Source organism: Haliotis cracherodii, unplaced genomic scaffold, assembly GCF_022045235.1.
Source record: "Haliotis cracherodii isolate W230 unplaced genomic scaffold, xgHalCrac1.p SCAF_7, whole genome shotgun sequence".
Taxonomy (NCBI): Eukaryota; Metazoa; Mollusca; class Gastropoda; order Lepetellida; family Haliotidae; genus Haliotis; species Haliotis cracherodii.
Window position 1 is genome coordinate 13,015,213 of NW_027266330.1, and position 130,266 is coordinate 13,145,478.

At 40.2% G+C, this 130,266-nt stretch overlaps 3 protein-coding genes across 8 annotated transcripts; 1 reads left to right on the forward strand and 2 right to left on the reverse strand.

Annotated features, from left to right (window-relative positions):
* The first annotated feature begins 5,750 nt into the window (after nt 1-5,750).
* On the forward strand, nt 5,751-8,553 carry LOC139448423 (uncharacterized). The gene is made up of 3 exons (XM_071229975.1): nt 5,751-5,814; nt 5,952-6,041; nt 7,375-8,553. The coding sequence occupies exons 1-3, from the start codon at nt 5,751-5,753 to the stop codon at nt 8,034-8,036; spliced, it is 816 nt and encodes a 271-aa protein (XP_071086076.1). The 3' UTR covers nt 8,037-8,553.
* A 1,479-nt stretch (nt 8,554-10,032) lies between these two features.
* On the reverse strand, nt 10,033-17,075 carry LOC139447354 (leukocyte elastase inhibitor-like). The gene is made up of 4 exons (XM_071228659.1): nt 17,060-17,075; nt 15,200-15,383; nt 11,712-13,052; nt 10,033-11,046 (listed from the first exon to the last, which is right to left on the reverse strand). The coding sequence occupies exons 1-4, from the start codon at nt 17,060-17,062 to the stop codon at nt 10,916-10,918; spliced, it is 1,659 nt and encodes a 552-aa protein (XP_071084760.1). The 5' UTR covers nt 17,063-17,075; the 3' UTR covers nt 10,033-10,915.
* An 8,141-nt stretch (nt 17,076-25,216) lies between these two features.
* On the reverse strand, nt 25,217-113,257 carry LOC139447700 (E3 ubiquitin-protein ligase TRIP12-like). 6 transcript variants are annotated; one of them, XM_071229143.1, is made up of 42 exons: nt 113,158-113,257; nt 102,821-102,957; nt 101,114-101,896; nt 100,041-100,261; nt 64,423-64,497; nt 62,201-62,284; nt 61,764-61,849; nt 61,032-61,229; nt 60,715-60,807; nt 60,258-60,419; nt 59,601-59,723; nt 57,371-57,482; nt 55,971-56,065; nt 55,110-55,159; nt 54,561-54,717; nt 53,021-53,186; nt 51,244-51,377; nt 50,604-50,710; nt 49,984-50,102; nt 48,679-48,910; nt 47,706-47,851; nt 47,208-47,326; nt 46,441-46,519; nt 45,881-45,990; nt 45,210-45,395; nt 44,337-44,438; nt 43,304-43,396; nt 42,537-42,668; nt 41,765-41,824; nt 41,439-41,635; nt 40,466-40,578; nt 39,456-39,607; nt 38,851-38,996; nt 38,550-38,703; nt 38,029-38,127; nt 37,169-37,283; nt 36,284-36,438; nt 35,018-35,182; nt 33,853-34,017; nt 32,295-32,408; nt 30,873-31,071; nt 25,217-30,222 (listed from the first exon to the last, which is right to left on the reverse strand). In XM_071229143.1, exons 2-42 carry the CDS (start codon nt 102,922-102,924, stop codon nt 30,026-30,028), a joined length of 6,099 nt encoding a protein of 2,032 aa, XP_071085244.1. In that variant the 5' UTR covers nt 102,925-102,957; nt 113,158-113,257; the 3' UTR covers nt 25,217-30,025. The 6 variants fall into 6 exon arrangements, with proteins under 6 accessions (XP_071085244.1, XP_071085245.1, XP_071085243.1 ...); XM_071229144.1 differs by having other exon boundaries at nt 56,001-56,065; nt 62,201-62,296; XM_071229142.1 differs by having other exon boundaries at nt 62,201-62,296.
* Between the last annotated feature and the right edge of the window lie 17,009 nt (nt 113,258-130,266).

Sequence of the window (130,266 nt, forward strand, 5' to 3'; positions counted from 1 at the left end):
AAAGTAGGACCGCATACAATGCAGTAGAAAGTCAATCACCGCATGGTTTCTCTTACATGGTCATTTGGTTGAGGTACCAGTACATGTACAGTTTAAGAGAAATAGGTGGCCAATAATGTGCGATAACTATATTTGTATGCCGTAAGCGCAGCATACTTGGGTAATACGGGAGACACGATTAAGTTACATCACATAAGCTGCTGCACGCTTGACGCAAGCGACCTCAATGCGAGTCTGTCGGCTGTTTTCATACCGTTGGATACCCATTACAATAAAGAAAAGAAACACAAAAAGTAAGTATTTGTTGAATACAATTTTAAGAGAGTTATGCAATAGATGTTTTAAATAATGTTTGGTTGAGGGAAATATATGGCGCTGTATCAGAATGAGTGGTCAGCCAGGGTTATAAATATGTCAACAATCATAATATTATTATATGCAAGCAAATTGGACCATATCAGTGCTTAGACATTGAATTCTAAAACTTACTGGATTGCGATGGTAAGTTTAAACCATGATTATAGAGTATTTACTATTTGAGTTATTTAGTATGTGATTAGCTGCGACTTGATCAGTTTGTGTAAGTTAATACTTAAAGTATAATCCTTTATGTTTTGATCATAAGTTACCAACATGTAACACATGGTAAATTGACATGGTCCCAGCTTGCAAACACTGGGGTCATCATTTTTTACCTTTTATGCCCAATGGATTTTACTTCGTTGTAAATCAAAACTGGTTATTCTCTCGTGTTAACGTTTTATATTTCAACAACAATGGTTTCTACGACATGAGTATACCTTCTGATAGATATGTTATAGTGCGCAAACTTGCTTAATAATTGATATCAAAATATAAAAATAATTTTCAAAATTTATAAAATTAACTCACGTATCTTTACAGTCAAACCTCGGACATCTCACATAAATGGCAGTAACTCACTTAGGTTGTAAAAGCATGCCGCGAGACATAACGGTAATCCCCTTGACAAGTCGGCGGTCAGTCTAAAATGCCGACGGCTCAACTAAATGCTAGCCTTTGTTTTTTTATTACCTTTATCCACTATAGGTAGACATTAGTTAGGTAATCTATGAGAATATTGTATCAACCCGGAACAACACATGAAATAACAAAGGAAGTAATGGTGACAATATATTAAAATAATGTTTTCAAAACTAAACCAATCAGAGTTTGCTATGCGTCCCTCCGCTATATAAGTAGGTGCAGGTTGACTAATAATACGCTACAGTCGGAAAGCGCACGTTAAATCTTCTATATCAGTCAGTAAGACTACCAATACGCGAAATACGCTACAGTCGGAAAGCGCACGTTAAATCTCCTATATCAGTCAGTCAGTCAGACTGCCAAGGTAATCTCCAAAGTAAGTAAGGAAGGAAGTAAGACTACCAAGTCACACTGCACCTGAATTAATCTTGGAAAGCTAGCAACTCTGATGTCATCAGTTATTCTCAATTCTTCTATTCTACTTTAAGGTGAGACATTTTCATGTTTGAAGTTATGCCTTTTCTTTGCAAATGTTTTAATAAGCTATTGGAAAATGGTGTTTTCCCAAGCAATTGGTCATGTTCTATAATAATCCCCCTGCATAAAAAAGGAGACAGGAGTGACCCAGATAACTAAAGAGGCATTTCATTAATGAGCATTTTAGGAAAAGTATTTACTACAATATTAAACAATAGAATTTCAAAATGGGCGACCATGCGTGATAAGATTCCTGAATTTCAAGCTGGCTTCAGAAAAAGTTATTCCACCATAGATCATGTATTTACACTATATGCACTTATTCAAAAAACCTTGTCACGGCGTAAGCATAAACTGTATGTAGCATTTGTAGATTTTAAAAAGGCTTTTGATTCTGTCAATCGCTTTAAGCTATGGACATGTCTACGAAAAGCTGGTTTACGTGGGAAAATGTTTACTATTCTAAAATCAATGTATTCTAATGTGAGATCATGTGTTCGTTGTGGGGATAGTTTAACAGATTTCTTTGATTGTCCTTTGGGCCTAAGACAAGGCTGTATTTTGAGTCCGATCTTATTTTCATTTTTCATTAATGAATTATATTACGAAATAGCTGCCAGTGGTAAACATGGTATCCAAATGTTCCCAGATTGGATAGAAATACTAATGCTACTTTTCGCAGATGATGTCATTTTAGTGTCAGATACTGTTGTCGGTCTTCAAAGGCAATTAAATATTTTAAGTACGTACACCAAAGAATGGAAATTATCCGTAAACTTGGAAAAAACTAAAATTGTGATCTTCAGAAAAGGTGGTCCAATAGCGTCGAAAGAGAGATGGTCATTCGATGGTCAGTTAGTCAATATAGTAGATCACTACACTTATTTAGGAATCTGGTTCTCACACACAATGAATTGGAAAAAATGTGCCCTTGACTTGTCCTTGCGTGCAAAGAAAGCTTTAATAAGTGTCATGTCTATTTCTCATAAAGTGGGATCGATGTCACCTAATATCTTCTTTAAGCTTTTCGATACCCAGATACAACCAATTTTATTGTATGGTTCTGAAGTATGGGGATTTCAACGTTATGACTGTTTAGAGAAGGTTCATTTATTAGCATGTAAAAAGTTTCTTTGTGTCGGATCTTCTACACCAAATTGCATGGTTTATGGTGAATGTGGTAGATACCCATTATATATTAATTCTCAGATCAGATGTTTAAAATACTGGTTTAAAATTCTTCATATGCATGAACAACGTCTCCCCAAATTAGCCTATAACATGCTTCTACATTTAGATAACATGGGAAAGAATACTTGGACATCGCATATAAGAAATCTTTTATTTTCGCATGGTTTTGGTTTAAAATGGCTATGTCAGTCAGTTGGAAATGTAAATATGTTTCTTAATGAATTTCGGAATCGGTCTATAAATATGTTCTACCAAGAATGGCACTCCACTTTAGAGGATAGTTCGCGTTATGAATATTACAAAACTTTCAAGACTTTACTTCAACCAGAAATATATTTATCAGTACTCACTATGGAAAACTTAAGAAAACAGTTAATTAAATATCGACTTGGTTTGCCAGACCTATTTGTAAATGAAGGAAGAAAACTGTCCATTGAAAAAATGAAAAGAATTTGTCCATTGTGTAAGCTAGAGATAGAAAATGAAATTCATTTTGTGTTTGTCTGTCCATTTTACAATGATCTCCGAAAGAAATATATAAAAGATTATTTAATAGCAATGTCACCGATAAACGCCTTTGTAGTTATGCTGACGACAAAGAACGAATCAAATATATTAAATCTTTCTCTTTATATTAAGCATGCATTAGCCAAAAGAAATGAATTTATCAAACAACGTGTATATCCCAATGTGTAACAAATGTAATTGTATCTACATGCGTAACTCTTTCTTGTATATGGGCCGGTGGCCTTTTGTACAATAAACTTCTTTGACTTGACTCATGCGTTGTTTCAATGGTTGTTTTCATTCACGTTGAATGTGTATTATGATTATTGTCTCAGATTGTTTTAATTGTTGTTTTCAAATATGTTGAATGTATTTCATGATTATTGTCTTAGATTTCTTGAACATTGTATATTTTCAACCACATGCGTTGGTTATTGTTTAATGTATTTTGAATCTTCAATAATGATTAGGAATGTTTTCAATGCGCACTATGCCACTATAGGTATCACTTATGAAGGTTGTAATCACTTATGTAGGTTGTAGTAATTTCGATCAATAAACTATGAAATTAATTATTCCAGGGTCCCGTTTCACAAAGCGATCGTAACTACAATCAATCTTAGAGACTTACGTCGATTATAAAATCGTCTTAGCTAAAGTTTACGCCCGTTCCACAAAGCTATCTTAGGGCGATTGTAACTTTACAAGTTCTTAAGTAGCCGATCTTAACAAAGATCGGAATCTTCAGCCATGAAGATACGAAAGTTTCCCTAAGAGTGGCCTCCCTTGGTCATGTTTAGCAGACGACGCATTGTCGAAATATGGCTGAATCGCAGACCTCTGTCGGCGTCAAACACGTTCGTCGCAGCAATTTTTCAGCAAGCGAGATCGCTGTCCTTGTTGATGAGGTGGCTGTTCACCACACGACACTGAAGTCCTCATTCAGCTCTACCGTCACCAATAAGCTGAAAGGCAGCATATGGGAGGACATCGCTAACAAGTAAGTGAGCTGTGGACTGTCAGAATGTTATCTGATATAATAATAAGTCAACATACGCCATCTTTGTTGTTATGGGACAATATTTAAGATCGATTTTAGCGATCCTAAGTTGGTCCGGAGCAACTTAGCATTTTGATCTTAACTTACAACTCTCTTAGTTAAGATTGCTTTGTGGAACGGGCGGCCGATCGTAACAAAAATTTAAGATCGCGTACTTAGTGAGTTACAATCAACTTAGCCCTAAGATCGCTTTGTGGAACGGGGCCCTGATCAACATTTTGATAACCGTTTGATAAATAAGAAATCTAGTACAAGTATCAACAACATCGTAAAGTAAAATATGTCATGTCGTCAATATGTGTAGATTCATTGCTAGCAGTAATGCTGGACTTAGTTAATAGTCGGTCAGCTTTTGTTCTTGATAGGAAATGAAATACCTGTAACTTGATGTTAATAGTTGAATGCACAATGCTCGTATGCGAGCTCTGCATAAAGTAGCTAAATAACACTTGTATTAGAAGAACTACGGTAATGCGCGAAACTGCATTTCCGTATAATATATCTACAAATACGTCTATCATTAATGTTGCATTATTTCAGCTGACATAGGTATTGTGAATCATATGTGTTGTATTTGTATTGTACCGCTATTTCAAGTTCCATCCTGATCTATTTGTGTATAATGTAATGATGATTATTTGATATTTTATAAGATTGACGCGAAATGCTTATTGAATTATATTTTGAGTAGTTATGTCATAAGAAACCACGACGTTATGACAATTATTTGTAATGATATAATCTATGATTATTAGATATGATTATGTGACTAATTGAATTGAAATGTTTATTACACACTGCACCTGAATAAATCTTGGCACGGTAGCAACTCTGATGTCATCATTTATTCTCAATTCTTCCATTCTATGTTAAGGAAAAATTACCGTGAGACAGCACGTTCTCAGCTACAGTCCAATCTCATTTAAATCAGATCTCAGTTCTCGCTATCGCCAAACAAAGATCTGAGGACATCCCATTACGGGTCACGTCAGAACTACCGTTGACGACGTGATAAATCCGCGGATGATCCGTAACTTACCCGCGGATTATCCAGGGATTATTCGCAGTTTTACCCCTCTGCAAACGGTACTATTGTACATAGAAACACACAGATGCATATTTCAATATCATGTCTTGTTTCGTTGTTGTTATATACAGTTTATACCACTTGTCTCATGCCGTTTATTTAGTGAATGAAAACGTATGACATGCTTCCCAAATTATCCAACCATTGTTTCCGGTTTGCACAACTCCTGGAGACATTGCATGGTTAGATACCCTGCTATGTGCGACGGACATCATATTTCACGGGCCAATCAGTGTGTTGTTATTTGCAAAGAAGTGATGTATTCCCAACATGCGCGCTTTAATTGAATGAAAATATTCAGGTAGGGCAGTCGATCTACACGTACATGAGATTTAATACATGTATTAATGTATATGGGAGTCGTATGCCATACACGTATACACTGTGGTATCAGTATTTGTTATTTCGTACACAGGACCAAAGATGGGACTGCTGCCGACAGTTGTTAGCGCCACCATCATTGTAGCCATTCCTGTCATTCAAATAGGTACGTGGTCCCTTAATCATTGTTGAGAGAGAGAGAGAGAGAGAGAGAAAGAGAGAGAGAGAGAGAGAGAGAGAGAGAGAGAGGGGGGTGTTTCTAATAAGAGGACATATATTAATCTATTCGAAATTCTTTTCCAGGCATTGTGTACAGAATTATCTGGGTGCCGGACAAACCGGAAGTCGACAAAAACAATTGTGAAAATTCATGTTTTGATACCATCTTTAAAGGTAAGCTTCTAATACGTCCCCATTAATAATTTAGAATGAGAAGTAAGTGTGTGTGTGTGTGTGTGTGTGTGTGTGTGTCTGTGTGTGTCTGTGAGTCTGTGTCTGTGTGTGTCCTTTTCAAGCGTCCCCTGTCTTATTTCCGTCTACATCGACGTTAAACTGCTCATAAGTATCGCGTGTAAGACAACTTCCGGTCGCCCCGCCTTTCCATGCCTTCTTCCTGTCACACTCCAATGGTTGGTTGGTTGGTTGTTGTTTGACGCCGCACTCAGCAATACTCCAGCTATATGACGGCGGTCTGTAAACATTCCACGCAATGAACACTTAAATCTTGAAATCAATTCTTAAATGAAAACCCCTCTTCATTTGCGAAACGGAATATCGGGTGGGTAAATTGTTGGGCTTAACGTGGCTTGAAAAAGTATTCCAGCTTTATCATGGTGTGTTTACTTATGCGAGAGGAAAGGGCGTTGCTAGGTGACAGGCCGCTGAGAAATGGACCCCATCATGCACCGCGGTTTTGATCATGGTCATATTCGTCGCCCTGAATATAACCATGCGCTTCGAATCTGTGGAGGTTTTTCCAAACATGCGGTGTTTTAACTGGAATACTGTTAAAAGCAGCGTTTAATCCCGTCACTTCGGGACTGTCTCCAGCATGAACCGACACGCTTATTCGTCACCACTCGCCCCTTTCGGTAACCTGCAAGAAGACTCGTCCCCCTATCGATGAATGTTATGTGCGTCAATACGACAAAGCAATCAGAATACGCGTATGATTTCAAGTACTTCGTCAAAGAATCCCTCAGAAATCATTTTTGATTTTACATGTCTTGCATCTAAAAATATACCCAAGACACCGTAAAATGTGTTCAATCATATTGTATAATTCCGCACGTCCCGATGTGCTTTAAATTGCATCTGAAATATATATAATATATTGGGAAATAGATGTGAACCATTACGCAACGGGTTGACAATTGTTTTAGGTATGCCCGTTAGCGCTAAGACGGAACCCGGTCGCTAAGATGGCCATGAGAAGGGCACGAGTCGCTATACGGCTTGTCCCGGAATAACACGAGTTGGTGCGACACGCCCCGACACAACTGATTTACTGTTCAAAGGGCGTAACACACAACTCACTCACTCTCTCATGAATATTGGTGGTTTTCCATCTTGACCAACTTGACTAACTCTTTTCAGGGTTTGGTGGGGCAGCCTCGTCGTAAAAGCGTTCGCTCTTGAAGCTGAAGGCCTGGGTTAAATCCTAACAATTTTGCTGGAATATTACTAAAAGCGGCGTAAAAGTTTACTCACTTCCTCTTGTTTTCAGGCTCCTACGAGAAGAGCGGAAGTAAGCATGGGTACAAGCACGTGTACTTCAACGCCACGCGACAGACCATGTGTGTGTGGGTCATCACCTTTGTGTATGTCATCCTTGGATACGAAGCACTGAAGCTCTTCCTCTCCTTCCTCTTCTCTCGCTCCCTCCGACCAATCATGGCGATTCTCTTCTTCGTCAGTGTCTACCCACACGTCTACGCCTGGTGGGCAATATTCAACTACTTCAACGACGATTTCTACCTGATGTTCAACCACCAAATATTCTTCTCAGTCACAGAAATGCTGTCGACGTACGCCATCTTGAAATCATGCGACAGACACTCTGAAAGGCGTGTTGTGCTTTATAATTTAATCATAGGGGCAGCTCTTGCACATGTTATTATTGGCAGTTTGGACCAATTCATTTCTCATATTATACACAAGGTGGGCAGACCTCACCAGGAATGGCGGGACATCGGACTCCTTGTCCCCGACATCATGATGGTAGTACTTCCGGTTGTTGATTACATGAAAGGGGAGATAACTCTGAGACCCAGATATATATTGTCGGATCTACGTGAACGTTTCACCAAGGATAAATCATCATGGACAAATGCTTTGATTTTAGTAGGCTATGTCGCCGGTTTGCTAATAACAGGGAAACTATTATAAGTATATATACATTATATTGGCCTACTAATGAAATGAGACAGTTTGTAACTAGTATAGGTAAAAAAAGCCCGGCCCGAACTCCGTACACGAATTTTGTGCGAACCCGAGTGAAGCAATGTGTAGAGCAGGCGCACGTTAGATGCTGAGCACGTTGCACCAGACATATTACGATTGATAGGACCTCTGCATTCACGGGTGATGGTGGGTGCGTACTGAAAACAAACCCGTGAAATATTGACCATATTAAAGCACGTCACCTAAACAGTTAAATGACGAAATTTAAAGAAACACATTGTTGTCTAGTTTTTTGAGGGGCAAAAGAAAGTATACCTATTATACCTGTTAAATTGAAAATTGAACGAACTGTGGTCAAACTGGATTGTCTATTTAACCATCACTCATTCCTGCAACAGTTTGTAAAAAGTAATCTGTGGCTGGGTAATTATGGGCAAAAATAAATCGGTTCAGTGAAGACTGGGGTTAGAGTGAGTGAGCGAGTTTGGTTTTACGCCGCTTGTAGCAAGTATTCCAGCAATATCACGGCGGGGGACACCGGAAATGGGCTTCACACATTGTACCCATGTCGGGAATCGAACCCGGGCCTTCGGCGAACAAGCGAACGCTCCTTACTGGGGTAAGAAATGAACAGCAGACAACACGACCCCTACCATGTTTGAAATGTAAATGTGTGCCGAAACAATACAAATTTATATGATTTTCAAAGATTAGATGCCTAACATACACATAAGAGGTTGTGCTATATGCGAATTATTATTATTATTTAAAAAAAAAAAATCATTTAAAAAGATAAAACCATGTTGAAGTATTGCTGGAGGGCTGACTAAAAGCTCGATTACAGTTCATTTGTTGGATATGAAATCGTTAACTTAGGATACTTTCAACTGTAAATCAAACACATGATATATTATCAATAAGACCCGTGAAGACCCGTAAAAGGCGACTATGCTTGTCGTAAGAGGCGACCTACGGGATCGGGTGGTCAGGCTCGCTGACTTGGTTGATGCATGTCATTTATCCCAATTACGTTGATCGATGCTCATGATATTAATCACTGTATTATCTGGTCCAGACTCGACTATTTACAGACCGCCGTCATATAGCTGGAATATTGCTGAGTACCGCGTTAAACAACAAACAAACAATACCAGGCACAGAACACGTCCCGAACACACTCTTGCTTGTTGTAAGATCCGGGCAAAGAGCATCAGGTGGTCAGACTCGTTCACTTGGTTGATTGCGTGTCATCGTACCCCGACGGCGTGCTGCGTTGCTCATGAGTTTAACCAGTAGTTTGCATTTTCAAGACACGATTATGTACAGGCCGCTAATAGCTGATATATACATATAGCTGGCGACGTTAAACAAACAAAAACATATCTAAGGAGACAAAGATTGTTTTCCTTGAATGATAAGTATAGATTTAGTCAGTTAGAGATCGAGTTCTGTTTTCCGCCGCATTGTTCAGTATTACGGTAATATCAAGGCGTGTCTGCTTGATGTGGGAGGGAAGCCCGAAGGGACGCAGCCGCTGGACGTTTACCATTTGGTGAAACCCACGAGCACGGGTATGGTGCTGACAAACCGAGACACAAGATCAAGGGGAATCTGGTTTTGGCTCTTCATGGGGGCGTAGCTCTGCATAGAGAATTTAGCGCCTTGGACGACCCCCCCCCCCCCCCCCCCCCCTGATGGGTAGAAACAAACAGACACAAGGTACACTTTAGGGAACACGTGTCACATAGTGAGAGGGGTTCGCTAACTTACATTTAGGCTTTAGTTTAACGATTAATACAGGACTAAAACTTGTTCTCCATCCTTTGTTAAACCGGCGTGTTCACGTTGTAACACCAATGTACATACATCACTCACTCACTCACTAACAAACAAACGACCCTGGTCAACCACCAACCCACTCACTCGATCATTCACTCACTGGGGAGCAGAATGATGTTCACAAAACCAACACAATTTGAGGTGTACAGTTTATTTCGTGAAGCTGTAATCGAAACTACATTGGTATTAAGCTACATTGGTATTAAACTACATTGGTACACTGAGAGTATTTAAAACAGAAAATCAATGTTCTCAAGAGCAACTGTGACGAATTTAAATTCGACTGTAACTTGAGTAAGCAAACTTCATGATACATTTGTGTATGAGCGATATTTGTAAAACAACCTTCACCTTTGAATGCGCATACAATATTTGTTTGGACGATAAAACTATAAACTTTAAGGGTAGCGCAGGCGCAACCTACCCAGCGAACCAGTCTTGTCTAAACACGGTGTTTGTTGCTTAACCCAAACATGATTTCTGATGCATGTACGCAACAACGTTGGACCCTGTGAATATATTTTGTTCAGTCCCGGATACATTACAGACAGGTAATAAAATATATAGACACCGGTAACTCGTATACAACTTTAGTAATGAAACCCGCATACGCAGACATGGAAGAGATAGCAGAGTGGTACGCAGCCACGACCATTAACAGGCTTTAACATTATACAAAATATTGTCTGATTAACACTCAACAATGACAATGCATATTAAAAGGAAACATCATTATGAATTAAATTTGTAAAACATTTCAACCGTTGCCACAGCGCCATCATCCGCTGTAGGACCTAAAGTAACTTGTGACCAAAAGACGAAAAAACTCCCTTTCTGGGCACAACACCAGTGTTATAACTGTGGCTTTGCGAAAGACATGTTACTCTAAATATAAAAAGATCATATAAGCATCGTTTTGTGATTAAACAGCGCATGGAATGAGTGATCGATGACTACCTTTAAATATATCCAACTCCCAGCAGCCTCTCGGATGTGTCGCTGTTGGGAGCCTATGTGCACGGTACCTAGGTTCCGCCAGAGAACTTGCCGACGAAGAGGTTGAGTTTGGAGACGTTGTCTCTGATGAAGAAGAGGAAGGGGTGGTCACAGCGGAACACCGGCGAGGGTGGCTGCATTCCTGCGAACGACCTCACCTCTGGAAAAGACATCATCTCAGTTACGACTTACTCGAGAGTGCAAAAAGCGAGGTGTGACTTAGTAATTGAATTTCAAATTTAGGGAAAATATTAGTGTGAGTGAGATGGGTTTTACGCCGCTTTGAACAGTATTTCAGTTGTATCACGGCGTGTCAGCTTGATGTGGATTGGAAGCCTGCGAAGATGCAGGTCTTAGACGTCCACCACTTTGGTAAAAACCCACGAGCACGGATGTGGTGCTGACAAAGCTAGAAACATAATCAGGGCGAACCGGCATTCGAGGTGTGGCGTGTCCAAGGGACGCAACTCTGCACATCGAAGCTTGAATGTTAACATCACACATGTAATATTATTTTTATATTCATCTAACCCCTGTCTTAATACTTCTCGATTATCTTTCGCAATATAGTTTTCTTCCGTGAGGCCCGCGTGGTGACCCCGGCTTAGACCTGGGCCCCGGTACCCTAGGTTGATAGTGAGAGGGAGCAAAATGGATCGGGAGGTCAGGCTCGATGACTGGTTTAATCACGTCAATGTGCTCCGGCTCGGGTGTTGCTTAATATCAATCACTGGTTCGCCTGGTCAAGACTCGATTTTTTACAGGTTGATTATTACCGAGTGCGGCGTTAACAACCAACAAAAACAACGACAGAAGCATACTCACCTATAATAACAGCCGTGGCAGCCGCAGCCTCGCTACCCTCTTCGTTGACCTCTACGACAGCTTTGTGCAGGACGTCACTGATGTAGGCGTCGCTGGAGCTGGTGATGCCGGAGAAGTCTGCTAGTCCTGCCGAGAACGGTCTGGTCATCCCCATGGTTTGCAGAGCTTGCGTGACCGATAGTGACGTCTCCAGTTTAAACCTGGGGAGAAACACCTTTAGTTTGGCTGCGATGATTGTGTCAAGGGTGCTGGCGAGTATATCCGTCGTCAAGGCGTCTTCTAAGGTGGTGAGGCCAGCTTCATCATCAGGCAGGATTATAAGCATGCTGAAACGACGATCTTCATAGGGCAACTCCAGCAAGCGAGCCGCATGACCAGGGACAGACCCCACCTTGAAGTCAGCTTCAACCTCCATCATCTGAACGGGGACCTGTTCATTGGGTGTTTTCCTGAACAACTGTTCGCTGGTCATCTCAGGTGTGAAAGGTTTCTGCCATCTTGCCTTGAAATAGATAGCGTTGACTAGTACCACGGCGGTCAAGCGAGTGATGGTTCCTTGGTTGATGATGGTGGGGATGAGGTTGTTGGTCTGGGCTGACACCCACTCGTTGATCGGACCCTCTGGTCCGGCAGGGTGTTCCCAGTCGAACGAGGAGATATTGGCTTGGTAGAATAAACCCAGTGCGTCCGTAAACTCCTGCAGTATGTCCAACTCAGGTTGTAGATATATACTATTAGCCGTCTTCAACGTAGCATTGCCAGGGTTGTTGAGGAGTTGGTTCAATTTCTTCGCTGCGAAACGCGTGCGTCTTCCAAGGCCACGAAGTGACAGAGCCTGCTTCATCTGAAACGCTGTTTGATGACGAGCACCCATAAAGGTCATGGTCAACGCTTGGTGGATGCTGAAAGGAGAATACACAACGTCGGTAGCGGGCAGACCTACCTCCTTGTGGAAGTTTGTGATAAAGCTATTCTGTGCCCCGACGAGGGATGTGATCAAGCGCTGAACCCTGTCAGGCAAGCTGGCGAAAGACGTAATGGGTTGGCCCCATCGAGCGTGAGCTTGACCTTGGCGATGGCCATGACCTCTCCGACCTTGTCTGTTGCCTCGTCCCGGTGCTTGACCATGACCTCTCCGACCTTGTCTGTCCCTGCGCCACGGACGCCTTCTCCCCCCTCTCCCGGCGGTGTCTTCCTCCTCGTCTTCGCCTTCGCCTCTTGGACGCCCGCTGTGGCGACGTCCTGCGTTCTGCCTGCGACCTCCCCGTGCGCCTCTTTTCAGTCTAGCCAATAACTCAACCTCGTTGTCGTTCTCAGATGCATCACTTGTGGCGTAAATGACTGAAACAATATGGTAAGCACTGGATCAACACTGGATTCGGGGAGTCTAGTATTCTCTTTAATTCCCACTGAAAGGTCCCGCTAAGATTCGGTGGACCTGTTACTGCTACCCGTTAAAGATTCATGGTATCTGTTTGTCCAGTCGTGTCTAGATAAATCCCATACAAGTCGGCTAGACGGATGTCGTGACGTCATAATGTTTGATTTGATAAGAGCCCACTTACTTGTGACGTCACAACTGAACCAGTTACCACACGGATAGTCGGATAGCGCTCAAAGATACACCTAAACGTCACGAGGAGGCACACATTTTATACATGACGCCACTGGCCGTGGGTAGCCTAGTGGTTAAAGCGTTGGCTCGTGACGCCGAAGATCCGGGTCCGATTCCCCACATGGGTACAATGTGTGAAGCCCATTTTTATACCCCAGAACGACGCACATTCGTATGGAGGACTAATCATGGACATTATTCCCCGGACAGACAAACATGGGTACTGAGGATTAGCAATGGACATTATACCCCGGACAGAAAAAACATTATAGGAAAGACTAGTTATGGACATTATGCCCCGGACAGACAAACATAATAGGGAAGACTAGTTATGGACATTACATTATACCCCGGACAGACAAACATTATAGGGAAGACTAGTTATGGACATTACATTATACCCCGGACAGACAAACATTATAGGGAAGACTAGTTATGGACATTACATTATACCCCGGACAGATAAACATTACAGGGAAGACTAGTTATGGACATTACATTATACCCCGGACAGACAAACATTATAGGAAAGACTAGTTATTGACATTATGCCCCGGACAGACAAACATAATAGGGAAGACTAGTTATGGACATTACATTATACCCCGGACAGTAAAAACATTATAGGAAAGACTAGTTATGGACATTATGCCCCGGACAGACAAACATAATAGGGAAGACTAGTTATGGACATTACATTATACCCCGGACAGACAAACATTATAGGGAAGACTAGTTATGGACATTACATTATACCCCGGACAGACAAACATTACAGGGAAGACTAGTTATGGACATTACATTATACCCCGGACAGACAAACATTATAGGGAAGACTAGTTATGGACATTACATTATAACCCGGACAGACAAACATGGGTACTGAGGACTAGTTATGGACATTATACCCCGGACAGACAAACATTAAAGGGAAGACTAGTTAAGGACATTATGCCCCGGACAGACACACATTATAGGGAAGACTAGTTAAGGACATTATACCCCGGACAGACACACATTATAGGGGATATTAGTTATGTACATTATAACCTTAACAGACAAACATTATAGGGAAGACTAGTTATGGACATTATACCCCGGACAGACAAACATGGGTACTGAGGACCAGTTATACAGCGTAATCCAATGACCGCCGATTATCAAGGAGTTTTCATATCATCATAGTCAATATTTGCTATTACATCTTCTAATTAATCCCCAATTAACTGTAGCAGACTAGCCCATTTTTCACTCACGAAGGTGCAGTATCCTAAATCAAATACTGGTGATTACTAATTGGTAATTAGATGAAGTTGGAAGTTGTAGTAGTCAAAATAGGGATGAGTACATATTTTTATATATAGATTTCCATAGGTTTGTCAGTATTCGCCGCCTCCGTGGTCTAGTGGTAGAGCGTCCGCGCGGAGAGCGGAAGGTCCGGGGTTCGATCCCCGGCCGCGTCATACCAAAAGACGTTTAAACATGGTACTTGTTGTTACCCTGTCTGGCGCTCGGCATTAAGGGCTAAAACAAGGACTGGTCGGCTCGGAGTCAGTATACTGTGTCTGAGTGGGGTATTCATGTTAAACTGCGGCATGGTATTTCAGTGAGCTAGCACTATAAATCGGCATAAGTCCGGACTAGTACAAGCAGCCACACACACACACACACATGTGCATGCACGTCGCTATATAAGTGCAATAATCTTGGACGCGACGTTAAACCCAATTTCACCTCACCGTTGTCAGTATTCATTGATGAAGGGACAAGTAGTTAGATGAAAAGTTGTTAAACAATACAGAAGTTTAACCATATAAGTTTCATGTCTTCATCATAACATCAATTTCATAAAAATATTAAAAAAATATCTCACCTGCAGCCAGCAGAAGGCAAAAGCAGATGACAAGCGTGAGTTTAGACATGTTGGGACTCCGTTTCTTGGATTCTAAGCCGAGCCAGTTTGCTGACTCCTCAACGGGATGGGAGATTCCGGAACGGGACACTTTGTGGTCACTTGAGATGCTCATCAGGGATGTTTTGGCGCTACAGATCATAACCTGGAAACAAACGTTTTCAAACGAGTGGTTCTTGCCGCTTTCCGTTGGATTCATTGGTTTGTTTGTTTGTTTGTTGTTTAACGCCGTACTCAGCAATATTCCAACTATATGACGGCGGTCTGTAAATAACCAAGTCTGGACCAGACAATCCAGTGATTGACATCATGAGCATCGACCCACACAATTGGGATACGATGACATGCATCAACCAAGTCAGTGAGCCTGGCCACCCGATCCCGTTAGTCGCCTCTTACGGCAAGCATGCTGAAGTCCTATTCTAACCCCCGGTCTTCAAGGGTCACCAATGTATGTTTTAGAAAATGCACATGTTTTAAGTGGAACTCGGCGGAAGCGTGGAACTCGGCTCGCAATGTGTGGGTTTGGGCCCAGACCAGACACACCGTAACTTGGTGGTAGACTCTGGAAAGTGTCCCTGGTGATATTATATGGATACAATCGGAATCAGGAAAATGCAGCAAATAATCCGCGGAGAGGGGAAGTCGTAACGGAGTATTTATGAATCAGAAAGCAAAATATATGAACGCGAACCAAATTCGAAGAAATGAATTAAATAAAATGTTGCCCTATTACAGGTTTAGTGTTCCTGGACATGCGAAATAGTTCTCAAAAACGCAACCAGTCATCTTCCTGCACTCGCCGCGCAGTGACATTCTTCCTCTAGGGTTGCGCCGATCACAAGACGGACCCATCTGTATGCTGTACTCCTGCGATCGGATGTCGCAACTAAACGCACAGTCTCTACAGCGGCCACGTACCGACCTCGGACATTAGTGAATGAATGGTTTGGTACGCCGCAGTCTAAATCTAATTCATTAAAAGATTCTGGACCCGCCTTTGCAATACACCGCCTTTTCACTGCGGCCGGTAAATAATGCAGTTTGTTCCGTGAGTCGCATAGTTTGGCTCAACGCCGCTTAGAACAGTATTTCAGTTCTATCACTGCATGTCAGCTTGATGTGGGAGGAAAGCCCGAAAGTGATGCAGGTCTCAGACGTTTACCACTTCGCTGAAACCCACGAGCACGGGTATGGTGCTGACAAACCTAGAAACATAATCGGGGCGAACTGGGATTCGAGCCCACAATCATAGGTTTGTGGCGTGCCCAAGGGACGCAACTCTGCACAGCGAATCGCGGACGTTTATCACTTTGGTAACACCCACGAGCACGGGACAAATCGGAAAGTATTATCGGGCTGAAGCGGGATTCCAACCCACAATCTCTTCTGGGTGAAGATAAGCGAGATCGAATGGGGTTTAACGTTGAGGTCCAGATTGTTGCACTTACATAACGACGTGCATTGCGTGTACTACGATTAATCTGGGTTTTTATAGTATCAGCCCAGTGAGGTACCAAGCCGCTAGGGCCTACCCGGGTACCCACCCCTCTATTGCCCGACCCTACCCGGGTACCCAGAGATGGGTATGAAATGTCCGATTCCAATTATGTTTGACCATAGCCCTGGCACAACGTCTTTAGATACGTGTATCAAACAATCTGGCCATGCATATACTGAAGTTGACTTAAGTGTTATCTTTATTCAACCATATGAAAAGTCAGAAGGAATGGGTGCACAGTCAGAAAGAAATGCGAACATTAGTGACTTGTAGTGTAACCATAGAGTTCTAGATAATAGACAATATATCACGTGACTGACCATGGGTCCGGGTAGTCCAGTGGGTACCGGGGTCCTGCTCACGGAGGCGGTTGGTAGACGTTCTACCACTCGACCACTGAGGCGGTTGGTAGGCGCTCTATCACGACCAGGGAGGCGGTTGGTAGACGCTCTAACCACTAGACCACGGAGGCGGTTGATAGACGTTCTATCTACTAGACCAGGGAGGCGGTTGGTAGACGCTCTATCCACTAGACCAGGGAGGCGGTTGGTAGACGCTCTACCACTCGAGCACGGAGGCGGTTGATAGACGCTCTATCTACTAGACCAGGGAGGCGGTTGTTAGACGCTCTACCACTCGACCACTGAGGCGGTTGGTAGGCGCTCTATCCACTAGACCACGGAGGCGGTTGATAGACACTGTATCTACTAGACCAGGGAGGCGGTTGGTAGACGCTCTATCCACTAGACCACGGAGGCGGTTGTTAGACGCTCTATCCACTAGACCACGGAGGCGGTTGATAGACGCTCTGTCTACTAGACCACGAAGGCGGTTGGTAGACGCTCTATCCACTAGACCACGGAGGCGGTTGGTAGACGCTCTATCCGCTAGACCACGGAGGCGGTTGGTAGAACAATGGTTGACAGCATGAGCAGCGATCCACGCCGTCGGTGTATGATCACGTCATACACCAAACCACCGAGCCTGACCTCCCTATCCATTTAAGACGCCTCTTACGTTTGTTTGTTTGTTTGTTGTTTGAATTACTGGATAGCTAAAACAAATCAAAATTCTTCGTAACTAGAATAATTTGTTTGTTGTTCAACGCCGCAGCGATATTCACGCTATATGACGGTTATCTGTAAATAACCGAGTCTGGACCTGACAATCCAGTGATTGACATCATGAGCATCGATCTACGAAGACATGCACCAACCAAGTCAACGAGTCTGAACCCGTTAGTCGCCGCTTATGACGAACGTGGGTTGGGGAAGACCAATTCTAAACCGGATCTTCGCGGTTTACTCACCCGAACCCAAACCCCTTTGAAAACCAAAATGTAGTAAGTTTTGTAGGCAATAAAATTGTCCGAGGGACGATTTTGATATTTTGGACCCCTCCCTTTTAAATACGCTGGATCCACCCCTGATCTTATTATATAACAACAGGTTGCCAAGATCTATAATTTGACTGAAGCGGGCACATGATGATAATCATATTTGGGACATAGGTGCAGAATGTCAAGTTGTTGTCGGGGAAATTTACCAACAATCTGTCATTGTTTCACATACTGACGTGGTGCACTTGTACTGCGGAGTGTCCCCTCATCCCGGGGCTCGTGACTCACGTGAGATGACGCACCAGACTGGTCACTGCAACAAATGGGGTTCTGCGTGAATGTAGGTCAGTGCTGGCATCTCGTTCACACGCGAGATACAAGATACAAGATACAAGATTGTATTGCGCAAACATTCCAAGTATAAACAGGAACAATATTCTATAAACTATATATTGTTTTACTGTCCTTCGTCGACAGAATTTTAAACAGTTTACATTTGTTTTATTAAAGTCATTTTTCTCTCGTCGCGATATGGCTGCAATACTGCCGATGTGACGTTAAATATTAACTCACTCACTCACTCACCATAAAGTATATAAACAGATACATAATAAGTCAGGACAACAATACAAAGTATCAATACAAATAGTACGTGATGACCTTGGGTTATCTATGATAAGTACTTCAGATTCATTTGATGTTGTATACATGATATGTTACCTGGTTCAATGTTTGATACAAGTTTGTTTGTTTGTTGTTTAACGCCGCACTCAGCAATATTCCAGCTATATGACGGCGGTCTGTAAAGAATCGAGTCTGGACCAGGCAATCCAGTGATTGACATCATGAGCATCGATCCACGCAATTGGGATCGATGACATGCATCAACCAAAGTCAGCGAGCCTGACCACCCGATCCCGTTAGTCGCCTTTTACGACAAGCATAGTTTGAAACAAGTAGACTAAATATTTCTGTGGTGTTAAGGCTTGCAAATAATAATTATTTAAGGAAAGAGAAGTAAACATGGAGTGCCTTACATCTGCATATTTACACAAGACATCAGATAGTGTTCTTCATCTTCAAGGAATGAGCAGTGATCACAGAGACGTTCTTCCAAAGGTGTACAGTCCGTTTGACTCCAAATGAGAAGGGTGAATTGCAAAATAACTCGAAATCCAGAAAAGTGTATGAAACATCAATACGGTACTTGACCATGAATACCCTGTACCCAACAAAATCTGAATTTTGTTGATTTTAAGACCCATGACGGATGAAGCTCTTTAAGAAACTATCATGTAATTTTGTATAGAAATGTGTACATGACACGTAGGGGGGACAAACCGTGGAAGGCACAGCGCAAGCACGGTCTGCACGTGCTACACAGTGACCTTGTTCATTCAATGACAAGATGCGCTACTCAGAAGATGTTAAACAGTTGATGTTGAATAATGTGTATGGTTTCTTTAGAAGTGAAGCAGAAAGAGCAAAGCCTTTTTATGTAATTAATAAATTCTTGAAACGAGCTTCAAAAGCTCTTGATATGTCCCCTCAGAAACTTAGACATTTTGTTGGGTACAGGGTATTCATGGTCAAGTACCGTATTGATGTTTCATACACTTTTCTGGATTTCGAGTTATTTTGCAATTCATCCTTCTCATTTGGAGTCAATCGGACTGTAGGTGGTCTTGTTCTTCTACCCAGTTCAATGTTTAGGCTGTCTCCCTCGCGTTGGTTCATAAATAGGTAAGGGTAAGTCCGTGGCCCTGTGTACTACTCAAACAGGGTTAGCTTCTCCCGATTCTTCATATTACTATAGTGAGTGAGTTGGGTTTAACGCCGCTTTTAACAGTATTCCAGTTATATCGCGGCGTGTCAGGGAGGAAAGCCCGAAGTGATGCAGGTCTCAGACGTTTACCACTTCGGTGAAACCCACGAGTAAGGTATGGTGCTGACAAACCTAGAAACATAATCGGGGCGAACCGGGATTCGAACCCACAATCATAGGTTTCTGGTGTGCCCAAGTGACGCAACTCTGCACAGCGAATCGCGGCGCCTTAGACGACTGGGCCACCCGTGCCACCTCCTATTATTATAGTTAGTATGTCATGTCTTGATAGACTAACGATAGAAATTTGAAAGAATCGAGTGATCCTTAACATTTTGTAGTAATATAGTATTTATGTGTTGTAGCCGTATCACTCGGGTTAGCATCTTCACGCGGCAAAGGTGTTAACTGACTTTATAAGAGGAGGAGAGTGGTATAAAATCTAACGAGGGACGCATAGCCCGCGTGATACTGCTGCAACGAATTTATCTTACCGACAGGGGCGGTCAGGTAGCCTAGTGGTTAAAGCGTTCGCTCGTCACGCCGAAGACCCGTGTTCGATTTCCGACATGGGTACAATGTGTGAAGCCCATTTCTTGTGTCTTGTCGCGTGACGTTCATTTATTCGGAAAAAAAACGTGCGGCCTTTTGCTTAAAGGGGCACTGATCGAACGCAATTCCCGGGACTGGTTGTTGCCTTTGTTATTGGTTTTTCCCCGTGAGTACCCGGATGATACGCAACGCAACTGAGCGTGACCAGAGACTGGGCTACCGTCTGCAAGGACAGCTAAATAAACTTGGAGGCTGGAGGCAATATTTGTTTACGAATTTTTGCATAAACACTGATTGGTTAACTGTGATCCATAAACATTTCGACAAAGGGCGCATGTTAATTAATTTCTTCAGCCTAAACAAACAGACAAAAGAACGGCGGAGCTCATCGGATGTCCTCATTTGGAAATACCCCAGATGGTTATAGTTTAATACTAAAAAAGTATCTATGCAGTGAAAGCATTTTCGGATTTCGGATTGCGTCGATAATACGATTACCAATCCCTTGTTGTCATCCACGTTTTCTCGTATAACCCTACACTTGTGTATTTGTCGTCATTCACTTGATGCTCAGTTAATGAATTTATTATAGGTACAATTATTGGTAGCACCACTTAGATTACCTGACAAAGGTTCCCATTTTGCATTTATTGTGTCTGGGGTAATTATTCAATCTAAATCCAGGTTTGAAGTGAGGTGAAATGTGTGTTATGTAATATGCACGTGGCAGACCAGCAAGAGGTGAATGATCAGTTGATTACTTTTTTTGTAAATCAACAGTTCGTTCCTAGACATCAAAGGATTAACAGAAAATACGTTGATTGATTAATCACTGTTATCTTGCACAGTGGATATGTCAAAAGTGAGTGTTTACATGTCTAGGTTTACTAAAACAAAGGGAATACACTCATATCATGGCGTGAAGTGCCGATGTAAAAACAACATACTTTGTTCAAAGGGTTAACTCATAATACGTTGAGTGATTGCTCATTGTTATCTATCACTTAATGGATTTTTAGGAACCGTGGACGTTATGAAAATAGTTGTCACGTGGGCTTTCTCAGCCGACCCTTGAGACTTGACACCTATGTGAAACACCTGAAACAATCCAAGTGATCAGTTGATAAACGAACACGGGTTATAATATCCCGAAACGATATATATCTTTTAAAATATGTGATTGTTACAGAGACACGTGACATCAAATAAGTTTCTTTGTACAGCTGCAGACGAGTGGGATATTGTTCCTTTGTGTGGATATTCACGGATACATTCCTCGAACAAGGAAGCTCCTAAAATGTACACACATAAATTTGGTAGGTTGTAATTATGGTATTTGCATTTTGTTTTCCTTCATTTGAACCGATTCGGTCTTGTTTCTCTACGTCTTGGTTGGGAAATTCTTCAATGCGCGATAGACGTTGTTTTCACAGGTCTTTTCCTTTGTAAGCGTGTATATATTACCGTCAATTTGTAAAATGTGATTCTCTCAGGCAATTTGTAAAATGTGTAAATATTTCAGTCATTTTGACTAAAAAATCTGTCCAGATTGATTAATATGATCAAAAGGGCCTACAAACATCACAACAGATTATTATGTAGGATTAGAAGCCAAACAACATAGACATGTACTTTTAAACGTAACATTTTCAGTCTCTTGGTGATGACATTAAACATCAAAATGTTTGGAATTCGTTATCATAATAATACAGATGGGAATGTTTTTCAGTCACTTTGTAAAATAACTCAATATTTAGACTTTAAATTAATTTGAAAATGTTACACATTTTGACAGTAAAAAAATATACACACTATAAAAAAAAGCAATGCTCAGGTGAAATATTTACTTTGTGTTGCAAGTCAAAATAGTGTTAACGAAAATCGCAAAATTACCAAGCAAGTGACCTATCAAAACTTCGTCACCATTACCGATGCTACCCACAAAGATACCTACATTTCCTTATTATCTCGAAAACTGTATTTCATTTTGTTGATCAATGTGACCATACGCCCTTATTACTACCCATAAAAGTGACTAATGCGCTTACGAATTGCGCAGCAGAGGTCGCGAACTGGTCTAGATTTCTGCTATACATCTCACTGGTACTCACTGGGAAAAAACAATAACAAAGGCAACAACCAGTCCCGGGGAATTGCGTTAGATCAGTGGCCCTTTAAGGAGTGTAAAACCCGAGAAAGCGTGCGTGTGGCCTGTTCTTGGGCTCCCAGTTGTATTATCTCTAAGTCCCGTAATGGTAGGGACAGATCAAACAGGAAATCTAACGGGGTAGTCCACAGTGTTTAGACAGGATGCAAGTTTTCCGGCTGCAATATAAACAAAGTTCGATCAAGAGTTCAGTTGAAAGTTTGAGATATTTCGAAAAATCTGATTTCAGTTAGTTTGGAATTTGAAGTGGGTGAGTACATATTGATTGAAGCCGCATCAGCAATACTGCAGATATTCGCGACCAGAAATATTTCAGTTTTCTATACAAAAGAACATTGAATAAAAGTGACGTCAAAGATCTCTTGAGTTTGGAATGACTCGTAATCGTGTGTAACATGGCTTATGTACCCCACGTGACCCTACTATTGGGTGGAGTCGTTTTTTTCACGTCCATCCTCAAATTTTATGTTTTCGTTTCTGGTCATTTTTTGTTATTGTACCTTTGAACATGCTGGTGCGTTTGAACACTTTTACAACCCGTGAAAATCCGGTTAGAACTGGTCTTCAGCAACCCATGTTTGTTGTAAGAGGCGACTATGCTTGTCGTAAGAGGCGACTAACGGGATCGGGTGGTCAGGTTCGCTGACTTGGTTGATGCTCATGCTATCAATCACATTATTGTCTCATCCAGACTCGATTATTTACAAATCATTTCGTTTGAATATTGCTGACTGCGGCTTTGAACGATAAATACATAAACAATCAAACATCAACACTTTTAGCATCTACTGGGACCTGAGATAACGACCAAGAAGAGAACGGACACCTTGGAAGCTTTGTCGACAATTGGTCAGGTGAGCTTTCTGTTACTTTCACGAACAGCTGACAATATCACTATTTGATAGTGATTCATAAACACATTCCCATCATAGAGCTTTGAGCAGAGATATCTAATGATCATGGAAAAGTGCTTTGTTGCTTTTAACTGTCCATTTTTATGTTGGATTTGTCAAAACATGTAGAACTGATATTCAGTTAAAAGATAAACCCCTTTCCGGAATTATCTCAACAACCTTGACAAATTCTTGACGTGCCTATGAAAGATGGCAAATTCTTGACGTGCCTATGAAAGATGACAAATTCTTGACGTGCCTATGAAAGATGACAAATTCTTGACGTGCCTATGAAAGATGACAAATTCTTGACGTGCCTATGAAAGATGACAAATTCTTGACGTGCCTATGAAAGATGACAAATTCTCGACGTGCCTATGAAAGATGACAAATTCTTGACGTGCCTATGAAAGATGACAAATTCTTGACGTGCCTATGAAAGATGACAAATTCTTGACGTGCCTATGAAAGATGGTTGGAGGAAATTTTCAATCATGGCATGTGTAGTGAAACGATAGGCTTTAATACATATGTAACACTAGCCTACATCACACTTTGGCCATTGTAGACCTATTGAGCATGTCAAATGGGTTTCTTCAGAAAAAAGACCCGTTGGGAACCGATTTAGGCACCCACTACTCTCTTGCTTGTCGTAAGACAAATTGATCAATATCCCCCACAATAGAAAATATAAGAGTAAATATATGGTAAGGAAACTCGAAAATATTTGCTTAAAAAATCCCGTACTATCAAAAGGCACCAGTTCACTTCTCGACCTATCTATGTGCCAAGTTTGACGAAGAAATATTGTAAGGTTTTCGAGATCTACTCCGGAAACCAGCAATAGCACCATTTTCATATCAAAGTTGTTGCCGTGGAAGCTCGAAAAATACTTTTCGAAAAAATTCCAATCTGTCAAAGGGGATCAATTTACTACTCGAACTATCTGTGTGCAAAGTTTGATGAAGAAATATTGTACGGTTTTCAAGACCTGGGCCCTGTTCCACAAAGCGATCTTAGTGCTACGTTGAACATAAGCCTCTAATAAAGTACGGAAATTAGACCAACCTAGCACAAAGATCGCTTTGTGAAACAGGTTCCTGATCCGGAAACGACACGGACGGACGTCTTGCGGGGGATAATTAAGACTCATTCCTGACCAAGGCATGGATATGAAGCTGTGTGGCTGTAAGATCTGACCATTGGTAAACGTCCGACGGCTAGTTCTCGTTGTTGTTTGGAAAGTCTTGGCATCGTTGTCGAGTCACTATTCTGAATGACTGGGGCATTTTATTGTCCTCACCGCCAGGGGCAGTTCCTGCACTTCGATTTCCAGGAGCAACAGTTACTCAAGCCAAAGAGTCGTTTGAGCGCTCGGTGTCAGTGGTTCAACACGAAATTGGGTAACTGACTAATTGCTACACTTCTTCAGTCAGTTTTGACCAACAACCTCCCTTGTGTAAATTTTCATAATGTCAGAAATTTGCGTTTCTTTGATGGTTCACTTGTGATACGTTCCCTGTGTGTACCAAGGTGTTGTCAGGTTAAATGGATCGCACAATTTCACACTGCCCTGTCAACCCTGTCTCCAAGTTTCTCCATGACAACACCAAGTTTGAAAGAAGAAAACTTTACTGTATGTCTCTCCTGGTGGAGGTAATGGTTATTCATGACGAACAAAAACAACACAGAAACATGTACTGTAATATAATAAATATCATTTATTCTCTTTAGCCTTTCATATAAATCATAATTTGGCAAATATCAAAGAATAGAACACTCAAATTTTCACTCAGACTTTCTCGGTATCCTGTGTTGAAGAGACAAGTAGCATGAACACAGTGCACACCTATGGTCAGCTGCAACTGACACAGGTCTTTGCAGTGTCAACATAAGCTACCTACACCTACATTCCTTGACCATTCTCTACATCACAACAGAACAACTCTCTCATGCCAAACCAAGATTTTGTTATCAAATATGCCAGTTCAGTCTCATGCACCAGTGATGAAATGTGAAATGCAGACAATTGCATTACTTCATTAGAATACTGGTGAAACTAGGTTCCGGTAGGATTCAAGTTACCCTATCTTTACAATATCTCATTGCTTTCGAGATAAAACATTTCCAAGGGTAGAACCAAATATTTGGTAGAATGGGCTTTTCACTATGTGTTCTATCTCTGCCTGTGTCACATCAGCTGTCAACAGTCAATTACACAAACACATTCTCTTTATAAAGTCCAGTTTATTGATGTGTTAAGCCCAAGCTATTCCATCAGAATACCATCATTAACAGTAAGGCTACTTCATCTTCAAACATCAAGTGATTTGGTCAAGGAATCAGGCTAACTAACAACTGACATGTTTCTATATACCACAGATAGAATTTATTTTCATGATGAACACTAACAAACTGATCTCAATCACAGTGAAACCTTGTCAATCTGGACATTGTTGCTCCAAGAACTTCAGAAAATATTAAGTTAATAAATAAGTCTTATAATCGATATTGGCCAAACTCAAGACTTTCAATTGACAAGGCTCCACTGTGCTTCAGCCGAGATGATAACATTAGGAATATAAACATGCTTCAAGTACTCAGCAATCAGATTCAGATAATATATGTAGACAAACAGTTGGCCATAGCTTTGCTCAAGGAAGAAGTCACTGAAGTGAGGTCACTTTCCCTTGTCATTGAGTTTCAGATTATATATACAGAGACACTTGAGTCATTGGGATGGATGAATGGGAATATTTGTTTTTAACTGATATGCATAACATCATTGTGAGAGTCAGACATTCCAACAGTAATCTTTTTACCATGGAAAAGAGAATTCCCAAATGATTGCTAGTAAAATAGTTGAATCATTTCTGTTCAGTGTGAAGTGGAATTTATGGAGCTTCTGTAAATATTTGGAATAATTCATGCCATACTTCAGGTACTTGCAAACATGAATCTCTAGAGGCTCTGCAAGTGTTAAGAAAGTTCAAACTATTTCGAGGGATGTCCTCTAAATCTCGGAAAAGATAGTCTTGCATACATCTAAATCAAACACAACGCATGACATGTTTTGGAAATCTGCATGTGGGCAGATAGTTTCAGATAAATAGTTCATATAAAACTTTGGACTGTAACTTTATTGTAAAACACATGTTTCTGGATTGAAAAAAAGCTGTCACAAGAACAGTGATATCCAGTACTGTTTAATGACTTGTTCCCTTGTTGCATATTAACAACTGTGACTTTTTATAACTATTACACTATCATAGAAACACCAACAGAATCATTTCTAGTACAGCAGACCTCCAGACCAGTTTTCAGTATGTCACAAATACAGGAATGACCAATACCCTTCACTATCAGTGTTGTAAAATGAGCAAAAAGCCAAGGGGATACCTTGTCATAACCCCAACGTTTAAAGTCAGATTCAGAGGGCCCCAAAATTTAAATACCAGAGCAGCCAATCTCAAAATCCCCTTTAATTACAAACAATGACTACGATGCTAAACAATCAGTTAACATTGACCCAACTGAAAAGAAACATGATCCCTTAGCCTGTACCATGTCCTTAATTCTAATGTAAACACAACGTTGGGTGCAATTAAATGAAATAAAGATTACCATCTTGAAAGTGTATTACATGTACTGCAGTCATAACTTGGGCTTCATCTAGTGTTGGGACGATACATCCATGCATCAGTGAATTGCGATTTTTTACTTCTGGATCTTTTCAACCATTTCGCCATACCTGACACTGCCAACTGTTAATGATTAGTGTGCCAGGTATTCGGCAATCCTGTCTATGAAAAATATGGTCTACGCACCACACATACGTGCACATGCAAGTATTGCGATACGTATCAGATCGTGAGAAAGGTCACGTGAAACATATCGGATCGCACAGTTGGTGTTTGGTGCCAGCCCTAGCTCAAACTGTGGTAAGTTTGTGCTAAAGAAAAGGAGTTAGATTTATTAAGCACTAATTTTTCTTTGTGGAAAGGGAGCTTCATGTCAAGAATTGAATACATCTTGGAATTGTAAGCTTACCTTTGTGAGAGATCCATGACTTCAAAATAACCAATGACAGCGTTCTCATGTTACCATTACTAAATAGTGAGTGAGTGAGTGAGAGAGTTGGGTTTAACGCCGCTTTTGACAGTATTCCAGTTATATCACGGCGTGTCAGCTTAATGTGGGAGGAAAGCCCGAAGTGATGCAGGTCTCAGACGTTTACCACTTCCCTGAAACCCACGAGCACGGGTATGGTGCTGACAAACCTAGAAACATAATCTGGGCGAACCGGGATTCGAACCCACAATCATAGGTTTCAGCGAATCGCGGTGCCTTAAACGATTGGGCCACCCGTGCCCCTCCATTACTAAATAGATGTAGCAAGTCTTTGGTTAACATAAGAAAGGATACAATATCAGATCAATTAATCATTGTAAGGATAGCTGTGGCATATTGCAAAGATAATGAGACATAACATCAACATAATCATATATGGATAGAATACAAATTTCTCTTCATCAAATTTGTGTTACATTGATGAATAATATGCCTGTTTGCATACAAGTGTTCGAGATGAGGCGTAATGATAAAATTTCTACACTTTCTGAATGTGCATTTAATGATATTTGTATACTATAATATTCATGCTTTTTTGAGATGCCAAACTTTATACTATTTTTATAAATGCAATTTAATATCCTCTGCTTATCATTTTGCATTTGCTGTAAGAGAGACTTCGCAAGTTGTGGTACTGCAAACCTATAACCCTTTCATACAGATCTACTGATCAAACATAGTGAAAATATCATGAACTTACAATAGCATAAAGAGGAATAAAATGAGACTTATATTCATCAGAGTGGCACTAATGGAAGTTTGCTGGGACAAACTTACACAGATACATTTCTAGAACGATGTAGTTCCCCAATATTTGTAGAACCAGCACAAAATAGTGTCAGGGGTGTGGAAATTGAAAACTTTTCACTTGGGTGAGAAATCCAACTTAATTTTTCATTGATGGTTAAATGACTTGTGGCTTGGGTGTGTCTATTCCATATGTAGGTATTTTTGTTCTTTCTTTAACCACACTGTCATATCCGAAGTATCAAACGGAACAAAATATATTTAGACTATGGATAGCTTATTTAACAGGAAGGGAATGATTGACTGAATCCATGAGTTTGTGTTGAAGCCACTTTTTTTTTGATTGCATCAAGTGAGGACACCAATGATAGACTTCACACATTGTACCCTTGTGGCGACAACTAGGAATTGTCAAATACCAATTTTGAGAACAATTTCCAACAAGTCCGGGAAACTTAAATGCAAAATTCTGCTAAATCAGCAAAGATACATATTGGATAGGACACAGGACAGCGTAAAGCAGCCATAGCAGTACATGTGGACAGAGACATGAATCAACTTTGTCAAAAATAGGCAGCTACTTGTGTTTCCCTTCTATGTCCTTTGAAACAGTCCCATGATTCTCATAAAGCTAGGTTAGTCTGCTATTGCTAACGGAAACAGCTGGTACTCCACACCCCTTGTTTTAAGATGCTATGACGATGACAGCCACACAGGCAGGTTGCAGTTGAAGCATTTATGCATGATGAACATCATTATAATATTGTTGTCCAGTGGAGCTCATATGCGAAATGGGTGTCTTGTTGTCCGTGTGGACCCTCCAGGACTGTTACAGCCATATGAAGCTCTTATGATTATATCACATGTATTTATGTACACCGAGCAGATCCTGCTCTACATACCATATCAAACACATAACAACACAATCAGAAATAAGGAATAGTCATCTGTATAAAACAAGAAATGAGATACAAATTAAATGCCAAATGTTCAAGGTGAGCCTGTCCAGGTTGTGCAGGTACATAGAGGATGCTTGCATGAGCCGCATACACAAACACCTTGCATTACAGTGTACAGGTACTTCAATAGTATAGGTACACTGTTGTATTGGCTTGTCACTGCTAATCATGTCACAGCTTAATTTATCAAACTGTAGTTTTACATTATGTAGACTCTGTTGTATCACCATATCGTAGCCTTGAACTCCCATTAGATGCATCCTTGCTGTTAAATTTCAGCTTCCCTCCTTGAATGTATCGCTGATCAAGAAGTCATTACCTTGAAAACACAGTATTGGGCATGACTTGTCTGACTTTGAATTGTATCCTTGACCACCATTTTGGTCTGAAGAAATTCACAGATTTTATCAGTATGCAAATATTTTCACATGTGACCCCTTGTCACCACTTCATGTGTTTCCCTTTGGCAACTTAGGGGAAGGTGTCTGTAGGAACATCCTACACCAAACACTGTGACCTCAGTCTGTTCAACACTCTATCATTCAAGTCCATAAACAAAATATCATTCCAGTCACAAATATTATTTTGCTTCATCATAATCAGCCTGTTTGATTTGACACAACTCTATGTCCTAGGGAAATGCCCACAAAGTATTGGTGTGGCTCCTGACAGCTCATGATAAATGGAAGGAGAGCTGTCCTTCTCTGGCAGCCACACTCAGCCTGTCCCGCATGTTCTCCACGGTCGAGTAGTCCGGGAGCTTCAGGTAGTTGACACACGTCATCACAGATGGTAGGAAATTGTCAGGGCATTCATTGGACTCAAAGGATTTTCTCACTATGGTCAGAGGTGGGGAAAGACTTCGGAATCCTGCAAGACAATATTTGGTTGAATGAGCAGCGGTAGAAACTAACATTTTTAGTCCACTAGTCCTTATAATTATAACATATAGCGAAACCCTTAAAGTGAGTGAGTGAGTATGGTTTTACGCCGCTTTTAGCAATATTCCAGCAGTATCATGGCGGGGGACACCAGAAATGGGCTTCACACATTGTACCCATGAAACCCTTAAAAATGGCAAATTTCTACTAGTCCTTATGATACCTTTACTATTGGACAGTTTGGCAAGGACTACAGGACTAGTGCCAATTTTTAACACTGATGAGTAGGTTATGTAATAATGCTTCAGCTTATGCTCCAGCTACCAATATTTTAAGTAAATAAATAATTTTTTCATAAAAAATTGGGGTTTCCACAGGAGACATTGCTTGAGTGAGATCAACCAATATCTCCTTGGAGATATCACTGACGTAGATCACACTTAAACCAACTAACACAGGTATGGAGCTGACAAACCAAAAATAACATGGCAGGGCAGTTATAGGACTGAACCAATGATCATAAGAACCTGGTGTGGCTAATGGATGCAACTCTGCTCAGTGAATTATGGTGCCTTGACGGTCTGCCCGCCCTACCCCTCCTTCCTTTAATTCTCAAGAAGAATGACCACTGTTACTGACCTCCTACAGGTAGTTTCGGTGAGCCTGTGACAAACTGAAGGAAGTCTCTCTGCTCGTCCGGGGTGTAAGCACTGAGCACCTGGAAGAGGAACTTGACTGCCCGACTGTCGTGTGTGTAGCCGTGGTCTGGGCGGCAGCATTCCATCAGCATCTTCATGTCCCACAGCTCACTCCCGCTCCCACAGAACAACTGCTCCAGCTGAAACAAGGATCACAACATGGGAGCTGTGTCAGACCAACTAACTGTTGAATGTCTTGTCTTGCCTACAAGCATTGCCATGTAACCTGGTCTAGATCTGTGTATCTGCAGTATTCCAGTTATATGACAGTGGCCTATAAATGATTGAGTCTGGACCAGGCAATCCAGTGATTGACACCATGAGCATCGATCTACGATGACATCCACCAACCAAGTCAGTGAGCCTGATCCTGATAGTCGCCTCTTATGACAAGCATGGGTTGGGGAAGACCAAGTCATCCAAGTCAGGAAGCTTGATCCCCCAGTCCTTGCAGGACAAGCATGGATGCTATGAAGTGTAATTTATGAACGAAAATACTGCGTTCCAGATCGGTTCAGGTATTAGGCCATTGACTGATTTTAATCCAAATTGTACAAATATGTCTTTCAATTTAGTAATGACAAAGAAGAATATATTATCAAAAGATGCTGAAACATGAAACTGTCTAAAGACCATTTGTTTCTGCAGCAAAATGACAGAGCAATGTGATACCAAGGTCGACACGGTTGTGTGTAGGGTTAAAAATACAGATATCTGAAGTGACAACTTAATACCTATATTACAGGCAGCCCCTTGCTTCGACCTTGGTTGAGTGTAAATGCATGATCTGGAGATTGTGGTTGTTGAGTTACCAGAACATTCAAGAATAAGCAAATGTTAATCAATGCCCCAGTTACTAATATTTCAGCCATTTAAGGTGTCCAGTAAGTACATGAGTGTTGGTCAGACAAAACAGTGTCTGACGGCATGAACAACGACCAACGCCACCTGGGAAAATACACCACCAGACAGATCATCCATTGTAACCCCCCAAGAGAGACAATTTTGAAGGCCTTTAATAGCCATTATAACATTTTGAAACCGATTTTTGATCATGATTGGTTGGTTGGTTGGTTTGTTGTTTAACGCCGCACTCAGCAATATTCCAGCTATATGACGGCGGTCTGTAAATAATCGAGTCTGGATCAGACAATCCAGTGATTGACATCATGAGCATCGATCCACGAAATTGGGATCGATGACACGCATCAACCAAGTCAGTGAGCCTGACCACCCGATCCCGTGAGTTGCCTCTTACGACAAACATAGTCGCCTTCTATGGCAAGCATGGGTTGCTGAAGACCTTTCTACTCAGATCGTCACGGGTAGTTTTGAGAAGGAAAGGAAACAAGTCTGCACCTACCTCTTCTGGGTAGAAGCACTGCAGTGACGACAGAGGGAACACAGACTCAAATCCCTCCCGGAATGCATCGAACTGGCGAGACACACCTTCCACAATACTCCAGTGTGTCACCAGCTGTACAGGGAAACAATCATACAATACAGACGTGTTGAAATATATGAGGTTCAGGAAATTATAAACATCCCTGACATCAAACACATGCATTATAATAAATTCACAATTCACTTTATTGTTTTAGATCTTTTATATCATCTATTCCTGTTATATGCTTATGTAAGAGAGCTCCACAATAAATGCAAAGAACAATGAAGAAAGAGGCGTGGTTTATTTACGCAGCCCCTCATGGTTTATTCTCCCTTCAGTGTATTATTGTACGATAAACAACGACCACGGGTCGTTTATTTCTTATATAAGATATCAACATTTTGTTTTTAAGGATTTTAATAAAATGTTCAAGCTTTAGAAACATTTACCGATTTTAAAATATTGATAACTCCCTGAATACACTCCAACCTCGGTTTGGTCGGCAACTCCATTTTATGTACACAGGGGTTTAGCTTGGTATTCTTACAATTTTCATGTCGATTATCAGAACCATTTCTCCAAATACCGATTGTCATATCTCTCCCACTTTCAGGTGCGATTGTTCGGCCACTGCGTTCATCTGCGCTGTCCAGCTACATCTAAACAACTAACTAAACACGACAACTTCATCAAGTTGCAAGTGCATGTTTGAATCTCCAGAAATGACGTCATAATAGAACATTGTAGTTTATTAGTAAACCACGCTATGTTCTTCATTCTTCTCAGCAGTTTATCGCTTAGTTATGTCATATTTCACAATAAATCATTGTTCTATCAAGAAGACATTTCGAAAAATGCTTGCAACTCGATTAAGCTATAAATTGGACGATGTTATTTTTGAGAGGGTAAAGAGTTGTCCCCCTTAGCGAAGATAAACGTAATGGCTGAACGAACGCATTCAAGAATGGGTGACATATGGTAATCGGTTTTGGGAGAAAAGGTACAGATAATTGCCACGAGAATATTCAGGAAATACCAAACTGACCCCTCCCTACCTGTACATAGAATGGACTTGTCTGACATTGCTTAAACAGACTGTATTCAGCTATGTTGTAAATAATGTTGAAATCTCCAGTAAGAAATCAACGACTTCCTTGTCATTGTTTATCGTACAAAAATCTGCACCCCGCATGGTTTACCCTCCCTGCAGAGTTTTATTGTATGATAAACAATTCCCCCTCTTCGCTTAGGTCTTAAATAAAGGTCAATAACAGTTACAAGATTCACCCAAAATAGCAAGTCATACAGTACTGACTATGCAGACGGCTGTCATACTTACGCTAACCCAAACACAAACCCCCACCCTTAAAAAACCCCAACCCAACAGAACAAACCCCCCCAAAAGCTCCCTAAAAACCAACCAGCCCCCAAACAACTATGACACATACAATGGCACGAACAAAATATATTAAAAGAATGAAACAGTATAAACCTACTCCTACCGGTAAGACAGGCGATTATAACAAGGACGTACCTGTAAGTAGTCCTCGAGATTGTCGAGTGAGACTGGCACATCCTTGCCACCCTTCTTCAGCTCTATAGTGGTGTAGCCAGGGAGTGTGAAGGTGAGGTCCAGGTCCTCTATACTACATCCATCCAGGGTCAGACTGTCCAGAGCCAGCTGACGAGACTCTTCAGTCTACAGCACACACACACACAAGATCAGGCTTCAACATTTCAAATTTGGGAACAATCTATTTTCCTGAATGAGTGAGTGACTTGTTACTTAATCCTATTCAGCAATACTTCAGCTGTATCAAAGCAGCCTTTAAAGAATTGAGTCTCACTTTGCCTGACTACCAGATCCATTTTAGTTGACTCTAATGAAAAGTATCCTGCCAGAAATTACCAAGCAAGGGTCATATCTAATAATGAATATGTTTCTCGTACAAGGGTGAGGCGAAATGGGGCTTAATGTTGTGTTAAAGATTATTATATAATGATGTGCATGTGTGAACAACAGTGTTTAACTATATCACGCTGTGAGTTTATCCGACATGTTACTCAAAGAGTAAAAATTAGAAGTCACCTGAAACTGCTTGTGAGCAGAATAATTACAAAATGTCTACTCATTGGGGGAAAAATACCTAACAGATGGACCCAAGCGGGTAAAAATAAATTGTATACCTAAAGAAAACTATCAATACCCAATGTGAATGAAAACTTTACTGAGATAGGTGGCACTGCTCTCTCGCGACAAGCACAGTTGAAATGGTGCTAATCAACTGTGAAATATTAATTATCCCCTGGGATAATAAAGTCTTATCTTATTGTATCGCTCTTTTAACTTGTGAGTAAATACTCAATGTCTAAAAACATTATCTGGAACCCTGTACCCCTTCCCTACTATAGCTTCGACTTGCAACGACAACGATAACAATTGGCATCCAATCAACTACTCCCATGAGCAAGAGAAATTCTGTGCTAAAAAGGGACTCGAACCTAGGCCTTCGGTGTGACGAGCAAACTAACTTACCACGAGGCCACCCCATCACTCCTAGGAGTGATGGGGATGTTACCATGGTTACTTCCAAAAACAAAGCTACGGTAGCAAAGGGTACAGGGTATTTATCATAAGCATGGAGATTTAATACATGAGATAATCGAAGATGCTCTATTATTTGTGTCATGAGACTCACATGTGACTTGTCACTTAAGATTCTCTTTTTCTGGTGTACAATATCTTCAAGTTGACGGAAAGATTTAGCAACAACAGGGTCTATGTGTTGCAGGTCGGCAGACGTGACGCTGTGTTCTTGCCCCAACAACCACTTGTAAAACACGGGACTCAGTGGCAGATCCACCTGGAAACACAAGCCAGTTGACACTTAGTGATTATGTAATGTCAACAAGGGAGGCAAACCGGTGGCTATTAATGTTGTGTTGTTTGTTTGTTTGACGCCGCTTTCAACAATATGGTCGGTGCAGTGTCTGAAATTAATTAAGTCTGGACCAGACAATCCAGTGATTGACATCATGAGCATCGAATATGCAATTGAGGTACAATGATAAGGTGTTGTTTTTGTTTGTTGTTTAACGCCGCACTCAGCAATATTCCAGCTGTATGACGGCGGTCTGTAAATAATTGAGTCTGGACCAGACAATCCAGCAGCCCCTTAGACGACTGGACCCCCCTACTAATTTGAAGGCATGCACAGTTTTGATCAATGATGATGGTACTATGTCTAATACTAGGATTTGTTAGTTTGTTTCTAATGCAGCACTCAGCAATATTCCAACTATATGACGGCAGTCTGTAAATAATAAAGTCTGGACCAGACAATTAAGTGATTAATATCATGAGCATCAATCCACGCAATTGGGATATGATGACATGTATCAACCAAGTCAACGAACCTGACCACCCGATCCCGTTACGACAAGCAAATTCGCCTCAAACGGCAAGCACTGGTTGCTGAAGACCTGTTCTTCCCCGGACCTTCACGGCCACGATGATAAGGATCAACAAAGTTAGAATACTCAATCCTGTCAAACCTGCTGAAAATTAATTCTAACCCAGGTCTTCACCTGAAGTGTTGTATTGATCATTGCTGCAGGCACAATGTTTTGAATCTTAATCAGTTGTCAATCTACTATCCAAAGAAACAACTGACTTTCCAATAAATACTGAGAAGGATGCCGTCTTGCCATTTGAGATAATTCAGTGTACTTTCTTGAATGACTAAGTAAACATGTTAAAACTATAATTACTGACTGTAAATAATTGTGTCTAGATCAAGCAAACCCTTCACTGAAAACCAACAGCAATGATTCCCACCAATGGCTTAAAATGACATGCAATCAGCCAAGTCAAAGAGCCTAACAACCTGATCTTTTTTGTAATAAAAGAAAAATTGAAAACAACCAACCAATGAATTTTGTACAGGAAGAATTTCTCCACTTACCATTCTTGAATCCATGAGAGCTTTGGCGAGGAATTTGCCGAGGAACTTGTACTTTGACTTGACTTTGTTGACAGCTGCAGCTTTGGTGTTTCTGGCCAGAGGGGCCGGAAACAAGCCGCATGATGAGTGCATGTAGGCAATCTTGTTTTCTGGGTCTGGAATTGTTTTATAAACAACTGGTTAAAAGATGAATCCTAAGCAAGGTTATTGTTGGATAAAAAACTGAACTGCTTTTCATGAAAAGTAAAAGTGGAAAATATGAGTGAGTGAGTTTGGAATACCGAATTCGACGTAATAAGGGCCCAGGGCGCTCTCAAAATTAGAAATATAGGGCTCTTATTGGAATACTATTTTGGTGAGAAAAAAAAACAGAGTTGAAAGATAAATTTTCTGGTTTATGCTGACAGCCTGAAATGTTTATATACGACAGATATATGTTTCCAGAATTTAACTGCCCATAATTAAGGGTGCATATAACAAACGAGTGCGTATTATATGCGAATAAATAAGTCTCGTGTACATTGATCAATCAATCGGAAGAGGTGCTAATTGGGATTGTTCACTAGCCAATATATTAGCAAATATCGCCGTGGGCGTTATTACGTCGAATACTGTAACACTGCTTAAAACAGTATTTCAGTTATATCACAGGGGGTCAGCTTCATGTGGGACGATAAGCCCCAAGTGATGCAGGTCTAACATGTACTTGGTGAAACTCAAGTGCATGGGTATGGTGCTGACAAACCTAGAAGCATAATCAGGGCTAACTGGGATTCAAACCCAGTATCCTAGGCTTCTGGCCTGCCTAAGGGATGAAACTCTGCACAGCCAACTGGGGACCTTGGACAACTGGGTCACCCAGAAAGTATGAAGGAATAGCCTTACCTGATGGGTTGGCTGCCTTCACAGCTTCACCCCTCCACATGTCCAGGTCACTCCTCTGGAAGTCACGGGACACCAACGCATAGAATTCTAACGTAGGACCAAGGCCTGTACCCACCTGGGAACAAAAGGAACAGTGCAATGGTCAACCGAACAAGTCACAAAGATAAATGATAGGTTGCCTGTATTGATCATGAAGTCATGTAGACAGCAGGATAAATGGTAAAGCTTTAGATTGATGAGAATACTGATGGTCGTCCCTGATTATCAAGCATGTCATCTGACTAAACCGATACAACTACGTCGACAACTAGTGAAGACACTGGAATTGTTAGAGAAAAAAACCCTCAGAGATTTCACAGTGAATGGCTTAGCAAATATCCATGCCTACGACTGTCAAATCAATTGAGAGTTTAATTATGCTCAAGTGACAATACATTTTGGAAAAGAAATAAAATGGTCCTGTATTCGAAGCAATTATGAAAATATACAGTACAGTACAGTACAGTATTTCATTACTTTACAGGACCCTCATATTTGTGTGGCGGGTTGTTGTTTAATGCAGCACTCATCAATATTCCAGGTCTGCAAATAATCCAGTCAAGTCCAGACAATCCAGTGATGGTTATCATGAGTAACGATCTACGCAATTGGGATATGATGACATGCATCAACCAAGTCAGCGAGCCTGACCACCTGATCCTGTTATGTCACCTCTTTCAACAAGCATGCATTGCTGAAGACCAGTTGTAACCCTGATCTTCATGGGTACCCCCCTATTCCTGGAGGATCCTTTAAATATCCCGGGACAGCCACTTTCTTTGGTCAAAGTAAAACTCAGACAAGAATCTACTACTCCTTACCTCATTCTCATAATGTATTTCCAATAGAGCTTTTGAGTTTCCCAGTTCCTCCATGACTTTTTCAGCCTGTTTGAGCAAGTCCACACGACTAACCATTCGCTGAAATATACACAACATCATAACATTAACACAGCATAACAGCATCTACTTGCAACTGCTAGTGCAGTTTAGAATATTAATTTGAACAAAATCACATCTTGTTCTTCAAAGAAAAGTTAATATGATACAAAGGAAAAACTACCACAAAACATATACATACACAATCCATTTCATTCAAATTGACCCCCCCCCCCCCCAATAGTTTTCTATCATTATCATATTTTAAACATTAGTGCACATATTCCAGCATTTGGTTATTGACTAACAGAAGTAGTGAACTTGTTTACCATGTTGATACTACAATATTCCAACTTTATCGAGACAGCCTGATAAACAATCAAGGCTTGGACATGCAAACCAGTGCATTAGGGTAATCACACGGACTCTTTGATTTTCATGCTTAATTGTGAGCAAGCACTTACTCTCCTGCGATCCAGACGTGGAGCTACTCTCTCACTGTCGTTCTGTATGCTGTCACCAGAGTTGTCCTGTTGTAGACGCATCATGGCCCTATCTCGGTCAAACGATGTTGCGAAGAACAGCAGTTGCCGTGTGTCGAAGGGGAACAAGAATGGCCTACAAGGATACAAAGCAAGGACCTGATGTTGTATTACCAAATATTTAAGATCACTTGATTTTTTCACATGAATATGGTTAATCCGCCAAGTGATGCAGGAAACAAAGGGATGGTTGTGAGTTGGTAAGGAGGGAGATGCTACTTACGCTGCAGTGCCTATTTCCCCCAGCCAGTTGGGAAGGTTGCCAGTCATAATGATGAGGGGATCTTGAAGCTGACGGTTGGCCTTTGCTGTCAGTTTATTGCTGGTGAAGTCTGATGCTGGTAGCACCGGAGATGGGAAGAAGGACACCTGAAACAGACCACAAACTGCTGAACACTTGTCTCGAAGGTTATTTCTGTCAGTTTGATGTTGGAGCAAGATGCTGCATGTCCGTGTAAGACACACACACAATCTATGTTTGGAGCCATGATCATACATTTCCGGCACTCCCAAGGGACGCAATTCTGTACAGCAAAATTGTGGCACCTTAAACGACTAGGATGCTAATACAATCTTTAAAAGAAGGGATAGCAAGTCTAATCCACACTTTTTTATATTTCAATTTTTAAGCAGCCCAAACTGATTTGGAAAAAGAATTTGTTTCTGGGGCAGGTGAATCATGACTGATGGCAGGAAAATATAGTCCTTTCAGAATAAAGTTTTGACTAAACACCACGGTATTTTTTCAGTATGTTAACCATAGAGCACACAGCAGTATCAAAGCTTGGGGCACACCAACAGCCTTCAACAATACATGCTGTTACTTACTTCAAACAGAGTTGCCCAGAGCCTGTTGAGAGAATGCAACACCCGCAACAGGGCAACGACATCTAGAGACGGGTCCTGCACTGTGACAAATGCTGGCAACTTGTCAGTGAGGAAGGCATTCAAGAGAGGAACTATCACAGAACAATGGCTATCTGAAAAACAAAATAAACATCTTGTTTTATTGATGCAGCATCAACAATCTGTACAGAACCCCTGTGTAAGTAGACAAGAGGAATCCTTACTTATTCGTCTGTGGCAAATTTATTGAAGAACCCTTTACCTCTTGAACTTTCTAATGTAAGGTTTATAGCAATGACCCTTCTGTGATCCTGGATTCAACCGGAAACATTTGATACCCACACGTTATTACGTCTCTCAGAAAATACAACATGGAGGATACCGGTAGCAAGGAACTTGGAATAGTTTCTTTGACTGCTTTGCAATAAAGTCTTTGACAGTTTTGGAGTGATGTTATGGCATCCTTAGCCTCGTAATATTATCAACATTACAGTAGGTGAGTGAGTGAGTTGGGTCTAACGCCGCTTTTAACAGTATTCCAGTTATAGCACGGCGTGTTAGCTTAATGTGGGAGGAAAGCCCGAAGTGATGCAGGTCTCAGACGTTTACCACTTCGGTGAAACCCACAAGCACGAGTATGGTGCTGACAAACCTAGAAACATAATCGGGGTGAACCAGGATTCGAACCCACAATCATAGGATTCTGGCATGCCCAAGGGACGCAATTCTGCACAGCGAATCGCGGCGCATTAGACGACTGGGCCACCCGTGCCCCCATCAACACTACAGTAAACTACACTCATAATGAACTGACGGATATAACCAACTATACTTTTTGGTCCCGGAGCTTTGCTGCGTGTATGCTGTATATGAACTACAATAAATTCAATTAGTGGTCCCTTTGAGCTTAGTTATGACCTAGTTTACAGAAGTTTGGCTCGTATCTCAGGCTCATTTCTGCCTTAAGTGACATACTACAGCCACACACTCACCTTTATGCAGATCATCGTGTTTCCTTCGGGCAGCTTTAGCACCTTTTGACTCAGCTTTTGTTTTCTTTGGACTAGTAGCGGTGACCTCTTCCTGTTCAGCAGCCTGTCGGTACCTGTTATAGGGTGACATTCCAAAAATCATTACACAGAAACATAATGGCATTTATATTTTTCAAACTTGAAAATGAAGCTAAAAGACAAGCTTTGAAGTTCTCTTCCTATCAACAAAAGTTTAACTTAATATGTTGTCAAATGAACATCTAAATTTAAAACTATTCATAACTCTTTTACTTGTATCTATGCAGATAAAACAATCTTTAAAAAACCCTTCAAGACCACATAATTTGCATATCGTTAGTCCTTCAAATGTTGATTTGGGAGTTAGTTTACTGTATTCTGTTCAAGGTTACGCTATGTTTATAACAAACACGCTTGTTTGCTGTATATTTGCTTATAATGAACTATGGTTATAACCAACTTAAATTACTGGTCCCTTTGAGTTCGTCATAACCATAGTTTACTGTCTTTCATTTATCACTGAATGTGGTAGGAAAGCTCAAAGTGACACCAGCATTGTTCAAAATGAGGTCCAGGGCCCTGTTCCACAAAGCCATCTTAGCGCTAAGGTGATCGTAACTTGCATACTTTAACACTGGCTTACCACGGTCGTAGCGCTAAGGTTGCTTTGTGGAACGGTGCCCTGGGGTCCTTGAGGTTTGGTGCACTAGAATATGAATATAGGGACCCAAAAACTTGAGTTCTTACCACTAGACCCCCAAAATTTCAAATATTACAGAAGTAAAAAATCATTTGGTGAAACCAATGAGCATGGTGCCGACTGATAAAGGATTATTATCAGATCTGATTCCAACCCATAACAAGCAGATCCTGCAATCTAATAGATATCAGTCTGTGCCTTAGATCACTGGGCCACCCAACAGTGTCACCACTCTATGTGCGGTACAGTACTTACCATATTGTGTGGGTCTGTACCCAGATACCAGCGTGACTGAGAGGGTTCTCCGAGTCTGTGTCAGTCTCACTCCCCTCCCCACTAAGGCTGAACTGTTTGATTGCCTGGTACACGGTCATGTTGTAGGGCAGGACACGGTCTCCGATCAGGAACTCCAGGCGGTGCCGTGCTGTGCCCTGACTAATGAACACTGCCGCCTAGAGAGAGGGAATGACATATTTGCAGTCACATTAGATGTTCATGACTTTAACGGCATGACTAGATGCAGTTACCATATGTTAGTCATGGGACTAGTGAAATCTTCAAGAGACTATCCCCAGACTTACCATAGTGTCCTCTACATCATCATCCGAGTTCTCTTCATCACTGATCTCCTCTTCTCCATCCTGAAAATACACAATAGAAGTCAATTTGAAATTTGGGTAAGATTTATATCAAAAGCACGACAAACCAACAAATTAAAGGAAACAGACACTTATTTGTTTATTGTAAATCAGCCAGATCAGGTTAGACACTCCAACTAATTTGAGTGAGTGTGTCAGTCACTTGGGTTTAACACCGCTTTTAACATTATTTCAGTTATATCACGCATGATGTGGGAGGTAAGCCTGAAGTGATGCAGCAAACTTGCTCACTGACTTGGTTGATGCATGTCATCGTATCCCAATTGCATGGATCAATGCTGATGATATCAATCACAGGATGTGTAGCTGGAATATTGCTGAGTGCAGGGTTAAACAACAAACAAACAAATATTCACGTCATTAAATAAGTGAATGTCGAAAATGTCAGCCATAGCAGATCGTGTGTAAAATATATCAAGCAAAAATCAGAAAAATCAATTGCTGAGTGAGTGAGTGAGTGAGTGAGTGAGTGAGTGAGTGAGTATCGTTTTACACCGCTTTTTGTAATATTCCAGCAATATCTCAGCGGGGGACACTGGAAAATTGGCTTCACACATTGTACCCATGTGAGGAATCGAACCTGGGTTTGCGGTGTGACGAGCCAACGCTTTAACCACTAGGCTACCCAAGCCCTCCTATACAGGCTACATTGATCATCAAAGTGCATGTGTCTGTTTGAGGCTTCTTGCTCTACCTTGGTTCTCCCGTAACCTCTCATGACGAGGTACCTCTCTATTGCCTGGACAAGAGCTAGGGGGTCTATTTTTACTGGACCGCCCTTCCATTGCCTCAGAGATGAACAAGAAGGATGTCTTTGCAACTGGCACTGAAACAAAACAATGAGCGATTGAATGCATATTATTTTACACCAGAGTCAGTGATATTCTACCTTTGACAGACAACCCATAAATAATTGGCACAGGCAAACAACTGGTTTAAAGTATGAGCACGATCCACATTGTCAGTGCACTGAAACATCCAGTCACACTTTGTAACCACAAGATCCTCACCTATGTTGGCTAATACAACATTGAGGCATGGAGGACTTATTCTTCCCTAGACTCCCAAAAGGGGAAACAAAACAGAAGAGTATATCCTTATAATAAACAGAAAGCAACATGGATAAAACACTGTACTGTGTTTACAACACTCCTGTATTTATAATAAACCATTTACCTACTTTCTGAATGTCGATCTGACAAAGTATTCAAGGATTTTATCTAGGATGCCAAACTATGTGCCCTTGTCAGGTAAATTTGGAAAAAAAAAATCATTTTTTTCAAAATTGGGATCTTTCATTAATTTTTATTTTCTGAAATAAAAAAAACATTTGTGGCTTGTTAGCAACTAAAACAATAGAGCTCATTTGTGTTGAATGGTGATTTCAGAATATGGTAAAATGAAATTTGAATTGCAAACTATGTCTTAAACTATAACCCAATGACAGAAAACTGCACTTACTTTCAATTGATGTGTACTGAAGAACTTGAGAGCATTTGAACCCCGCCCACTTGAACTGTTGCCCCCTGGTAGATCATGCACTTTCACCTGGAACTAATACAAGAAATCTGGATAAAGTCTAACATTACATCCGACGGAATGTGTTACTAAGCCAGAGTCTGTAATATTCCAGCTATCTCACAGAGGCCTGTAATAGTTCTTTCAGGGTATCGATCACCTAATCTGCTTCCGAATCTGCATTGAATCTGATATCAGCATCTGCATCGGAGGGATAATACAATAAGTGAGAGTTTTGGGTTTAACGCTTCTTTGAACAGTATTTCAGTTAATCACGGACTGATATAATCAGTAACTAATAAGGGCGAAACAGAATTTGAACCCAACACCATACAGAAATTACTTGTAGATCCAACTTGAACCAACACAGAAACACTGTGACAAATCAGAATACAATGGCGTTGACATAATGAAAAGAATGTGTAGTTTTGCAAGTTTTGTGAGTGAGTGAATTTGGTTTTACGCCGCTTTTAGCAACAGTCCGGCAACACGTACCCATATCGGGAATCTAAGCCGGGTCCTCGGCACGACAAGCGAACACCTTAACCACTAGGCTACACGACCGCCCCTTTGCAAGGAGTGATTGAAATGGATTAAACGCTGCTTTGAACAGTATTCCAGTTCTATCACGGCGTGTCAGCTTAATGTTGGTGGAAAGTCTGAGGTGCTGAGAAACTTAGAAACATAATCAGGATGAACCGGGATTCAAATTAACAATCACAGGTTCCTGGCTTGCCCAAGGGATGCAACTCTGCACAGCAAATTGCGGTCCCTTAGATGACTGGGCCACAGATGCCATCAGTTTTGCAAAGCAGTTTACACTTGACATCAAATGGTGACACCAAATAATTCATCTTTTTCTTGTGGGAATTGTTTTTATATACTCAGGCAAGCTTTGACTGACTACTTATCAACTACTGTATCAAGTTCACGAACATCACATTGGTTGTCTGTAACATGCATAGTGTCTCTGTACCTGTTCTAACTGATGCAGACACCCCATCATCTTGCTGACAAGTGGGTACAGCTGTCCCTGCTGATCCTCTATCCTCTCTTTGATATAGGTCACCTCAGGGAGCTGCAAACAATCACCACCACATTCAAGCTCTACAACATTGACTGGAAACTGTCTCTGGATATACCAGGGGTAGACAGATGCCACTGGTCAAATCAAGCTCAGTTCAGACCAGTGGTTAATGTAAAATAACTAAATTTGGGGAAACAAGCAACACAAGATTTTCACTAGTCTCAGATAAATTTGTTTGTCGTTAAACACTGCACTCAGCAATATCCCACTTATATGACGGCAGTCTGTAAATAATCAAGTCTGGACCAGACAATCCAGTGATTGATATCATGAGCTCTGATCCTAGCAACTGGGATGCAACAACATGCATCAACCAAGTAAGCGAGCTTGACCACCAGATCCCATTAGTCGCCTCTTACGACAAGCACAATCGCCTCTTACGGCAAGCTTTGGTTGCCGAAGACATATTCTAACCTGGATCTTCACGGGTTTCAGATAAATTGATTAGTGGCTATGTCTATCTGTGTTTACATGTATCCAACATTGTATCACAAAAACATGAAAACCGAACCTAAACAAAATAACAGTGTATTAAGCTGTTGAGATGTGGTGGTATTAAAACAATGCTGTTGTAGCTCCACCACATCAAACTACAGAAATAATCTGAGACTTTACTTTTCGTCTCGTAACATAGGCTTTCAACAGCCCATTTTCTGAGTGCAAAATCAGAGAAAATTGAAACGTTCAAGCAACTTTGTGACAGACTACAGATATCTTCCTTTCCTGCACAAACTGAATCAGTACTACTTTCTGCTAACATACCGGACATCCTAGGAAGACATGGAGAAACAGCCTGATGCGGAGGTCCCGGGGGACAGAGCCTGACGTGGATGTCAGGTACATCAACAGTTTCTTTACAAGGCCACTGTGGATGATCTCAAAAGGTGAGACATCGCTCTCCTTCATAATACTGGAAATCTCCTTCAGAGCCGACAGGCTTTCATCATTCTGAAAAGAACAACATTCAAGCCACTGACTGACTATGACAATCAAAACACATATGTTGCAAATATAAAAGGTAGAAGCAATTTCATTTGAGAAAAGAACTTCTTTGACTTCCCATGAAGACTTAGACAGGTTCATTCAATTTCATTATAGTGTTGTGTCTACAGCACACAGTGGTCAATCTTATGGTCAACTTTTAATTTCCATAAACAAAAGGTAATATTGACCTGTCTGAAGGAGCATGGTTTTACATGGCTTTTAGCAATACACCAGCAATATCGAGGCAGGGGAACCCAGAAGTAGGCTACGTATATTGTACCCATGCGGGCAACTTAAGCCAGGTCTTCGAGAGTGACGAAGACTGTCTACTTCAAAGTGATGACATACAAGAACAGGCACAAAAATGCAGAACTAATGCCTGTACCACTAGGAAACATGCAGTTGCTTGAGACACAGTGATTGCTCTGATAACAAGAAAGTTCACCCACGTCTAGAGAGAGTTGTTCAGTGGCTGTGCACAACCTGTTGAGAACATTGAGGGCTGGGTGACTCCCACCGGGAGCCTCTGTTGAGAAATACTTCTCGAGGAATTTGGTAGCTGAAAATACAAAGATCTAACTTAAAACCCTCATTGCATATAAATGTTTCCCGACAAATCAAGTCTTGATAGAAATTTGGAAGTTGGAAGAACATGAAGACATGTACCTTTTATGGATATCAACTTCTTTGTTGTTCGTTACAACATTTGTGGGCTACTTCTTGTCTCTTTATCAGGTGAAATAAGGTGCTTTCTACCATGATTTTAGAAATTACTCGATTCTGATTGGTCAATGAGAGGCTATTAAATCACAATAAACCCTCTCTGATTGAAACATTTATGGGCTACTTCTTGCCGCTTTATCAGGAGACAGAAGGAGCAATAAGTTGCCCTCAAATGTTGTTACAAACAAAGAAGTTGTTATCCACAAAAGCTTCACGTATTCATTTCCTGACAAAGCAGAATGAAGTGGTGACATACAGAGTCAGCTTGGTTGTTATACTGGCTTACCCTGCTCTTTGATCCATGCTCTCACTTTCTCCCTGTTCGCTGATGATGTGTTGTAAGATATCTTCTGTACAGATGTGTCCTGCACAAACAAGAAACATATTGGGTTAAAGGTGAGTACGTGGTGCTGACAAACCTCGAAACATAATGGGGGCAAACCAGGATTTGAACCCACAACCATAGGTTTCTGGCGTGCCCAAGGGACGCAACTCTGCACAGCGAATCGGCCACCCGCGCCCCCTTGAGTTAAAGGAATGACTATTATGTGAGTGAGTGAGTGAGTGAGTGAGTGAGTATTGTTTTACGTCGCTTTTAGCAATATTCCAGCAATATCACGGCGGGGGACACCAGAAATGGGCTTCACACAATGTACCCATGTCAGGAATCGAACCCTGGTCTTCGGCGTGACAAGCGAACGCTTTAACCACTAGGCTACCCAACCACCCGCTTGTGAGTGAGTGTGGTTTAACTCTGCATTTAGCAATGATCTTTGTGGGATACGAAGAATGGGCTTCACCCATTGCAACATTTGGTGAGTATTTGACATGTTATAATCTGCATATTACTTATGATTTATCACCCTAAACAGGAGATATTGCTTTGCAGATAATTGACGTCATCAGTTACCATGATGTCATTATCAATGAATTGGTACACATCCTTCTTTGCAGAAACTTCAGTCCATCTCACTTGGAGGATAAAACTTCACGTGACACTGATGTTGTATGAAGGGAATTTTGTATTTGCTGAAACGATGACATGAGACATACCTTTGGTAGAGGTGGCCTATCAGAAGAACTCGAGGAACCACCAAGACGACCCCAACTTCTTGGATTCAAACTTGTCAAGAAGGTTGCCTTTGGACCAGAACTAGATTTACTGTCTTTGCCTGCAATAACCACAGCTTATTATGAATAAATATACCAATTAATATTAATGGAATAACAATTGTCACATGAAAATTTGAAATAAACATGAAAATTTCAATGCAAAAGATTAGGACACGAATTCTTTGTGGTAGTTTTCAGAGATGCAAATAACAAGAAAAGCATACTTCAAAGAAACAATGCTGGGAAAACAACCATTCGTTCTCCAATAAACTTAGGGCTTGTGCATGGAATGATTTTACATGTCTTCCAGTAATGGTGAAAGACTTTTTCTTTCATCAAAGGCTATTTCCTTGGCTGAAGCATCATTGGTTTCAACAGTGTAATCTTTCTAACATAACATAGCTATCTTATTATTGACGTAGGACCAATTTCACTCACTTGAAGATTTCCCCCTACCAGAAGTTCTACCACTGAGGACTGGTCCACCACGAGCACCTGTTTCCATCACATCATCAGATTTGTTGCCTTTTCTGGTTGGACCTCGTTTTGGGGGTCGTTTCCTTTTTAGAACATCACTCAAACGCCTGAAAAAGACACCAGAAAGGAACATTTTGGAGTGTTTCAGGTCTAAATGTGACTGACAAAAAATGAAAAACTACAGCCACATAACTGTTATTAGTGATCAGAACTAAGAAAGCTCTTCCAGTCCCTGGTGGTTCAAAAAGTGCTTGAACCTCTGCAACTATCGTATCTCACAAAGTTTAACATGGACTTATATTAGTCATAGCGGGAGTAGTGCACTTTACTGGGCTCACTTTTTCAGATCCAATTAGCGATGTGGGGGCTCGAATGCGCTTCACTGGCTCGGCTAATTCATGCGTTAATTAGCCAACGCTCTACCACTAGACCATGAGTGTTATCACATGTAATCAGTGCTTGGTTAATGGGTCATTATCACCCCATTAACAAGCATGCGTAATTAAGTAAACAATGAATTGCGCATGCGTGTGACGTCACGGTCCGCTCTCCCATTCATCTTTTCTTGAAATCACTTCCTCTATTGTTTATGTCAACATGACCGACCAATTGGATAAACCGGATTAACGTTTGAAAAGGTAAGAATTTATGGCTAACACTTGCCCTAAGCAAGCTAACCCTAAGGAACGAAAAGGGGTGTTGGATTGTAAAGACGTGTAAATTTCCCTAAGACCATAAAGGGGTGTTGGATTGCAAAGACGTGTAAATTTCCCTAAGACCGAAAGGTTACAAATTCGAAATCCAAGTCAAACAAACTTTCTGTCTCTCTAGTGAGCTCAGCTTGCTACAGCCCCTATGGACTCCAGTTTTTGGCAGACAGTATCAAATTGTCTTGCATGAACTGTAGATTCTGACAAGCAAGGCTACAACATACATCTGTGGGGACTCATCAGGCTGAGCAGTTGCTCCGTGCGAGATGGTTGTTATTTCTGTCTCCTTCTTCTCAATGGTGTCCCCGCCGATGCTACCAGACCCTGAGCCCGAGGTGCTGCCCCCACTGCTGTTGCTGGTGAGACTGTGGGAGGAGGAGGTGGAAATGGACTTGGAGGTGGTGGATGGGGACTGTAGATCCATATCAGACAGAAACTTTATCTGGTGCATGACACCTGGAAGAGTTAAAAATGCCGAGTTAGTCAGTGAATTGCATAAGTCAATAACTGTCATATTAGGGCATGTTACAACCATATTGTAGAACCGCATAAAATGACTCAGGTCGTAAACATTTACCACTTGTCAAACCCACAAGCAAGGTTGTACTCAGCAATATGACGGCAGCCTATGAGTAATCAAATATGGCCCCGAAAATACAGTGATTGATATTGTGAGCATCAATGCACTCAGATGGGTTCCAATGACTATTAAATACAGAAATACTTACTTCCAAGTTTATATACGGTAAAAATAGTAGATACATCTCATGTCACAATCTTGGCAATAACACTTCAGAACTAGGTGAGGTGAAAAGGAATTTAAGATTATTCCACTTCTATATCAATGTGCATGCACATGCGCACCACTTGTACTAGTCTGGACAAATGCCGGTTTTCTTGTGCTAGCTAACCGTATCACTGTTGAACAAGAAAACCCCACTCAGACACACTGCTGACTCCAAGCCAACCAGTCCTAGTTTCAGCCCCTGAATGCCAAACGCCAGGCAGGGTATCAACAAGTATAATCTTTTAACACCTTTTGGTATGATGTGTTCGAGGATCGAACTCCAACCCTTTTGCTCTCTGGGTAGATGCTCTACCACTAGACCGAGGCGACGGTCCACTTCAGGAGTAGGATATCAAAATGGGACATATCATACTCACAGTATACACAAGTGGTAGACAGAAAAAGTGAAGCAATTTTCAGATATCTGCACGAACATTCTTGTGATTTTCAATGTTGATTGCTCAGTTGAAGTGACATGACATCATTTTGCTCCAATGTTGTGAACAATACGATTGATATCAGTCAATGACATCAAAACTTGATAACATAACAACAATTTTACTTCAATGCTGTTTTTTGAAGGGTCTCTTGTGAACATATGCTGCAATTCAGGCCCAAAGATGACACTTTTCGTGTGTTCGTTTGTTTGTTTGTCCATCCATTCATTCATGACAATCCATAGTTCCTCACCGCTCATTGGTTTTATTTGCATGAACTAGTGATGTAAGCATGGCAAACTCACCTTCTCTTCTGAAATATATGCCAAAGATATCCTCCAGTTTCTTCATCAGGATGTCTGCCATCTGTATAGCTCCTACCACCACCTTGAGGTCTGGGGAAGCCATCATGGCAGCAATGTGGCTACAACAAACACAAAGACATTGACACAAGGGCTTTTAAACACCATTCATTGTAGCCTCAGTATAATTCACAATACAGTAAACAATGTTTATAACAAACACGCTCATAACGAACTGGCGGATATAACGTACTGTTGTTTTGGTCCCGGCCATTTGCTGTATATATGCTTATAACGAAATACGCTTATAACAAACTAAAATTTGTGGTCCCTGTGAGTTCGTTATAACCGTACTTTACTGTATATGTGGGGGCGGTCGGGTGGCCTAGTGGTGAAAGCGTTCGCTCGTCACGCCGAAGACCCGGGTTCGATTCCCGACATTTTGTGATAAGGTTCTAATAACAGATTTAGTGGGTAGTGACACTTCCAACATGTAGATATGGTGGTTACAAAGGTCCAGGGTATGGATCATAACAGAGTGAAGATACACTGTGTACTCGAGGATGCAGTCTTTGTCAAAGAAATACATACTGGTAACATAGAGCACGAACAGATAATCTGACCTTGACACTGGCTGGTTCCTCAGCACCTCTTTGAGCAGGTCAGATGATGCGTAGTAGATCATTCGCAGCAGTGTCTGCAGACACTTGTGTCTCACGGTAGGGCCAGCCTGTGGACAAGGCACACAAAATAGTACTAAGCACATCTTCACAATAGTCTTACTTTTCAGCGTTAGAAATTGGCACTAGTCCTGTAGTCCTTACCAAACTGCCCAATAGTAAAGGTATCTTAAGGACCAGTAGAAATTGGCCCATTTTAAGGGTTTTGCAATATGTTATCATTATAAGGACTAGTGGACAAAAACTGTTAGTTTCTAACCCTGCTTTTCACAATTTTAAAGCCAAACCTGGCTTTCTGTTGGACTCATAAACTGAGGTAATAGCCAACATGATTCGGACTTAGAGAGGTATGATTGTACCAGGGCAATTCAAGCTGATGATAGATTATTCAAAATATTACAACTGGCACCATTGACAAAAGTCTTCAAAAGAATATAATTTCAATTGACAAATTCAATACAATTTCTTATGCAATGTTCTTTAATACTGCCCATAAGGAACTCTTAAATCTTCATAACTTCTTACAATTGTTATATAGACACTTTGTTGTTATCTAAAGTTCATATGTCTGGTAATGACTTACAGATGAGCTGTAGACCTCATACAGCACGGAGAAGAGCGTCTGAATGAAGGCCGTAGCCAGATCACTGTCCTCCTTCAAGATCTCAGCACGAGAGTCACATCTCTCTAAGTTGGGGTCCGCAGACACAGACGTGGCTGAAAGTCACAATGTATGCTGTAGTTGTACATAAGGAGGAAATATAGCCACATGGCTCTGTAGCTAACCTGAATAATGAGGAAATAATGTCAGCTATGTTTAAAGTCAGAATGGAACTCTACGAGAAGTTCTTAGAGAGACCGTAATTGGGATCATTCCCAAAGTCTCAGCTTCATAGGCCAGTAAATGTTAATGATGCATGGACACACCACATATGTTCACTTGACTTTCGGTCAGGTGAGCTAAAAATGTTAGCTAAAATCTATAACACATTGATACATCCCCTAGCCATTGGAAATCAACTTCCATTACACTGATACACCACAGTGTTACACTGTGGTCTTTTTACACTATTCCTGCACAGATCTTGTCTCATGATGTGGATAACCCTGTTAATGATGCTTCCCAGCATTAAGTCTTTGATAGGCATTCAGAAGTTTGAAGAACATGAATACATGACACTTTTTATTGATAGCATATTTTTCAAGGATAGAATAAAAGAAGTTGCTATCCATAAAAAGGTTTCATGTCCCCAGGATCTCTTGTTAACACAATGTATTTTGATGGACTGATGCCCAGCAATCACTGATCACTGATTAGATAATTCCAACATGTCATTTCATTCTATTTACACCACTAAACAATTACATGCAGAGTTTTACCAGAGTGAGTGAGTGAGCTGGGTACTTAATGCTGTGTTTTACAACAGTATTCCATTAATGTCACAGCGTGTGAACTTAACATGGGAGGAAAGCCCAAAGTGATGCAGGTCTCAGACATTTACCAAAAGCAGTGGTATGGTGCTGACAAACCTAGAAACATGGACCGGACTTGGAACACACAATCATCCTGCTCAAAGTATGCAACAAACAGCGAATTGTGCCCTACAGATTGGAACACCCGTGCCTCCTAGTTTGACCAGAAATACCCATAAAACATGTATGTTATCTATGTCATTAGTCATTGGCAGCTACAGTCCTAAACATCAATTGGATGTTAACTTATTTGAATAACCTTACCTCACAAGCCAAACCAAGTACTGTAAATCATTGAATTAATGCCTCACCAAGTTAATGTAGGGTTGACCCCTAGCTTAAAATACAGTTCTGCCTTTGAACTAAAAAATGTAATCAGCAAATGACAACACTAAAAGTGTAGGCCTAGAAATTCCAGGATGTCGAATGGAGTTACAACAGTTCCAGTGAATAATGTATTTTTTAGAGTAAAAATGTCATTCATTTTTATCTCGACCCATACTTATGCTTATCTCTCTCTTTTCCAAATAGTTGGTTGAAACATCCTGTGCTATGTTCCCAGAGAACAGGGAAAACAGCTCACCCAAACACACCCTCCCTTCGCGCATGTGCACCAGAACCACGTTACCAAGCCCAGCAACTCAATACTCTCTCACAATTATTTGTTATCTTTACAAATTCAGCTATGAACTGCTTGACATGTGATCTAACTTCTATGAAATCAAAAGCAGGAAATGCAAATAACGTATATTCAAATGAGATGACGAACGAAGATTGAACGAAGACTGAACACGATCCAAGGGTTGTTACACAAGTTGGCACAGTTAATTTCATCATTAAAAGTCATTTTCCGGATGAATGCTAAACGCTACTGACAGTGTCAGTACCTGATGAGCTCTGCTGTGATGCTGGGGCCAAGGGATTTAGTTTGCGTTGTACAGGGCGTGCTGTACCAGTATCTTCGTTGATTTGTTGCATTGAGTTAAAGTCAACTGCGTAGGACCGGCCCATTGTGGAAAGGCTTACCTCATCTTCACCAGCTTGATATGCAGCCTGAAATAAAAGTCAAGGTTAAGAGAACAATCATACCACAGTCAAAGAAGAGGAACCAGGGTAACTAAGTGAGCAGGTTGGGTTTAACGCTGCTTTGAGCTACATTTTAGTTATTTCACATCTGGTCACCTTGAACTTGGAAGGAAAGCCTTAAGTGATACACAGGTTAGTCAGACACAAATTTGAACATTGTTTACATGCACTTGGTGCATGTACACATAAATATAAGGTTGCTTTTCACCCAGAAAACAGTGTTTTCCCTATCCCCCAACGGGCACATAAGAATTTTGCTGTGTAAAATGGTACTGAATATAAAATATAAAATAGAATCCCATAAAGCCTTAAGAAGAGATAGATGTTTGGGATGACTTTTTGTCATCAGAAAATATGATAAAATGTGAAATTAATTAACACATAAGGCCCCTTCTCTGGAATATTCAAGCAATATGATGGCGGTCTGTAAATAAATTGAGTCTGGACCAGACAATCCAGTGATTGACATCATGAGCATCAATCCACACAATTGGGATATGATGACATGCATCAATCAAGTCAGCGAGCCTGACCACCCGATCCTGTTAGTCGCCTCTTATGACAAGCACAGTTGCCTGTTACGACAAGCATGGGTTGCTGAAGACCTATTCTACCCCGGATCTTCACAGATCTAGCATATCTGAGAAAAAGCATATTGTCTGCAGTGTAAACTAGGGATGTCACGACACAAATCACCATGTATCGCAATACTTAATTTGCAGTAATTTCATAGTGCATAAACACTATTAAAAACACCAGACACTTCCTGAATACTTGGTCTCTTATTTGAAAATAAATATGTCTCATTTCAAATAAATTTCAGATTAAACTGGAGTGTCAACATCAGTTAGAAAACGACTAAAACAAAATTTAAGTCTTAAAACTATGTACATTGTACAATAAATAGCATAAATTAATAATGATAAAATCATTTATTGAAATGTAGGTAAGACCAATTTGCCAACATCATTCCATGTGTGAAATGATACAGGACCAAAATATGAATCGATACAGGACCAAAATATGAATCGATAAAGGATTAAAATATGAAGTGTTAAAGGATTAAAATATGAAGTGATATAATTAAGTGTGTATTGGGTGAGAACATTGTTGATGCACGATGTATTGGTGAATCGTGACATACCAAGCGCAAACCCCACTAAAAGCCTGTTCTGCTCAACTCAGATTGAGTGACTGGACGTATGTGTCTTAAAGCTAAGCAACCAGCAATGTGAAACTATTGTGAAACAGTTTGCCTTCCTCAACTGGCAATAGTGTTGTAGTTAGTTTGCCTACCTCAACAATCCTGCTGTCAATAGTGGTGTAGGGTAGTTTGCCTACCTCAACTATCTTGCTGTCAATAGTGTTGTATGGCCGCCACATTGCCCTATCGTCCTGCCACTGCCATATCACAGAATCTGTATTTACACACCCGCCTTTCCGTAACATTGAATCAATGGCAAAAATGCCATCATTTGGCAACTTCGGTAACAACTCTCTGAAAACATACAAAATGATAGCATTGCTGTCTATGCAACATGTCAAAACCAACACATATTACCTACTTGTCCTTATGATGGCACAACAAGAAATAATTACAATGTTCAAACATCTCATCATATTGTTTGTTTGTTGTTTAATGCAGCACTGAGCAATATTCCAGGTGTATGACGTCAGTCTCCAAATAATCGAGTCTGGACTACACAATCCAGTGATCGACACTACAAGTAAATATTTACACAGTGGGGGTACAATGTGTACATTATGAATCTGGTTGTGACCACAGGGTGACTGCTTTCCAAGTGGATATCACAAAGAAGGGTTTACGATTCAAATGTTTCAAGTCTCACTTGAAATTATGACAAAAGGGGTAAGAACTGTTGCACTCACCCTGTCAAACAAACTATCTCGTATAATTCCTGGGGAGTTCGGGAAACAAGCTGAAATAAATGTAATGGACAAATTTAAAGATACTCACAAACACAGAGGATAACTCATAATTTTCTAATAGTGAACCAATACTATTATTTAACACATACACTTATTTGACACACTTATTTCCATTTATTTGTAAGCATAAAATACATACTGTGGACACTGCTGTTAGGACAGTATGTTAATGTTGGTACTTAGGACAAAAAATTGCCAAATGCCATCTTACAGGAATAACTAATGAGTAGACTTAAGCTGTTTTAGTTAAGATCTGGTGATACATAGTGAGTGAGTTGGATTTAATGCCACTTTGAACAGCATTTCAATTATATCGCTAAGTCAGCTTGATGTGGGAGGAAATCCCAAAATGAGGCAGGCCTTTGATATTTATCACCTTGGTTACACCCACATGCACGGGTATGATACTCACAAACTGAGAAATATAATAAGTGCTAACTGGATTCAAACCCAATATTTTAGACTTCCAGCATGTCCAAGGGATGCAACTCTGCACTGGGTGTTTAAAAGCAACAATCAAGTAAGAAACTGATTTATGCCACATTCAGCAATATTCCAGCTATATGGCGGCGGTTTGTATATATTTGAGCTTTGGCCAGACAATCCACTGATTGACATCATGAGCATCAATTTACACAATTTGGATGTGATGACATGCATCAATGAAGCCAGTTAGCCTCACCACAACAAGCACAGATTGCTGAAGACCCATTATAATCCGAACGTTAACGAGGTTGATACAACATGAGTGTCATCAATAACAGGGACAGGAGTGTAGTTGTTAGTTATTCAGGAACCAACCTTATTGCTCCTCAGTGAATGAGCACTGACCTCTATAGTCTTCTCAGGTTGTTCAGAGGCTCCTATTAACAAGTAACAAAGGGTCTCTGCTATTTCTGCAAAGAGAATAACAATTCCAAGATGAAAAGAAACCAAGTAAAATGCCAATTTTCATGGCATTATTTCTCAGTATGCACAGTATACTGACACCTAGCCGACCAGTCCTTGTTTTAGCCCCTTAATGCTGAGCGCCAAACAGGCTCACGACAAGTACCATCTTTTAACGTCTTCTGATATGACGCGGCCGGGGATCGAATCCCACTCTCTGGGCGGAAACTCTACCACTAAGCTATGGAGGTGGTCTCGGAAACCCTGAAGTTATGAAGGCCTTAGACATTTACTACTTTGGTGATACCCATGAGTATTGTTATAGTGTAGACAAACCTAGAAACATAATCATGGCTAACTTGGTTTCAAACATAATCATAGGTTTCTGGAAAACATAAGGAATGTAACAGTATTTAAAATAGTGTCACCTTTACGACTTGACCATTAAAGTGAGTATGATCTTAAGCCAATGTTAATATTTAAGCAACGTCACATCTTGATTGGGCTTCAAATGTGAAGAATGAAATGTAAATGTTCTTTTAACCACTAGGCTACCCACTGACCCCAAAGTGTTACAAAAGTCAAAACAACAGAAGGTGAGGTGAGGTGAAATTGGGTTTAACGTCGCGTCCAAGATTATTGCACTTATATAGCGACGTGCATGCACGTGTGTGTGTGTGGCTGCTTGTCCTAGTCCGGACTGATGCCAATTTATAGAGCTAGCTCACTGAGATACCGTGCCGCAGTGTAACATGAATACCCCACTCAGACACAGTATACTGACTCCAAGACGACCAGTCCTTGTTTTAGCCCCTTAATGTCGAGCGCCAGACAGGGTAACAACAAGTACCATCTTTTAACGTCTTTTGGTATGACGCGGCCGGGGATCGAACCCCGGACCTTCCGCTCTCCGGGCGGACGCTCTACCACAAGACCACAGAGGCGGCTCAAAACAACAGAAACACTTCCTTTCAAAATGAGTAACAACATGCACTACTGCTTTCACTGGAGTAAGTGAGTGGGTGGGTTGGGTTTAATGCCGCTTTTAATATTATTCCAGTCATCGCGGCGTGTCAGCTTAATGTGTGAGGAAAGACCAAAGTGATGCAGGTCTCAGACGTTAACCACTTTGGTGAAACCCACGAGCACGGGTATGGTGCTGACAAACCTAGAAACATAATCAGGGTGAACCGGGATTCAAACCCACAATCATAGGTTTCAGGCATGCCCGAGGGACGCAACTCTGCACGACTGGGCCACCCGTGCCCCCGCTTTCACTGGAGGAGAGAAGGAGTGGAGTTGAGTACACCTACTTTGTTTGAGCAGTACAACCGCCAGATCAGGACAGCTGGCACACATGACACCCAACATCCGTATGACCATCACAAATGTGCCTGTACTGATGACCGGGGGACTCACCACCAGCTGTAACAGAAACATAGTATGCAGATACATGCACAAACAGGAACAAAAACAGGAACAAGAGTCATCAGAAAGATGACATATCCCCCGGCAGCTGTCTGTAAAGTAACCACAAGTAAATGTGCAATTCTGTATGTAATGAGTCAAGAGTTGAATGTTCTTTAAGAAGCATACATTGTTTACCAACAAAAGATCCACCATGGTCGCATCCATATGAAATGGAAAGTAAAACGTGTGTTTCTGTTTTTGTTTTTTTATGCAAACAAATGACAAATTACAAAAAACAATAACTATTCAAGCTTATAGTCAAGGAAGTCATCTATATCCCCCGCCCATTTTAACACGTTATGGTCCCAAACCAGGTAACTAACCCAACATTTCTCTTAACCCATGTCAAAATAACTGCAATGGAAATTCTAAATAAACATTTCTAAAACTCCTAATTATCAAATGGCACCAGTTCAGTATGTACTTTACATATAGACATGCAATGTTTGGCAAGGAAATATTTAACAGATTATTTGTCAAACTCCATAAGTGAACCCACCCTATATGAAAACTAAAGTCCAACTTGTTAACATGGAAACGTTAAAAATAAAAAATTCTAAAATTCCTAAATAGCAAAAGGCACAACTTCAGTATGTGACTGATAGATATGCCAAGTTTCGATCAAATACACTGAATTGTTTTCGAGTTCTGCCCCAGAAAAGGAAATGATTACGGATGGACAGATGGACAGACGGACGGACGGACGGACGGACGGACAGACTGGCTGATCGCTATATCCCCCTGCATTATATGCCGGGGTGATAAAAAGCAGTCAAGCAATAATATTTATGCAAGATATAAAATACTAAAATTTAGTTTGACATGGTTATTGATAATCAATGAAATTCTCCTTGTATCAAATAAGTGTATCTACAAAGAATAATTTTCTAATCACACATCCATGTTTACCACTCAAAAGAAGAACACCCAATTTTTATATGACTATACCTAATTGATCATGAAAAGCCTCAATTTGAGTAGTTTGTTTATATTCATTATTTTGGCCACATAGTTTAGTTCTTGAAATATCTGGAACTTACTTTGTTTATTCTATTTAGTTAGAAGCAGAAACAATTTGTCAACATTTAACAACAGTCAAGTGACAAAGTGATTGAATGAATAATGTTTTGTCTTGATCATAATCCAACATATCACAGAGGTCTGTAAATATTTGAGTCTGGACCAGGGAAACAAGTGGTTGACAGTATGAGCATGCATACACACAATCTCAGCTACTGTAACCACACAACATAAACACGAGATCCTCATTGGTCAGTTTATGACATGTTTTGGAATCCAGGGATCTATTCTGCCCCGGAATCCCAACAAGACTGGTCTAGTGCCAGAAGCACTATGTTGCCAAAAGTTTAGGCACTGATCGAACATATTGGAAAGTATCTAGTCCAGGCTGAGGATTCTCCACAGTGGCTGAGCAGTACCATTTGGTACCCATATAGCTTGGTACTTCTCATGAAGAAAAATACCAAACTTTTATCTTTTATCTTTTTTATCTGTTTGTTTGTTGCTTAACCCTGCATCTGCAATATTCCAGTAATATGATGGCGCCTGTAAATAATCTAGTGTGGACCTGACAATCCAGTGTTTGATATTGTGAACAACAATCCACAGTGTATGGGTTTGATGACACACAATCAACCAAGTCATCAAGTCACAGAACAAATTGGTCACCACTTATGACCAGCATAGGTTGTATTCTAATGAGTGAGTGAGTGAGTGAGTGAGTGAGTGAGTTGGGTTTAACGCCGCTTTTAACAGTACTCCAGTTATATCATGGCATGTCAGCTTAATGTGGGAGGAAAACCCGAAGTGATGCAGGTCTCAAACCTTTACCACTTCGGTGAATCCCACGAGCACGGGTATGGTGCTGACAAACCTAGAAACATAATCGGGGCAAACCAGGATTCGAATCCACAATCATAGGTTTCTGGCATGCCCAAGGGATGCAACTCTGCATAGCGAATCGCGGCGCCTAAGACGACTGGGCCTCCTAATCCATACTGGCAACAGGGGTTTATCTGTAGTATAGCCAGTAAGGCAGTTATGTGCACTGACCAGCTGTTGTATGTTGGAGAGCAGGCCATGAACAGCTATCTCCTTCAACAGTCTTTGGTCACTCTGGAAGTTGTCCACGAGTCGAGAGAAGCACAGACAAACACTCTCTACTGATTTCTTGTCCTGAAACAAACGTACAGTTACGATGAAGAAACGGAAACAACAGATAACAATAATACTCCACCCTGACATAACACCATTCCTATGCATGTTGTGACCTAAACAAACAGGACAAAAGCCTGAGTATTGTAAACTCTCTTGGGAAATAACTATTCCAATACTAACAGTAAAATCTGAACAATGATGTGACTACTGGACTCAAAAGTTTGTCTCACAAGTTTTGTACAGATACGCAGAGAAGATACTGCTCTTACAGTCTGTCACAGGACTGTTGGGCCTAACTTGGCTCTTAGCATCATTTTCAGAAGAACTTACTGTTATCAAAAGTATTATTATTAATATTAGCTGAGCTTACAAGACCAAACAGAATATTACTAGGGCTCGGACTATTGGCTTATGTTGCAGAGAGTTAACTGAGAGCTGACAAGAATTCTACCATCATGATAGAGTAACGTCATTTCAAATGAAATATTCATTATTGGTTCTTGGTTTCGCTTTTGTGAAAGCAGAGATAGGACAACAGGGCCCAGTACAAACCTGGTGGCTGAGTCTCCCACTCAGAAGAGGCAGTGAGTCCCTGACATAGTGGAATTCTTCTGAGGATAGACTCTGTACACAGTTGGCTGTGACAGTTAGGGCACTGCGCTGAGCAGAGATGCTGAAGAAGTCTATGAACATCAGACATGCAGCGATTCCTCCCTGGAACGACAGGAACAAGTATTCCCAAATCTAACTTTCAACATTTGGGTTATGACATGGACCCCTTGAGCATTTGAACAAATTACCCATGTTTCTCATTGATGACGCAGAGAAGTCAACATATACAAGAACTTTAGACTGATGCGTATACTTAACTGTGAAAATTATTTCTGAAGTTCAGAACCCACTCAAAATGTAACTTAGTTTTTCAGCCCCACTTGTTATCTGGAGTACTGTATTGTTGTGTTTTTATCTAGGTGGAAGTAGCTTCTGGTCAAAGCTTGAGAGAACTTACAGCTTGCAGGATTGACTTGCTGTGTCTGCGAGACAGCATCTCTAGAGCTGTGAGAGCTTGTTCAGCGACATCCATACACTGAATAACTTGCAGCTGAAACAGATCAATCCATCATAGTTCTCAAGATATGTCATCATCATCATCATCATCATCATCATCATCATTTTTTGTTATTAAACATGGGCTTCAGACTAGTGCCTATATTCCTTAGAATGATATCTTTACCATTAATCGTATTCAAATAACTTCCATGGAATTGGATTTTCTTGGAAACTTTAGCAACAGATATACAAACTGAATCAAGCTGTAATTGTTACCTTCTCTAAGAAGACTGGCACAGCATCCACAACAACTGCAGAGGACCGGGGCAGAGCCTCCATCATGTAGGTGAGAGCACGACATGCATGGTTCATGATGTCAAAATTGTGTTCCATCTGCAGGAGGGTGATGAGGGCCGGCACCACCTGCTTCACTGGGTAACCCGCTAGGCTGTCTTCATTGCCCATCACCAGCAACTGGATGGGTGGAGGAGGAGAAGCAAGATAATAGGAGTCAGTGAGTTGGGTTCAACGCCACTTTCACAGTATGTCAGTTATATCCCAGTGTGCCAGCTTGATTTGGAAAGAAGCCTGAAGTGATGCAGGTCTTAGATGTTTACCACATTGGTGAAAGCCAAGAGCATGGGCATGGTGCAGACAAACTTTGGGGCCACAATCGCAGGTTCCAAGCACACCCAAAGGACATAACGTACTGTGGCGCACCCAAACCCACACCATAATACTAAACAGTAAATGAAGAGCATAGATGGGTAACAGAAATATGTTTGTTTAGGTTACATTGAGGAATTAAGGCCACCGCGGCCATACTGAAAATCAGATTTCAGCATCATCCAATTCACGTATCATAATTAGAGGCAACAAGCATGACAAGTTTCAGCTTCATTGGTCCAGTGACTTCTGGGATGTTTACAGGCAGCATCAGGCTGTGACAACCAGGCTGTTGCTGAAGCTCACTTGACTTCAAGGCATAAGTTGGTGGAATCTACTCACCTGACACATTTCCATGACGGCAGTGAGTTGCTGGCCCTCATCACCCGAGGCCTGAAGACCCTGGAGCAGCTGCTGGACCTTGCTCACTGCAGAACACAAGGTGACATCATCAGAGTCACACATCTCCCACAGCAGAACAGGTAGAGGGAATGATTCAATGAAGCTCATGGTGAGGCTGATGAGTATTATACTGTACGACTAGCAGAAATGATTAAAATAACCTCTACTTATGTACCATGAAAAGAAGCTGTGCATTTAAGCAAAGAGCTAAACTACAAGCGCATAGTGAAAAAGTGGAAACTGATCCAAATAGATTACACATGGTCAACTGGATCTATTGTCTGTTATAAAACATGAGTGGTTTGGTATCTTTACTAGGTGTATTGGTAACGTTTCCACAATGCAGAATCTTGTGACCAGATAAGATGTGGACTTACTGGTTCCCCCACTCATGGTTCTGTGGAGTAGCTGATGCATACGTGGTCCTAGTGCCCCAAACAGGTGAGATGGCAGGCCCCGGGCTTCAAGCAGAGCTGAAACACGTGTAGAACAGAGCAAAGGTGCCCTCATAATACAGCACTACACCAACACTACACTCACTCTGTGGCTCTAGGGACAGGCAGGCTGGGAGGGATCACAGAGCAGAGAAGAGGGGTCCTTTAACAGGGAACAATACAACTACAACCACCCTGTACGTCACATTTTCAGTCAAGAAAAAGGCATTACGAAGACAGGATCATCTCATCATCAACGGTATGGTGGTCTTCTTCTTGTGACAACATCCTCATCCATACTACTGAAGAGGCTTGTGGTAGAATTATGACAAGATGTGTCTTGGAACCCAGAACAGGTGCTTTCCCTTTGTTGGTGGTAACAATGTGTGGGGAGGACAGTACTGCATCTTTTCCAGTGGGATGCAACTCTTTGCCTTATGGTGTGTATCAATACATCTTTGTGAACATGTACAGCATGTAATTGCTTACGAATTCCAAGCAATGATACATTAGAATTAGATCCAATTGACGAGCCAAAAGTAAACCTTTTCGTAAAGTACCATCTCTAACAAAGACTTTCATGGTTTGAAGTAAAAAGGTATGACAGGAGACATGAAAAGTTTACAAATGTTTTCATTTCTTCACAGATAAATGATGCTCATGTATTCAGTAGTCCTGATACGCCACAGGAACGTCATCCATGAAAGCTGTTATTACATTACAAAATTAACCTTCTTTGCAAATAGGAAACAAATGGGAAAAGAATACTATTTCATTAGCAATTTTCAATTATTTTCCACTTTTATTTACGTATTACCTTGAACATCTTGATTTATATGAGCAAATGCCAACTGGTCAGTACCTCGCCTGTCATGTCATCCATCCACATAGTTAGAGGGGGAATCTTTACTCTCAATATCACTCCTCATCTTCTACAGTTATTAGCCACAGGGATTCTAACACCTAAAGTCCTCCACTTTTTCCTTAAGCCATCTCAGCTCTCATCACAAACTTACAGTTGTAACCCAAACATCCCTTGGTATAATGAGGGTCAGGTGTATCTTTAGGAAACAGGAGGCCGCTACTTGGCCCCAATTTACATAATAATCTCTGAATCCTAAACAATGGCCTTATCAGTAACACATCTTGGAATGACGTAACCAGGCTTATTATTCCTCTCTACATATACAGAAGGTGCACTCAAGTGAAACAACAATACACTACAAGGTTGACAAGAAGATAGCTCCATTATGACATCCAGACACAACAGAGACTTATCTGCATCTATCAGGATCTATGTCACAGGGGTTCAAAATTCTTTCAGAAGCATTTTGGTACCGGACCTCTTGCCAAAAAACATCTACATGCCAAAATGGAATTTGTCTGGTCGCGCTCATTATTTCCTTAAAAACATAGTTTTGCCCAAATCCTACACTTAAAATACTGTGACCAAAATGTTCATCAGACTTCTCTGCATGCAAGTTATGAAATTTACATTCAAACTCTTTTGATCATGTTCTTACACATGTTAGAAATGAAAAATGGCAAGAAAGAATACATTTGTAATGGAAACTTTGTCAAATTACTGGACAGTCAAAATTTTGGATTGGACATTTTCTGTAACTGCCCAATCGACACAGCTCATTACTTCAGTGTTGGTTTGTTGATGTGTAAACCTCCAATACTTCATCACAGTGCAAATTTGACCTTAAGACCAAATCCAAACTTTTTTGTAACACCAGTGAACGAAATAAGCTGGTCAATCAGACTTTTCACGAATAAATTGCTTGGTTCCATTTATATATACACTGGTTCAGGACCTCAGACCTGTAGAATTTTTAACCCCTGGATGTTTGCAGAGTGCTTCTAAATTTAATTTGACAGTTTTGGTGTAAAACTAGTAAATGATGTATGTGCACACACAAAGAGCTGAGTTATTGAATTGTTATACCTTGCAGTAAGAACCAAGGAAAGCTAATACGAATATCAGACCTAGGCAAAAGAAGATGGTTTCAACTAATTGAAATGATGAAAGAGGTGAAAATGAAATTATTGGTTACATAAGGCAAATAATTGAATGAGACAGGCAAACAAATGTGACCAGCAGCAACTCGTCACTGTACTGCCCATGCGAGGAATTACAAGTGGTTGTAAACTAGACTGACCTTGAAGCCGGCCCATGTCAGTGTCATCTGACTCGCTCTCCGACGTCATGTTGGTCGGTCCACCGGACCCCGGGGCTGAAACAATAAACAACTTATTAGATTCATCATGTATTGCCACTTCAATTTTTTTCATAATTCCGACTTGAAGAAAGGAAAAAGAAGTCATAACATGGCCAAAAGTCCACCTATCTGTGACAAGTGAAATGTGGAAGGACTGATAATTTTCTACTTCATTCTTGTTGGATATACTGTTAAAAAAGTTAAAGAACACACAAATTTTCATTTGGCTGGTAGATATTGCAACACACAGCCTTCCAATTGTTTGAGGTCTTGAACTTGTTTTGCTTTGTCCATCTTGAACCATATTTGTAACTGATGCTGAGATGTTCGACGTTGATATAGCAGGACAATGCAACTCCACAAAACAGCATAAAGATCAAAGTCTCAATAAATGATGATGTCTTTTAGCCAGACTAGAAAGGAAACGGTTCAACTAAAGGTATCAATACTCTAGTACTGAATGATGATAGGGGTGAATGATCTTAAGTTTTTTCCAGGACCACATAATGAACCGTCAACTATCAGGCAGATAATATTTCCACTTTTTGCAGGATCCTGTAATAAAAGGCAGATTATTTGTGGGATGTTTTTACCCACAGCTACTGAGCTAAGCTTCCAAATAATCTAAAAGAGATCTTACCCCTTTGAGGCTAATCTCAAATCATGAAACGTAAACTTCAAACACAGTAGTTCAAATCTTAGCAAAGACCTTTCAAATCTCTTATAAACAGCACTGAAAATACAGCCCATACAGACATGATATCAGTCTTAAAGGCACTATCATAAACTTGTTTTCAAGATGAGCAATCAAAATTCAATCTCATAGTAATTCTATTACTTGTAAAGGTTAATATTTCAGTAAAAATAGATGTCATCCAGAACTAAAATATTCGCTGTAATAAGTGCCCTGGACAGAGCGGAAGTGAAACAAACTTCAAATGTCAATGAAACCTAAACTTTTTTGATAATAGAGTCACTAGTCCATTTGACTAGATAGATAGATAGATAGATAGATAGATAGATAGATAGATAGATAGATAGATAGATGTAATAACAAGCAACAGATGAGGTAACTACTGATACTTAACAAGAAATTATTATTAACGAGTAAATCCAACTGAAATGAAATTTGTAAAATTTCAAACCTATCCTAAATAAGCCATTTGCCAATCCCACGGAGATATGAAAAGAATTTGGAGAAGAACTCAATGCTTGTAAACAACTTGCTCACCAACAGGATCTGTTATCAGTAAATGGGGGACCTCTGCAATATGGCAAAAAGTTATCCTATTTCTAAAAGTTACATTAAGCTACAGTTATAAATATTCCATTACAACTTGAACTTCAGTGTCAGTTGGGATAGTTCTGGTTTTACAGATATTGGAAAGACAAGCAGATGGAGTCAATCTCACTTAAATAATGATGAATGATGAAATTGTTTTTATATGTGTCAGTCTTTATGTTCTGTAGGAAAATACACTATAACATACAATAAACAATTGTTAGAATTTATTTTAAGAATCTAATCACATATCATGAATCATTCTTGTAATTCTCATCAATAGAGAATACTACACTCATTCTCGTTAGATACCATTTTTACGAAACGAGTGAACTTTCTATGGTATCTGACCGAGCGAAAGCGAGGTCAGATACCATAGAAAGCTCACGAGTTTCGTAAAAATGATATCTAACGAGAATGAGTGTGGTATTTTATTTATTACCCACGTTGAATATATATTTAAATGTAAATACATAACAACTTGCGTTCGTTGACAGACCAAACTGAAACCGGTTGCAAAATCTGGTTGCGCATGAATATTGATAAATGACCAAATATGGGCATTGTTGACATGTTTATGCATACGCATTAACAACATGCGCCTGCTGATCTGTTTACAAACAAACCAGCACCGACGCTCAAGATCCTTTTGGAAGAAAGTCTTCAACTTATGGTAATTCAAGCGCCATGTTGTTAGTACGCAGGACACCGATAAGAAAATTTGAAATGTCACATTAGCGCCGCGCTTTGAATATCGGACCAACAGTCACACGCATCACACTGCCGGGATCCCGTCTGTGCAATCAAAATGGTTCGGTTTCCTTGATCTATCAGCTGAATTTATATCATGTCCGTACCATTTTGGAAGAGGGAAATCAGACTGTTCGCCAAAGACATTCATGTTAACTGTACCACCCTTTACTGAAGACGTGAAAATCAACAAACTCAAATCTGCTTGCATGTCAGTGACAGCTTCGAACGATCGAAGGGCAAGGTCGCCACCGGAATAAGAAAAGACAACCGCGATCCACTCACAGCGTTTTACTCTAGAGATAGGGAATGTTACTGTTCACATTTGGGATGTTTTGGGCCACAAAATCAGAAGTCAGGCACACTTCCACGGAGTTTTCGAATGATTTGTATCGGAACTGTGAACTTTAAGTTATCTGGTCGTGCTGTGTTCGTTCATTCATGAACAACACTTCCCGAAACAGCGCCACAACATACGCTTCAAAGGGGACACCGATGGCACAACCGGATCATCCCAAGTAAGTCTAGATATCAGTCCAGATAGTTTAAACAGACTTCATTTCACCACGCTTATCCTTTTACGTTTCATCAAATTGAAAGTTGCGAAAATGGTCGGGTGCGTCACGCTCAAGGGACGCCCTCGATCGGCAGTCGTACATTGTAAATCGATTTATAGATCTAGCTCGATTATACGTCTGTAGGAGCTCAATGCATAACTTATATAGAATGCAAACCGAATTTGATGCGTGTGACTATCTTGTTTTGTTTAATAAAGTGTTTGTAAATATCTCTCGTGCTCATGAATTTCTTCAGTTCTGCCTTGTAATCGCAAAATGAATGACGTCTCGCGATTTTTTATGAATGAAAAAAGTAGTCCCGGTGTGACAGAGGTCACGGTTATCCAATCAAAACGAATAAAACAAGGTCAACCTTGTACGACACACGTGTGACGTACGGATTTAGTATCTTACCACCTGTATCTTCACCACGTGGGTAATAATACAGGTTATGTAACACTTGTATGATTGTAAAAGAAACATTAACAGATAATGGAAAAGACAGCTGTCACAGAGGTGTTAGCAAAAGGGAGGTAAGCAATTTTCTTTCATAGAGAACATTTATTTCCCTTATTTCCGTACATGATCAGTTTCGCTGGTTGCCGACACTGTTACAGATAGGAAACAAGTCATAACCAAGGCCAACATGACCTCCCAGAGCATATGGGTTGTTAACAATACAGAGATATGAACATCACCCTTATCACACGTTGCTAGTCCTGCCAATCAAATGTGGCAAGTTTATCAGAACATCTGGCAAGTTTCTACACAATTGTTCATCTAACCTACCTCAACACAACCAGCAACAAGTACCAGGAAAGTGATCAACTTGTCACCATCCTTGTAGCAGTTTGCCTATCAGCCATGTCCGAGTTAAGCTGGTTGAGTCACTAAGTCCTGTGTAGTCTGCACACCTAGCTTGGCTGACACAGGTCAAGTGTTATCTAATTCACTGACAGGTAGACAAAATGATTCAACTATGACCTCTTTAACCCCAATGTCAACGAGAATGTAAACTGTGAACTTCGCCTAAATTACATTATGCAGTATTCGAAAATAAGTATGAAAATTAAGGGGTCATAAACCTAATGTAATTGTTAAAAAAAGGGTGTCCAAGTTTGAACAACTTCAGGTGCAAACTTCAAGGGCATCGGGACGACCCCCAGTTATCAGTCATTTAAAAATTTCCTACACAATTTCAAGTTGAGTTTGGACTGCCTTTGTCAGCATGGATAGAATTTTTTCTATTTTTTTATTTGCTTCCAACAACAGGAAACTGCTTTGAATCTTGACTGTGGTTTGTTTGTCATTTAAAGCTACACTCAGCAACATTCTAGCCATATGATGGTGGCCTGTAAATAATCAAGTCTGGACCAGACAATCCAGTGATTGACATGAGCAACTATCTACACAAATGGGATACAATGACATGCATCATCCAAGTCAGTGAACCTGACAATCAATCCCACTAGTGACTGACTGACTGACTGAGTACGGTTTTACGCTGCTTTTAGCAATATTCAAGCAATATCACGGCGGGGCACACCAGAAATGGGCTTCACACATTGTACCCATGTTTGGAATCGAACCTGGGTCTTCGGCGTGACTGACGAACCACTAGGCTACCCGACCGCCCCAATCCCGCAAGTGGCCTCTTATGACAAGCATTGGTTCCTGAAGACTAGTGGCTGTGTATTGACCTGGATTTTGTATTGCAATATATTGCCTTACCTTAACCTGTATTGCGATATGTATTGCAATATATTGCCAATTTACATTTTCATGAGTTAATCAGCGTTACACCCTGTATTAATGTCAGATACCATCAGTCAGTGTCCCTCACTATTTTTCTTTTTCAGTGAATAAATGTATGATAAAGAGATTAAAGAATAAAAATAAAACAAGAGGAGCTTGATAGTCGTGTTGTGTACACGCTAATTGATAAAAAAAATCGTCAGAGGCAAGTTGTATCAGAAAGATACTATTTTCCATCTCCATATCGATTAGGAACACACAAATATACTTATTTATATTTGCCCCAATATATTGCTACATTTACAAACATATCGCAATACGTATTGCTGAAGATTTGCACCACAATATACCGGTGTACAGGTTATACCGCACACCCTAACTGAAGACCAATTCTGACCTGGATCTAACTGAGGTCTCTGAACGTGTGCTGGTTTGAAAGTTATATATTATATCATATTTAATACTGGTTCCTTTGACGTGAAAAAAGTACCTAAATAGAAACATGTAAGTAACAAAAGGCACCTGTTTAGCTCTTGGTTGAGGTGTACAAATTTCACAACTCAATCTTTCCAATTTTCTGTATGTGAAAATGGATGAATAGGCAGACAAAAATAGCACTTCCTCTATGCCTTCCCAACCGGACCCTCCTCCATATATGTTGCATGGGAGGGGAAACAACTGAACTGACGACCTATCATATAAAGGAACTCAAATATGCAATATCCTTATCCATAATAGATATCAGCCAAAAATTATTAATAAGCTTATGTTAAAGATGTCATTAGTTCCATAGAAACACTGAATTACATAGAAACAGCATCACTATATGATCGATCTTGATGTCAAATCAAACCTAAAGCCAAACACTCATACAAAATGACAATCCTTGTAAGATAAAATTGCTTGTCTGAGAACAAGTTTATACAGACCAGATATGATCGTGTCATCATCTCATGAAGAACTTGACTGTACACATAATGTGATGTCTATCAATACCAACATACAGATTAGATAATAATATTGTCACCATCTGAGGCAAGACATTTCAGGATGAAATAAATTATGTAACAGAGTTGCATACGCAACATGGTAAATATGGATAAAAAAGTATCTGAAAAATATTTGTCATTTTTTTTAAGCTTAACAATAAGTCCTCTTTGGGTGAAAAAATGGTAAATAAGTTCTAATGATTAAATAACTACTCATCTGTATACCATATATACAGTCAAGTCCCGTTAATCTGACATGGCTGGTTGCATATGATTATGTCAGAGTATGTCGGACAAACGAAATTACCGTAAGTAGTATCAATGTTTGTGATCGAAAATCGGACAACTGCACGATAGATAACGATACAAACATTCATACTGTTACGTTACATTGTTAGCGGAATATGTCTAAAAAAACCAACTGTTACAGACTGTATGACTTATTCAAAATACTTCAAAAAGCATAGTCTGGAAAGGAAGTCGCAAGTTTGAAACTGGTCCTGCAAAGCTTAAGAAAGCTATTTCCTAAGTGGCTAATGTTGACTTCCTGTTAGTCACGTCATTGGTCAGTCATAGTTCGCGAAAGGTTGTCACCTGTAATGGGATGTCCTCGATGATAGCGAGAACTTGTATCTGATTTTAATGAGATTGAGGTAATCTAAGCATGTGATTAATCCTGTGTTCTTTATTTAAAGCATTAATTGTTTATTTTTGAGCAAGTTTATCTCTGCAGCTGTTGTAATTAATATGCAACTACCAGCTGACTCGTCTTGCATCATGACACGGGCTATGTACTCGCGGGCAGATGACCACAGAGCACGCTGATCACTGTGTCAGATTAACAAGACTGTTTAATGAGTGATTTCGGTAATTTGTTGCAAATTAGTAGAGTCGGAATCGGAGTGCGAAACTGTCGGATAAACGGGTTTAAATAGCACTGGTTTTTAAGAAAACATTTAACATATATTTGTAGATCATTAAAAAACAGCATTGCCTTGGCAAAGAAATCAATAATTAAGAGTGAGAATATAGAAAATTCTGTCAAGTTTGGCATTCAACATCATTTACAGTAGATTATGGTCTTCACGTGGACTAGTTTTAGCTGAGCTTACAAGACCAAATAGAAATTGTCTAGACTCTTGGACTTCGGACTGGTGAACTATACTTCTATAAAGGCATTACCATATTAGATTTCAGTAGCAACAATAATACATGCTTTTAGCATGATAAAATAGATGAGGTGGCCTGAGTCAGACAAACAAACATTACATAACTGAAGATCACTGAGGGCACACAAGATTTTTTAAAGCTTTTCATACATAATATGATATGTGATTTTCACATCGGGGAACCTGGCAAACTGCCTGAATATTGAGAAGTAATGCGAATACAACAAAGCCATTCTGAGGAGAAACAATTTGACCATTTTCAGCAAACAAATGACACTCTCTCTACAAAATGGGGTGAGTGATTGCACAACTTTGCACAGCGAATTGTGGTGCCTTAGACGACTGGGCCACCCCTGCCGTGCCCCCTTTTACAAAATGGAAGTCTCGAGGGTCTCCTCTTGGAGTCAAATTCAACATCAATGTTATTTAATACCTTTCTAAATCAAATACTGAAATTCAATACATTCAAGGAGAAACTTTTATTAAACCCTTTGGGGTATTCTGCCAAGGTTTTAAAATTACTTCTAAGCTGCGTGACCACAGTCAATCCTTGGGTTGTGCACTGAGATACACGTCAAAGATACAGAGTATTTCAGAATAATGCAAGAACATGGAAGACAATAAAGTAGTTAAAGAGTTAAGTAACACACTACCTACTTGTTCAATCTCTCCCAACAGGCAATTCTCCATTAAGCATGGAAAACTTCAGATTAAAACTGAATACGTGACAGATTAAAACGCTACACTGGGCCATATTATGAAATAGATATTCTTACTTCTATTACAAAATTGATTTTCATTTTTAAAATATTTTCCTGCAAATGAGAAATATCACGAACAAATATCAAATCGATTAACCCTAATGTCACCGAATTCAAAATCAAGTCTGCAAACCTGGTGCTGGCAAATACAGCACTATGACTATTGAATACACACTGTATTAGTCTGTATTAGTATTAGGTATGTATTGTTTGCTGTTAACACTACACTCAGCAGTATTCCAGCGATATGAATGTGGTTTGTAAATAATCAAGTCTGGACCAGACAATCCAGTGATAGATAACATGAGCATCAATCCATGCACTCGGGATACGATGTCATGCATCAACAAGTCAGCGAGTCTGACCACCTGATCCTGTTAGTCGCTTCTTACGGCAAGCATAGTCGCGTTTTACAGCAAGCATGGGTTGCTGAAGACCTATTCTACCCCGGGTCTTCACAGGTCAGAATAGATGGGTTATGTCATGATGGAACATCAACAAAAGCCAGGCCAATGTAATTACTTGCTTACAAATACACCTGTCACTTATTAGCCACTTTCCCCAGAGAAATTAAATCTTAAATGAAATAACTAAAATAATCAAGTCTGGTAACCTTTTACCACAAAAGTTTGACATTTCACTATGTTTGTTCTCTTTGGCTTGCTCCAGCAAAGCCTTCACTTCACTTGAAGCAAAACAATAGTATTTCCCTCAAACAAAATTACAAAATATAATGCAGAAATAAATTCAGTCAACGATTTTTTCACCTTGTCTTCAGATACTTTTGGAATAAAAAAACAAATGGGATAAAAAAGAAATGTAATAAATATATATTGGTCCGTCTTAACATGCACCTCCATTACAGTGGGAGAAACTGCCACAGCAAAGTCTAACATGTGGAAGTTATTGTTGAGCTTTCTTTCTAGCATTCCGGTTCTGTACTACAGAAATGTGTTGTGACTTGAGCTAACATTTGTATACCTCATTCACACAATCACTGCCAGGCAGTTTCTCAACCACTTGAATTACCTGACCTACATTTCACTGTCGACACTGAAAACACATTAGTTATGAAACATGTGTTCTCAAAGAAACATGGTATTCCTACACTGACACGGTTAAATCCAAAATATTCCACCTGTACAACTGACCTCCATCACAATACTTCGGCTGCCATTTATGAATAAATATGAGGTAATAAAATACATATGTGACACTGATAATAAAAAACTGATGTTACTTCATTAAAAAAATATTGCCGTTTAGTTGCTGTAACGTACTCAGATGTTGTACTTTGATACAGGTTAGTGTTCATGAAACTGCCAGTTCTGGTGGACTGGTAACTCCAAAAATTACCATTCCCTCCTAATTTTTGTCTGTCCCAACTTTCAACAAATAAAAAACCATATTAAAATTACATGGTTATAATTCTTTCAAAATCACGTGCTAAGCAATGACGTCATCACTGAAGTAACTTAGTTAGATCTACGCATTCACACAAAGTTCAGTCACAATTTTCTCTTCTTTTTTTTAATATTTCAAGACAAAGTCACTTCAAACATATTTTTAACCTTCAAGCAAAGAGAAACGTCATTTCCTTGCACTAAAAATCGACAAGGGGAAACCCTGATGGTAACAGACAAGCTGACTTTGTTAGGAAAATATACTTGTATGAATATCACAGATTTATAAGGCTCTATATTTGCCAGTCCACAGGGACTGGCAGTCACATGAATTACCAGTCCAAGCCTAATTTTACCTGTAAAAAAATGGTAATTACCAGTAAACGGAACACTGCAGGTTGAGTTAAATGCCCATTATGCAGATAACAGAAAATATCTGTCTGAATAGAAACCTTTTTTTTCCAACATCATAATGATTAGTTTTGATATCAGGTGAGACCCACCCAGAGATTTGACATTTCAGCTCAGACATTATTGTAAATAAAACATCAACCATCCACTGACAAAGTTTCATGATGTAATGTGATATTTGGTGTGGTAGGCAGTGGTAGGAACTAAGGATGGTTATCCGAGGTTTAAAGTGTAGCACAATATTTTATGATGCACAAGGCCATATTGTGTTTGTTGAAAATTCTACATTTTGAATTCAGAAGCAATTTGAATGGAACTTCTTTAATGGAATAAAACAAGATGCTGGTACAACATACTGTTTACCATGTTTCTTTAGTACAGAGTAAATATACTACTCAAAAGAAGTTAAGGATCACCTGATTCTTTCATATTTACAATAGTTAATCTCTCATGCCATGACAGATTAACACTGCCGATATGAAAGAATCGGGTGATCCTTAACTTCTTTTGAGTAGCATGGGCGGATACAGAGAGGGAGGTGGGGGATGTGTGTGGGTGTGCGCACCCCCCCTTTTTTATTTCGAAAAAAATCTTTATTTCTGTATAAATTACCACCAAACACAATAAATAGATCTTAATTGTGCACCCCACCTTTTCAAAAAAGCTGTATCCGCCCATGAGTAGTATATATAAATAGTAAATATACAGAGAGAGAAAAAGCTGCAACTAAAATAACATGATATTGGAATTTATCATATCATGGGTAGGTTTCTCGGCAGGATAAAGCCAACGGATAAAAACGATATCCGTTGGGGTCATATGTGGATAGAGATGCAAATAACAAAGGTCAAATAGGGACTACTTTCACTGTTTATAAACAAACATGGCGTCGCCCTCGTCATTCGGCGATCGAGTCAGAATTAACCATCGGGAATCTGGATAAACTACAGAGATAATTGCTATCATTATCAAAAGAACAGTCTAATATACTGAAAATCAGTGTCTAACTGTGACGTAACTAAGGCATTTTATAAGTTTTGGCAACGTTGGATATATAAATTTCGAAACAATTTTGCGAGGGCACGAGGCCTAGCCAAGCGGGATCAGTAGCCATATCTGTGCTTGTAGACCTCTGCGGCTTGAAACCTTCTCCACAACTTAAAATAGTTGGATTTGGCCGAAATATGTTTGAATTGTTACCTTGTTTCGTTTTGCCGCTATGTGTACATCTGACTGCACTTCTTAACGTTATGACAGGACAGACCGACTGTCAACAACGTCTGACCGTGGCCGCGACGTCTCATAGACTAGGGTTAGAGTAGCTTCCCTTTGACAAAGGACAGTTACTCTAGCGGACAGACCAATGGATTGCCGCGAAAGGCAATTAAAAACAATTGTTGTTTTGCGTATATGTTGCTTCGCCACTGTATAAGAAACAGATTTCAGTTGGAACTATATTGGCTACTGTCACTGTCCGACTGACACATCACTTACCCTGTGACGTAATAAATATTAATGCGCGCATTCTAGGAAAACTCACAACGTTTCAGTAATGTTTGTGAGAGGGGGAAAGCGATTTTCAAGCACAGAAAAGAATGACATTATATGATAAAGAGGTTATCACGCTTGTGTGTTTGGGGATGGTAAATATCCTGAATTAGGAATAAACACTATGTATTTAGCTCGCCAAGGCTCGCTAAATACAATGTTTATTCCTAATGCAGGATATTTACCATCCCCAAACACACTCGCCTGATAACCTCTATATATTCTTATAATAGTTTCAGATACAATTCTTCCGATCATTGCATCAATATTCTTTGAAGTTATATTATTGGGTAATTTCTAACCGAATAAACAGTAGATTGGAAGAAAACGTGTGTAAGGCTGACTGCTGATGGTAATCTTAATCTCTGCATGTAAAACAATGCCTAGCAAAACTGGAACCTCAACGTACCAATGAAGACTGACTGGAAGTGAACAGGTATTTCATGTATACCTACCTTACGTTGTCGTTGAAGGATACTTTAGCAAGAGAACAGTAAGGTATTTGCCCAATTGCTGAAAGCAATATTCCTAATGAAGACTTTGATAGGCATTTAGAAGTTGATGAAGGAGCAAGAAATAGCTCTGAAATGTTGTGACAAAGAATAAAAAGAGTTGCTCTCCATAAAAAGTGTCATGTTTTACAGGGTACACTTCAAGCCAGTGGAATTTTGTCATTTGTTATACATGTTATAATTAATCTCATCCTCTTTTATCCAGTGTATAATATCTTCATTTTTTTGGGATAAATACTCTTAATCCATTTGCTACCACAGCTTGGTTTTTTGCCACATCCAAATGGCACAACAGTAAACATAGACGTCCAATGAAAATGAATCCCATTAGTGTGAGAAGTTCTGGGCAATAGGTGGTGAATTGGTCCAGGATAGAATTCAGATATAAATCACTGGATAATCAAGGATGAGTTTGTCTACATGTGATCATTACTAAGGTAGTAGGCAGGGTTTCAGATCGGTTCATTTTCTGCGACATAAATCGATTGTCATCCAAAATGTCTTAAAGATTGTTTTCAAATTTGGTAATCATATAGTTACTTTTGTTTTGATTGGTTTGTTTTTTAATGCTGCACTTACCAATATTCTAGCTATATGTTGGCTGCCTGTATATAATTGAATCTGGACCAGACAAATCAATATGGCATGGTTATAAAGCACCAGGTACAACAACCCCAAGTCTGTCATACAGACACTGAAACAAATATATCCATTAAAGCCCATGCAAGTCTATGTTTGGCGAGTCTAGATTACTGCAGTATCAGGCTGAAGAAAGTGTCCGGGCTCCTTTTTATTATAATTTATAAGCATTATATAACAATGGTTTTTTCTGTAAAATATTTTCATTTCAGGGACTAGATGTGAGTCTAAACACCCCTTTAAATTTGACTCACTTTCAGCTGTATAAATATTCAGCTTGGAGTACAATATCACACCGAGGTGGCCTGGTAAACCTTACATGCTAAGCCTTCAGTTATTTCCCTTTCCTTCTCTTCACACTGCTAACATCAGCTTGTCCTACACAATAACAATCATAGCACAAAAGTATGACACTGCGAAAAACAGGTAAACTTTCATAGACTGATAAATGGCAATGCTAGCCACTCATGCTCATCAAAACATAATAATTCAAGACATGGCGGTGTATTCACCAAGATTTATTGCATAGGCTGTCGAAATGATATGGTTGTTCAGTTAAATTGTGCACACACAATGGTTCAATGATGGAATTATTAGCATCATATTCTATAACTGCTGAGACAATATGACACACATCAGACAGCTCGTGCTAAACATAACATAACATAACATGAACTAGATGATAGAGGCCAGCTCCCAATAGATGAAATACTGTAGTTTTATCATTCACAAATCAAATCAAATTCTTGAAGATAACTGTTTCACATCAGGGCAAAACTCAAGCATTCCCTAAGCATGAGACAAGTAGAGCTGGATCCTGACTTACAAATGTCAGCTGCAAAATTGCCCTTTCAGCATTCATTTATTGCAATTTGAAATATCAGTTTACAGGCTGGTAGAATACCTAAGATATTAACAGGAAAGGAAATATCACAGGTTGCCATGTTGTTTTACAGGTGAGGTGAAATGAGGTTTAATGTCATGTTTAAGATTATTTCACTGACATAGTAACATACAAGCACTTGTGTGTGCGGCTGCTTGTACAAGTCAAGACTTTATTGTGCTCAGTAAGCTTGCCCACCGAAATACCATGTCACATAGCTTAACAAGAATATCCTACTCAGATACATTTTACTGACTCTGAGCCGACCATTCCTTGTTTTATCTCCATAATGTTGTGCCAGGCAGGGAAACAATAATAACATCTTTGGTATTACATGCCAAGGAAATGGAACAGACAGTCTATCTACTACACCAAGAAGGTGGTCTGTTCTTTTACATGGCAAGACGGTCAGAAAGAAAATTCCACTTAAAATAAAATATATATTCTTAAAACAACTAAAAATAGTACCACGACACTGTAGTTCACCTGAATATGTAATCAACAGTCTATAATGTCAATAAAGACAGAATCTTAATGAATTTGCTGAAACTAAGGCTGAAACGATATCAATTTCGAGCAGTCGACAAGTTGGTAGCATAACTCGACCGACAGTTGATAAGTTGTGTATTGTTTGTTTGTTTATTGTTTGTTTAACGCCACACTCAGCAATATCCCAGCTATATGGCTGTGGTCTGTAAATAATCGAGTCTGGACCAGACACTTCAGTGATTGACATCATGAGCATCGATCTATGCAATTGGGATATGGTGATTACTGTATTTGATGTAATAAGCGCCAGGGGCGCTCTCAAAATTAAAAATAGGGGGCTATTATTAGAATATAATTTTGGTGAGAATAGATTGAGAAAAGATTGTAAATTTCATAGCCTGAAATGATACAAAAGAAAAGTATGTGTGTATCATACACGACAGATATATTTTCCAGAATTTAATTGCCCATAATTAAGGGTGCATATAACACACAAGGAAGTATTGAACACTAATAAATAAGTGTACATAGATCAATCGGGTGGGTGTTATTTTGGGATTGTTCACTAACCAATATATTAGCAAATATCGCAGTGGGCACTTATTACGTCGAATAAGGTAGTTGTTTAAGCTGCCTTTGGAAACATTATGTAACAAGGACTGCAACACCAACCTACCCTTTGAGTCTTATTTCATGACAGTTTTATATACTACAACTCCATGGTGGAAACCCTAATCAATTTAAAACTACAAAGGTATGTTGTCATAGATCACTGTCATATTGATTACTCATAGTCGCCTAGTGAGAATATTTATAATTTTACATGAGCAAATCCCCATTGAAATCTAAGCCTAGTTAAATGCAGACAACCTAATCTTTAGTACATATAGCATTTTCATAAAGTCAATAAACTTTTGAAAAGTCTTTATTTATTATTTGGTCATTGGAAAACACGAGAGACCTTCTTTGCAAGATTTAAGTACGAGAAATAATGCACAGTACATTGAAACCATCCTATGTGACAATACGACCCTGTTCTGTCTGCCAAACCAAAAGCATATCTAGACATGCTAGCAGCAAACTTTTACAAATTTAACATGTTGAACTTGTCAAACAACATTTTAATTGAATAACATGCAAAGCAACAAAAGAGTGTCAACAATACATGTTTCCAGTTGACACATTCAACTAATAACTCACTGGTTGACTAGTTGTTGCAGCCTTACTTCACACACAGTTTTAACTCTTGCATACCGACCAGTGAAGATCCGGGTTGGAACAGGCCTACAGCAACCCATGCTTGCCGTAAAAGGCGACTATGCTTGTAAGAGGCAACTAACAGGATCGGGTGGTCAGACTTGCTGACTTGGTTGATGAATGTCATCGATCCCAATTGCGTGTATCAATGGTCATGATGTCAATCACTGGATTGTCTAGTACAGACTCAATTATTTACAGACCAGTCATATAACTGGAATATTGCTGAGTGCGGTGTTAAACAACAAACCAACAACAACAACCAACTTACATACCATTTTCAAATCCATACAATATTCATAATAGCTCACCAAAAATTCCACAAATATCCAATGATTTGAACACATTACAATTTTCACACAGAGACATATACATGACAAAGTTCAGCATCCTAAGTTTGGTTATTTCAGAGAAGATGTCTAAAGAGCAAAAAAGGCATATTTAGAGAATTTAAGAACATTACATTTTGAGCAGAAACGGTTGAGCAGTGACCATAAATAGATTTTGTCCATATTTAAAGTCTGATTTGAACCTCTTAAACAAATTCAGATGTGACTGGTGGGAACAAGAATAGGAAGTTTCAGTTTCATTTCTTTATATAAAATATAAAACGTAAACGACAGAATAATCAGTCTCGATTTGCTGCTGAAACAGATTCTATTGGGTGAAAAAGGCAGTGTTGAAAATTATATGAATGGACAACTGAAAATCAGTATGACACCAGGTGTTTAAGAAAAGGGTCAGCATGTCTTGTACAACCAGCAGCACCTGCCACTCACACAATCTGCATAAACATGGAAGTGTTTGTCTCTTGCCCAATGTCGCATTTAAGAAAATGCACTTTGAGAGAATTTAGGAGCATGGTTACAGTGCAAAGGTCAAATCAAGATCAAAATTAAAATACCTTGCAAAAAAAGAAGGAACCTTCATACTGTCAACTATTAGGCAAACATATCCAAAATTTCATTTCTTTTGGACTGACAATAGTTGAGTAATAATGAATGTTTAATATGGCTATCATGGCAGCCATATTGCAAATGAGATTCAAACCTCTTGAGCTTATTCAGATGTCATCATTGGTGGGTAAAAGTATGTGAAGTTTCTGAAAAGACTTTTTCAGACGAAGCTGATACTGTCAGTGCCGGACAAGCAGGTCATGACAAACACTTGACTTTCAGTCGGTGAGATAAAAGTATTAGACCTAAACATAGGAGCAAGTTCTGCCACTGCCTTAACTAGGTCACGTTGTCAACTATCGTAGACTACTCCCTACTATATCATAAATGTAAGAAAATGGCTGACCACTTACAAAAACCAAACAGAAGATAATGACTCTGCCTCCCACTTGAATTTGAAACCAGTTACTACATTCTCGTTTGAGTAAGAATAAATTGAAATCTGGTTGTAAAACTTCACTAACCCATGGTGTTGGGGTTAATATAGAGGTCCCTAGCAACAAGTGTTGGTCACAAGAGCTGAATTATGTATCAGGCTCAGTGACTTGGTTGACTGCCAATATACCCCAACGGCGTGGAACCTTGCTCACACTATTGATCACTGGATTGTCTGATTATTTACATTATTTATGATTATTTACAGGCATCCATAATACACAAACAACACATACACACAACTGCCCTGTTGGCATTCTCGTAACACAAGTACCGGTTATTGAGAACCTATTCTAACATGGAATTCCTACTACAAGTATCAATAACTAACATAATTATTTCTATGATATTTCGTATCATATCTTATATGATCCGGCCGCCAACACTGTCCCATCAGTAATACAATGATGTAGCAACAGGAAATGAAACCTATAATTAACAGATCATGAATCAGTTCAGCGACACAAGTTTTAACACAGCTCAGCTTCGGCTGATGAATCATTAGCTCTGAAAATGTCAAGGAAGAGAAAGAGTTGTGACAAACAGACATCATCTGGTTTCACATTAGAAATTGATTATAGCAATAACACAAGTCAATGTATTTATTTTTACCTATGTTTCACGAAAAGGTCAAAAGTTTAAAGCTAGATAAAAGGAATGGAAGACAAAGACACTATATTTAGCATTTAACGAAAAGTAAACAACACAGATCATAGCACTGTCAAGACCCATACACAAAGGATGACAGGCGATGGTTATTTTGAACATCAAACAATAACTATCTGGATGAAAGTTTGGTGATAATAAAAGATGCATGACACAATGCAATGACAATTTCAGAGGCAGCTGTAAATTACAACCTTAACAGTGTTAACTGCTCTGACACTGTGATGCATTACGCAAGACTGAGCTTTGAGTAGGATTTCAAATGTCATATGTCCATAATCAATTCTAGGCCTAGCCGAGGAACTTCAAAGACAGAATTCACATACACGTCATGTTATAATTGCTGTTCTTCACCACTCTCAACTGTCACACTGATTTGCTTTAGGCTCTAAGCATAAGGAGGTTGGAGTTTTATCATTAGCAACAGCCATGCAGATCCCTCTATTTCCGTCCAAATGTGTTCTAAACTACTGACACAGCCATTGAGAAAACCAATATACTTGAGGACTAATGTGTTTCCTGAAGACAAAAGCCATGTCACACACAGATGTTTTGAATGCCTTGATAATCATCCACAGAAAAGCAAGGTGGTTGTTGAAATACAGCTGAAACAATTTCAAATGGTATCAGCTGAAATCCTTTATAGCACATTTAACCCAGTGACACTGACTCATGGCGATGTACAATGAAAGAGGAAGGTAATAAAAACAGACGTCCATAACTTGAGAGTTATCCAAATGCCTCACTGGTTAATATTTCTGAAACATGATGTTTTGTCTTCTCGCATGATCAGACATGTGGCGGTTCGAGATTGATAACATTTGCTAGTTTATCAAGTAATGACAATTCTTTTCTGGAATACAACTAACTAGACATATCAATATTCCAGTTACAAATGATATCAAGTGGACAAGGAAAAAAATCATTATTTTGAACCCTGAGTATGTTCAGAAATGTTAAAATGAACACTGTTTATCACCGCCACTGACAATGATTTAAATAAGACATCTAATGCACATATGGGTTGGAAGTGAACATGGAGACGCAGTGTTGTAGCCTTGAGACAGGCGGCAAGGTAGGACAGATCAATCAGTAAAGATTTCCTTGACGTCTCAAGATGACTCACAACAAGGTATACAAACACACTGTGAACTAAACAACCCAGGGAAGTCCACCACACCCGTCTCTACCTGACTTATTAAACCAATGTATGACTACTGAAGCGGTATAATGTAGTATTAACTACAGAGACCTGCTTGTCGAAGCCAATAACAACATAATAGTCAGACAGGATTACACTCAGACATGACACGACAAAACTGCGTATCTAATTGTTTCCCAAGACAAAAATGAGTATCTAGGTTAGCTTGGTGAGGACATTTAACCCATAAGGATAACAGAAAGGAGAACAGCTGACATATTACCACATAATGTGACCTACTTGCTTGTCTTCTGCGAAAGCATCCACATACGAAGTCCATTCATGGAGAGAGTATCCCAAACTGATCGACAGCGACTGCCGCGTCAGTACTGCACTTCCTGTTTGTTCTGGGCTGGCAAGGTATCAGGTACATCTCAGGTATACCAGAACCTCGTCAGTACAGGTAGACAGACACACAGGTAAATGACAGGTAGACTGTCACCTGGCTTGTACTTCACAGCAGTGTCTAGGTGTACAGAAGATCAATAAGAAACAGATAGACTGTCTGTATGCATGTAGCTTGCTAGCTCTCGGCTGTGCTGGTGTTTGCCTAGCTACAGCCTACGTGTAAACAGAGCGAGCTCGCAAGGTCTCTGTGACTGAGTGAGGGTGAGCTGGTAGCCTGACCTAACTAGACAACTCATACAAGTTGGCACTGGTAAAACTACTTGAGAAGTCACTCAGCTGTGGCCACGCTAAGAGGCATACAGGAAACTGTTACAATACGACAACACGTAGGCCATTCCCTGACCGGTACAGTCCTCCAGTCAGGTGGTGATAAATCACTGATAGTGCCCACTATCAGTTAAACGTTGTGGATACACATCTTCAGCATAGTGCACAAAAAAGTCAACGGCACATTTGAAACAGATCTTGCATTTTATCTGTTGATAAGGAAAGGAGAGATGGCTGACCTAGTAATGCCACTGCAGATTTGCAATTTTTTGTTCAGATTCTTCTCACATATATACACATAATATTTTTTTCAAAGCTTATCTTCAACCTGAAGTAAATAAGCTCACTTGTACTGGTGTACAACTTAATGATTGTACAAATACTTTCTGTTACGTCAACATGTATAACATACAAAATACAATATTTTAAATGTATTTCACGTCTGTTTTTCCATGAAATAAAATATTGGAGTACATGTGCCTCTCTCTGACGCACAAAACAAGAACAATACTTTATCCTTCTTATTTCCTGTTTCTATTTCCTGTTCCCAGTCTGGATTCTTCATAAATACACCTCTAAATTTTATCACAATGTAATTTAACTGGTAAACATGACCTAATTTTAAAAGTCACAATAAATTTACTATAAACTTAACCATAAAGAGTTTGACAATAACAATTTAAAAGTCCCACTGAGAATTCATGCTAAAAAAACACAAAATTTGGAAGAAAGCTTTGTAAATGTAAATATGAATAAAATATTTTATTTGTCCTGGTCAGCAATATCACAGAAATAACTTAGCAGCCTGGAAAAGGTTTGGTCTCAGTTCAGATGTTTTTTCAGTGTTCAATATAACTAATCAACATGGCCAACATCTGGGCGTGTATAAAAACTAGGCAGGTAATGAGGGGACGTTACAAAAACATGAAGGTGTACCAAACTAGGAAAATATTACAGGGCTCGATTTAAGGAGCTTTCAACTTTCACCAGGTGCATGTTGACAAGAGTGAGTGAGTGAGTGAGTGAGTGAGTGAGCGAGTATGCTTTCACGAAGCTTTTACCAATATTCAAGCAATATCACGGCAGAAGCATGTTGACAAGAAAACCTAGTTGCATCAGACAAAACCATGTTGCACCCTGGTCCCATAAATGTTGACAAAGTTGAAACACAGATGCATAAACTAGTCTGAATAAATAAAATCTCAGATCTGTGACAGCTTTATCACAAGTTTACAATGGCTTTGATGTTCATAGTTTGGCCCTCACTCTATGAAGGTTCATACTCCAATGAACCCACACAAAGTGAAAGTCAATTCTTGTTATTTTATATAACACTATTGTTTACCTTGATGGATCTATACACAATTTTATTGAGTATCTAGTGTGACTTCATGTTTACACTGACGGCCATACAACAGCCAGCTGTATCGCTGAATAAAATAGTATATATATATAATAGTATGTTCCACAGGGACATCTGTTGTCGTTTGTTTACAATAATTGCATTCAAACTAATATCATCATTGGATGAGAAAGGAGAGGACCTCAGCAAGTCAGTCAGACAGCGCATCATAATACATCTACATCAAGTACAAGACGTCAAAATGGCAACACGATAAACGTTACAAGATTTCCGAAGTTGTCAATGAACCTGTGGCGATTACATGTGTTGGTCATCACTGATCAGATCAATTGGCTGATCATTGAAAGGTGATTTTATAAGGATACTGATGTAAAATCATAGATTGCTGTAGACAGTAACCGTTAGTTTGGACATGGATCGAGTTGATACTACGATATTTTGTATGTGCATTTATTTGTTTTCTTCACAAGGATGGGTCATAGGAAGGATAATCGTGAACAATCATGCAGTTCTGACGTTTCTCAATGAATGCTGAAACCCTGAGTTCAAGATTAAAGATCCTAAATAATCAGAAACAATGCTTCCCCTAGGAATGTGGAAGTAGTCCGTCAGTTTTTACGTCATTCCATGAACACTCTTGAAAAACTTATGAACGTCAAATTGTGTCATTCATTACCCTTATTGTATTTTCGTCATTTCATGAACACTCTTGAACATGTTGAAAAACGGATGAAGGTCAAATTGTATCGCTCATACCCTTATGAACATCAATTTCGCAGTCAGGACCTCACGTCCAATGAAAAAGCTGCATATCATGTAAGCTTCACATTAAAAAATGATAAAAAAAAACATGTATACCTGTAAATTGTAAAAGTAACAGATGCACATAATCTTGAAGTACCTACATTTCGATGACAAGCCCAAGAAAGCCTGACAAATTACACAAAACACAGGGGTTAGTGGTATAGTATGGTACATAAAGCTTAGAAATAATGAGTGAGTTGTTATTGGGTTGAAAAGTAAGAGTAGGTTAGACACTAATTTGTGCATGTAGATTGTTTGTATTGTTTGCTGTTTAACGCCACACTCAGCAATATTCCAGCGATATGATATGGTATGTAAATAATCAAGTCTGGACCAGACAATCCAGCGATTGATATCATGAGCATCGATCCACGCAATTGGGATCGATGACATGCTTCAACCAAGTCAGCGAGCCTGACCACCCGATCCTGTTAGTCGCCTCTTACGTCAAGAACAATCGAGGCATGTATGAATACGTAATAGTATTATTGTCCGTGCCAAAAATATCTGAGTCCACTGACCCAAACTTGTCTCTGAGCAGATTTTATTTTTAGTATGTGGACAATTGCATTGCGAACCAAATTTTACTTGACTAACTCAATAACTCACGGTTTCAGAACAGTTTATTTTCTTGGTGCTGAAGTCTTTTTTGTCAAATTTGGTAATGACATAGAAGAATGACCTGTCAAAAAATGTTAAAATCATAAAATTACCCTAATGCCTTTAGCAAACTCACTGAGACTGGTGCTAAAATAATGTTTCTTCTGTACAACTCGCACCAAATATGTGTGAGGAAATAATTACCCTTGGGATGTAGTTCTCCACAGATCCACAGAACCAACACTGACTGATGAAGAAATAGATGTCTTCTTCTGTGAAACATCTGTGCCTATTGTAACACTGGTTAAACGGGATCGTGTGGTCAGGCTCGCCGACTTGGTTGATGCATGTCATCGTATCCCAACTGTGTGGTTATGCTCATGATCTCAATCACTGGATTGTTTGGTCCAGACTCGATTATTTGCAGACCGCCATCATATAGCTGGAATATTGCTGAGTGCGGCGTTAAACAACAAACAAACAAAGCTTACATAAACTTCATAGTTATCCAGTATCACCTAGTTAAATGACCTACGTAAGGGAAATTTATCTTATCCAAAAAGACATGCTTGAAGAAGAAATAACTGATTAGGTCACACAACTGATGTTAGACAAGACATATCGTTAACTAACCAGGGTGGCCTCTTGAAAATGTGTATTTTTAATCCCAACTACAAAACCCTTGTTTTCTTGTACTTAGGAGAGTCACTGAAATACACATTAAATGATTTTGCATGCCTGCGGGCTGGTGTCAATGATTTCAGAGCGCTTCACTGATTCCTGGTTACTGTAGTTGTTTTTCAAAATGAAATCAATACACATACCATAAATATAGATAACTACTTATGTCTTTCCTATGGTGAGTTTACATTTCTTTGATAACAAAAACAGGTCTGAAATTTTCTAATTGAATTCCAAACCCAGAGTTTTGGAGTGAGTGAGTGAGTGAGTTGGGTTTAACGGTGCTTTTTAACAGCATTCCAGTTATATCATGGCATGTCAGCTCAATGTGGGAGGAAAGCCTGAAGTGATGCAGGTCTCAGGTGTTTACCACTTCTGTGAAACCCATGAACACGGATATGGTGCTAACAAACCTAGAAACATAATGGGGGCTAGGGATGTCACAATTCACCGATTGTACCGATGCATCGGTAGAAAATTCTCACTATACGATATGAGATACATGTAAATTTTAATTGATACAAAATAATATTGAAATCGGTATCCATTTGTTTGCGTATCGATTGAGTATTTCGATCATCACATTTTCTGAAATTGACACATACAAAAACAGCCCGATAACAAAGCTACCTTTACTCGATTGTTGTGAGTCCAACAATATGCTTGTTTTTATTGGCTACTGAAGTGTTATTGAACTTTACAAAGAATGCAAACAGAATCAACCCTTTCTAAGTATTATTATTTTACAAAATAATCTACTGATAGTGATTAGATTACATAATTGTGAATGTGATATGTAATTATAAAGTTTGCTTCTAAATTTATGCATAAAAGGTCGGTATTGTTGTATCGAGATATATATCGTATCTTGACTTCAAAATCGCGATACGTATCGTATCGTGAGGTACCTGTATCGTGACAACCCCAATCGGGGCGAACCGGGATTAAAACCAATAATCATAGGTTTCTGGCATGCCCAAGGGACACAACTCCGCAATGTGAATTGCGGCGCCTTAGACGACTGGGCCACCCATGCTCCCTCCAGAGTTATGGAAATTGAGCACTCGGGAAGTCGCCTGAACAAGGGTTCACCCTGACTGTTAACCCCATGTGGTTCGTCTGGATCTTCACAGAGTTACCAGTTACCTCATATGAAACAGTGTATTCTATCTTTTTAAAGGTCAACATACAGTCAAGTTTCGTTAATCAGACACTCATTTATCCAACAATCAGCTTTATCAGACACTAATGGTGGGAACCGATTAAATCAGTGCTATTTAGACCCGTTAATCCGACAGTCTCGCACTCCAACTCCGACACCGACACAACGAATTACCGAAATCACTCATCAGTCTCATTAATCCGACACAGTGATCAGCGTATTCCGTGGTCATCTGCCCGCGAGTACACAGCCTGTGTTTTGATGCGAGACGAATCGGCTGGTAGCAGCATATTACAACAGCTGCAGAGAAAAACTTGCAGAACACTAAACAATTAATGCATTAAATAAAGAAAACAGGATAAATCACAGGCTTAGATTACCTCAATCTTATTAAAATCAGATACAAGTTCTCGCTATTGACGAGGACATTCCATTACAGGTGACGTCAGAACAACCTTTCACGAACTATGACCTACCAATGAAATGACCAACAGGAAGTTGACATTAGCCACTTAGAAAGCAGCTTTCTTAAGCTTTGGGTACCAGTTTCAAAGTTGCGACTTCCATTCCAGACTATGCTTTTTATAGTATTTTGGATAAGTAATACATTCCGTAACAGTTGTTTTGTGTTGAACTTTAGAGGTTGCATGATTAGAAAACATATTCAGCCAACAATGTAACATAACAATATGAATATTTATTCTATATTTTTAATTACGTGTTTGAATCCTTATCTATCGTGTAGTTGTCCGATTTTCAATCACGAACATTGACACTACTTAATTTTGTTTATACTCATTAATCCGACATAATCATATGCAACCATCGATGTCGGATTAACAGGACTTGACTGTAGTTTGTCTGCCAACTTATTCTTGGGAAAGTATGTCACTGAACAATGGCACATTTGTTGATTATTTTAGAAATCCATTACATCTTATCATAATTTCATAAAATGGAACAACTATTGATATAACTGTACATGACTTTCCTATATGTTAAAAAATAAAACAAAACATCTTCAACAAGTTTTAATCCTGTAATTACCCCAAAACAAAACCAATGTTTCTCAGAGGCGCCTGACATGTACACATGAAGGACAAGTAATTAATCTGAAATAGTTAAACTTACCATTTATCTCAGCAAAGCAAGTCCAATCACAGTGTGGTACTTTAAATATCTGCACTGTTGATCATAATATTGTCAGCCATAACGACACATAAACAAAGCTTCCTTATTTTTGTTGAGTCAGATATGACAGGCAATATACCAAGTGACCATTATGGCTTAAACTATGCATGAATGTGCACAAACCTTGGTTTCTGTGTTCTATAAGTTAAGAACTTTCATTTGTGGCTTTTAAGATAGGTGTGTGGGAATGGCCATTTTATTTGCTATGTCAACAAAGATGACACGTCATTTTTCTCACCTGGCTGGTGTGACTGTGTACTGACAGTACATAGATGATTAGTTCGATCAGTCAGCATCACAATTCACTTTAACATGTCAAAATTACCAGTTATCTGATAAGTAGTAAGGCTGCACATTATTTGTTCAAACTAACATATTTATTCAGATTGTTTTGTAGGCTAAGTTGTAAAAAAACACTCCCAGAAAACATCACCCTATTTTCTTTTATTAGTTTCTTATCACCCTTAACAAAGGGTCGGTTAGGTGAAGATTTGCTGACTTTCAAAATGTGTAGGAAACTGCGTGACGTAGTCGTACTGACTTTCAACAGAGCTTCAGAGTGACATATGATTCTGTAGTTTTACTCAGTTTTCCAGTATTGTTTTTTATTTATTGAAATAAAAACATTACTTGTGCTTCTAATGTTGTGCTTCTCTTGAAGAATATCCTAATTCAAATTTCCCCCTTCAGAATAAACAGTTTTAACCTCTCATACTTTGAAATACTGATTAGAAGCTCTGCATTCAATTAAAATAATGTTTTTAACTCAAATTTTGAAGCATAAAGAGTGAGTGAGTGAGTTATAATTTTACATTGCATCGGCAATATTGCAGCCATATCGCGATGAGAATAAGTAGATTAGAATACAATTCTGGTGCATAATGAATCGATACATATATCACATTACACATATGCTTGAGAAGTTATTTTGCTGTATTAAGATAAATATAGTCACTACAAGACATAAATATAGTTCTCTTACCAGGTTTCTTTACAAATAATGCATGCGATACTACTCAATGTTTGCTAAGGACGACACCTTTGGCAATAGATGACTATTTTGGTTCTTAGTAAATGTTGAGCAGTATTGTTCATATTATTATCAGGACAATTTTTCACCTTATTTATCTAGATTTATTTGCATGACATTACTATTATACAGTGCATGCTGTTCCAAACTACATAATTTGGCTGAAATATTGCAAAATATTAAGCCATTCACTTTATGTTATCAACCATAGAATGCATTTCTGTATCAAAGACAACAAAAGCCCAATGATAAAATATCCAAAGAACAGCTACTTGAATAAAATATGTGAAATAAATAATGGCCTTGGTAAATGTGGAGTTGTTGGCCTGGGTCCAAATAAACATTCCTCCAGGCCCAAGTAATAAACAGTTAGTGGCTGACATAACACAGCACATTTATTACTTACTGTGCTGCACAAGGTCAATGTGAACTAACTAATGATCTCATATAATTGCATTGTTGCTTCAGACGTGCAGCAGTAAATAACTGATGCTGGAGCAACCTATGGCTCTCATACCTCACTGGCTGTTTTCTTTACTTTTAAAAAACACTGAAGAGACCCTATTGTTAACCTTGTTAACATCTGTTTTTAAACAATGTAGATAATGGGAGTTTTACTGCATGTCCCCTATAGACTTGCGATCTGTGCCTTTACAATGGACATACACTCCACTTGTCCGTAAAGCTTTGTTTGTTTGTTTGTTTGTTGCATAACGTCACACTCAGCAATATTCCAGCTATATGACAGCAGTCTGTAAATAATTGAGTCTGGACCAGAGAATCCAGTGATTGACATTATTAGCATTGATCCACACAATTGGGATACAGTCAGGCTCAACCTGACCAATGAGTCTGACCACCCGATGCCGTTAGTCGCCTCTTACAACAAGCATAGTCACCTCTTACGGCAAGCATGGGTTGCAGAAGACCTATTCTACCCCAGATCTCCACGGGTCTGTCCGTAAAGCAAGTAGATTTGGCAACGTGGAACTATACTTATATATACTCAATACTTATCAGTTTATGGTGTTTATATTGACACAAATGATTTAAAAGATTAGATAAGTGTTGGCTGTTTAATAGTCTTCATCAATACTACAAATAAATAATCAAGTTTGAAAGGAAGCAGTGTCTTAGCATGAACAACTGTCAGTCACAAGGCATGATGAGAGTCATGTCCCATTAAGCACCCAATCCTTCTTGTATTTGGCTCAAGAGGTGTTTGGAAACAAATCAAAATTGTTGTATTTAAGAAATAAATGACGAGTGAAAGTTGTTTATCACACAATAAAACACTGGAGGAAGAATAAACCATGAGGGGTGCAGTGTTTTATTGTACGATAAACAATTCCCACTCATTTCTTATATGAGATATCAACATTTTGTCCAGCCTTTTTAAGGATGTCAATAAATTGTACAAGCTTTAAGAACATGTACCCTTATTTAAATAAAGATGACTCCCTGAATAGAATCTTGACCTCGGCAATGTTGAACAACTCCATTTTAATTTCTCGCAATTTTCCCGTCGATTATCTGCACCTTTTCTCCGAATACCTGTAGTCATATCTCTCCCACTTTTGGGTGTGATTGTTTGGCCAATGTGTTCATCTGCGCTGTCCAGCCACATCTGTTGGGAACAACTCACTGGACACTTCCCTCTCGAAAATGTCGACCAATTTATGATGTTGTCAAGTTGCGAGTGCATGTTCGATTCTCCAGAAATGACATAATAGGACAATGTTTTATCGTGAAATAAACCACACTTCGTTCTTCATTGTTCTCTGCGATTTATAATGAGTGAGTGAGTGAGTGAGTGAGTGAGTGAGTGAAAGCAAGTGAGTGAGTGAGTGAGTGTGGCCACTTTGATGAAACTGAAGAGCATGGTATGGTTTCTTTACATGATGAAATACACTGAGAATGACTGAGGAATGGACATAAGAAGTTTTGGCTTCCAGTATGGTCAAAGTGAGAAAGGTCACATCTAGGTTACCACAAAAAATATTGCAAAAAAATCCCCAAAACAAACCAGAACATATATATTCAGCCCCAATACAAACTACACATATATACCAAATTTCATTACATTTTGAAAACAAATGCCAGAGTATTGGCAATAAAACTATTCAAATAGGGCTGCAGTGATGGCTAGTTTGAAATTCGGATTCAAACCTCTTGAACAGATTAGTGTGACATCACTGGTGAGAACAATCACGTGAAGATTCAGCTTCATTGGTCCTGTGTTTTCTGCAGTGATCATGTTTTCAATGTGAAGAAATGCATTTTGAGAGAATTTAGGAGCACGTCAATATGACTCCTTATGATGTGATTTTCATTCTATCCTGACCTCAGTTGAGGGTTTGCAGGTGAGCTGAATAAAAAGATATCAATCAAGGAATGTTTCCCAAACATTTCAAGTAAGGACTGCTCACAACTCTTATCACTGGATCCAAGGTTTGGGGTGAACTTGAATATTCTAAACATATCCCGAAATATCTTACACTATACAGATCCTGCCTCCATTGGTGAAACTTGAGGCAATTTCAAAATTGCCACAGGCAGTTTGGAAGTTAACGTTATTGTTCTTTTACTGAGGTTTCAGCCTTTTTAGTTTCATGAGCATATTGATAACATATCAAACACGCAAACACCTGAACACATGCCTTGCATACTAATTTCTAAGATTAATATCACTAACATCTTTCCTTTGTGACAGTGAAGTTTTAAGAAAAATGTACTATTCTCATTTTGACACTCAAAATCTAATGCATCCAAATTAATCCAATGATTCCTGATGGCATTGGCAATAACAGTTTATTGGATAATGAACATGAAGTTCATGAACTGGACATGCCTCACTTACTCTTCCAGACCAGTGGTCAAGTGAACTTACATAACGAGGGTCATACTTGTGTAGACTGCGACTTTAGCCACTAGTCCAAAGCCAAAGCTAAGAACATTCTGTTTGGTCTCGTTACCTCAGCTAATACTAGTCAATATGTATCAACACATACTGATTATTATGCTAAGTGCCAAGTTCAGCCTGGCACACTTGCGGTAAAGTAAGTTTAGTGCTGATAGTTACTAATCATACTCATTCTTATTTTACATTTCTTTGTTTGTTGTTTAACGCAGCACTCAGCAATATTCCAGCTATATGACGGCAGTCTGTAAAATAATCAAGTCTGGACCAGACAATCCAGTGATTGACATCATGGGCATCGATCCACGCAATTGGGATCGATGACATGTATCAACCAAGTCAGCGAGCCTGACCACCTGCTCCCGTGAGTCGCCTTTTACGACAAGCACAGTCGCCGTTTTAGACAAGTATGGGTTGCCGAAGACCTATTCTATCCCGGAACTCTTAGAGCAACCTTCCAGCCACATCATGGAAGGGCCACATCATGAATGAGGAACTGAATCCTTACAAGTTACAACACCATAACTAACACCATTCTTGTATTTCTATGTACATCTACACGATACATAAGTAAGCGTGACACTTCAAACAAATACAACTGCATTTCATATATGGAAACCACAGATAAGCTCCTGGATAGCAAATGGCCTGAAATCCACCAGTTTCAGTCGTCAGTCTGGGTCATTGTTTAACAGGTGTGGTGAGGTGAAATGGGGTTTAACGTCACGTCCAAGATTATTGCACTTATACAGCGATGTGCATGCACGTGTGTGTTCGTGTGTGGCTGCTTGTACTAGTCGCGACTGATGCCGATTTATAGTGCTAGCTGACTCCGAGCCGACCAGTCCTTGTTTTAGCCCCTTAATGCCGAGCGCCAGACAGGGTAACAACAAGTACCATCTTTTAACGTCTTTTGGTATGACGCGGCCGGAGATCGAACCCTAGACCTTCTGCTCTCAGGGCAGGTCCATTGCTAAACAACAGGAGAGCACACTACAATTGTGTGCATTCCCTTCAATGTAATAAAGCATTTCTTCCTTTCCTTTTGACTGCATACAAAACTTTTCTGCCTAGGAAAATTTTGAACAAAAATAATAATATTCAAAGTGATCACACAAAGAAATAAACACATAGACAAAATCTTTATTCTTTGAAACATTCTTAAAAGTGTTTAATTATCAAAGGCACACTCTGCCTACAAACAATGTTTGGTTCTTCATGTCTTATTTAAACGTGAAATTGGCAGTGATTTCTGCTTCAACAGTCTCAATATGATATTTGACTCAGTTTGGTATAGCAAATTAGGGCTGGGCTGAGTCCAAATTTACTACCCGGGTACCCAACCCCCTACTACCCGACCCTACCCGGATACCCGCTGTAGGTCTCAAGAGGTAGGTACAAACTGTCCGATAGAGAAAAATTTGACCGTAGCCCTGGCAAATTGTGTTTAGATACACGCACAAAACGATCTGGTGTATACACTGAAAAAAGTCAGAAGGAATGGGCGTAGTAGTCAGAAAAAACTGAGAACATTAGTGACTTGTAGTTTAAAGATACAATTCTAGATAATTTTTGTCTTTAACTAATATATCACGTGGCTAGCCACGGGTCCTGGTAGTCCTGTGGGTACCCGGGTCCTACTCATTACCCACCCGACCCAGCCCTAAAGAAAATGTACAAATATTGCACTTTTTTCTGGGTAAATAACAGGGATACTTCAAAACTTAATCAGTGATGCAACATCACAAAGGGGTGTGGAAATAAAAAAAAATATATTGATGTCCACTTGTCCTGATTCCCCCAGGAAGTAAACTGTCAAAACATACGTGCCACTGAGTTGAAGATAAAGTGTACCGAATGAGATAAGCACAACATATCTCAGCAGAATATCAAAATTTGTAGCTATTTGTAAAATATTTGTTTGTACCTGGTGAATCACCTCTAGAAATGTGCAAAAGCTAGTTGTCCAACTGGCAGGAGAATAGCACAGTATTTCTGCCGCTCTGATTTGGCAGAAGACCTCAATGAAAACATCCACATGAATACATCCAAACAGACTCATGTATTTTTATTTCTCAACTCACAAGGAATATACCACCAGGACGAGTGTGTGTCTAACCAATGAAATATGATGTGTGCGGCTAATGCATTCATGACGTTAATTACAGCCTATAAAAGACAATACAGGTCCTGAGTGAATGAGCCTCAGAAATTCATGTTTTAAAACTACTCCTGAGGACTTGTGGAAACCTTATTTGTAACTAATCCTGCTAGATCTTTGATCTGACTCTCAAACCTCTTTCAATATTTTCTGATACCTGTGTGCAAGAAATTCAGGGAAAGAGTCTTGACCATTCCTGATGCAAAATAAATTGTCTCTCTAAGCTGTCATAGTGCCGATGTTTCTCTTCTTGTTTCCTCCTCGAACTGTTTCTAATTTTTGGCTGGGGACTTGGCTCCATTTTAGAATTTCACATGGTAGATGTTGCAAGGCTCAGAGAATCATGTACCTACGGCATCATGTTGCATGACTCAGAACTTTCGAAACACTGAAAGCTAACCCAATAGGATAAACTATGAGTCTAATGTTTTAAGTGATCAGAGTAATGAAAGGAGCTAATAGACACTGCCTGCAATAACAAGCTTCCTTGAGCAACAGACATAAACAACTTAATCTGGTTCATGACAGAACTATGTTCACATTTTCTGCCTGATTTATTCAGTTCCGATTTGTAGAAAAATAGAAATATTAAGTACATGATCAGAATTATAGTTCAAATGCAACTAGTCAATGAGGCAGGTTTAGAAATGAACTCAAAACCTTTACTAGCCAGGGAAAGACTAAATTGTCCTTGTAATGTAAGAACGATGGGGAATTTGTACAAGCCCCAGGCTAGCAGGCTAGTATTTACTCCTAACCCTGTGAGCCTAATGTAATACAGAAACTACCATCATTGGATTTTTGCTTGACATCAGCACAATTCAGCTGTTTTGGTCTAGCAGACAAACCTGAATTTTCAAAGGATGAATGGGAGCATGTATTTCCCCTAAATATCCATGACCCAGTCACAGGACAATCTCAAGACTAATCATGTGATGCAAAGAGTTAATGAACATTTTACACTCCTACTGGCGATATTAGGTCACAATGAATAGGGGGGGTCAGCTATAATCGGCTTCACACATTGTACCTATGTGGGGATAGAACTTGGGCCTTCAACATGGTTAACAAACACTTTAACCAGTAGACTAACCAACTGCCCTTGCTGCAGGTACATAAGGGTACACAGATATTACAATTTACAGTTCTACGTAGGATATTTAGGAATGAAAACAAAATCTTTTCACTTCAACTGTTGAATCATCTACTGTATATGAACGCGGATAAGCCGACCCCGTAGATAAGCCGAGGTGTTAATTTGACCATTGAAATACGAAAGAAAATGATATGACCCGCAGATAAGCCGAATCAGGAATTGAAAGACAAAAAACACTGCGAAGTCGGACTGCAAGACATGTGCCGGTACTCGCAGATATTCAAAAATATAAGATGAAAAACGTTGTAATTATATTGAAAAAGGAAAAAGTCATTATTATTTCTAATAAAGATTTAACAAACCAGTCATCCACTTTCATAATATGGGAAGCTGTTTCTCGTGGGTTTTTTTAATCTCATAATGATCGTTATATGTTGCCATCAACAACCAAGCGCCATTTTGTGAATCGGTGTATATAGAATTATGAACCCGTGGGAAAATATATCAGCTGGAGCGAAGACTCGCAGTTTGAATTCAGCATCGTAAGCATGGCGTTTTCGTCTAAAACTCATGATGAAAATGTCGTCAGTAAAAATATACCAACTTTTATAACCCCCTTTACACCACTATTGTATGTTTATGCAATTGAATTAAATAAACTATCATACTATGAACACATTGAATGACCATCACTTACTCACAGGCTTCTCCAGTTTATTAAACTAATCTCTCGAAAACAAAGGAATAAGCCCCTACTCCCAACACGATCGCTAAGCACCCACAACTTGAAAATGTTTGTGTAAACAACATGACAATACCAATCGGCCCGTTATTATCAATGCTCATTTCCTTGTGTACCGTGTTGCTTTAAACAACAGGAAGCAATCACAGTGGTCACCGTTTGTGACGTTACAGGAAACAGCTGATCGCATGTTTTTGCAAATGGCGAACGGAATAACTCGCTGATACAGTTGTTTATTTGCCTCTTTCAATAAAGGTAGACACTTGTTCACTATCAATTTATGAACAATGCAAAACGTACGTAATAGCTATTGGCGATTTTATCTGGGGATTATATATTATAGCTGTGAATTACATATATTGTTACATGTAAAGATTGTGGAGTTTACGAAGAACGATAAACTTTGAACATTCAATTGAAAACTTATTATCGGAAGTAGTAACATGCATAACATTTGTTTAATAATGACAACATTGGTGTATAATAAAAACTTTATTGATAATTTATAACAATAGTGGCTCTAGTCGTGGCAACTTCCAAACTTTCGGGAAGTTGTAATCTATCGGACCGTCAGTCAGGCGATGTTTCTGACAGATCACGATCTGAAAAATGCTCTCATGAAAGTGTATCCCGTGGATAAGCCGACCCCTTTCTACAGAATCTTTTTTCTGGTCCTCAAAATTCGGCTTATACGCGGTCATATACGGTACTATACAGTGCCTGCCTCTTGGTGATATCACCAATAATGAGACTTGTCAGCAATTCTACCTGGCAGTGCCATATCTCACACACACCATTTGACCTATTTATCTCCACAACACTTACAGGCTGTGCAACAAGCTGTGTTGTGACCATGCATCCTATACTAGGATCAAGAGGCCAATAAATCAATACATAAAATGGTCAAAGGGAAGTAACTCTCTTTCTTCTTCCTTAGTCCTCGACACATCTTTTCAATTTGGAGTTTGGACAATGACACATATAACAGCTTTAATTGCTGTTAGTGTTATTGAAAGTTATATAAACTGCATGGAAAAATACTATCAAGATGTTTGCAAAAGATTTTGAGGAACTTAGTATGGAGATATGATTAATAATGAACTTTGAACTGTGTTCTATGATGAAACTAAGCACAATATTACATCAAGTTTGCAGCTTGTGCTGACACGTTTACATCTAGGTGTTATAACAACAACTGCCTCATTTTAACTGAGATATTGATGTTTTTCTTCTGCTTCATGTCAAGTTTGGACGTAACCATCCAACACCATGTCATATCTAAAATGGAAACTTTCAATTGGCATATGATTTATGTAATACTGAATTTCACTTAATTTTCTCAGGAAATCCACTTAAATAAATCCAATGAAACACTGCTCCTCTCCTATTAGTATAGAAAGTGTTCCATAAATTTGAAAAGAATCCACACTGCAGGTCGCACCAATGTTGAAGTTAAAAAAACCAACATTTTAAGTTCAAAACATGTAAAAATTAATACTTTCTCAGAAAATGCACATATCAAAAGCACATTTTGCACTGCACCTCTTCTATTGGTATGGAATTTGATCCCATAAATTTGAAGAGAATCCATGCTTTGGTTTTCAAGTTACAGGTCACACAAATGTTAAGGTAAAAAAAGAAAGAAAATTAGCTGTATTTTTTCAGAAAATCAATGCACCTCTCCTATTGTAATACAAAGTGTTCAAGTTTGAAAAGAATCTATGCAGTAGTTTTCAAGTGACAGGTCACACAATCAAATGTCCTTAGAAGGACGGATGGAATTCCTTGGCCTAACTGTATTCCCCATGGGGATAGGGATGAAGGTGGGTGTGGCTAAGGGTGCTTTTACCAATAATACATGTTACCTACCCAGCGTTAGAAATTGGCACTAGTCCTGTAGTCCTTGCCAAACTGCCCAATGGTGACTGTATCATAGTAGACTATAGAAATTTGCTATATGTTAGCATTATAACAGTGGACCAAAACTGTTAGTTTCTACCACTGCTACCTTATCTATATTTCACAATGATACATGCACAGCTTTAGAAATTGGCACCAGCCCCATAGGCCTTGCCAAACTGCCCAATTGTTAGGGTATCATAAGGACTTGTAGTGAGTAAGTGAGTGAGTATGGTTTTACGACACTTATAGCAATATTCAAGCAATATCAGGGCGGGGGCAGTAAAAATGGGCTTCACACGTTGTACCCATGTTGGAATCGAACCCGGGTCTTCGGCTTGAGGAGTAAACGCTTTAACCGCGAGGCTACTTGACCGCCCCCATAAGGACTTATAGAAATTTGCCATTTTTAAGGGTTTTGCTATATGTTAGGATAGTTATCATTATACAGACTAGTAGACCCAAAACAGTTAGTTTCTATTGCTCCATGCAGCAATTCTGGATCAATGACTCACTATTACCTTAACATTTTCAAAACAGCCATCATGGAAGCAAGTTGGTCTGTGGGTTGGGTTTGGGGTTGGGGTTGGGGTTGAGTTCAGCGTGTGGAGATATTACTCTTTAATTATATATTCAACATGTGTACAGCGTTTTTGGTGGCATATTTATGTGCTGGTCATGTGGATCGGTAGCAAACAGGGTGTATGATTAGTAATAATTTCATCACTGACAATATGGAAGGGTACAAGAACTTGCATGTGAGCATCTGTGGATGCACTAAAAGTGTCATTTTGAAACAATGGATGATGATGATAGTATACATCAGTTACATCATAACAACCTTCATCACTGACAATATGGAAGGGGTACAAGAACTTGCATGTGAGCATCTGTGGATGCACTAAAAGTGTCATTTTGAAACAATGGATGATGATGAAAGTATACATCAGTTACATCATAACAACCTCCTTCAGTGACAGGGCTCCAGTCTAAATGTCTAAATGAGCTGCCAAATGGTGGCAGATTTCTCACAGGCTGCAATGAATGATATTAAACTTAGAATGAATCAACTGGTGCTCAGTTAAGGACTGACTGTGCATTTTCTTTAGTTCATTGAGGTATGAATCGAAAAACCGATGCGCAAACTGTATGAATGCGCATAGCGGATTCTTACAAAAGTTTGCACACCGGTTTTTCGATTTTTTCATACCAACAGTTGAATCAGTTAAACTATCATATTGGTTGCTTTGAAAACTTCCTTTTTCCTCATTGGTTTTTGTGGAGAAAGTTTACATGTTGCAAATATTTAACGTATGCTTAAGACTGCATTCAATGACCATTGGTCACACATTACACAAGTGATAACATGGGTTGCATTCGTGTAATGTTATTGCCTTGTCTTGCCTTGAGTGTATGAATCCTAGGATCATGCAGTCTAGGTTTATCAGTGTAGTAGCCATGAGACTGACATTTTATTCAACCTTACCTTTTGGGGCATAGGCTGACTCAGTGTTTATCATGGATATTGCAGATCTAATGGAAATCTTACAGTAAAAGAATGTATATCTTACTTGCAGCCCCCGTGGGTGTGGCTCCTTGAGCCCCGTCAGACTCTCGCTGACCTGTCCCCCCTGCGGCATTGTTGGCAGGGGTGTCCTGTCCAGACATTAGACTTGATGATGGCGGTTTTCCGCTCCCTGATCGTTCCCGGGCAGATCCCGAACCACTGCTGCGGCACCCGGTAGGCGGATTGACTCCTTGACGCCGAGCCCACGCAGAGGAACGCCGCCCACTGAAAAATGTCCATAATACTCTAATAAATCACACAAAACTTAATCCTATTTTATATTCTCTGCCACATTTTTAAACTGCACATATTTCCGAACCCCTACACAATACATAACCACACGCTTAATGATGTAATCAAGGTATACGGTTCAAAATCCACTGAACACATCAAAGTGTTGCCGCTGAAGTTATGTTTACGAGCCACTAAGTAATAAAAACATACCTCAAAACTTACTTTTTCACTAATGCACATTTTAATCAAACTTGATCTCATGATAATTTAGCTTCAGAACAATCGTATGCACTAATGTATAGGCTGCTGTCTGTAAACTTCCTGTGTGTAATGTCATGTGACTGATTATATAAAACAGGGCCCCATGTTAGAGAAGGTATATACCAAGGTAATGATAATTATCCAATGGTTGACGAACATGCCCCTCAGTGAGAATGCACATGCTCACAAAATCCTTCTGGTGTGAAATTTAATTAATCATTTCAAAATGTCTGACATGGAACGGCAAAAACTTTTTAATCAGATCATGAATGTCGGCACCTCTTTGTGTCAACATAGTTCTACATTATATTACTGCAACAGATGCAATTAAAATGACTTTGTTTGATGTTGTTATTGTGTGAGGGATGCCCAGTTATCGGCAAGCCAGCCTTCCTTTGGTGAGCAACCATTACTACCCAATCAGCGATGCCCCAAGAGTAGAGATGTTTCGGATACAACACACGGTATGTCATATCTGAGATAGTGGGGCCCTGTTTTCGAGTATGTCATTTATCGCCATGAAAACATCAAAGAAAAATATGCCGGCTATTGGATAATTAGTATTTTAGTGTAGTCTCATACCTGCTACTAGCACAGGATCCCGTTTTCTTGCCTCTTGAGCCCCTCTTGTGTTTACTACTACTCTCACCAGAGGGTGCTTTGGTCGTGAGGTTTTCAGCAGTTGGCTGTTCACCTCTTGAAGCTGGTGCTGAAACCTTCAAAGTAACAGAAGTTTCTGCCTCGGGTATGGATGACCTGAGACACTGTCGTTTGGGTGGTAGATCAGATTCGGCCTCCGACCTTGACGTTGTCGCGAGCTGTACTTCTGGTTTGGGTTCAGATTCAGCCTTGTCTTCAGATGTGATTGTCTCAGATCTTTTTGAACTCTTGATCTTTTTGCTTTTGCTCTTTCCTTTGACGGATGATCGTCTACGCGAGAAGTAGGAGATACCTTCACTCAGTGTGGCTCTGATGTTGGATCTCAACTTACTCTTGATAGGACTGAATCTGGACGGACTTCCTGGCAGCAAAGGTAGGGTGGCAGTGTCTGCTATTATGTGAGAATCTGGGGCTGGGTCACTCGTATCAGCCAACAGGATGCTTGAGCTGTCAGGAACAGCTTTTGAATCGACTTTGTTATTCTTGAAGACCTTGTGCGTCTTGTGTGGAGATAGCTTCCTACTACTGTCCGACTTGTGATAAAAGGACTTCTTTGTTTTTACTTTGGGTTCAGAATCTAAGGATTCCCCAGAGCTCTGCCTTTTCTTAGGCTTCTTTGTTTCTGTTTTGGACTTGGCCAATTGTTTTGTACTGAGGATGCAGGGTGGTACTGCAGATGATGTGGGTGCTGGGTCTTCAGCCCCACTGAAATGTAAACATAGTAACATCATCAGTCAGTCAGTGAATTGGTTAAATACTGCTCTTAACAGTATTCCAGTTATATAACAGCATGTCATCTTTATGTAAGGAAAGCCCTAAGTGACTTAGGTCTCAGACGTTAATCACTTTGGTGAAACCCATGAGCACAAGTATGGTGCTGACAAACCTAGCAACATAATCAAGGCTACCCGTGATTCGGACCCACAATCATAGGTTCCTTGTGTGCCCAAGGGATGTAACTGCACAACGAATTGTGGCACCTTGGACACCTGAGTAAAGTCAGAGTAAAAGTAGAATTCTTCTGTTTTTAAACATGAATTGGCCATATCACAACAAAGAGCACCAAGAACAGGCCCTAAATATTGTCCAAATGTTCTGCAGTCTCTGAAAATACAACTTTTGATTTTAACTTGCCTGTAAATGTCCTTCAGCATCTGTTTTGTCCAACATTTGAACTAATACTATTCTCTACAGCTCTATCTCTGACATCAAATTTACCAGTCATCAGGACATATACCCCACTTTTTATTTGATGCCATTGGATACATTCAGTTCAGCATGTTCAGTGAAGACGGAAATGCTGTAGCTCTGTTTCTCAAAATAGGGGGATAATAAACACACAGTGATTCTACTGAGTGACCTTCACCTTCACTGTCATCAAATGATTAATCAGAAAAATTCCCCATAGGTATATAGTAGGCATATCAGGTACATATCTGTCATTAGCATATGATTGGTTCTGTCTCAATTCTGATGTATGTCTCCAGCCTCCTACCATATTGTATTTATCATAGGACGATTCAACATCAGTACAATAAAATCTATATGTCCAACCATGGGCTAGCCTCCGTTAAATTCTTGGTGTATTACCTATGCTATTGGTGCTCTACTCAGCACAAAAGTTCTTACCTCAGCAGTTTTGTCAGTGTATCTGTTGTGCGCGGCTCAGCCCCACTGTGACGATGTGTTCGTCGACGTGACCCCCCGGGCTGGAACTCAGGTTGGTCGGCCATAGGCGGCAACCGTAATCTGGCTCATGCCAGAATCTACAAAGCAATCAATAAAACATGGATAACTGTTTTAAAAATTGAGCAAGCTCAATAATTTAATGATGCTAAAGAGATAATTGTGGAATGTACCAGGTTTGGACTCATATGAGTGAGTGACAACAAAGAGTGAGTGATGCAAATCTGCAGATTGGATTGAGGTGATTTATCCATTGGGCCAGCCATGCCCAAATTTATTGTGGAAAGAGGTGCATAAAACATTTGTTTTCAAGGGGAAACCGAGAGATTACATGAAAATACCATCATAAAAGTGTTGCATCATGGCTCTGGCCCTCACTCTTTCTAGGAAACCATACGTCTCTACAGCGTACAGTCAATCATCTGAATGATGCTGTCCAGAAGCATGATAAAGAATATATACATATTCATTTTTCTCCTTACCTAAATCTAAGTATTCCTGGTTTAACAGTATGATGTATGGTGATTTAATGAAAATAATTAGCAATATTTTCTCCATCTTTGTGACACAAATAATAGTTGTTGATTTTTATTATTGTTTATTCATAAAAGTCAGAAGCACTAATGTGGATTTATCAATGTGTTTCTTGATTTGTATGTAAATGGATATCCTTATTCTTGCCTTCAATATGTTTAATGGAATAATATATACTTTGGTGTATGAACAATTCATAAAAATAAAAATAACAAGCATGACATACTCTTATCCCCTGCCAATATGACATGTTTGGTTGTGTGCAAGGCAAGAAATATTGAATGGTTTTCATGTCAAAGTCATTACCATGGAAACTTGAAAAATAATTTTCTGAAAAAATTCCAAACTATCAAAAGGCACCAGTTCACCACTAGACCTTTCTATGTGTCAAGTTTGGTTCAGATATCTATCACGATTTTTGAGTTCTGCTCTGGAAATGAAGGTGATGGACGGACAGACACCCGAAGAAATGTTAACGGTCAATCATCCTCTTAGGCATCCATTCAATAGTGGGCGAACAGAGGCATGTTTCGACCAAATCACTTGCGTATGGAGACATGTTTCAGTGTGGGGAAGGAGTGAAGCCTTAGAAACTGACAGCTTGTTGAACACGGTCACACAACTACCTACCATCCGTGACCAACACTGCTCAGCTTTGCCTGTTTTGTGACCAGTGTGCGGTACAACATGGCACCATCCATTACTGACTAGAAACTATTATCAAGATGATTTAATTGATTATGAATGAATACTGGTTCTCTATAAAAAAATCACTCTTTATCAGAATGAAAACGAGTCATCAGAAGATGACAAATGCCCCCGGCCCCAAATCAACATCAAATCATCTGATTGTTACAGTAAGTCCAACTGGATGAGAGAATTTCTATCTAATCTGTCTGTTCGTATATACAAGAGTAGTTATTGAGCTGTCAAAACAATGCTATGGATTTGGAATTCGGAACTTTGTATTTCCACATCAGGTACACACAACTATGAACAGAATCAAAGTCAAACTTGTTGCCATGGAAACAAAAATAAATAAATTCTAAACACCCCTAAGTTACAAACAGCACCATTTGGCAATCTGGTATTTGTGAGCATAGTTTCAAGAAAGGATACCTACCGTTATAATTTTAGAGATATGGTCAAGACAAACACACCACCATGAGTGAGTGAGTGAGTATAGTTTTACGCCGCTTTTAGCAATATTCCAGCAATATCACGGCGGGGGACACCAGAAATTGGCTTCACACATTGTACCCATGTCGGGAATCGAACCCGGGTCTTCGGCGTGATGAGCTAACGCTTTAACAACTAGGCTACCCGAACACCAAACGTCAACGTCAAACTTGGAAACAGGAAAAATTAATACAGGTACCAATACATGTGGATGAAAAATGTTGGATAGTTTTAGTTCTGCTCCGGAAACGATACCATACCTTCGTTTCAGCTAAGTCTAACTTGTTTCCAAACAGATAAAAATCAAATTTTGAAAACTTCCAAAATAGCAAAATGCACTACTGAAGCCCTTGGATAATACAAGTACATGTACTTAGTTTGAATGAAAAGTCTTTCACAGTTTTCAAGTTGTGCTCAGGAAAGACACCTACCTCATCCTTTAGAGACTAAGTCCAAATTGTTTCCATGGAAATTGAGAAAAATAAAAATGCAAAAAATCACGAAGTAGCAAAAGGCACCACTTCAGGATCTGTTTCATATGCATTTGTATCTACCAATTTTGTTGAAAAATATTGAATGGTTTATGAGTTGATTACGAAATGATTACGGACAGACAGACAAGGCGTCGACTATATCCTCCTATGCCTTGAAGAATCATTTCCGCGACCAAGTTGTATGTGAAAAATGTTTCATTCAAATTGGAAAGGTAGCTGCAAAATCAACTTGTACTATATAAATGTGAAGACCCAGGCAAGAATAGGTCTTCACCAACCCATGCTTGTCGCAAGAGGCGACTAACGGGATCGGGTGGTCAGGCTCACTGACTTGGTTGATGCATGTCATCACATTCCAATTGTGTGGATTGATGCTAATGATGTCAATCACTGGATTGTCTGGTCCAGACTCAAATATTTAGACTGATGTCACATAGCTGGAATATTGGTGAGTGCGGTGATAAACAACAAACAAACAAAACCTCGGACTAAAATTAAGAGATCATCAGTTTTCATGATGTTTAGAGAAAACAAGGTCTTGGTGTCAGGCTAGCAATGGATGCTAAGTAGCAGGGCAATCAGAAAGTGGATCTATGAAATGTTTTTATAGGAAGGTTCCCCCAACATTCATCCATAATTTCAAATACTGCATGACATGTGCCTAATTGGAACGTATGTTCCACTAGTGCTAACACTGCCACTACAAAACCGACCTGATACCTTTTTTCCACAGTAAGTAAAGACTGTCATATCTGATAATATATATAAACATGATAAAGGTCGAAGCACTGATGCTGCTCCATGATTTTATCAACCTTTGAAAGGACATTCTTCTGTACCAAATTTAAAAAATATCTTCACAACATATTGGACACCAATCAGTCAATGTCCTGGAAAACTGACCCTTAGAACATCCTTCTAGGGTATTAGCCTGCCAAATAACCTATGCTTCTACATTCAAGTTCCTAACCAAAGATAAAAGCATCATTCGGACGAAGAATTGTTTTTGTTATTTTCCGTCAGGAAAAATGTATTTCTTTCACAGGTTCTTTAGACTGGATTCTTGTGCTTCAACTCCTATGACAGCAGAGTTCAATTTAAGGACCTTGATTTAACTTGCACCAGATGCATTTTGTCATGAAAACCTAGTTGCACAAGACAAAACCAGGTTGCACCCTAGTCCCATAAATTTATCAAAGTTAATGAACGTTTATCAGCATGCACATAAGTAACGTACTAATGCTAAGACTAGGAGCTAAGCTCGCCTAGATGACTCAATGGTGTTTGGCACAGAACACTATTCTCATTTTTCATGTGCCCTGGCATAAAAAGAAACATTAGTGATGTCATACTGATATGCCCAATGACAATAACATCAGTAAGTATTTCTACAGGCTGTAAATACCCATAGCGTTCTATGTTATTTCAGCAGAGCCAAAACCTATGTCTTCGAAAGCATGGTCATCATAATAAATTGAGCAAAGGATATGATATTAAATAAAAACATTTATTGATATCCCAAGCCTGAAGCTGTGACCGAAATATGTTACAATGGATTGGCTCTTTGCACATGACAACAGGATCGTGGTGAGCCAGTTTGTGAACTGTCTGATAAAAGCAAGACATGAGTCAATCTCATTAAAACTAGATCTTCTACTCCCAATACCCAACTTCTCTTCGTTGAATTCCGAGGACACCTTGATAGTAGGTAATGTCAGATGAACGCAGAGTGAACTTTGACTGCCAAATCTAAATTAAAAATGTGTGAGTTCTTGAGCCAATCAAAAATCAGCTTCTAAAATGATTTGGCTTCACTTCTTCACTTCAAAGATAAAAGATTTCTGCTTAACAAAGATCTAATGACATCCCATTACAAGTCACACCAGAACATTGAAATGACTAAAGTCAACATTGGATAATCAGAAAGAACTTTACGGCACAAGTTACAAACTGTCGACTTCCATTTCAGGCAACACGCTGAAACATATTTTGACAAAGCTCTCGATTGAAAATTTGAAAACAGAGCAAAAGAAAATTCAGGAAGTCTAATGGATGGTCAGGATTGTGTGTCAGTCCTTCCAAAGGGCAATGGAAAGTTGCTTTTGTTTCAAATGTTTATCCTCATTAAAACGAGAGAACGACTATGATTTTGACTAAATCTGTTGTACAGACACTAACTGTTGTTTAGAATAACCCCTTTGAAGGTTATATGATCAGAAAACATATTCCGCCGGTCACATTACAGATCTGGTAAAAGATTCTCTGATTGGTTGAGGTAAAAGGTCGTTCTGATGTGACCCATAATGGGATGTCCTCAGATATTTGTTTAGCAGTAGCGAGAACTAAGACCTGATTTTAATGAAATCGAACTTAGGTCAAGACATCAATGTAACTTTTCAAAAGACTAGAAAACATGGTCATGGCGGCCATATTGAAAATCATGACTTACTGTCACAATACAATACTGGCCAATGGTAACATCTGTACACATGAGAAAAAAGTCTTTCTTTCAATGACAGTGGACTTGGTTTAAACAGGCATCTGAGTACCCCAGCACTCACCAAAAACTGGTCTTGGTTAAGACATCATTATTTAAACACCGAGTACTCCGGCAACTGTCTATTCTGTTTACTTTTTTGTTTGTTGTTTAACGCCGCACTCAGCAATATTCCAGCTATATGACGGTGGTCTGTGAATAATCGATTCAGGACCAGACAATGCAGTGATTGACATCATGAGCATCAATCCACGCAATTAGGATACGATGACATGTATCAACCAAGTCAGCGAGCCTGACCACCTGGGCCCCGTTCCACAAAGCGATCTTAGGGCTAAGTTGATTGTAACTCACTAAGTACGCGATCTTAAATTTTTGTTACGATCGGCCGCCCGTTCCACAAAGCAATCTTTACTAAGAGAGTTGTAAGTTAAGATCAAAATGCTAAGTTGCTCCGGACCAACTTAGGATCGCTAAAATCGATCTTAAATATTGTACCATAACAACAAAGATGGCGTATGTTGACTTATTATTATATCAGATAACATTCTGACAGTCCACAGCTCACTTACTTGTTAGCGATGTCCTCCCATATGCTGCCTTTCAGCTTATTGGTGACGGTAGAGCTGAATGAGGAATTCAGTGTCGTGTGGTGAACAGCCACCTCATCAACAAGGACAGCGATCTCGCTTGCTGAAAAATTGCTGCGACGAACGTGTTTGACGCCGACAGAGGTCTGCGATTCAGCCATATTTCGACAATGCGTCGTCTGCTAAACATGACCAAGGGAGGCCACTCTTAGGGAAACTTTCGTATCTTCATGGCTGAAGATTCCGATCTTTGTTAAGATCGGCTACTTAAGAACTTGTAAAGTTACAATCGCCCTAAGATAGCTTTGTGGAACGGGCGTAAACTTTAGCTAAGACGATTTTATAATTGACGTAAGTCTCTAAGATTGATTGGAGTTACGATCGCTATGTGGAACGGGACCCTGGCTTCTTACGACAAGCATAATCGCCTTTTACGGCAAGAATGGGTTGCTGAAGACCTATTCTTCCCCGGGTCTTCATGGGTTCTATTCTGTTTACTGGCACCAAGTATTGGCCTCAGTCCCTTATTTCCTCTCTATTTACCGACATGCTCTTTTATGAATGATTGCTGGCTCAAGAGGATTTCTGTGACAATAGGTGTCAGCGGGCATCTGAACATGGATGAGCATGTGTGTAATGTTTGTTTACCTAGAAAGCCACTTAACACTGTTAATTAGGAAAAAAAGGTAATTGGTGAATTAGTCGTATCTGTAAATCTGTAACAAGCATTTAACTAGTGTCAGCTGAAATACCAATTATGTAAAAATGTCAATATGTGAAAACTTAAATTTCAAAACCAAGGTGGTATAAAAGACATGAAGCTGAATCGTTTTAGAAAGCTTGTGTGTGTGTGTTTGTGTTTGAGAGAGAGAGAGAGAGAGAGAGAGAGAGAGAGAGAGAGAGAGAGAGAGAGAGAGAGAGAGAGAGATGGGTTTATCACCGCTTTTAACAGTATTCCAGTTACATCACAGCATGTCAGCTTAATGTGGGAGGAAAGCCCGAAGTGATGCAGGTCTCAAGACGTTTACCACTTTGGTGAAACCGCCTGCACCCTGTAGAAAGCTATGGATACATGCATCCTACATTTAGATTGGGTAGCAAAGGATTTCATTTTAATGAACTTGATATCAGTGGTTACTTTCTATGATCTGTGACAACTAAGGCCTTTGAACTGATTAGAAACAACCTTGTGTGCCAATGTGTTTTTTTTAAATTGACAAAATCTGAGTTTTCCAGCACTTTGTCTACCCCAGCATATTGACTGTTTGCTTAAAAACAATCTTTTGCACAGACATGGTAGAAACCCTCTGTTATGCTATTAATAGCCCAACCTTTAAAGTCAACTACCAGTGACCTTGCTTGGGTCAATTAGCATTTGGACATTATCCTTATTTATTTATAGGCAACAATTCTTCCAAATACTTTTTTTAAATCCTTCAAACTTTTAACATCTGACACAAGCCTTATAAATGAGGACTTAACTTTCTTGCTTAAATAGAGAGTATATTCTTTTATATAAATACCAAAATAAAAAATCTTAGCATATTTTGGATGAGAATCAGTCAATGTCCCACACAATCAACCTGGCTACCTGTTTATGTCTTTATGATAATATATACCGGGCATGTGATATTAAGTTAAAGAGAGAGCTTTGTGAGGGGATGAATTTGCTACATGTACATCAAGGCCCACTGCTTGATGATGATGACGACAACTAGTGTAGCTACCAGCAGTGCCCAATATATTATATGCCTTCCATCTGTCCAACTCAGAAAATACAGGAAATTAGACATTTTTGGTAGTTGTGCTGCACAGAGCTACAGATAAACTGTGTATTTGCGTAAAATACCTTCCAAAATTATTCAATTACTTTCAATCATCTTGCATACAAAAACGTGTGCATTAAAGGAAAAACTCAAAGGTATAAAAACAGCATGCGTAAATACCCAATGAAGCTTTTTTAGCATGCATACAACGGAGCTAATTTCCGAAACACAATTATGAGCTCATTTACTTTCTGACTCAAGCCTACAGATTTAGAAGAGATTCATACATCTAAAACATTATTTCATTTTTTAAAATCTTAAAATGTTCACTAATTTGGGGGAAAACACAATAGAGTGATGAATGGATGAGTGAAATAATATTGGTTACCCAATGAAAAATGTTATAACCCAATTAAAATAGAAACCCTAGAGTAAAAACACAATGGCTCAAAAAGTTATCTGGAGCTCTGACTGCAGTAATGGTCATCAGGAGATGATAAATCCCTCCAATCTGGTGCAATTAGGAAATGGAGTTTGGCTACTTATACCCCACTTTTGGTTCACCTTCAGTTCAGTGAAGAAAATAATGCTGTTCAGTATTTTTTCAAAATTCAAAATAATCAAAGATACCAATTCACCACTAGAAAGTTCTGAATAGCAAGTTTCATCCAGAGGTATTAAACAGCTTTTGTGTGCTGCTCCAGAAACGAGCACTACCCTTATTTTCAGTAAAGTCCAACTCGTCTTCATGAAAACATAAAAAAAAAAATCCCAAATCATCAAAAGGCACCACTAGACTAATCTGTATAGCAAGTTTCATCTAGAATTATTAACGTTTTGGAGTTCTGCTCCGGAAATGGAAAATGGACAGCATATGGACAAACATGCTGATTGCTATACTTCGCTCCCTCTCTCCACCCATTTTTCAAACCTGGGGGATAAAAAAAATTATGAAAATTAATTTTCTACTCTCGAATAACATAATAAGCTATGTTGCAGAGCGTGGATTGAATGTGGGTCTGATGACTTGTGGTCAGCAGAAATAATAGAGGATCGGCCTTAACATCAGCCAGTGGCATGGCAGGCAAGGTATCTGTACTCACACGTTATGGTATATAGAGATGATGTGTGTAGCAACATTTGATGACTATTGTGTCTTTTCAATACCAGTTGGCCTTCACATGTGTGTGTGTGTGTGTGTGTGTGTGTGTGTGTGTGTGTGTGTGTGTGTGTGCACGCACATAAGTTGTCCTTGTTGGACCATGAAGAAATACTAATGGTCACACATATTTCCAGAGTTCAATATGCTGTTATTCCTCTTGACTAGTTCATGACTATCCTTGCACTGCAAATGCCTAAAATGTGTCATCAACAGTTTCTTTTCAAATGGGAGGATCGGCTTCAGAAAATATAACTTTCCTATTTTCAATAACTTACTTCTTTCATGTCAACGATAAAAATATTCTGTTCACTGCTGAGAGACACAAGTTATTATCAAAACCACTGACCAGGGTGATTTTCTTTTTAGGGGTCAATGACCTTGGCACTGGATAATCTGGAACACTGCATTAGAAACTTTGTATGTCAACTTTTGTGTTTGAGACACTGAATTATTTAGTCTTGTTGGGTTTGCATATTGGCACATGTATCGTATTGTAATATAGCAAATAAGGAGAGCTGTATTGCGATACATATTACAATATGTATTGGGACCCAAACAATCTTTGTTATATATATTTGTTCTGTTCAAATGAAACACTTCATGATTGATGGCATGGTTTAATCCTGACATGATTATGTCAAACAAACGACAACTCAAAACTGGATGCTGCTTCACTCAAAAATCCAGACTGCAGATTGCGAGTTGGGCTAAAATGACAGTATGGATAAATGAGCTTTGCGTCAAGGTGAAATTGTAACGTAAACAGCCTGTGTTACTTAAACAGGAACCCAGTCCATCCAACTGCCCCAACTCATGTACCCATAAATATATATTAATTCTTCTTTGAATGAATTAAAAAAATATCAATACACAAGCTTCTTAATGTGAAATATGTGTATTACCGACTGCCGCTTTGCAATATACTGGTATTACGGTTACATCACATACCCCTAATAGTATGGGACACCTGTCAACCAGAAGAACAGTCATTGTATAAAGCCACTAGCCCCCAGTTCACAGTTTTCAATGTTTAGAACTAGTTTTAACGATCCGGTCCTAGGTTTTGATGCTAACGAACTTAAGAATATGGATGGTGAAAACAAAAACTACTGTAAAAATATGAAAACCACAAGATAAGTTCTTAAATAGAGTGTGACCTTAAGTGAGCAAAATAAGTACACATGGTCATCTTGTAAACTCCATAATGTTCAGACTTCATGGCTTACTTGAATAAGCATTTATTAATGCATGTCAATCGTGAAATAGTCCCATTTAAAAACTTAACAGTAAACATATGCAAGATTACTTGAACTACAAATCTTTTCAACTTGCAATTGAAAAAGTTTTCTCATTGGAGTGTCGTACATATTGGATGTAAAAGTTAGATGGGTAATGGTAACCAACCATCAATGTAGACTGAGCTTAGATCAGGAACACAAATAAACATATAGCAGCCTCTCAATTAATCAATGAGGGGGATGGGGGTGGGGTTGTGAAAAGTCATCGTGACCAGGTAACTTGGCTACTTCCTTTCTCCGAAAGATTCAGACAGCCTTGTGACTTACTCGTCTTGCATAAATAATGAACATTTCATTCCCGACATGTCTTAACAATGCATGTGTAATTGCTACGCCACGACACAAAATCATATTAACTCAACCACGTGTAACTGAGTGCAATTACACGTTATATTTTGCAAAATGTGACAATGTGTTCCATATGAAATGATCATATCTAGCGTCAGCTGGCCGTCAGCCATGATGGTTTAGCGTTCCCAATAAACACGAACTTGGTTGCAAATAATCCGCCTTTTGAGAAACATTTCATGGTATAAAATGACACAGATGAGTTTAAACAATGTCATACCTTTCAACAAAAGCAGATCGAGAGAGTTAGTTTCATTTTTGATCTGATAATCAGACGACACAAAGACGATAGCCTGGCGAATAAATCTAATGACGAGCAGAAGTAAGAGGACAGAAGTGCGGTTTTCTGAAAACAAAGACAGTTTTCAGTACAAATCTGGCACAAATTGTCAAGATAAATATGCATACATACTATGTTACTATCTGTAGATATGATAAGATAAAGCAATACTGGAAAATCTGGAATTTCTCCTTGCTACTTCATCGAATTTGCAAACTAGACGTACACAGATGATCTGGTAACACCTGCGCACGCATAACAACTACTTCCGGTTTCTAACACTTCCAAATTAATTTCTAATTTTTCAAGCAAGAAAGGGTGGAATGGGAAACTTATCTTGCTACAAACTTGAAAGTTAATTAAGAAAAATCAAGTATAACATATAGCTTCTAAAGTGGTGGAAGTTCACTGACCCGCTTCGGAATCGTAACGGGGTTGTTGTGCTAAAAATAGCTCTTGACATAAATAAACCCTATCCGTGTCACGTGTTATTGTTTAGGTTTTGACGTTGAGACCATCAGTTTTGATCCAATGCAAATCAGACATAGTGACACGTAGTAACGACGGAAAAGGACGACCCTGAACCAGCATGAAAAATATTGTTATTCGAGGTATCTCTTTGTTGTGTTTGCATGTATAAACATGTTTTCTTGAGAACTGAAGATATCGCACAACCGCAGTCAAACCAGGGATAGACCACAAGCCGTTGGTTTCAGAACACAGTGTTGCGTTGTCATTTCTTTTCTGAAAAGGGGGGTGTGTCAGCGTGTTGAATCTGCCAGTGGCGTAGCTACCACGTAGCACAAAAAGCAAGTGCTTACACTTTGAAATCCTCGCAAAAATAAAATAAATAATTTTTAAAAAGTAGATCTACTTCAGCTTGTTCCTCTTTCGTTTGTTTTAGTGGCTACTTGATCTTTTTTAAATTTACAGCTAGTTTGACCGGCCTTACAGTGTAAAAAAATTGCGTTGATGAGCTGGTTCGATGTGTTGTTTGATTGTTACATTTCTTTTACCTTTTTCGCGAACGCCTGGTGTCATAAAGGATTTTCAGTGGTCGATTCATTTAATTTTTCACAGCTATTTTGCCTTTTACGTTAAATGGAATCAGTTTCGGTGGGGATAAGCTAGAGGGGTTATTTTCTTGCATCGACAGTTTATATTTAATGAGGATATCTGGGTTTTATCACTTTACACAAGGGGCTGTCGGGTAGCCTATTTGTTAAAGCGTTCGTTACGCCGAAGACCAGGGTTCGAATCCCGACATGGGTACAATGTGTGAAGCCCATTTCTGGTGTACCCCGCCGTGATATTGCTGGAATAGTGTTAAAAGCGGCGTAAAACCAAACTCACTCACTCACAATACTCCAACTGTTTTATATTTAAGCTGTGTTATGTACAGAACGTGGAAATGATATTTCGTGATATCCCTGACTCCTGTTATAGATGGGTGCAGGCTTAAACGGCACCTCAGCAAAACGTCACCGATTTCTCTTTCGAAAACAGCACCGCATTTGGCAATAACGGTTACTATGTGTCGGGCGAAAACGGCACCTCTATTTTTAAGAACGATTTACGTAGTAGTACAATCTCATTAAAATCAGATCTTAGTTCTCGCTATCGCTAAACAAAGATCTTTGTTTAGCGACAGCGAGAACTTAGATCTGATTTTAGTGAGATTGGTAGGAGTTTTAGCTATAATCCGTTATAGATACGTTGCTCTGTACTGCTTGTGTTTGTGTTTGATAAGCGATATTAGTGTTTGAGAAAAATAAGTAATGCAATATTATAACTTACATTTTAATTTCCCCTAGTTACGCCCCTGTCTGCTGATAAAGTTAAATTAATTTACATAAAACAGCAAAGTCGGAGTTGTCAAAACAAAAAAAACCACCGATTTGCTGTTTAATTCTATTTTAAGAATTGCCTACAAATATCAGTAAAAGTGTTACTGACCTCACATCCGTTTTTACATAAAAGAGTAATTATTGAAATTATTTTTAATTATTTTTATTAATTAAACACACGAATTTGTTAATTATATCATAACATTGAGTTAATGACAACACTATATCGTTTTATGTTTATGCTTCAAACTCATCATCAACTTCAATAGCTAAAATTTGTACGATCATAAATGTACTGATTTATATCTTGAAATTAATTGTTTATAGTCATTAAAGGGGCACTTATCTCTGGCTTCTCCCCGGTTGCCTAACACTGCCCGATAGGACTCACTAGCTGCCGGGAGTCGATTTGCTCTCTAACGCAAATAAGCGTGACAAGAGACTGGGCTACCGTCTTCAGTTACATCTCCTTTATTTTTGAAATGTGTTCATGAGAAACATAGTGTTTTATTATATAATGAATTGCATTCACGTTATCAAGTGTGTTTTATCTCCATTCTATTATGACGCAGGTGCCCTTGTGGTCTAAATCGCTGCTATTGTCTGTCAAGAGTTGAGTCCCTTATGCTGTTTGTTTGTTTGTTTGTTTGTTGTTTTACGCCGCACTCAGCAATATTCCAGCTATATGACGGCGGTCTGTAAATAACTGAATCTGGACCAGACAATCCAGTGATTGACATCATGTACTTCGATCCACGCAATTGGGACCGATGACATGCATCAACCAAGTCAGCGAGCCTGACCACCCGATCCCGTTAGTCACCTTTTACGACAAGCATAGTCGCCTTTTACGGCAAGCATGGGTTGCTGAAGACCTATTCTACCCCGGAATCTTCACGGGTCGAGTCCCTTATGCGCGCCAGAAATCTATCGTGCGTTCGAATTTCTGATTCAGTTTTTTATTTGTCAGCACCTTACCCATGCTCCTGGCTTTTACCAAAGTTGTAAAGGTGTGAGACCTGCATCACATATCGGGCTTTCCTCTCCCAACGCTCTGACTCTTGATGTAACTGTTCAAATAAATTGACCCAATCCGATATGGTGGCTTCATTTGGGAAGTGACGTCAAAATCACCGTTATTATTAATTTCGGACACAATTCCCCTAACACACGAATGTTGATTTTATTTTTTAGGGAATCAGACAAAAAGTAATCTATTGTTTGTTGTTTACCTAACGGGCAAAAGAAATGCCACCAAACAATTTTCTGGTCTAAAACAAAACAGTCGCAAATGTAGTGACAGTTGATGTTTAATTATAAAATAACAATTATTCAAAAACGGTATTTGAAAATCACAAGATCAAAAACCATCTTCTTAAGGTTCTGCAGACACGTTTATCATGCAGGGTGCACTGTCCAGTATTCGATCACCACCACAGATCGACGTCGATTAAAGTCCCGTGCTACACACGTGGCTCAGTATCGGATGTGACCACCTCCAGTAACGATGCAGGACCTAATAAGACGTACACGAGTCTCCCGACATCCTGATTAGGGATCCTTCGCCATTCTGCCTGCAGGGCAATTGCCAAGGCATCTCTCGTCAATAGCGGCTGTTGACGTTTCCGAATCCTGCTTCCAAGTTGGTCCCAGAGGTGCTCTATGGGCGACAGGTCCGGTGATCTGGCTGGCCACTGTAATACGGTCACGTTGTTGGCGTTCAGAAAGTCGCTAGTGACTCGAGCTGTGTGAGGGGTGGCCTTGTCTTGCTGAAACAGCGTCCGTAGGTGTCGTTGCAGGAAAGGCAGTACCACAGGCCGCAAAACCTCATCAATGTAACGACGTGCAGTGAGATTTCCGTCGATGATGACCAGATCTGTGTTTTGGTCCCCGCAGATTCCACCCATTACCGTGACACTACCACCTCCTTAGGGCTCCACTTCTTGGACGCAACAACGGGCCGTCCGTTCATCACGTCGTCGGTAGATTCGAACCCGCCCATCACTCTGGAAGAGCTGGCACCTACTCTCGTCGCTGAAGAGAACTCTTCGCCAATTTCTCTGCTGCCACTGCTGTACAGTCCTGGCCCATCTCAGTCTGTGACGTCGGTGTAGAAACGTTAACGTCATGCCCTTGAAAGGTCGATAGGCACGGAGACCATACAGGCGGAGTCGTCTAGCAACGGTCCTTTTGCTGACTGGATGTTCAAGGCTGTTTGCGGATGATGACGTCACAGTTAGGAATCTGGACCTTAGGTGAAGCACCCGTAAATATCGGTCTTCCTGTGGGGTCGTGTCCTTTGGTCTTCCACTCCTCGGCCTGTCTGCAGTACTGCCAGTTTGCCTGTGACGTGTGAGAAGTCTGGCGTTTTTGCACTCGAAGCAGCCCATGATACTGGCAACGTGCTCCAGCCTCGCTCCCATTTGCAACACACCGAGGGCTCTCTCCCTCTGCTCTGCGGTTCCCCGGCCGCGTCATACCAAAAGACGTTAAAAGATGGTACTTGTTGTTACCCTGTCTAGCTCTCGACATTAAGGGGCTAAAACAAGGACTGGTCGGCTCAGAGTCAGTATACTGTGTCTGAGTGGGGTATTCATGTTAAACTGCGGCATGGTATCTCAGTGAGCTAGCACTATAAATCGGCATCAGTCCGGACTAGTTCAAGCAGCCACACACACACACGTGCATGCACGTCGCTATATAAGTGCAATAATCTTGGACGCGACGTTAAACCCAATTTCACCTCACCTGCTCTGCGGTTAGTCGAAGCATGTTCTTTGTTTTAAACGGTTTCATGTGATGAGAGAGTACAATCCTGCTCATGTTGTATGCAGACAATCCAGTGATTGATATCATGAACATCGATCTACGCAATTGGGAAACGATGACATACATCATTCAAGTCTCATCCCGTTAGTCCGACCCCGATCCCGTTAGTCGCCTCTTTGCTACGGCACGCATGGGTTGCAGAAGACCAATTCTACCCCGGAACTTCACGGGTCTAACCAAAAATATTTTCATCTATTTTTCACTTTAAGAAGAGAGTTATCATTTGAGGAAATTTCAGCGTTGTTTCAAATTTTAAATTTATTGTACTGGACACTCGAATTGCAAGTACAGACCACCGTCCTATAGCTGGAACATAACTGAGGGCGGCGTTAACGAACAAACAAACAAAATAATATTTTGATGAACTTAAACCGAGGAGCAAAAGAAGCTATACCTCTCAGGTTGTTTTATCATATATTTCATTTTTAAATGGGGGGGCACGCGTGGCCCAGTCGTCTAAGGCGCCGCGATTCGCTGTGCAGAGTTGCGTCCCTTGAACACGCCAGAAACCTATGATTGTGGGTTCGAATCCCGGTGCGCCCCGATTATGTTTCTAGGTTTGTCAGCACCATACCGGGCTCGTGGGTTTCGCCGAAGTGGTAAACGTCTGAGACCTGCATCACTTCGGGCTTTCCTCCCACATTAAGCTGACACGCCGCGATATAATTGGAATACTGTTAAAAGCGGCGTTAAACCCAACTCACTCACTCACTCACTCATTTTTAAATGAAAACATCTTAAGTTAGCGATATTATATTTGGGGGGGGGAGGGGGGGGAGGGGGGGGGGGGGGGGAGAGATATACTTCCACATGTTTTTAGTTTTTAAAATATTAATCAATTGAAAAAAAATACCACGCATTATACACAACTTTTGGTTGGTATCTCAGAAAAAAATAAATTTGAGAATGAAAAAATAGCTTTTTTCGGCACAAATTTACATTTCAAACATGGTAGGGGTCAGCGTTGTTGCAAATTCATTTCTTACCCAAAGTCTTCATATCCCAAAGTAAACTGCCGGGAAACACTTAAAAAAATGGATTTCTCACTAGAGTGACAAACGTTATCAAAACGTTCTTAGGCAGAAAACAATCCCCAAATCAGGGTGAACTTAAGGTACAAAACACAACTATGATACCAGTATCAAATACATCACCATCGTGTTTCTGTTTCACCGGGGTCACGGGTGGCCCAGTCGTCTAAGGCGCCGCGATTCGCTTGTGCAGAGTTGCGTCCCTTGAACACGCCAGAAACCTATGATTGTGGGTTCGAATCCCGGTTCGCCCCGATTATGTTTCTTGGTTTGTCAGCACATACCCGGCTCGTGGGTTCACCGAAGTGGTAAGACCTGCATCACTTCGGGCTTTCCTCCCACATTAAGCTGACACGCCGTGATATAACTGGAATACTGGAACACAACTCACTCACTCATGTTTTACCACCATCAAACACGGGTGCATACTTTACTGCAGGGGGTATACTAGTATACACTAGTTATGCTGCCCAATGTCAGCACAGGTCTTGTCAATGTAATCAGTACTTTGGGAGAACCGAAAACACTGTCTCTGTGCATTAAGGCTCAACATTACTGGCTGATTGCAATATGCATGTACAGTAAACTACGGTTATAACGAACACGCTTATAACGAACTGGCGGATATAACGAACTGTTTTTTGGTCCCGGCTATCTGCTGTATATATGCTGTATACATGCTTATAACGAACTACGGATATAACGAACTAAACTTTGTGGTTCCCCTGAGTTCGTTATAACCGTAGTTTACTGTACGTCATACAATATGGGTCAGCAGACAAACAACGTTGTGTTTGAATCAATGGTCCTGCGACCTGTAAATAAATAAATCTCGACAAGACAATCCAGGGGTTGACATCATGAGCATCAATTTACGCAGTTGGGATACGATGACATGTATCAAACAACCTAGCTATAGCCTCACCACCCGATTCCGTTAGCGCTCTTATGACAAGCAAGGGTAGCTGAAACCAATTCTAACCCGGATCTTCTCAGGGTTCGTTGTGTAATAAAGTTTTTTACGAAACTTAGGTACCGACCATTTGAAAATCTGGGAGGTTGTATGCAGATTAGATATTTTTTTCAATTCCAGCAACAAAACCAGATATGTTTTTAATTAAAACCAGAGCCTAAATATTTTTTTAAGAATACACCTTGCAACATTGTAATGTCTGACAATTTCTATATTTTCCTAAAGTCTGAAGCATTATTACATTTTTCAAGCATTTAGGGCAGTTTATATTTTTCGATGATATCCGGTCCTTGAAATAGAACAAGCTGCAACCCAATCTGCATATACTGTCCGTAGCCGTAAAAGGCGACTATGCTTGTCGTAAGAGGCGACTAACGGGATCGGGTGGTCAGGCTCGCTGACTTGGTTGATGCATGTCATCGATCCCAATTGCGTAAATCGATGCTCATGATGTCAATCACTGGATTATTTGGTGCAGACTCGATTCTTTACAGATCGCCGTCATAAAGCTGGAATACTGCTGAGTGCGGCGTAAAACGGACAAACAACCGTAGCCGTTAGCAAGATGTTGTCGGCATGATTTTGTTTCAATGTATTCGATTCAGCATCCATCAAGCACGAGACTTACTGTTTTCTCCGAGAGCTCGAAACATAAACAGACTGCCGTGGCTGTCAAGGTCGCCGAATCTCAATCCAATTGAGAATCTGTGGGATGAGTGAGACAGGCATTTACGTCCACGTTAATCACGGCCACATACTCTGCTGCAATTACGTCAAGGTCTTCAGGAAGAATGGGTTGCCATTCCAAGGGCTTCTTGGTCTCATGGGCAGAAAGTGTCGTGCCGTCATTCAGGCCAATCATGGACACACGACTTTAAGAATTTAAGAACTCTGTTCTGTTTCTTTGTAAACTCGAAAAATACTTTGCTGTATGTCAAATGGTATTTGTTAAACCATTGAAAAAATTAAAAAGTAAAAACGACTGGATCGCGCCTGTGGAACGAACCCCTTTGCCTCATGTAGAAAGAGTAAGTAACCACATGGCTGTGATCGAGAGAGAGATGAGAGAGAGAGAGAGAAGAGAGAGAGAGAGAGAGAGAGAGAGAGAGAGAGAGAGAGTGGTATTCTTTATTTCCCCAGATGTCATTCCGAAGATTACAATGAAAATATATTCAATTGTGTCTGTGTGTGTGTGTGTTTTGTGAGTGTGTGTGTTCTTGTGTGTGTGTGTTTGTGTTTGAGAGAGAGAGAGAGAGAGAGAGAGAGAGAGAGAGAGGTATTCTTTATTTCCTCCAGATGTCATTCCGAAGATTACAATGAAAATATATTCAATTGTGTCTGTGTGTGTGTGTGTTTTGTGAGTGTGTGTGTTCTTGTGTATGTGTGTGTTTGTGTTTGAGAGAGAGAGAGAGAGAGAGAGGTATTCTTTATTTCCTCCAGATGTCATTCCGAAGATTACAATGAAAATATATCAATTGTGTCTCTGTGTGTGTGTGTGTTTTGTGTTTGAGAGAGAGAGAGAGAGGAGAGAGAGAGAGAGAGGGGGGGGGGGGGGGAGAGTGGTATTCTTTATTTCCTCCAGATGTCATTCCGAAGTTTACAATGAAAATATATTCAATTGTGTCTGTGTGTGTGTGTGTTTTGTGAGTGTGTGTGTGTTTGAGAGAGAGAGAGAGAGAGAGAGAGGGGGGGGGGGGGGGGGGGGGGGGGGAGTGGTATTCTTTATTTCCACCAGATGTCATTCCGAAGATTACAATGAAAATATATTCAATTGTGTCTGTGTGTATGTGTGTGTGTTTTGTGAGTGTGTGTTTTTGTGTGTGTGTGTGTGTTTGAGAGAGAGCGAGAGAGAGAGAGAGAGAGAGAGAGAGAGAGAGAGAGAGAGAGAGAGAGAGAGAGTGGTATTCTTTATTTCCTCCAGATGTCATTCCGAAGATTTACACCCGGTTAACACAATATTACAGTGGGCACGAACTGTACGTCAGTGGCAGCGGCGTGATTGGGAGGGGTTGCTGTTCACTTTAGTCACTTTAACTTGTTCCGAAATTATTGCCGAGTCCGTTTTTATCGACGTAGGTGAGAGCGACTGGCACCTAACTGCATCCAAGATGTGCACCCTTATGGCGGCGACGTCATGGTATGAGGCGGTATTTTCGGTAAATCGCTAACAAGGCTTGTCACCATCCGTGGGAATCTGACTGGCCAAAGATACAGAGATGAAGTGTTGCGACCTGTGATAATGCCATCCTTACGTGGACAGCCAAGGAGTACCCTTTTGCAGTAGGATAATGCACGACCTCATACCGCCAGACTTGTTCAGCAATATCTGCACAACGTTAACGTTAACGAATGGCCTTTTCCAGCATGTTCTCCAGACATGAATCCCACAGAGCATCTCTTGGATCATCTTGATCGACAACCGAGACAACAGACAGACAGCAGCTTGAAGTTTTATTGTATGAGTGGCGCAGAAATCCTGCTGACGTCATCCGGCGACAACCACGAGGAGACGTATTTGGCGTGCATTGATGCAGGGGTGGTCACACACGCTACTAAGGACATGTCTTGTCACATGAATTGACTTTATGAGCACCTTTTGAGTGGACTCGTTGACTCGTGTTAATGTATTTTATTTTATTTTGACCCCATGTTTCTTTCGCTCGGCCTCATTGCAAGTGCACTATCGATATGGCAGTGCGATTTTGTACGTAGCTCGAAAAATGATCCTTTCCTTAAAACAATCATCATATAGTTAACACCCGTCTTTCATTCTTTTCATGGCGCTACTGAACAAGGTGATATATTTCTTTTGCCCGGTAGTTTATCTGTTTTTTCTTGCATTTAAAAATCAACATATTTTTTAACGCCAGGTAAGTCAATGAGAAGAGAAAAACGCATTTTTTTCTGATATAAGCGCTTCACAACGTAAAATAATGTGGCTGACATAGTCGAAAGCATGCAATCTTTCGAAAGTTCACTGCGCTAAGAGGGGCATGCTGGGTAAAGCGTGCGCATCCAAGATGACGTCACGTCCGTTTCCGGGAGGCGTGCGCCTCAAGGATGGCGGCACGTTCGGTTCCGGGGAGGCGTGCGCCTCAAAGATGGCGAGGAGGAGAAGCGCACGTAAAATCCTCCACTGAAGCAAGTAAGGCTATCATGGGCATCAGGGTTGACAAACAGAGTGAGGAGGAGGAGGAAGAGGAGGAGAATTCTTTCTTTGTGTTTGTTGGCAAAGCAATGATGAAAGTGTTCTTTAGGGAGAGTGGACCTGAAAAGGGCCGTTTGGAGAAGAAAACAACAACACTGGAACGGAAACAGGAACGTAAACTTCATCCTAGGAAGGCGGGGGAAGCTTCCTCATTCGCGTTGCTCTGATTCGCATTCTCCTCGCACAGATAGTGCCAGATAGTAGTAGCTGCCACGTTCTTCTTTTTGTGTCTCACCAGCCCGGTCAGCTTGAGGTAGGCGCAGTGAGAGGACTGACTCCGAGCCGACCAGTCCTTGTTTTAGCCCCTTAATGCCGAGCGCCAGACAGGGTAACAACAAGTACCATCTTTTAACGTCTTTTGGAATGACGCGGCTTGGGATCGAACCCCGGACCTTCCGCTATCCGGGCGGACGCTCTACCACTAGACCACGGAGGCGGTCTTACATATAGGGCAAAGTCGTAAACGTACATCAATATCAGCCCATCTACCTTCATTTACCTTGAGTCTTAGAAGCCCGGCTCTAAGTCTTATAATAACATTTTGATATTTTATTTCATCAATAAGGAAAAGGTAATTTTCTGGTGTATTTGACATCGATGCTGTTTTAGACGTAGTTGTCGTTGTTGATGGTCCATCTGTTTTATGGGTGAGTGAGTGAGTTGGGTTTAACGCCGCTTTTAACAGTATTCCAGTTATATAGCGGCGTGTCAGCTTAAAGTGGGAGGAAAGCCCGAAGTGATGCAGGTTTGCTGTGTTATGCTGATTCCACTGCATGAGCTACTGACGCGTTGTGTGTGTATTCCCCAGTAGTTTTCTGCTTGTTAGGTCTTAGAGTGGTAATCTTGTTTTCGATGACTTTAAGTTTGGAATCAACGGAGTAGTTCAACCGGAACATTTCATTTTCCAGTTCAATAATATGATCACGATATGATATGTTTTGTTGATTGCACACTTCAGCTCTGCCCTTAGGTCCTTGCGCCAGTGTCGCTCAGTTATTTAGTTCATTGACAAGTTCTCAGTTATTTAGTTCATTGACAAGTACTCAGTAATTTAGTTCATTGACAAGTTCTCAGTTATTTAGTTCATTGACAAGTTCTCGGTTATTTAGTTCATTGACAAGTTCTCGGTTCTTTAGTTCATTGACAAGTTCGTCCTTATCCCAGATAGCATCCTTTAGTAAATCCATTTCCCGGGTGAATTTGTTTTCCAATTGTGTATTTTGTTTTCAGCCATATCATTTACAAAAGCAATGCACAGTTTTATCTGTATAACATGGCTGAGAATCATGGATATTGAGACACGTATGGTATGACGTCAGCTGCAGTCTGCTAGGTTGTGTCGCCAACCTCTTCATTAGGCGTACACATAGACTGGTTTCCGTGGATTTATGCTTGCGGCTGAGCACCTTTGCTTGTAGGACATGACCCGGTATGCCACCTTCACACAGTGGACTATGTAGTATATATCCTGTGAATATTTGCTGAGTACAGTCTGCCTATCATTGTTCTTGGCTCAACGGGAAACCAATTTCCCAGGTGGAAAATCATCGCATGTATCCCTTGCATGGTCGTAAATACTTTCACGTGTGTGATTTAGCTCACGTGGGTCACTCTTGTATATCTCAATCAAAGATTGTTGGAAAGACTCTCTGTCTATGTGTCCCAGCTTACGCGTGACTTCGTCATAGATTGCTTTCTCCTGACTGTCGTTTGGCTGGGTGTTGTAGAATGTTTCCTCCACATCGGCCATTGTTAACCAATCAAGGTGGAAGCCTCCGAGCTCGGCTGGCCAGCCTCAAGCACACGGCATATTGTGATGATATGGGAATTTTAAGCTATATCCAATAAAGTATGTAGATTTATGAAAATGTGGTTTCATATATCAAATCAGTACCTTCAAATTTCCATACTGGACATGTTTTTGCATTTTGGACATTCTTGTTGTCTGTAGACTATCACTTGTTTTGAAGAGCGTAGAAACTGCGACCATTACAGTTCACGCATACCCACATCAAGTGAGTTTATTGTGAGTGAGTGAGTTGTGGGCGAGTGGGTGAGCGAGTAAGTAAGTTGTGAGAGAATGAGTGAGTTGTGGATGGACGAATTACTTGTGGGTGAGTGAGTGGAAGAGTGAGTTTCGGGTGAGTGAGGGACTTGTGGGTGAGTGAGTGGGCGAGGAGGGACATGTGGGTGAGTGAGTGGATGAGTGAGTTTCAGGCGAGTGAGGGACTTGTGATTGAGTGTGTGGGCGAGTGAGGGACTTGTGTGTGAGTGAGTGGATAAGTGAGTTGTGGGTGGACGAGTAGCTTGTGGGTGAGTGAGTGGATGAGTGAGTTTCGGGCGAGTGAGGGACTTGTGTGTGAGTGAGTGGATGAGTGAGTTGTCGGTGGACGAGTAGCTTGTGGGTGAGTGAGTGGATGAGTGAGTTTCGGGCGAGTAAGGGATTTGTGGGTGAGTGAGTGGGCGAGTGTATGACTGTGTGTACCTGAATTATTGGTGAGCCAGTCAGTAAAAAACAAACGTGTTAATGCAAGATATTGATGTGATTGCAGTCTTCTGTTTAATCTGTTAGTGCTTATCATTGAGCAATGTGGACAACAATTGAGTAAAAGACACAGTGTGCAATAAAGGTAGTGTTTTAACGTTACGTTCTAGTGTCTATATAACACTAGTTGTACAATAAAGGTAGTGTTTTAACGTTACGTTCTAGTGTCTTCATAACACTAGTTGTACAATAAAGGTAGTGTTTTAACGTTACGTTCTAGTGTCTATATACCACACGTTGTACCATAAAGGTAGTGTGTTAACGTTGCGTTCTAGTGTCTGTATAACACACGTTGTACAATAAAGATTGTGTTTTAACGTTACGCTCTAGTGTCTATATGACACACAGTGTGCAATAAAGGTAGTGTTTTAACGTTACGTTCTAGTGTCTATATAACACTAGTTGTACAATAAAGATTGTGTTTTAACGTTACGCTCTAGTGTCTATATGACACACGTTGTATAATAAAGGTAGTGTGTTAACGTTGCGTTCTAGTGTCTATATAACACACGTTGTACAATAAAGATTGTGTTTTAACGTTACGCTCTAGTGTCTATATGACACACGTTGTATAATAAAGGTAGTGTTTTAACGTTACGTTCTAGTGTCTATATAACACTAGTTGTACAATAAAGGTAGTGTTTTAACGTTACGTTCTAGTGTCTATATCACACATGTTGTACAATAAAGGTAGTGTGTTAACGTTACGTTCCAGTGTCTATATAACGTACGTTGTACAATACAGGTAGTGTGTTAACGTGACGTTCCAGTGTCTATATAACGTACGTTGTACAATAAGGTATTCTTTTAACGTGACGTTCCAGTGTCTATATAACGTTTAATGGAAAAGTGTTCTTAACAAGTATGTATTTAACAAGAAATATTTCAATTTAAACGTTCTGTCAGAATTGATGCTGCATGGGATGTAGCGCCGTGGTATGCGTCTCCGTTGTCTAGAAAATGTTATAACGTAAAAGCTTTCAGAATATTATTAAAGGGGCTGGATAGCGTCCGTGACACAAAGGACGGACCATTCCTTTGTGTTAAAAGAATGTTTTATTAAACGAAGTAACCACATGACTGGAGCCAGCCCGCGAGCTGTGTGAACATTTGAAGTATTTATAGTTCCGCGTCGATGATAGCTATGTGACGCAAGAACTGACGTCACTCGCTAGGATTGTAGGGCGCTTCTCTCAGTAGGGGTGACGGGTAACACGCGATGAGGACAGCATTGTTGTCTTTACTATCGGAAGAACTGGCACGTTTCCCCAGGACAATTGGCAGGTATTGGACCTTCGTTCAACATGTGCTCTGTGTATAATTTCCACTCGAGTGTTAAGGTATGTGAAGATGTTCTGCACTGGCTTGCCATCTCGAGTGGAAGATAAACTTCACACGTATACTTACATACACCTTGACCGCGGGTTATATATTCCATACAAGTACCCTGTGCTAAATCTGTTGTTCAATCACAGGGTCCACTAGGGAAGCCATTACTTAGTATAACACCAGGGACACGAGGGATCGACCCCTCCCCGTCTGATGGAAGGACGTTAAACGTTGAAGGGTGAAACCTCGTGTAGAGAATGAAAGACTTGCACCATGACAACCATGTTATGAATTAGAAGTCAGGAGTGATTCACTCGGTTGTCTGTCCAAACATGTAATATGAAGAACAGCATGTTGTGTCTCACATGGTGTTTTGTAAAACCGCAGACAATTATTAATCAGTAAAAGGCTCGATCGCGCCTGTGGTACGGGGTTTCAACCCATATCCCCTTGAGTAGAAAGCGTTTTCACATTAAACGAAATAACAACAGGGCTGTGGTCAGCCCGATGATTGAGTCGACATTTTAAAGTATTTCTACCTTACGCGTCGATAACACATAACATGGTGCCAGTGAGTTTTGTGTGAGTGAGTGAGCGAGTGAGTAGGCCAATGAGTGGATGTGTGAGTTGTGTGTGAGTGAGTGAGTATGCGAGTGAGTGGGCCACTGAGTGGATGAGTGAGTTGTGTGTGAGTGAGTGAGTATGCGAGTGAGTGGGCCACTGAGTGGATGAGTGAGTTGTGTGTGAGTGAGTGAGTATGCGAGTGAGTAGGCCAATGAGTGGATGAGTGAATTGTATGTGTGTGAGTGAGTATGCGAGTGAGTGGGCCAATGAGTGGATGTGTGAGTTGTGTGTGAGTGAGTGAGTATGCGAGTGAGTGGGCCAATGAGTGGATGAGTGAGTTGTGTGTGAGTGAGTGAGTATGCGAGTGAGTAGGCCAATGAGTGGATGTGTGAGTTGTGTGTGAGTGAGTGAGTATGCGAGTGAGTAGGCCAATGAGTGGATGTGTGAGTTGTGTGTGAGTGAGTGAGTATGCGAGTGAGTGGGCCAATGAGTGGGCCAATGAGTGGATGTGTGAGTTGTGTGTGAGTGAGTGAGTATGCGAGTGAGTGGGCCAATGAGTGGATGAGTGAGTGAGTGAGTATGCGAGTGAGTGGGCCAATGAGTGGATGTGTGAGTTGTGTGTGAGTGAGTGAGTATGCGAGTGAGTGGGCCAATGAGTGGATGAGTGAGTTGTGTGTGAGTGAGTGAGTATGCGAGTGAGTAGGCCAATGAGTGGATGTGTGAGTTGTGTGTGTGTGAGTGAGTGAGTATGCGAGTGAGTAGGCCAATGAGTGGATGAGTGAGTGAGTGAGTATGCGAGTGAGTGGGCCAATGAGTGGATGAGTGAGTGAGTGAGTGAGTATGCGAGTGAGTGGGCCAATGAGTGGATGAGTGAGTTGTGTGTGAGTGAGTGAGTATGCGAGTGAGTGGGCCAATGAGTGGATGTGTGAGTTGTGTGTGAGTGAGTGAGTATGCGAGTGAGTGGGCCAATGAGTGGATGAGTGAGTTGTGTGTGAGTGAGTGAGTATGCGAGTGAGTAGGCCAATGAGTGGATGTGTGAGTTGTGTGTGAGTGAGTGAGTATGCGAGTGAGTGGGCCAATGAGTGGATGAGTGAGTTGTGTGTGAGTGAGTGAGTATGCGAGTGAGTGGGCCAATGAGTGGATGTGTGAGTTGTGTGTGTGTGAGTGAGTGAGTATGCGAGTGAGTGGGCCAATGAGTGGATGTGTGAGTTGTGTGTGTGTGAGTGAGTGAGTATGCGAGTGAGTAGGCCAATGAGTGGATGTGTGAGTTGTGTGTGTGTGAGTGAGTGAGTATGCGAGTGAGTAGGCCAATGAGTGGATGAGTGAGTTGTGTGTGAGTGAGTGAGTATGCGAGTGAGTAGGCCAATGAGTGGATGAGTGAGTTGTGTGTGAGTGAGTGAGTATGCGAGTGAGTAGGCCAATGAGTGGATGTGTGAGTTGTGTGTGTGTGAGTGAGTGAGTATGCGAGTGAGTGGGCCAATGAGTGGGCCAATGAGTGGATGAGTGAGTGAGTGAGTATGCGAGTGAGTAGGCCAATGAGTGGGCCAATGAGTGGATGAGTGAGTGAGTGGGTATGCGAGTGAGTGGGCCAATGAGTGGATGAATGGGTTGTGTGTAAGTGAGTGGGCGAGTGAGTGGGCCAATGAGTGGATGAGTGAGTTGTGTGTGAGTGAGTGGGTATGCGAGTGAGTTGGCCAATGAGTGGATGAGTGAGTTGTGTGTGAGTGAGTGGGCGAGTGAGTGGGCGAATGAGTGGATGCGTGAGTTGTGTGTGAGTGAGTGGGCGAATGAGTGGATGAGTGAGTTGTGTGTGAGTGAGTGAGTGAGTATGCGAGTGAGTTGGCCAATGAGTGGATGGGTGAGTTGTGTGTGAGTGAGTGGGCGAGTGAGTGGGCCAATGAGTGGATGAGTGAGTTGTGTGTGAGTGAGTGGGTATGCGAGTGAGTTGGCCAATGAGTGGATGAGTGAGTTGTGTGTGAGTGAGTGGGCGAGTGAGTGGGCCAATGAGTGGATGAGTGAGTTGTGTGTGAGTGAGTGAGTTTGCGTGTGAGTAGGCGAATGAGTGGATGAGTAATTTGTGTGTTGGTGGGCGAGTGATTGGATGGGAGAGTTTTGAGTGAGTGGATGAGTCAGTTGTGTGTGGGTGGGAGAGTGAGTGGGCGAGTGAGTGGGCGAATGAGTGGGTGGGTAATTTGTGTGTGAGAGTGAACAGATGAGTGTGTGAGCGATTGACGATTGAGTAGATGTGTTCGTTATGTGTGAGTTGGTTGTGAGTGAGTGGGCGAGTGAGTGGATGGGAGAGTTTTGGGTGAGTGGATGAGTCAGTTGTGTGTGGGTGGGCGAGTGAGTGGACTAGTGAGTTGCGGGTGAGTGAGTCAGCCAGTAAGTGGATGAGTGAGTGGATGGGTGAACAAGTAGATGGGTAGGTGACGTGTCAGTGAGCGAGCTGTGGGTGAGTGAGTGGATGAGTGAGTCCTGTATATCAGTTACATGAACTTGAGACGATTCGTGTCAGTATACTCAATTCTTACTTTTCATATCCACACGCCACAGCACTGATGACGTCACTGAAATTGTGGACGGAATACAACCCCCGTCGTTGACGTAACGGGCATGGAGCACTTATATACCGACGTACCGACGTGTATCTGTGTGTGCGTGCGTGCGCGCGCGCGCTCGCGCGTGTGTGTATGTGTGTCTGCATGTGCGTGTGCCAGCCAGTCCTGACTAATGCCGTTTTCATAGTGCTAGTCCACTGAGATAACATGCACAGTTTATCATGAATACCTCACTCAGACACAGTATACTGACTCCGAGCCGACCAGTCCTTGTTTGATCCCCAGGCAGCGTAACAACAAGTACCATCTTTTAACGCCGCTGCCGGGAATGGAACCCCGACCTTCCGCTCTCTGCTA

What these genes read in the sequence shown, in the direction of transcription:
- LOC139447354 (XM_071228659.1), bottom strand. An exon ending in TTGCCTTCTGCTGGCTGCAG is followed by an intron (nt 13,053 to 15,199) that starts GTGAGATATTTT and finishes ATATTGTTTCAG; the next exon opens with TCATTTACGCCACAAGTGAT. An exon ending in TGCCACGGCTGTTATTATAG is followed by an intron (nt 11,047 to 11,711) that starts GTGAGTATGCTT and finishes TGTCTTTTCCAG; the next exon opens with AGGTGAGGTCGTTCGCAGGA.
- LOC139447700 (XM_071229142.1), bottom strand. Translation starts at nt 102,924, where the DNA reads ATGGCCGACCAACCTGAGTTCCAGCCCGGGGGGTCACGTCGACGAACA. An exon ending in TGGTAGGGGGAAATCTTCAA is followed by an intron (nt 47,327 to 47,705) that starts GTGAGTGAAATT and finishes TGGTTATTGCAG; the next exon opens with GCAAAGACAGTAAATCTAGT. An exon ending in GAGGTTACGGGAGAACCAAG is followed by an intron (nt 41,825 to 42,536) that starts GTAGAGCAAGAA and finishes GTGTATTTTCAG; the next exon opens with GATGGAGAAGAGGAGATCAG.
- LOC139448423 (XM_071229975.1), top strand. Translation starts at nt 5,751, where the DNA reads ATGGGACTGCTGCCGACAGTTGTTAGCGCCACCATCATTGTAGCCATT. An exon ending in CATTCCTGTCATTCAAATAG is followed by an intron (nt 5,815 to 5,951) that starts GTACGTGGTCCC and finishes ATTCTTTTCCAG; the next exon opens with GCATTGTGTACAGAATTATC. An exon ending in TTTTGATACCATCTTTAAAG is followed by an intron (nt 6,042 to 7,374) that starts GTAAGCTTCTAA and finishes TCTTGTTTTCAG; the next exon opens with GCTCCTACGAGAAGAGCGGA.